Genomic DNA, 144,179 nt, shown 5'->3' with positions numbered 1-144,179 from the left:
GCACCGTGGATTCTAAGCCCGCCTCACCATGAAAATTTATTTCGTTTTATTTGTTTCGTCGCCTCCTCTCCGCTTCGCCGAGCAGTGTTTTCGCTTTACGTACACCTCTATCCTCCTTCTGGCTCCTTGCCCAGCACTCCTCGTTTTACTACGATTTACTCTCAGAAGACCTGGACCTTATTACGTGTGGCACAAGCGCCAATGAACGAAGCAGTCAGTTATTCAGGCATGTGTCTCACGGCAACGCACTCGTTTACCACGCGGCATCAGCATAACCCATTAGAACTAAACACATTCCCAGAAAACTATAACAAGGCAGCATTGTTACGTTTGGTGGAAGCGCCGAAGAAAAGAAGCGGTCGGATCTTCGGACACTTGTCTTACCAAAAACGCACGTGGTTACCACGTGGCACCGGCTAGACGCATTAGATCTGAGCGAGTTCCCGGAAGACTGCCACAAAGGCAGGAGCAGCACGGCTGTGCACACATAATATGCGCACAATATAGCAGCGGAGGTCGACAATGGGTGAGCAACGAGAGCCACAGAGGAATTGAGATGCGCGAAAGGTGGATCAGCAGCCGCAACTCGACAATGCTTTATGTCTACGCTGCATAGACGCGGTGACAAGTCTTAAGACTACCGACATCCTCATCCGCGTATGCGTTTCTACATAACGCGTAGTGGCAAGTTTCCTCTATCTTCGAATTGATTTTGAAGACTGAGAATCCCGTCGGCGCACCGCCGCGACAAAGACTGTCCAAACAGGCGGAGGCGGTTCGCACCGGTGGCAAGCGAGATTACACAAGATATTGTTTACAGCGAAGCCTGTGCCGTAGTAGCGGTAGTAGTAGTAGTCGGCGTCTGCATACAACTCATTGGCTGAGACGGGAAGTCATGTGGTCACGGTTTGACCATTCAGGTGAAAGCACGGGCATTTCAAATCTAACGGGGAATCCACATCACGAAGCGTTTGCTGAAACGCCATTGGTTGAGCCGGTAGGCCACTCATGGTCGCTCTATCCAAAAAAAGAAAAAAAAGAAAGCAAACCACAATAACATTTTTTTTCTCTCTATACAGACAAGAGAAAAGGTTGTTTACGCTTCTGTGCACTTTAAGAAGGAAAAAGATAAGCGCACCAACGCAAAGAATAAGTGGTGCACTTGTATATTTCAGACTACTTCACCTGTCGTTTTGCCTCACGATATTCTTCCGCGACGTACCTTTTTTCAAAGTTTGTCACGTGAAGTTGCGGTCTGACATAATACAGAGGTCCTGCGCGGCTGACGCGCTGTTTCGATATCGTCTCGATCGCGGCCTTTTAATTTCGATGATTAATATCTCAAATTACGTGTCTTTACGGGGGAGCCGTTAGGCTTTTCGTTTGTCCGCGTGTATCGTACAGAAAATTTGGGCGGATGTGCGCCAAGAAACCTTGGCAAGCACCACAACCAAATACAAACATTTATGGGAACCATATGAATGCGTTGCTGGTGGGAAAGGTAAGTGAGACAGACGAGGAGGGAAAGGGTGAGGGCTAGAGGTTGAAGCACATCATAGCCATCTATAGTTTATTATAGCAGGCGGTCGCTAGCGAAAGTGAGGGTGAGGGGAGTGGATAGGGTAAAGCGTAGCATATCCTTCTAAAGTATAGTACAGCAATGGAATGGGAAAGAAAAGTGATGGTGAGGAGGAGGAAAAGGACGAGGGAAACGCCACCGCGTCCGGTATTACCTCACTCTTCGCGTGCGTAAGTGCTCCAATCTTCCTTGGAATTTCAAGAAAATGCCTTAAATTGTGGCGTCGCGCAACTTTTCTATATAAACTTTCCTCCAGTTAATAATACGAAATTTAATTAAACGAGCCTTCATTATTTACTAATTTGAATACTACTTTAGGTGCGGCAATATGCTTCCGTCTCGGCGTAGAGTTCATGCGCGAAGACGACAGGCGCCTGACTGTCATAGCGTTTTAATTAAAGAAATGTGCACTTTGCAAAAAGAAAAACTAAAAACATGCAAAAGGGGAGAGCAAAAGATAAGTATTTTGCGTTTACCTACGACGCGCATCTCTTTGTTGTTGCTCCTGGGGAGCCTTATAGTTACCATCGCGGGCCCAATGGGCCCCATGACTCCAGTACCGGGTAATTTTGGCTTCTGACGTGTCTCCTGTATACACGCGTACGTAGATAGGACGACGGCGTTCAAAAGGATGTGGCATGGTTCCTGTCAGTCGTAATCAACAACCCATCCGATGGAGTCGCAGCATGTGAAACGCCAGTTGGTCGTAAAAACCACAGTGAGCGACAAGAAATACGCTGGAAAATTTTGTGGTGTGGTTATAGTACAAAGGCTGCGGAACGCTGCGGAGAGCAAAAATAATTTAAAAAAAGCAGGAAAATGGACAATTTGTCTCTTTCCATACTAAAAAGAGAATTGGAATGTTATAAGAAGTAAGGCAAGTGACTAACTCCTTTAGGATCCGATCTCACATAGCTGCACGAAACGCTGGCGTAAGAGAATACGGCCGCTCCTGGTAGCGAAGCGGTTTTCGTGCTGTAGGTCGTCTTATCGCGAAGTAAGCGGCGGGAGCACAGCACGTACAAGGGTATACGAGTCGTCTATTGATCTCTGTCAAGACGAATGCGCTCTTTCGATCAAATTTCGCTGCAGCAATTGACCGAGGGACGCACCGGCACCTGGTCATGCTCGTTCGCCCGACTACAGGCGCGCGCGGCGTTTCCTCGTTTGCTATGGCACCCATCAACGGCATGCCTTCCATGAAGGGCGACACTTAGGGCCGTGGTTAAACTACAGGCATCATTCTACAGCGAAAGCTGTTATGAGATCACAACAAGGGCCGTTTTTGGCGCAGTAGTTGTTCGCCGCCGCCGCCGCTGTCCGTAACCACTATCGCCCCGAAATAAGAAGAAAGACAAATAAGAAAAAATATCTGGGATGGAACGACGTTCGAACCTGGGCCGTCTGCGTGGGAGCCCAGTATTCTACCTCAGAGCCATGCCGGTGCATATGTAATGTAGCGTGGTAGAAGATTAAAATAAGAACCCAGGGGTCACACAACGCGAGTTCTGTGACCAGGCGTCACACAATGCGAATTGCGCAATGAGTGGGTTGTTGAATGCTTCCAACCCATCACAAAGGGCTCTGCCATAATTGTTCCTCGTCATCAGCCACAGCACCAACAAAGTGCACATAATGCCTCACAGGTGTTTAGCAGGTACCACAGTTCTCCGCAGAATGACGAACAATTGCATAGTGACTGCTTCCCTACTTCACAAAAATTATCATGATTTATACCGTAGTGGGTTCCTCGCAAGTGCACTTCTATTGGTTGCCAAGGAAGCCATTAACGCTCCCATGATCCATTTTCTCAGCGTCTCAATAAAGTTAATTCCCTCTCTCTATCTCTTTCTCACGTTAGCGTGTGTTATAAAGCGTGGTGGGAGAGTAAAATAACGACCGGGCGTCACACAATGCGAATTCCGTAACTAGTGGGTCTTTTAAAGCTTCCAACCCATTACAAAAGGGTCGGCCATATATCTTCATCGTCATCAGCCGTCGCATCAGGAAAGTGCACATAATGCCTTACAGATGGTACCTCCCTTCTCCGCAGAATGACGAGTAATGTCGCGGTGGGTGCTTCCGAATTTAACAAAAATTACGAATTGTGGCGTAGTGAGTACGTTGCTAGTGTACTTGTATTAGTATACACAAGAGAGTTTATAACGGGCTCTAGATATGTCGCTCTTCGAGCTTTCGCTGTGACTTTGCTGCGCTTTGCGCGCAGACCTGGCGTTTTTTTTTTTTTTTTTTTGAGGTCGTGAGCGAATACTGTGTAAAGGCGGCCAATTCCTGTTCTGGAGACGAGTCAATCGCAGAGAGGCAGATGTGTAGGCCCCGCCGGCCTAAAAACGATCCACCCGGCACAAGAATTTTAAGGATTGAGATTGTCGGGAATGAAAATTTGAAGAGCCGTTTCACTCTGTGAAGGTGCATGACCAACGAAGCTGTGAACGTGTCCATCAACATTCAAACTACTGTGCTGCATCTAGCGCGACACATCGACGACGTCACCGTCATAGATGTTGTGAATAGGCCTCACTGCAACACACAATGTGAGAAAACCAGCTTGCAAAGAACAAGTTTACACGCATTCCCTTAAAGTCGGTCTTACAACTAGATATAAATGCCTTGCTGGGAAGGCATTTTTTCAGGGGCAACATAAGCCGTCTTATATAAAAAAATGAATGCCCTTAGACCTTTATTATTTCATTGCCCCGGCGAGCCGGTGACACTTCCCTTGCTGTTACCTTCGTCTGTCCTCATAGGCACGTAACTCTTCGAAAATAGAAGGCACTTATATTTTTCAAACATATTCACATTTTGCAAGGTGTTGCGCAGCCTCGTGATAGACACTGGCATTCGGAGCCTGGGGGCACGGGTAAAGACCCCTGTACCGATAACGAAATTTTTTTCCACAGTAGTGTATTGGTTTCTTACGCCACTACAAGAATGTGGCAGAGGTTCCACTTTAATGCTTCTATGCGCATTAATTACTCCACTGCTCTCTAGAGCACGGCTCTGGAGGGCGCTAGGGACTTTTGCTCAAAACAAACGGATTGCAAGGTACCGGTTCACCGTAAGAGCAAAGTCAAGGGGCCTTGTCAACTGGGAGATGTGGCCGGGAGACAATGTGCGACGATGCTGGAAAAGAAGCCTTAAAATGTAAGCGGTATGACAGTACACGTTTCAGCAAATTTATCAGCATTAATTTCAAAGCTTAACCTAATTGTTTGAAGCAGGGCTGGGCGGTATCGCTATTATATCTTAAAGGTACTTTTGACTATCTCTTTCTGTATCGAGATACATTTGAAAAATGTATCTGTATCTCTGTAGTGAAATACATTTACGATACATCGACTATATTGCCATACAGTGCAGGACCCGGGTATCTCGTTACTTTTAGGGGCGAAGCTCCTTAAGGCGGCACCCGTTCGTCCCTCGTAGTCGTAGTCGTAGTAGTCGTAGTGCGTAACCAGTCTTACGCTTTGACCTCCAAGGTGGTGCCGGTGGGAGATTTTTCCTGTGCGTTGTTGAACAATAAAAAATTTGCAGCGTGCGCGTTAACTAAAAGCCGAATTCTTCTGTCTCTCATTCCCCATTAGCAGCCATTGGCATGTTCCAGTAGGAAACGTTAGTAGAAGTAGAAGTGTAAGTGTTAGCTAAAAGCCGACTTCTTCTGTCTCTCATTCCCATTAGCAGCCATTGTTTACCTCCAAGGTAGTGCCTGGTGAGATTTCTCCTGTGCGTGATTAAACAATAAAAATTTTGTTCAAAACGCCGTTGATTGATGAAATAAACCAACGAAAGACGCCAGATGTTTTGTAAAAGCAAAACGAAAGAACGCCAGATGTTTCTAAAGCAAAACGAAAAGACGCCAGCTGCTTAACGAAAGACGCCAGATGTTTTCTAAAACAATGGTTTTCTAAACAATGAAAATTCACAGCGTACATGTAAAATTAAAGTGAGCTGCAAGTCGTCATAACTCATCGAACCTTTAGTATAAACGCGCCCGATCTCACGTCGGTGATGATGTACTGGGCAGAATTCACGGAAGATTCACGGTTTCCGATGAACCTCCGCAGCTTCGCCCACTCAATCTCATTCACTCCGTGGATATGCTGTTATTTTTTAGGGGCGAAGCTCCTTAAGGCGGCACCCGTTCGTCCCTCGTAGTCGTAGTCGTAGTCGTAGTCGTAGTAGTCGTAGTGCGTAACCAGTCTTACGCTTTGACCTCCAAGGTGGTGCCGGTGGGAGATTTTTCCTGTGCGTTGTTCAACAATAAAAAATTCGCAGCGTTAGCTAAAAGCCGACTTCTTCTGTCTCTCATTCCCATTAGCAGCCATTCTTTACCTCCAAGGTAGTGCCTGGTGAGATTTCTCCTGTGCGTGATTAAACAATAAAAATTTTGTTCAAAACGCCGTTGATTGATGAAATAAACCAACGAAAGACGCCAGATGTTTTGTAAATGCAAAACGAAAGAACGCCAGATGTTTCTAAAGCAAAACGAAAAGACGCCAGCTGCTTAACGAAAGACGCCAGATGTTTTCTAAAGCAATGGTTTTCTAAACAATGAAAATTCACAGCGTACATGTAAAATTAAAGTGAGCTGCAAGTCGTCATAACTCATCGAACCTTTAGTATAAACGCGCCCGATCTCACGTCGGTGATGATGTACTGGGCAGAATTCACGGAAGATTCACGGTTTACCGATGAACCTCCGCAGCTTCGCCCACTCATCATCATTCACTCCGTGGATATGCTGTGATTTTTTGGTCGGAAATAAGCTGACGTATTTCCAAGGGGAAAGGGAGACATTTTTTTTTCTTCTCCAAGGAAAGGTGTGCTCCCAGTCGGCGACGCAGCGAGGGCGGCGAAGGGTTCCCCACACGCACAGAGTGGGCCGTATGGTAAAGTGCCCGACGTGGCTGATGGCAGAATACCGAAAGCAATATTGTCGGCCTCTGCCGACGAATGTCGCTGTCTCTCAAGGCAGGTGCCGCACCCAGAATTTCTTGGGGGGCGACAAACCATTTCGGGAGTTCGCGAATCTTGTGTTGAGGCCGAGCCGACGCTGTCTAAATGGCAGCCGATTTGAGAAGCTCCTATTACTTAACTGCAATTAACGCAGTAACATTCTCAGCAAAACAGAATAAATGTGTACAGTTTCTTAATTTACTGGCGTTCGCTAGTGATTTGAGCGATATGCTTGCCTCGGTAGTTTCGATGCACTGGAGCAGCAATCACAGTATTATCATCCACTTAATAAATGCCTTGACGCAGCATAAAAATGACTGAGGTAAAAAATATATTATATATTGGAGTAACTGTATTCTTGTATCTGAATTCTGAATTCCTGTAACTGTATTCCGGGATATTCTTTTCGTGTTTTTGAAAAAGTACCTCCGAAATATACTCGTTACGTCAAGAACAAATGTATCACAGTATCTGTATATTACGATTCTGGCACATATATTGCGATATCTCTATTTCGGAACACTTTACCATGTATTTCTGTAGAGCAATGCTTTGAAGTGGATGCGCTCTTTGGAACAAATAATTTCTATTTGGATATCTAATGTATGCTTGCGCGTAATTTGGAGAGATGACTACCTATTTTCGTTCTTTATTGAAATGTTCGTATTTATGTACAGTGTAACTAATGTCGCTTTATTGGGCAATTCAGCTCAATTAGCAAACTTGCGAAATGCGAAACAGGCAATTGTTAAAAAAATCGCCGTTTGGTCTCCGTTCCTTAGGGTTAAAATGATTAGACATCTAGAGTGGGAATGCGCGAAGAACCATAGCAAAATGGGAATAAAAAACCCGAAAAAGTTAAGAGTTATCTTAGGCTTAAATTCGCATAAAAATAACGTACAAAAGAAGTTATCAAGCCGATTACACTTAAATGATAAAGCACGGCAAGCTAACAAATACAACAATCGGAATCTGCATACACTCCATCGATATTATCGCGTATCGCCCGCATTTGTTTTGAACACGCTCGTTCTGTACAAAAACTCAAAGCCCTTCCAATACTGTGAATATGGAACCAAGCGGCTGCGGTTTCGGAATGCTTAGGAACGCAGGGGTGCTATCAGGCCGTCCCGAAGCGCTTGTTGTGGAAAGGAGCCGAAGTCACAGAAAGATGCTAAAGATGCCAATTTCGTCAGCTGTATCGCAAAAATGCTTTCTTAAGGGGCTTGCTCCCTTTGATTGAAATAGTATCTTTCATTGACCGCGTTATAGAAGAGTGCTTCTTCAGTGTCGACACGACGATATTGTTGGCGTCTTTGGTATGAGCAGGCTTCGGAGCGCCACATACGCTTCCTCTCCGATGGCGCTCACTTAGAGATGACGTTTATTGGCCTCTGCAACAGGGGCGTAGCCATGGGGGGGGGAGGGGGATTGTGGCGGTTCAACCCCTTTCCCCAAACATTTTTAATTTTGCGTGCGTATATATACTCGCACACATACAAACACAGGCACAAGCTTACATAAAGTATTGATGAACACCTCGCCCCCCCCCCCCCCCGAAAAAAATTTCTGGCTACGCCCCTGCTTGGCAACCTCATTTACTGTGGTGTAGAGGTCGAATATTTCTAGGAATGCGTCCACGCTACCGCCTAATTCTGGCAGCTTGCTGAAAGCCATTGCCATCTTCATTTGTTATCGGATCCCACCCTCGTCGCCATTATGTTGTACCCACAGAGAGGCAAATGCTTCAAGAAACAACTTTATTAAAGGTACTGCATGCTGGCAGCACAAGAGAGATTCCACGCGGTACAGAACACGAGTCAGAATATATACGCATACAGGACACTCGCGCACGCGCAATAACATGGTGACGTCACTATCACTTCACTCAACAGCGGTCTGTTCTACGCGCCGCATTCCACATACCAACACAATATGTGGCAGCGCTTTCACGTCGTTTTCGCGCCCGTTCCCACTTCTGTGCGCGTTGTCACTTATTCAATTCTCTCTCATCTCCCTCCGTGCGAATGACACGCGTCCGTCCCATACACTGAAAAAAATATATCGTGTTTCAACGTCGGAACAGACCGTAAGAAACACAGAGTATAATTTGTTTCCTGAAAAATGGCGGAAGTGGACGTTTAGAGCACGAACTGTGCTGCGTCTTTTACGAAACAGCGGGAGTGGACGTAAAGGAGTAGTCGACGTTTTCGTTCCGTCGGTCTTTCCGTAAAACATCAGAAAAACGTATGTCTTCTGTAATTCAAGAACACGCATTCCGTAATTTGTGTGCATGGCGGACACACTGTCTGAACTTGGACCATTGACTCCGTTCGACAATGATACATTGAACTAGAACAGTTAAGCAATAGCCGTGTGCAGCGCCTTGAGAGAGCTGTCGCGGCGGGTGGCAAACGTATAGTGGCAGCACTGTAGTCGCCGACTACGCTGAGGTGTCCCGCATAGGGTTAGGGTTCCGCCTTAGGAAACTCTAAGGCGGAAAAGTGGGGAAAAAGGACAATTAAATGGCATGAAAACCAAGGAGCTGCACCGTGAAACGCCTTTTTTTTTCCACAGAAAGAACATTTTTCCTTAGGTATACACAAATAATTAGACAGAATTTAAAAAAGAAGATTTATGGCTAACAGGTCAGCGTGTCTGTTACAAAGGGGACGCTTATAATATCCACCATACATGCATCCTGAATTCCATCCAACACCACGCACCCCTTGACAATTAAGCGCAAGAGATTTGGTGTGAGCAATATGTTTCAGTGATTAGGTATTTTGCATGGAAATGCAACTAGCATACTTACACGAGAGAATTATAGAAAGGAATAGTTCCAAACATGCCACTCGGTAAAGATGGTACACGTAATTTTAGCCTCTAAATAGCAGCGGATACGTCGTTCAGAAGAGGGAAACCCGCACTACATCTAGATCTATGGTCTTCGTCGAAGGGCTGCACTTCGCAGACACCTGCAAGATTGAAAACGAACAGGCACTTGTACTGCGTCTACGAGCCCTTATTGACAAAAAAAAAACATACCCGTCCGAGGATCCCCGCATATGGGAATCTCGATTGTGCGTATAATAGTTTACGTTTTAAGTGCGAATGCACTTTATAAGCGACCCTGAATCCGCCGTCCCATAGCAACGGCGCGAGGAAAGGAGAGGAGCGTCTGTAGCAACGGCGCAGCGACGTCACACCCCACGTGACTGCGCGCGCTCCGCCTCCTCACCGCGGTTTGCGCGGGCGCGCGCCGGCTCCGCACCGCTGGCATTGGGTGTAGTGCTTCGCCGCTCCTTCTCTCGCCGTTCGCTCTCTCTCCTCCCTGCGCCCCACTCTCCCGTCCGCTGGCTGGGCGCCTCTCGAAATGTGTGCTCGAGACGTCGCTGTGAAACGCCAACGGCGACCACAAGGCTGAGATTATGGCCGTCAGGTACAATGACAACAGAAACAGGTGCTGATGAATGTGTAAATAAATGGTTACGGTACAAATCCTCGTCTCGTCATTAATTTACGCCATTAAAATTACTGCGTCGTGTACTCTCGGCGCAAGAAATGCATTCGCATTTCCTCACGATTCCCTTCGGGGAGGTGGGGGCATTTTTTTTTCTTCATCACATCGTGAGAATGCACGACCCACAGGAGAACAGACAGTGTACGCGTTCTCCTGTTTTCATCCCTTTTATCCGTGCTTGCACGCCTTTACTTCTTTTGTGAGAAAGTTCTTAGTATCGCAGGTGCGTTGCGTATTTAGCACACTAATCAACACGCCATCAATGAAACACAGTAACGAAGTCACGCGCGATTAACTTACGTAAGTTAGTACAGTAATGAAATACTCTGAACTATAAGGCGAGAACAATATTCTTCTGAAGGCTCGTGCAAATGTTTGTTCTTTTATGTATTAATCAGTCTGCTCGGTGAACATCCACGAGGAATACACTTCTTCACCGAAGAATTCGTTTGTTGTTGAAATGTTCTCACTACCTGCGACAAGAACATCCATTCTTGAGAACTATTTACCATTCTACCGCTTCCCCTGAATAACCAATAAACTTTTTCCACCACCATAACTCTTCGCAACAGGCAAAAAGAAAAAAGTGCGCAGATGGCCACACATAATATGCTTGAAAAATTCATCATCGTACCCTAGAAATGCGTAATAAACGGTAAGATGTGTGTTTCTGTTATAATGGTTGTTTTATTCTTACCTGTCCATTGTGCAGATTTGTAACGACATATCAATTAATATACTGCTGTGGTGTGTACGGCCGTCACCGCCCCATAGAGTTGGTGCATCGCAGTATAAGCTAGAATACAGAAAGAGTGAAAGGCAGGCGCAAAAGAAGTTAGTTTGACTTACGTAGTGCGTCGCGAGTGCGATTAAAAGCCGCGCCGCCGGTGCCGCCTTCGCTGCGCGCTTCCCATCGCCGCCGATCACAGCGCCGCCGCTACTTTCGCCACCGCAATGGTAGTGATGGTAGCTCGGTTATGGCTCGAGCTCGGTCGCAACTTTCAAAATCGACATAGAAAACGTGTGCGTCTGAGCGGGCGCTGGTTACTTTGCTTACATGAACTTTTCGTCCATCCATCGGTTTAGTACGTGCATCCATGGAGGAAGGAAAACTCAGGAGAGGCCCTATCGTATCCCAATGCATTGCGAAAAGTGTGGCGGAAGTGACGTCAGATTTATGGGGCAAACAAACCGGTATGGGGCAAACAAAACAGCAGACGCCCCGCGGCGTCCTTTCCGCGGTGGTTCGCTTCTGCTCGGATTTGTAGTCCCGGCGTAAACTTAGCGCGTATTGTGCGGTTTGCACGTAGTAAAACGTTGCAAGCAGACGTTTACCAGACTGTTCGTGCGTGGCAGGCCCGAGCACTGCGTGCTGAGATTCTTCGTGGAGCGTTTTGTGCAACAGTACAGAAAGTACCGGCACGTGCCGTAATCAAAAACATTCAGCCCCTGCATCATCGTATTCGAACTTACCTAGCAGTGACTTACGCGTTCTACAGGGCGTTAGATCTCTCTTTTCCTTTCTCGTAGCCCGATTTCCCGATATATTACCCGATTAGCGGTTGCGGCGCAACTCCAACCTATAGTTGACGTAACTCCACGTCGAAAAGAGGACACCGCTGTATTGTATAGGCGATCGTGCACGTAAAGTTCGTAATTCCAGTGCGCACACAACACAAGCACGCAGCGATCGAGCGCACACCGAACAATACATACATCACGTAGTCCGATAATAACAACAAAAGTTTATTGTCCTTTCGTTGAACGACACAGCCTCTAAAACGTACGATGCCTTCAGCGCATGTTATGTACGGCGCGTCAGACCCCAAAAACAAAGGTTCACATGAGTTCTGAGTTGACAGAATGAGTAACAAGCAACAGAGCGCACATCCGAGAGCTTCGCACGCAAATACCATACCTTAGTGATCAGCAATGAAGCGAACGTATACGTACACATGAAAAGTGACACCCGGTACTGTCCGCAGTGCACGCGATTTGCACCGGGTATACGCAACAGCTGGGCATTGCGTAGCTTTCCTAAAGAACACACACCAAGAGCAGCATGCGTGAATCGACTGCACCGCTTGCACGGCGAAAAACAAAAAAACAAACAAAAAGGCTGCAAAGTTTCGCGATGCGCGCATGCGCTTGCAAACGTCGCGACGGAAGTCGCGAAATGTTTCGCTGCGCCTTCGCTAGGAGGCGATGCGGGTGTTTGCGATGTGGAGGCTTCACGAATGTGACGTCAGGGCCTCTCCTTAGTATTCCTTCCTCCATGCGTGCATCGCATACCACCACAGGGGCGCGCACTGCGCAAAGTTTGTTGGCGCGCTGTTCACCGTGTTCACATTGTTGTTCGTGTTCTCCGGCGCCGTACGTGGTTTTCGTCAGCGCTCTCGCAACTGCCTGCCAAGTCTGTCACCTCGCACACATCACAATCAGGTAAGCAATACTTCACTGTTTCGATCATTACCTATCTCACCAATAGTCTCATAAGCAGCTAGTTATAAGGCGCACTCGCATGCCGCTGGTCATAAAGATTAAACACGTGTTTGCCATGCTTGCATTAGGGATAAGATTAAACACGTGTTCGCCATGCATGTATTGCTCATACATATCTTCTTACTAATATCTTATTACTAAATTAGGTGCAGCAAACGGTAGAGGCAGTAGCTGTAATTTTACTGTGCGTAGGCATATTTCAATGCATTCTGTTGATTCGGAGTGACTGCCTTGAGGCACGACCATTGTGCTCGCACGCTGTGTTGCGTCTTCTTTATTGAGCTGCACATTCAGGAAGGAGTGTAGCGAGCAATTGATTTTTTCTGAATTCAATGACGCGTTGCTTGCGCTCAGCAATAACGTGATTTCACACGTCACGTAACCGTTTTACACAAACGTATTGCGGTGAAGCCTGATGCTGGGCTGCATCTCTGTAGTTTGAGGATGTCACAGCTCAGTTTTGGCACGCAGTCATTAGTAATTTCACCAATACCCAAACATATGGCTGTTATAAGGTGCACTCGCAAGCCTGAACCGCAAGTCACATGCACCAAGCGCGTACGTGTCTTTGTTGTCTTATCGAGGGCAGACAGTGCTTTCCATGCTTGCATAGCTTGCAAGTCGTACGTACTGTACTACAAAATAAGGTGAAGGAGACCGCAGGGGCAGCAACTGTCACGTGGCTTTGTTCATGCATGATCAGGACTATTAAGTATATTTCTGGTTGTTGTCAAAACATACTCCTATTATTTCACAAGAGTCGACACATGAAGGCGAAGTTTTTGTTCTACTCTCAATAGAGATACTGTGTATTGTGCGAAGGATATAGCATGAAGTGAAAAGAGAAAAATTGAAAGTTCGACCTTAATTTTCTCCTAGTAATCAATCTCACTGATGCTTATGTTACATGGGGTTGGGAAATTCATCCACCCAATCAGGGGCGTAGGCAGAAATTTTTAGGGGGGGGGGGGGGGCAGGCATATGGTCATTTGTGCTATGTATGCATGTCATGGAGAAAAAAAATTTCGACGGGCCCGGTGTGCCACCCCTTAGCTTCGCTACTGATCTAAACCACTAAGTGTAGTCTATATTCACATATGTTTCTTAGTTGAGGTCAAGCTTTTTCAGTTTTTAAAGGGTTCCTCAAACACCCCTCCGGCATAAAGAAAAACACATTCTATGATCAATGAACACTGCTAAGCAAAGCTCAGCCATATTTTGTAGCTGTGTGTGGCACATAGAGCTTAACAGCAGAACGTACAGTTGGAGATCAGCATATATAGTATTTCTGAAAATCTTGCTGCTCACTCTGAGCGTGATCAGAGCCAGTTGGGAAATGTCTTAAGTGCACTGCCCCTACTTTTTGGACATGCGCATCAAAGGCCATATACACGTGCAGAGAAGGCATTATAAAGAGTGTATGTTGTTGCTTCTCGGATGTGTTTCGATCACTTGTTTTTAACATTCCTTTCAGACATAAACAACGTGCTGAAGTGGCAGTCTGTGGAAATGTCACTAGCTGGTTTGTGACACTTGTAAATAAATTTTGTGTAAATAAATTCATCCATGTTTTGTTAAAGGTGCATTATTATTCATATGGCATGCTGCAGCAGAGGTGGTGCACGCATGCACAGTACATGAAGACAGCACTAGTGTAGGTTAAAGTAGTGCTGTCAAATGTACACGTATGTGGTGTAGAAATAGTGATGTGTAAATGAATATGATAAAACACCCTACTTTGAGAATTTAAGCAGCTCCATAAACATTCCTATGAAACGTCGGCTTTTCTACAGTGTACTGACGTTTCACACCTCTCCACAATTCAACAAAGCTTGTGTTAATTTTTCACAAACTAAGTTACTACCGAACCTAAGTTTACTTAATGCTCAGTGAAACAACTCTTTCCTTCAAGCTAAAAGCTTCAGGACACAATACCTTAATCAAGCACAGAAAAGCCATTAAACTGAACCAACCGTTTTACGAGAACTTCAGTTTTCGTTCACAATAACAGAATAATTCACTGGCAGACCGTTATACGGCAACCTTCGTTTTTCTCTTTTATGAATATCGCAAATGCTGTATTCCTAGTAACAAGGTCATGGTGTGTTTGAAGTAACAGATTTGATGTATTCCTAGTTACAGGGTCATGGTGTGTTTGGGATTACAGATTTGCCGTGTTTGGGATGACAGATCTGCAGTGTTTCGCATGACAGATCTGCAGTGTTTCGGGTGACAGAGATATGACGTGCACGTAATAACAGAAGGATGCTGTGAACGAGGATACAGAAAAATAAATAACGGAGTCTCTGTGATACGGAGCCTGCTGTTCCTTATTAACAGAATGCCTCTGGCACCGATTTACCAGCAGCTTCTGCCGTGAACTGAGACATTTTTTTTAGAGTGTAGCGAGTCCAAAGGGCAACAGCAGATAACAGCGCTAGCGCGACTTCTGAGTCACGAGACAAAGGGCACAGCGATTGCTGGGTGGTGCTGCCGCCGAGTATCGCCACACTTGGGACAGAGGTATCGGCGGTGGCGAGGGGAAGTGGGGCGACGAAAATTGTTCTTCTACGCGTCCTTAGTCCACGGACGCGATCCGCCAGAACCTAGACATACAGAGCTTCGCTGTAAAAAGCACTCCGCTTCATTGCTGAGCTATTGTTGCAGAAGCTTCTGCGGCAACCATCGAAGGGCGATGCCTGCGTAGCACGCGCGTCTTCCTTTTATTGCTTGTAAAGTGCGGAAGCGTCCTAGAATGATAGCAAAATAGGGAAACGTAGAAACAGCCTTTGAAAGCAGCAACGAGATAGGCCTATAAAATGTAAAACACCAGGAAAATACCGTGCGCTCATAGCAGTTTGTTCAGAACGTTTTCTTTGGCTTTCAGTCGAAGTTTATCTTCCGAACTCCACAACTTCCATTGCCTAGAGCAACGATTTATCTCGTAGTTCAAAGCTCAGCATCGTTCGAATGAAGCAAATACTAGAGACTTGACGGCACTTCATTCTAGATTCTTATCGAACGCCCCGGTTTGTAGGCTCGGATTGAAAAGTTGTCTCCTTGCATTTGTCGAAAAAATGGACTTTTCTCCTGTGAAGTTTCATTCCTTTCTCACGCAAGTAGTTCGCGCAAGGAGTGTTGCCTCTTTTTTAATCTTCGACATTCTCCTGCTGAAGTCGAATCTATGCTGTTATATATCGAGGCGAGACGTGAGTACGATAACGCCGACATCACCCTTCGGGTCATTGATTTTGTTGGACAAGAAACGCAGGGTATAATTCCAGTAGAACTTGCGCCTGCAGTACTTCAACCAAATCCTCGGCTATATATATATATATATATATATATATATATATATATATATATATATATATATATATATATATATATATATATATATATATATATATATATATATATATATATTTCTATACAGAGCGAAATCTGCAAATTGACGGTTTTTTGAAATAAGAAGTAAATCTCGTTTTCTTACCCTGACGCGCTCTTTATTGCAGAAAGAGAGCCCAGTAAACCAAGGGTGCATCTCTTTTTTTTTTTCTTTTTATCTATGTGGTTCAACGAAATTGCATGGGCGCCTTTATATTTCTATAACCTTTCCTTTATGCTAGACTTGCCTTTTAGGCAAAGAACGCGCCTTCAATTCAAAGCATCATACTAGCGCACGTACCTTTTTCGTGGACTGCAGTATTCCGTATATTTCAATTGAATGCACCACATTAGTGATGGCTGCATTGTTTCGCGGATGCCGATAACTTCGAAAAGACACTGCACTACTCTCGGAAGGGCACCATGCGCATACATGAATACCACCGCATGTTTTCGAAAACTATTACCTTCTTTTTCTACAGGTTCCCCGAAGTAGTTCGACGTGCCAGACGAGAAGTAGAGAGAGCGACAGGCTTCTCTAGAACACCTAAGAGGTGTGTTCCGCACTACGCTGGCGACGTCTACCATCTACGCCTGGTTTGACATAGCCCACATCTAATCATGCATCATGGTAGCAGCGCCTGCGTACATATGGACTGCCTCCAATCTCACGTGCTCAGTGAGCACTGTTTATGTAGTCCGGAATGCGCCGCTTGAGCGTTCTCAAGAAGTCTGTTGAGCTCTGCACAACACGCGTTAACTTAAGTGGTCATGAAATGACGATAGATAAAGAAAAAAAACATAAAGTACGGAAGAATCCGCCATTACTATCAGCGTGTGTTTAGAGTCTACGATAAAATTGTAAACCAGAAAATTTAAAGCAAACTTAGTGCAAGACATGGATGTCTTAGAGTGACACTCAAACTGTGTTGGTGAAGTTTTGTTTAACTGTGAGCCTTCGTCTTTTTAATGCGACGCATTTATTTGCCAACCAAAGGCACTTTGCCCTATCTATCTATCTATCTATCTATCTATCTATCTATCTATCTATCTATCTATCTATCTATCTATCTATCTATCTATCTATCTATCTATCTATCTATCTATCTATCTATCTATCTATCTATCTATCTATCTATCTATCTATCTATCTATCTATCTATCTATCTATCTATCTATCTATCTATCTATCTATCTATCTATCTATCTATCTATCTATCTATCTATCTATCTATCTATCTATCTATCTATCTATCTATCTATCTAGCCACCTACGTCTCGGCACTCTGGAGGTCGTATGCTGAACTTCGTATAAACCAAAATTAGCACAGTAGGGCATTAGTCTATGATTAACAGGATTAACAGTTCATGAAGTGAATATCGTGACGTGCTTGCCGCGTACGTCATGAAACCCTTTCCCTCAGTCGCTTCTGGCACATAGACGCGAACCACGGACCACGGAATCCGGGTATGCGCCACACATCATTTACGGTATATATCAACTCAGCAACACCGAGAATAGACTTTCGAAATATTCACACGATAGCGTTAACGAGCCCGTGTTGCAGAAAATCTCGAGAGGCCCAAAGTCACGGTTACAGCCGGAATAGAGCCCAAGCATTCTGTGAAGCAGTCCAGTATCCCACCACACAGCCACACCAGTATTTGAAACTGCTGAGGAAAAAAACCCTATACTGTAGTCACCTCAGACCACATCAATTGTGGCTGCACTGCTGGCTAACCGCTTTCATAACAATGTAACAAATATGAAATACCTACTATGACGCAGCAAATTCAAGCGTTGGTTGCTGCTGGAGAAATACGACGACGACCGCTACTCATGATATGCACTTCACCGCAATCTAGCGCGCACTTCGTTTCGATTAAACTTACGTACGTACGTACATGTATACGCATGAACGTGTGTAGCGATCTTACACGCATCGGATCATGAGCTACCTTTTAGGCGCCTGTGAGCACGACGGGCCTGGAATGCCCTCGATATGCCCATAGCTAGTCAATTTACAAATATGTCAGCGGCGGCCGAAATGGATAGTCCATTAGATGGAAACATCGTGGACAGCTCCACAGGGAAACCGTTACGACGCTCTTTGATGCGTCGGCAGATGCCGATGGTTAGGTACCGCCAGTTAGGTCGCGAGTGCTATCGAGCCATCTTACATAGCGAAGCGCTGTAGGATGCTCCGATAAAAAATTACTGCCGTGCACTCATCTAATTATAATAATTTTTGGGTTTTACGTCCAAAAACCACGAGAACATTATGAGGCATGCCGTAATACAGGGCTCCGGAAATTCGACGCCCAGAGGTTCTTGAACGAGCACTTAAATCTAACTAAAGGGACCTCTGTCCTTTCACCTCCTTCAAAATGGAGCCGCCGCGGCCGGGAATCGATTCCGCGACCTTCGGGTCAGCATGCATGTACCCATTCATGTTCACTTGGAAGCGCTTGAGTAGTGTCGCGCGAGCATGCGTCGTTCATATTTGCCATGTTTCGTGGGATTTCATTTCTTTTCGGAAAGAACAAGCAGGTCAAGTTCAGTATGAAATAAATGCTTCATTTTGAAGTTATCTGAGGCAGCCTACTGCATAATAATGGCATGTCAGCGATTAAACCAATAAATTGAAATATGAAAAATTATTAGTTAATTAATTATTAATATGACGAAAATAATACTGTTCGTAAGTATACGCGACTACCGCTAATATGCTGTTACGCTTTTTGCGAAGTTCTTGGTTATTTTATTAGGATAGCCTTTTGAAATGCGTATATTATTGGACAAAAGCAGACAAGGAAGCCTAATAGTTTTATTAAAAGCTCCATGATCGGGTGTTTTGGTTGAATTGGAAGCGATAAAGAGAACTGCGTAAGTGTGCCTGTAGTGTGTAGCGTGTAATGGAGATTAAAAGCGGTAAGGTCGAGATAAACCTCTATTACTCTTGCCTTTCGCGCTGCATGCCTCGATATTTTCGCAAACTGCGCCCCCAAGGGTAGATTTCGTATTGCAGTTAGAGAATTCTAAGCGAAGGAATATGTAAACAGTAATTTGGGAGCATTTGTTCGCAATGTATCAAAACAGATTTCTGTCAGTACACACACAAACTCTTAGGGTATGTATGTATGTATGTATGTATGTATGTATGTATGTATGTATGTATGTATGTATGTATGTATGTATGTATGTATGTATGTATGTATGTATGTATGTATGTATGTATGTATGTATGTATGTATGTATGTATGTATTGTGTGTGTGTGTGTGTGTGTGTGTGTGTGTGTGTGTGTGTGTGTGTGTGTGTATATGCATGCATGCATGCATGCATGCATACATGCATGTATGTATATAGCCTAAACACCGACGATTCATCTATATGCACTGCTCAAGGCCAATTTTCAAAAGCTCGAGAATAGGTCTCTAGTTGTCAGAGTTTTTTTTTAATTATCGACGTGACGTATTTTCTCTTGTAAGATCCACGTACGGACTTGCACATAGAGAGAACCAGTATGCAAACGAAGTCACAGCCTCCTGGCGAGTGCGCAGCCCAGATAATCTGTAATATATGCCTCCAGACGCTGGCAAGCGGACGCAGTGGCATCAAAGGATAAATGCGATACGTGTTTTCCACATTCGTAACGACATCCTAAGCGACTGCCACATACCCGTGCCCAATGCAAATGAAGTCCTCGATGCAGCCACTGCGCCTCTGTTAATGCCATCCAGGATTTCTTGTGCATTACTCGCGTATCTGGGACTAATCTCTGATGCATAAGCCTTCTGTTTTCGGCCCACCATTTCGAATTCTTTCGCTTCGCATGATAGAAACGAGCTGGTCTTGTCTCCCTAACGCTAATCCTCCCATTGAGGATGCGAAACTACTGGCATGTCGCGAACTATATTGGAAACTTGATCTCCTTGTGAAACACAGCCCGCTTTTAATTGGCTGCCGGTAATTAGGAGATTTGTGCGACCGGTGGTATATAATGTAAGTACAACGGCCAGTGGTTACAGTTTAGCAACATATATTTTGCATGGATTCGCCCCAAAGAGAAATGCGTATTAGAAATCTTGCAGGCAAAGAAAAATTTCTCGCGGAAAGGGATTGCAGGAATTACGGCCGAGTTCGCACACACACCAGAAAAGTCCGCCTTTCGTAGAGTTGGGTGCAGTTCGCTGGATAAACGTAAATCCGTCCCCTCTGTCGGACCGGGTGAGAAACGAATTCCATCGGTGCAGAGCCTTCGCGCGAACTCTATTGCTATTCTTGGATGGACAAATTTGTTACAATGTCTGGCAAATAAGGACGGCGTACTCATTCCTTTCGCGAAAAGGAATATAGCGTGGATGCATGTGACAAGCTTGTGCATTCTAGCAGATGAATTAAAGAAACAAACGCGACATTAGTAGACGGCACGGGTTCTATGAGGTGCTTCTTCTTCTTCCTGCACGCGCGTACTCGCGTATGCTTCCCGTTTTTCTGATTGTACACGAGCAAAACCAAACTCACAAAAGAACACCATCCGCAAGGGATCGATCAAGGCGCCTCAGTTTGCTTTTCGCGTCGTGTTTCATAACGAACGCGGCAATTTGCGCGGTGGGTTGATGGACTGCCTTGGTACATGGCGACGTCGCCGAGTCGGTGGAACGTTCCAGGCAGCGCGGCGAGACCTCATTACCGGCGACTTTCGACGCACAAATGAGGATCATTTATGGTGCCCGGAGCTGATTATGACGGCAACGCGTTACTCGTATTACGTTCCGGCGGTCCGCTGCTTCTGCACGTGAACAGCGAGCTTTATTTCGTCGCAGGATTTTCACCGCAGCATTATTTGGCTCCTCTTGACACTGCCGTAATTTATCCTGGCAGGCTAAAATATGAGTGCCGCCGAGCTTGCACCGGCAGCACTGCGCAATGTAGAGAGCGAGACACGCGTTTTCCCCCGTGTGGACAACTAAGCTCCGGTTATTAAGATAAAGCCGTATGAAGCTAAATAAAAGAAATACAAATCTACGGAAAGTTGGCCACAAATATACAGGGTGTTCAAAATTTAGCTTCATGGTTTTCTTAAAATTCAGCACTGGGAGGTACGTGAAAACCGCATTTGCAGGTAAGTAAAGCAATAATTATCACTGTCAGCCGCCCAGTTAACTAATATTGAATAATGAACTCTTTAGTGACTGCAGCAAGCGGGCATGTTTGTATTGGAAAGTCGGTGGCGGTCGCGTTTCTACACAGTTCCACTTGGGAGAATTCTTCTAGCATATCTGTACTTCGAGATATCCCGCTTCAATGTTTAATTACTGTTTGTATGATTACACATACAACACAGTGAGCACTGGCGCAAAGCTCCTCCCCGAAGTGCCGCGGCAGTTGCCTGCGGCGTTTAATCTGACAACGGGTCGAAGGCATAGGCAAAGATGGTAACGTTTACCCCTCAACTACCGGCTGGCGATAGCAAGCAATGACTGCTCGTCACATCAGGGAACAACATTGCGCCGTCACTGTCTGGCATCAGTGAAGTACTGCATCATGAGATTGGTGTTTCAGCCTCCGAGATTTGCTACCCTCGCCTCATTCGGCTCGTTTCGAAGAGAAATGTAATTTTGTCAACGCCTCAACACAATGCGACCTCGCGGCCTTAGCTCAAGCGTTGCTAATGGTATCCATCCATACTATAATAGCTAATGTCCATACTAAAACATAAGCCGTAATTAAACTTTGCAGCGGAATATCTCGGAGCACAGACATGCTAGAAGAATTCTTCCGAGTGAAACTGTAGAAACGTGACTGCCTCCAACTTTTCAATACAAACATGCCCGCTTTCTGCAGTCACTAAAAAGATCACTATTCAATCTCAGCTAATTAGGCAGCTGACAGCGATACTTAGTGTCTCACTTTGTGTGCCCCAGGATACACAACTTATCTGCAAATGTAGTTTTCACGTGCCTCCTAGTGCGGAATTTTAAGAAAGCCATACAGCTTAATTTGAACACCAGGTTTATTGTGGGTCCAGCAACAAGAGATTTTACGAATCATGAAGAACGTCAAAATGAAAACACGAATATGGCTACTCACGGATAGACGCCAGAGACACTTCGAACACTTTCTACCTTTTCCTTTCTATTATTCCCCCTCTCCCCCACCCCAAGAGTAGGGTAGCCAACCGAGCCAAAGCTTGGTTAACCTCCCTGCCTTTCCTCTTCGTATCTCTCTCTCTCTTACTGCGTTTGAAAGGTTCATTCAAAGGTTTTGTGTTAAGATGTACAGTAATCAATATCAAACTGTACATTCTTACCGTTCTACTTGGCCGTTTGTTTTCTTTAAACATCGAGGAGTTTTTCTCACGTGATACATAAATGTGCAGGCTGCTTCAAAAAATGGGCCCGAAAATCCTCAAAAATAAAGGCAATGGAATATTTCCTTGCTGCATTCATAACTGAAAAAATTACCTAGCGCAAGGAAGAAAACGCGGCACACAAGGAAGATGCACAAGGGACAAGCTACTTCCAACTGTTTATGGTAGACAGTTGCATGTAGCGCTTGACCCTTGCGTGTCTTCCTTGTGTGCCGCGTTTTCTCCTTGCGCTAAGTAATTTTTGTCAGTATGCACCAACTATGCCCTCAAAAACTCCTATTAAACCTTATAATTAGTTTTTGCGTAGCGGCAGACATCTTAGGACGGCTCGAGACATCGATTATGATTATTAGTTGAAGTTAAATTGATTAAATTTATAACTAGTGGAGACCAGTGTTGCGGAATAGCCGCCTCCATTTCATTCCAATTCCATTCCGAGGAATTAAAACTTATCGCAATTCCATTCCTTTCAATTCCTCGGATTGAAAGAACTTAGCTCATTCCCACTCCCGGAATGGCCAGGCAGTTCAATTCGATTCCTGTAATTCCTTAACGTAGGGTAGGCATCTTGATAGTTTTATCAGGTTAAGAATGAACGTCCCATAAAGCTTATGTCATCATATGCATTAAGAACTGCAAAAGTAGGCAAAACACGTTACCGAGGTCGAGGGATAGTAGCTTGGTGACATATCTCGTGCTGTACAACCACCCTACTAATTCCATTAGGGGCAGTTCTCCCGCTACCTATAGTATTTGCATGGTCAGCATGTTGTTAATCCTAAAATGACGACATAGCGTAGTTTTATGCTGACAAAGTAGTATTCAAGAAGACCAAGCGGTTTCGCCACGCGTCTGGAGCAGTCGGGAATATGGAGAAAACTAAGATTTGGTTACTGGGGAGCAAAACCCTCTATATGTGCTGGTATTAGTGGGAACAGTGCACCGCTCGGGCACCTTGTGCCTTTGCATTGAATACGGAACACTGGGCCGCACTGCTCGTCAGCACTGACGCTTGTCAAGCGTGCCTCGCAAGCATGTATGGGGTGAGGAGACCTTTCTGTGTTCGCCTGTACGCAGGTATGCAATGTCGTCTTTGTCGCAAAGGTTATTTACGTGTGTCAGGTACTTCACTGCTCGTGAGATAAAGATGAGGCTGTGCATAGAGTATTCGCCACTTTCGTGTGGGGGTATCAATGGGAACCAACGCGCAGGGATCATTTGTTTCTCCCTTCAGTATCTGCTGGGATAATGCATTTGTTTGTACACTAACTTATGCCTCGGTTTGTAGTAGGCGTTGCTTATAAATGTACGGTGCTTGTAATCAGCCAAAAATACTGCTTTATTGCTGCTTAAAATACTGCTTTAAAATACTACTTTCAAATTCTGCTTTATTGTTAAATTCGAAACTCTGACTTACTAATGTTCGAAGTTTAAAAAACAGCACGTAGGACGAAAACGTGCTCTATTTTCGGAAAAAGACGTAATTCTATTCTCATTCCATTCCGTGCAAAAGGCGCTTAATTCCATTCCCATTCCATTTCGGGGTCGCGAAAATGTGGAACGATCCCGGAGTCATTCCAATTCCGGAGTGGCAACTCCGCAACACTGGAGACAGGCGGTCGGCTCAGAAGGCAGAATTGAAGTCCTTCCTGCGAAGAACTCATCGCCGCTCTGAAATTTCGCGAAAGCGGCTTGTAGGAATTTTTGCGGAGTAATTATATTCTACCAAATTCACCTGCGAAACCGAAGTTGAAACAGCCAGCCGCATGCAACATGCAAAACACAATGAAATGGGCCAGCAGCTGCCCTTGTAAGATTGAGTATTGAGCTGTGGTTGAAATATAGTTGTACAGTTGCGAATTTATTGAATCAACCAATGTTCAGTGATCTGGCGAAAACTCGGGAGCTTGCTTAAAGGGACACTCTACAGTCCTACATCGCTTTTCTGATTTGTGCCGCAATAGAAAGCGTACCGTCTGATGTGTCCAACCTGGAAATTGACTAGAACTTTTTAAAACAGAATTTTTCGATCTGCGTTCGGTCTTCTTCCATTGGCGTGAAACATAACTACAACACTGGTTGGTGGACGCGATGACGATTGTAGTGCCGGTAAAGATTAAAACAGAAAGCGCATGGGATTTCTGTAGGACTACTTTATTTTCGCTGAACACGAATGTAATTAATGTAAGTCTTTTTCAACGCACTAGCGGTTGAATGAAGCATTATACGATTACAGAAGACATGTTTTGCTGTAATTGCATTCTATGCGTTTATTTTAGCACTGCTGCCGCAGCCCAAGCCAAGTTGAGTCATCAAAAAGATACGATAAATGCACGTGTACACAGCGCAGCACATGTGAGACATCCTAACAACAATACAGCGGCACAGTACGACCAGTGCGGAGGGTCGCATGGCATAGCGCATGAGTTGAAGCAGACAAAATCGAAGACGGCGCCGCAAGCAGCACCACCGGGCGTCTTTTTGGATGCATGAGAAAAAAAAAAGCAAAATTATAAGTTATGGATAAGTTATGTCTACGCTGCATATCGGAGATTTTAATTTTACATTTTGTATTATGCCGTTTCGCTTCGCCGAATAAAACTTTGCATTAATGTGCCGGCTTTTTCTGTGATTAAAACTGCCTCGTCTGTGTGTTCTAGAAATATCGATGTCGATATATTTGCATGTTAAGCTGTTTTGAGAGCAATTCACGCACAAGCCGTCTGAATGGGCCCATGTTTCAGTTGAGTTGTCAGGGCTGCAGTAAAAGAAGCGAATGTCACGTCTGGAACGATCTTCTAGTAACCAGCCACGGTGGTCTTGTGGTTATGGTGCTCGGCTGCTGACCCGAAGGTCGCGGGACCGAATCGCGGCCGCGGCGGCCGCATTTCCTATAAAGGCGACAATGCTTGCGGCCCGTGTACTTAGATTTAGGTGCACGTTAAAAACCCCAGGTGGTCGAAGTTTCCGGACCCTACCACTACGATGTCTTTCATAATCATAGCGCGCTTTTGGGACGTTAAACCCCAATGAATAATTATGAACGGTATTCTATAATAATAAATGTTGAGGTTTAACGTCCCAAAACTACCACATGATTATGAGGGACGCCGTAGTGAAGGTGTCCGGAAATTTCGAGCATCCGGGGTTCGTTAACGTGCACCTTCGCGCGGGGGCGCATTTCCCCAGAAGCTCTCCAGATCCTAAGGAAGGCAGGTCGACAGCAGTTCAATAGCACCGCTATTCTATGGTTCCCAGCACACGTCACCATCCCCATCGACGAGGGCCCCCCTAATTCGAACGAGGTGGCACACCGCTATGCGCGAGAAATGACCCGCCGCCGCAGAGTCGGATGCCTCCCCGTCGAGTTCGGACCTCCTGCTTCAAAACACGCGAGAACGCTTGGTCAGGTACAACGACATCACCAAGCGCTACCAGTTAGGCAGGCGGATATTGCCCCCACCTCACCCCAAGCTAAAACGACGCCAGGCAGTCGTCTGGCGACAGCTGCAGACACACACCTTCCCCAGTCCGGTGCGATTGCGGCGCATTTTCCCTGCCCAGTACCCGAATGGTACTTGCAAATTATGTCAGGCAACTAGAGCGACGCTCTCACACATGTTATGAGAGTGCCCTGTCAGAGCAGCTCATATGGCAGTAGCTTCGGATGCTCTCGCGTCGAAGTGGGGAGCCGCTCTGCGCAGCTCCAACTTCAAGACACAAGAATGGGCAGTCCAGCGAGCCCGCGAGGCGGCGTTGAGGCAAGGCCTTGAAGTCCCCTCATGGGAGACCTGAGCCCATGTTATTAAACAACGCCCGACTTTCCATAGAGTTGTTTCCATTCCAACGTGCACCTTAACCTTGGAATACCAGCCTGACGCATTTTATTCCCATCGAAAATGACGAACGGTCTTTTAAACCATTCAGAGGGGATTGTACCGATGCGTTCTGTTTTTGATCAGCTTGTGACACTTTGGTAGAGATTTCCTTCTCAGATCTGTTGCACTCAGTATTTTCAACGATTGCCTGAACAGGTATCAGGCGATTCGTCACGATGCTAACTTTTTGGTTACTTTCGCTTTTTGGTTACTTTTCGGTTGATGAAAAGCATCCATTCGTTCCCTGTGGCGTGTATGAAACTTTTTAGAGAGGGCTGCAATAGCAGCTAGCACTTGACTATCGCGAGGACCAGGATTCATTTCAATGTCATCGCAGACGAACAGTTGCGTTGCAGCAAGTACACAGTGTTATGAGCTGCACGCTTGGGTACGGGAGGAGCAGCAAGCAAGTATTACTCGTACTCTTGGAATAAAGCGTTAAGCTCGTGGTACTATAGTCGCAATCAAGACGCTGACGCAACCATAGGCGGCTGTCTTGCAAATGACGCTGCGCTCGTTTCGTGATGCTTTTCCCGTTATGCGCTCTCTCATTGCTGCTTCCCAACATTCCCGTTTGCAGCTTACTTTCCTAGATGGAATTTCTGCAGAATTCTTTCAAAATCTTCTAGGACAACTTCGTACCAAATTTTCTGTCTTTTCTCAAATGATTGTTTTTGCACTGTAGACCACTTAAAGCAACTATAATACCCTTCGGGCTTAGCAGAATGCAAAAATGGGGATGTAAGAATGTTTTGATTTCCCAAATAGCATTTTCATTTGCGTAATCATTAATGTCTTACCCATAACACACTTTAGAAGCTGAGGGTGTTATAGGCTATCCAAACACGCGTGGCTCATAATTGGATATTTTTAATTAAGAAATCATCACGCATTACGTAGATAGAGAACTGTCTGTTTTAGAGTTATCTACAAGCTTACCATCAATATGCGCATATTATGTGAATGTTATTGTTTAGTTGTGCAGAGTATAATTATTCCCACCGGCCGCTCAAGATACTATGGCTATGTATACCAGATGGTCGGTGTATGGTTGTGTAGCGCAAGCGCTCTGTCCACTTGGTGTCTTACTATGCTGTGTTTATGTGTATGCGCGGTATTCTGTCTTTAGACGCTGACGAAGTCAATTGGACTGTCCCGGTCTTATACGCTTTATTTTTCGTTTTGTCAGTAATAAGAGTGTTGGGCAACTTCCTATCGAAAAATCTTATATGACACGTATGACACATATCCAATAATCTCGTATCATCATACGAGAACACATATGTGTTCATACGAGATTATTGGATACGAGGCATATGTGTCATATGAGAATTTTCGATAGGACACCTGATTTTGACATGTTCGACGTGATCTTGACGAATTAAAATACCCATATCATTGGGGGTTTCCCATGACACAGGCACAATAAAACTTCCAATGGATGTAAAGTGACTGTGTAGTTCAGTGGTTTTTTAATTGCCACTAGTAATTGTTTCAACCTAAATACTAATATAAGAATTACGGATTCGAATGACAAATACAAATAACTTCGAGTAGTTCGTCTTGCTGTTGTATTTAATAATTTATAGCGATCTGCCTCTCGCAGGTCAACAATAAATTTCATATAAGCGGGACACATCGTAACAGGAGTGGAAGCAATAAATATTCTGAGCAGCCAAATCCTTCTGAAAAATATAGACTACCGTCAATATCGCTTCGAATGGAACTATAATCATATTGCATTTGTATGGATGCATGTGAAGGTGAATTTACGCGATCATATTCGCAGTCGTTATCGTGTCCGCAAATAATATTTGATTAATATATAGACATACTCCTTGATGTCTTGCGATTCGATCGGCCTTTTTGCTTTCACACTAGTGTGCCGTGCTTTGCATTGGCTTACACAGTTTTAGCAGTTTTTTCCGATAACAGTTATAATGTTAACGCGATTTATGAAAGCAAATATCCAGTCCACAAAAAACTAGCAACGTTGATTTCCTCCGCGCTAAGGTATATTTTGTGGTTGTGCCCAATTAGACGTAGAAGTAACTAATGGACAGGTCCTTCATTTAATATCCACATGTTTTGAAGTTCTATTGTATTGGAATATTGCATATGTCGAGAAAAAGTGTATTGAAGAATGAAGGTCTATTTTACCAAGTGAACGGTTCTTCATGACTAACTCCGGCCAATAGGGATGTGGCACACGCTATTAGAAAAAGATTATCAGCGAATAGAAGCGGGCTCTATTGAACACAAAGCTTCACGAATTTAAATCATAATAATTACGCTTTTGATGAGAATTCAGCTGCTAGTAAAATATTGTCAACGAGAGTAGAAAAGTGGGCCTGTTGGTAGATCATTGGAAGCAATTGGTTCCAGCCCGAACTCGACACAAGCACAACAGAAGGCACGAAGAAGACGCACACGCAGTGGTGCTAGCAATAACAATCTTTTGTTGCTGCTAAGGTTGTTGTTGTATAGTAGCGCTGCGTGTGCCTTCTTCGTGACTTGTCTTGTCCTTGTGTGTGTCTGGTTTTTACGTGTGTGTCAGGTAGCGCAGTTATCCCTTTAGTGTTAAGATGCACCAACTCGCAAGTTCTCCTGTAATATACTTCTAAGTATATTCCACTGATTATATTCGTGCCTGTACATGTTTGCAGCAAAAGGTGTAGCGCTCCTCCCACCGCGCAGGCGCGTTCACCTTTACAGACAATTTCACGTAAGACATGTCGGCGCCGCCGCCTCGGGCTGTTAAACGAATGTTTTCTTACTTTCTCTCTCGTGACGTCAACTTATAAGGACGGAAAACGCTTATTGCTCCAAATCCAACCGTTACCATGTGTATACGCCCGCCGTAGCGCTGTTGGTTTAGTTGTTCAAAATAAAAAAAACGACAAGATCAACAGCCCAATATGGCGGCACCGAAACACATCCGTAAAATAGTCTACACGAGAAAATGGTATACCGAGAGGCTCAACGTGCAACTTTGATCAAGTTGCTCTTTCGCTCGGTTGCGCAGACGACGATGTGGCTAGAAGCACGAAGCGGCGATCGAGAGCTGTGCTTCAAAAAGAAAGTGTAGTACATTCGTAAGAAAAGGCGAACTTTCAATTCTTGTCCTAACCTCGAACGAGAGATGAAAAGCACAAATAGTCGAGGCTGTAGCTGACCACCGGCGACGTCTCTGCGCTCACCCTAGTAAATGAGCAACGTGAGCCGCTGCCACCGAGTTCTTGGCAAGTCTGCGAACGTCCTCCGTCGCAGGACAGCCGCTGGCGCTGGCAGCGTGCCATCCATTGCGGCCTACCAGCTGATCGGAGTGCGACGAAGCCAGTCACGCACACACGCCGAGCGCTTCCCAATTACGTACTACGACGCCGTCACGTACGGGACAGACGCGTTGCGCCAACTCTCGCCCCAGTGGTCCTCGAGCAGCGGGGGTTTCGCAGCGGGTGACTCGCTCATCGTCTGCATTTATGCTATTGCCGGCAAAGCCGAAAGTGCGCTGGCTGCGGTGTTCGCCGTGTAACTTTTTCTCATCTCACTCCGTGCGCGAGCGTCGGATAAGTGACGTCTTCTACTCGAGGAATGTTTCGCTGCCTCACGTGTTGCGTAAGGTACTGTTGTTTACACCTTGTTCTGTGTTCATATTTCCATCGATGCATAGTAGCGCTTGCGCGGGACACGGAGCTGTGAGCGGTCTTTGAGATAAATCTTCTGGGATTGTTGAAATATTGTTTAGGTTGCACTGTAGAATTTAGAGCCATAAAACCATTAACTGTGGTATTGGCACCCAATCCTCTAGACTAAATTGAGCCGGATGGAGGCCTTTTGGCCACGCTAGAATATGGGGAACTTTTTAGGTACACTTGTTTATCATCTTTGAAGACGGCAGTTAAATATACAAGAATGATGGAAACCGCGTTATGCTGGCCAAATCGCATTTATTTCTACAAACCTAACGAGAAGTTGAAATTATGTAGTTAATACGCCAAAGAAAGAAAACAAATCACTAAGGCACTTTCGCGGCACACCAAGAGTATTTTGGTTATCGCTGTGTTCTTCATTTTTTATTATAATGTGACACGGCGGTTTCCCCCAATTCATTCTCGCGACAGAATGACAGCCCTTCCGGTATTAATGGCAAAAGTACTAATCGCCTTTCGTGTAAACGACGGGGAGTCAATATAATCTTAATGCGTCTGAAGATATGCGACAGCGACAGCCTAAACAAAGTATACGCACGTTAGAATTCCTGCAAGGGTCACCATCGCGGTACAGTGCTCAATGTAGAAATGTCAATGCTCAAACTATTCGTTATTTGTGAACATTGCGCGATTATTTCAAAGCGCAGTTGGCACATTTATTCATTTATAGGACACAACTCCCGACTAAGACAACCGGACTTCACTGGGCAAAATGTAGCCTGTCAACGAGATGTAATGCCATAGCCATTTGAGCAACAGCCGCAAGTAGCGGTAAAACGTGAATATGAAAAGGGGAAGAATGATTAGCAATGACGCTCGAGAATGTTTTGTATTCTTATCGCATTGACTCGAAAAAATTTCCTCTTCCTAAGTTACGAGGCCACGTAAAGCATTCGTTGGCATGAGCTTGCCGCGCGTTGTGCTGCATACATTGAGCTGGAACCATCCGTTATGGCTGCGTAGGCTGCTGAACAAACGAGTTTTCGTGAGGTACTGGAGCTCACAACGAAAGTTTTCTTATAAATGAGGTGACCATGGTACCTGCAAGGATATAATGTTGCGAATGGGGATACTTAAATTCGCGAATGCAAGTCGTTATTTCTGGGTCACCGTTTGAACGTACTCACCGTCCTTGCAAATCTCCGACGGAATCTTCATAAACGGTGCGCTCCTCGCACGACAGACAGCGATGCTTTCAGGCATAGTGCGCATGCAAAGCGTCTCCACATGTTAATGTGACACGTAAGCCGTTTCCCATTTGTATGCGCTGTGAGACGTGGGAACGCAGGACCAGTTATCCTACGTGGATCTCGGCACCCGCAGTCCTTTGACTAATCGATGCTGATTGCGCGAGCTCCGCGGTGTTGGGTGTGCTGTCTGTTTGCTTATGTTTATGCAAGAAAAATTCGGCAGATCCCACATACTGTGGGAATAAATGTAACGCGATGCATGCGGCGGGAAGGTGAATGCGGCGTAATTGTTTACATTGAGCGAGACGTTACGAAACGATGGTAAAGCTAGACGGAAATAGTATACGCACACACATACGTTGAAAAGTCGCACATGTGTTATACAACCAGCTGTTTACACTTTCGTAGCGATGCGAAGAGCAGTATAGGTATTAGCAGCACCAGGCGCGTAAGCCAATATGTAGTGTTCATACTTGTCCGTTACGATGGAGAACGCACGCACGTTTCCCGAACCCATGTGCATACGTGGAAGAGGTTCTTGACAGTTCTCACGTAGCTGGCGGCTAGCAGAATGTCTTCGTTATTGTGATTGATGTGTGCAATGCAGACCTCGCCAATTCCGCTGCTTGTCTGTGTGTGCTCGGTGTCTGGCGGCCAGCGAAGTGGGATGCGGCCTGCGTTGAAGTTGCGCATCGCCGTGTTTTTATATGTGCCCCCGGCGCCGCACTGTGGACAACACATTCGAATCCCGTGATTGCAGTGGGCTATCGCTCCAGGTTTCAGAAAGTACTAACATGCCAATTTGTGTGAGCAGAGCACCTTTTTCGAGGTCGTGCACGTGGGCGTGCACAGAATGTACATTGAGAGCGGCGAGCTTGAGGCGATTGTTGTGGTTGTGGCACCGAGTGAATGCAGTAGTCCGGTCCAAGTCATGTCTAAAGGCCTGTTTAATAGCCGGGTCGTGTCGTCGACAGACTATGTCGATAGAGCCGGCGACATGCCGGAACATGAAGTCACATTTTACGTTGGTGACGTATAGGTCGTCGATGATGGTAGCCCCGCAAAGTGCTACGTAGACTTACTTCAGTGGATGGCGCTTATCTTATCCGAAGGCTACCTGGGAGTACGTTGCGCTTTGTGACTTATATACAGTTATGGCGTTTTCTTGCGCAAGAAAAAATTGTGCCCTCGTACACGAGATCTTTTTCTGGCGTACACCGTGGTTGTGGTGGTTCGCAGTCCCACGGGCACTCATTTAAGTTCGGTTGAGGGTGGGTAGTAGTGATGCCCTTCGTCCTGGCTGGGACGACAGTGCCGACTCAGGACGTTGGAAATTCAAGCCACAGCCGCAAGAGGTTGCCGTGTTCGTCGCTAGATGTACCACAAGGTACCCATGTTTCCATTACCGAGGCCATCGCTTAAGTCGATGTTGGCCGTGATCATGTACGGCTTGTCGATGCTCAGGTAAATTGAGGCCAGCAAGCTACCCATGTCCTTGCGTTCATGTTGGGCACCTTCGTCAGGGCGGAGATGATACGGCCGGCGGTGGCATATACGGTTTTATCCACCTGCATATCGCGTACACGTCACAACGAGGCGCGCGCACACTGCCGGCTCTGGTGAATAAACACGCGCCGACACACAGCACACACAACGCACGATTCACACCGTGGAAGTCTAGTTGTCTTGCTGTCTTCACCTGGTCCTCTTTGCGCAGCGACGACACCACACCATGCTCGCGGTAGTCGTCGTCACCGGTAGTCGTTGTCAGTAAGTATTGTTGTCACGTCGCTTGTACATCTTAGTCTTGTGACGGTGAAAGTGACACTGGGAACGTGGTGGTTGAAGCGGCGGCTGAGGCGATGATGGCGACTGATCCATCTGCGCACTGAGGCTGTCCGTGCCATCGCTGCGGAGTGTAAGAAGACCCGGACGAGATTGATTGAGGCGGCCGGTATTGCGTTCCTCGAAGTAGTAGTGTTGCCTGGGTCGACGACGTTGTGGTACCCTGGGCGTCGTGTCCAGAGGCAACCATGTCTCATCTTGTGGGGTAGGTGTACTTCGATAACGTGTCGAATCCGGTCGCGAATTCGGCCACGGCGAGGTCGATAGCTGCGACGATCCAGATGGAGGTGCCGTTGCTTGCCATCTCTTCGCGCATGCCGTCTGGTTATCGCTGTTAGCTGTAGATAGACTGCTTTCACTGGGTTCGTGCCTAGGTGCACGTAGTCGGTTCGCGACGCGACTTACGGTGACCTGGTCTTGTCGCCTACTACGACGATTTGTATGGGTTTTAGGCGTATTTTCATCGATGTCTGCGCTGCTATTGAGATTGATGGTCCGGGTTTCCATCACTCTCGTGGTGTCCAATGGCACGGCTCCTGTGATGTTTCCAAGGACAACATCATAAAGTGAGTCTCGCAGGCAGTGAGCACGAACTTCTCCCTTAAATAGTGGCGTGTCCAGGAAGACCACAGCTTATGGTAGGTAGCGCACTGTGCGGTCAAGGAACAATACCGGCCGATACGTACCGGTCAATTTTTCCTTTGGCACTAATGCCTGTCGCACTATGACGGTATCGCAGCCAGTATCGCGCAGTACGGTAACTGGGCGTTTATCCATAAACCCTTCCACAGTGGGCACGTTCTCAATTTTCCTAGATAAAACATTGCGGCTGACTGCAGTGTTGACAACAGGGATCTTTTCTCCATCTTTCATAATGACGTATTCTGCATTCCCTGCTGCTTTTTCATGGTTTCTTTCACCTGTTATCACGCAATATGCTTCACATCTGTCTCCTCTAGCGGCGAAATACTTGTCACTATCGTGATGCACTGGCGAACATGCTTTCGTGCGCGACCAGCAATCAGCTGCGCGGTGTCCCGCCTTGTCACATAGGAAGCAGCGATTTACGGGTTTCCCCACTTTCCTCGTTGTATCCGACTTCCTCGCAATCTCCGACGGCCCTGCTTCCTTGTGAGCACGTTCTTTATTTAGGTTAGAGAGCGCCTGCGCTTCCATAAAGCTGTCAGCAGTCTCACACATTGCACTTAGTGACTGGCACTGTCTTTCCTTCAGAAAAATTCTGAGTGCTGGGGAACAGCCTTTCATGAACTGTTCACATATGATCAGTTCCCTTAAGCCAGAATAGCTTCTCTCTGTCTTGCTCATTTCCATCCAATGGTCAAAATAACCAGCGAGCCGGGCAGCATACTGCAGGCCGGACTCATTATCTTCGGGTTTCGCTTTGCGAAATTTCTCCCGATAGCCTTCTGCAGTGTACCGAAACCGCTGCAGTAGCGCCGCTCTTAACTGGTCATAATCTAACGCAGCTGTCGGATCCAACCGGCCTATCACACTCAGAGCCTCTCCAGTCATGCATAAGCTCAATGACAAAGCCCATTTCTCACGGGGCCACCCTTGGCACGTCGCGACCCGCTCGAACCGCTGTAGGTACGCGTCGAGATCGTCCCGCGTTTCGTCAAAGGGCGGTATCAGTTTATGAGGGCTATATACTTCCGGTGCACGTGTAGTGCTCGTGGTGACGCTCGAGGTAGCTCCCCCTGGTTCATTAGCCTCCGCTGACTGTCGTCCCGCGCTTTCCTGAAGTTTAAGCTTCAGCTCCAAAATCTTGAGCTCTTGTTCCTGCAGTAGGCGTTGCCGCTCAGCGCTTTCTTTAGCTTCCTCTCGTTCACGTGCGCGTTCATCGCGAACTAGTGCGCATTCTTTGTCCACCCAGTCTCTAAGCGCATCCTTCTCGAGCCCTAGTTCCCGGCCAAATGCGAAAAATCTTTTCCTGTCCATGGCTCAGCCCCGCATCTGAGTAATGGCTGTAATATTAATGTGCCATCCTGGCAGGCTCACCAAATGTGGTGTTTCTTGGGCCCTCAGATGCAGGAAAACCAAGGCACGAACAAGAAACACATTTATCGACTTGACACACACAATTACACACACACAATTACACACGCTTTGTCCCACTGAACAATACAGATATCCCTAAGTCCTAACTTTTAGAGTTCTAATCACACGCGAGAGAATCGGCGCGTCCTGCCATATAGGCCCGTCGAACGTCACTCACATACCGCAGTCAGGTAGCGATGATGCCAGCACAAAGCGGACAGGTGCGTGGTGCGGAGGTGTACGAACATACGACGACCTGCTCGTCGCGGAACGTACAGGCCCACGCTGACGACGGCCGACTCGGACGTGGCACCACGGCCACGATCTCGGCTCGGGAAAAGGTCAGTTTGGGCGTGGCACCGAGGCCACGATCTCGGCTCCAGAACGGGGTCAGCTCAGGTTGTGCCGGAACCGCCTGTACGTGGCACCGAGGCCACGATCTCGCCTCCGGAACGCACGCTTGCTCGTTCCCGGGACACACCAAGCTCGTCCCGGCTGGCCTGGTCGCACCAGCTCGGTCCCTTTTTCTCTCGGCCCAACGACCGGCCCTCTGGCTGCCTGGCCGCGTTCTTTCAGCCCGGCGACGTTCTGCCGCTCTCGAGCTTCGCGAGCGTCTCGCTCGCGCACACCTTCGTCTTCTTTAGTTCCGTTTTCTCCTTCGATTGTGGGTTACAGTCTCTTACTACCACAAATGGAGGAGAGCTTGAAAGGAACATATGGTGCGGAGTCCCTCGGATGACTCCAGCGACGAGTCGGGCCCGCGTTATCATGGCTTGGATGACCTCGGGAGGTCCGTCGCGGAGAGCAGTCCTACAGCTCCTCGTTACGTAAATGGTAAAGGAAAACTGGTAAGGGAGGGAAGATGTTTCCAGTGCATTCAATCGTGAGTTTTCCGGCGAGGATGGGCGATGACTCTGAGCGTCCCATTTATGGAGCAGAGTCACGTGGTAGTGCTCGCGTCGTCTCGACAGAGAGACGCACGATGTTATGCGCTCTGTCGACCTTTTTTTTTCTCGTTTTTTTTCTTTTGTCAAGACAGTGTTTTATGCCGGGGTCCATCAAGTACATCAGTTACGGATATGACGTTGATAAAATGGACGCCAACGGGTGAGAAAGAAAAAACTTAGAAAAAGAGCCGCCGCAGCAAATCGAACCAACGACGTTGCGGCCGCGTCGGTAAGCGCCCGATGCTCAACCAACTAAGCTACATTGGCAGATGCGGGACACTTCACGAACGCGCCTTCCACATGCACGAATGGGCTTTCTCCGAAGCTGACTACTTCCATTGCGAGAGCACCGACTAACAAAACTGCTGCAATATGCGTTGCAGAAAGGACACGATTCCGACGGGGGAATGTCGTGCCTTGGTGGAGCAAGACAGACGCCAGCGGGACGCACGCGTTTGCGGCTCAAGCTACGAACCTCTACGAACCAGGCGTCATCATGGGTGCATCCACGCCAAACGGTGCTATAGCTGCCAAACACGAATATACATTGAACAAACTCTCATATATCACTATACAATAAGCACCGCTTCTGCAAAGGCACGTCTCACTTTCGTGTTATACCGATTCCGATGACGGAGGGATAAGCCGTGGTTTTCAATTGTGTCAGTGCCATGACACTTGGCACTTAGCCACTGTCTTGCGCCGCGTACTCCAATGCGTGCTGCGTCTTTCGCACACATTCGGATGACGCTGTAATGTAAATATCGATTTTCTCTTCCTAACGAGGCCGACTCCCGCCACACTGCGAGGCCAAACGCCACGTGATCAGTTCTACGCCGATCCCAGACATAAAAGCCTCGACTAATAACAGCTTGGCTGTTAATAACCCGAGCAAGCATTACATAAGGTATACAAGCATAAGTAGTGACGCTTTTACACATTGCATTACTTCACACTTGAAATGGCCAAAAAGAAATAAAGAAACAAGTGTCTGTTTAGTGCGTTTTACATTTTAGTGCACTCCGTGGCATCAGAAAAGAAAAACAACAAGAACAACAAGAAAAGCAAGCAATGATAACCAACACATGTGGGCGACGTTCTTGTGATGCGTTGCTACAGCACTGGTGAATAAAGGCACTATCATATCGTCCTCTGAAAGCACCCCATTGATGACATCACTATCAGCGAGGCTGGAATTTTATCCCTGTTGCTTAAACTGGATGTCAAAAAATCATCCGCCATAGAGAGAATCGCGAACGCTTTTCTACACCGATACGCATTCATTATGTTACCCATCAAAAACCATAACACGCGACAAAAAATTCAATATTGAGATTCAAACATTGGCCGTTTTTAGACACAGCCCGTAAAATGTACTTGCAAAGTATTGTCATTTTGAGGAGTATCTACAAAGGGCTCTGCCATACATTCCGTGTGAGTGAATTCGTCCAACGCAGTTCTGTTTGCCCTCATCATGTTGTCAGAATGAAACAAAGACGACGAAAACGCTGTGCTCCACTGCAATTCAGTCTAGTTTTTTTTTCTTTTTGCCCGTTTTGACTTGATTGCGTTCACCGTGCTCCACTAAGCATTCCCCAAAGCCTGTTTGTATAGTTCGGAACCTCCAAATAATATCGACCCGCGTGGTGCAAAATGTCAATATACGCAATTTTGCACAATGTTGTTTTACGATAATCTATGGAATGTAAATCTGTTCTTAGCATTCGTTGGCTTTGAGAACCTGGTTATCATGTTCTAGGATCGGTCGATAAACCTGGTAATTATATAGAAGCGTTTGTTCTTTCACGAACCTGTGGCTCAATGGATTCATTTCAGAGAATATTAGCGTGTAGACTCTTACCAGACGCTAATTGGGTGGATGGATGAATAAAGTATATTTTGGTCCCTCGTAACGCGCCCTAGCACGTTTGCGGGCCGCTCCCGCTTCGGAACAGGAATACCAAGTATCTCGGCTAATTGAATGACTATAAAAGATTTGCACCGTATCTGACGAAATCTCACATTTTCAAGTGGCACTGACACGAAATTTCGAAGCTGAGATAGCCTGCGGGATAGATTTCTATACACACGCATATATCATGTAATAAACCTCTAATTTCTGTAAGCGCGAAAGACACGTAAGACCACGAAGAACACACGACAAGCGCTACTTTCAACTGAGATTTTAATGGGTGGTAACAACAAATATATAGGTTTAGCCACCAGAAAGGAAAGGGAGAAAAACTAGACGACAAAAAAAAAAGAAAAATCGAGAAGAGACATACCATCACAGTGCGGCGTCTACTCGTGCTAACATGTGTCAAGAGCGTATGCGCAAGTAAGGGTCTAAGTGATGAAAACCTTATTGCACATCACCCGGACAGCACCACCAAAAGAAGTGCCATGGCGTGCACTACGTGACTGCACAGAATAACAGAGAACTGAGCTAGTTGGTAAGTATTCATACTAAAAGGACAGGGCGTGCAAACACGGACACAAGAAAGAAGTCAGGACACCACAAACGCCGACTAACAACTGAAGAAACGCACAAAGGCTGAAAAGAAAGAAGGTACGAAAGCTTATCTGCGCATGCTCATGCAATGGCGAACCTATCAATTCGGCACGCGTGGGGACCTATGCGAATGATAACTGTTAAGGCATTTGATTTCATCTATATTCAAGTTAATCTACGGTTGGCTCACGCACGGGCTACCACTATTCTCGATATCCCATGCTTCAATCATCAGGCGCTTTTCTTCATTCCTATGTCGGTACAAAACTGCGCATTCATTGAATTTTGGCGTGAAGTTACACTCTCGACAATGTCACGATAGATTAGAAGGTGAGCCTCCGGTTAGTGGTCTTTTATGTTCTAATAATTTCTGGTTAATGCAGTGGCCCGTATGTCCTACGTAGAAGCGGCCGCAGCTTAAAGGGATCTTGTACACCACACCTGAACGGCAATCAGTGAATTTGTTTGTGTGTTTTACGAAACAAATATCTGTTCGCTTCTTGTCTCTTACTCGTTCATTCTTCCTCTACACAGCGGCACATATCTTACCTAGATTATTGGCAGCCGTGAAAGGAACAATAACGCCGTATCTACTTCCTACTGTCTTTAGCCTTTGAGATACGCAATGAATGTACAGAATACCTACGACACGTTTCTTCCTATCGCTTTCTGCACCCATGCTTGGACTTAACATAATGGACTTCTTTAAACGCTCAGCGACAGTGGCCACTACATCACGGGTATAACCTACATCTAAAAGACGCGTAAGCTGTGCTTTAAAGCTATCACTCTTTTTGTTCTCACACGACATTACAACTTTACGTGTCTTTTAGATGTAGGTTATCCCCGTGATGCAGTGGCCACTGTCGCTGAGCGATTAAAGAAGTCCATTATGTTAAGTCCGAGCATGGTTGCAGAAACCGATAGGAAGAAACGTGTCGTGGCTATACCGTACATTCATTGCGTATCTCACAGGCTAAACAAAGTAGGAAGTAGATACGGCGTTAATGTTCCTTTCACGGCTGCCGATAAGCTAGGTGAGATATGTGCCGCTGTGTAGAGGAAGAATGAACGAGTAAGAGACAAGAAGCGAACAGATATTTGTTTCGTAAAGCACACAAACAAATTCACTGATTGCCGTTCAAGTGTGGTGTATAAGGTTCCTTTCAGCTGCGGCCGCTTCTACGTAAGACAGACGGGCCGCTGCATTAACCATAGATTATTAGAACATAAAAGATCACTAACCGGAGGCTCACCATCTAATCTATCCTTATACTGTCGAGAGTGTAAATGCACGACAAAATTCAATGAATGTGCAGTTTTGTACCGGCATAGGAATGAAGAAACGCGTCTGATGGTTGAGGCATGACATATCTAGAATAGTGGTAGCGCATGCGTGAGCCAACCGTCGATTACAGGAGGATCGAAAGGTGGGCCAGTTGGTAATTCATTTTCTTCGTTCAGCGAACTGGGAGCGCGGAAAATACACAAAGGACGAAGCGAGGAACCACATAAGACGAGCGCTCACTAACAACTGATTTATTTTCCACATCGGAAGGACACATCGGGTTGTGTCCTTCCGATGTGCAAAATAAATCAGTTGTTAGTGAGCGCTCGTCTTATGTGGTTCCTCGCTTCGTCCTTTGTGTCTTTACCGCGCTCCCAGTTCGCTGAACGAAGAAAAACCGTCGATTAACTTGTATAAAGATGAGATCAAATGCCTTGACAATTATCTTTCGCGTAGGCCCCCACACGTGCCGGATTGATAGGTTCGCCTATGCTGGGCATGCGCTGATAATTTTTCGTGCCTTCTTTCTTTTCCACCGTTGTGCGTCTCTTCAGTTGTTAGTCGGCGTTTGTGGTGTCCTGACTTCTTTGTTGTGTCCGTGTTTGCACGCCCTGTCTTTTTAGAATGGACGTGACTGCACCATGCGCACATTTCAAAATTCCATTAAATTCGCATGTTGCAGTCACGTAGTGCGCGCCTTTGCACTTATTTTCCTATGCAAAGTGAAATGATTTGATTGCGCGTTATGCGCAAGTGCCAACCGACGCAGAACGGTTGCTATTGCATGCGAACCGCACCTATGAAACAGATCCAAGCGGACGCCTTTGTTTGTGAAGCCCACCTAGATACAGCAAAATCCGACATGGGCACCCGCATGTCGGATCAAGGGGGTGCCCCCCCCCCCTGGAAAAATTTCTGCCTACGCCACTGGCCCCCACTAAGATATTGCAGTAAAAAGCATCAGATGAATTTTTTAGTGTCAGCACCCCTTAATCTAGCTTTCGTATTTTCAAAGTGCTATAATTAAATTAGCGCGCTTATTGTCCGCGAAATATTGTGAATATGGTAAATATGGCAGCCGTAACCGCATCGAGAAAGCTTAAAACAAATTTCCGAGTAATTCTTCAGAACACGCAAAGAAAATGTAAACTTTAGAAAGCATTCGCCGCTTTAAAGTAGCCTGGTAGCGGTTACTCTATTCTGTTTACGACACCCGGACGTTGACGACCTTTCCCACGATATCCAAGTTTGGAATGGCGCTTCGCAGGTGTCTTGTCTGAACAGACGACAGCGCGGGGGCGACGTAGACCTCGAGTATACGATCGAAGGCAAGGGGTGTACTCGGCGTATGCGAGGTCATTGCGACTCGCTATCACGGGTGCATTTGCAGCCTACAGGACTTCGCGACAATTGGCACGCAAACGAAGGTCGTCGAACAATTCCCGGAAGAGATTACCGGACAGAAAACAGTCGTTTGCATGCCGTACGAACAAAGCCGGAACGGTTGTCCATACCTTTCTTCGGGAACTTGTTGTCGACTGCTGGAAATGGCACAACATTTATGGGTCGGTGCACATTGGGCGAAGCATCTTGATGGCGAGAGGTTTCGATCAAGCTGTTCAAGCGCGCGAACTTGAACTTGAACTTCGATCAAGCGCGCCAACTGGCCGACGTGGGCCAAGAAACCACTGCGAACTTATCGGTCTACCGCCGCAATGGAGCCGGCGCGTCGCGGCCGCAGCTGATTTCGTTCGCTCAAACCACGGCTGAAAGCAGCCTGTTCGCTGCGCGTGAATGCGCCAATCACGTGGTTCTTTTTTTATTTCGCGGGCTTTCTTTGCAGCTTGGAAAAAATGGTATTGGCGGCGAGGAGTTACGGAGTCGCCCTCTATCGGACGGGCATCGATTGCGTGCTAAACAGGATACCGCCTTCGCGCTCCCCATAGGTTTTGCTGTCGGCGCTCTAGAAAAACACCTCGCGGAAGCACTCCAGGGCAGTTCTGTAAGTACTTTCGAAAGCAACTGTGTTCTTTACTGCCAAAATAATCATTTTCGACGAACTGAAAGCACAAGATAGTCTACAGTCGCTGTTTATTTGCAGAAAACAAAGCACCCGCTTCACGCGGTCACCGCGTTGGAGACCCCTGAACCGGCTTCTTGCGTGAAAGGTAGTCACTCGCTGAGTGCAAACTATGTGAAATATATTGTTAGAGTAGACTGCCTATATAACCAAACGGAGCATAACAGAAAGAAGCCTCAAGCCAGCGATCGCGCGGGTTCGCGACGACTGACGGTGCCTCTGCATGTATGAGCGTCTGCATGTATGTTCGTGCTGATTGTTTCGCTTTTGCTACGAGCGCGATTTGGCACGCGCTGTGAACTTTAGGCCGCAAACAATGAGAATTTGTGAGTACGCAAACGACTACTGTTGCGCGGACGCTATCAGAGCAGTTGAAAAACAATTTCGTTATAACTGCGGCTTCGGTGCGCATGGCAACTTTGTGATGTGCCGTCCCGACGACTCCGTGTTTTTTTTTTTTCGGTCTAAATTCGTGTGCGTTTCAGTGTCATTTGACATGTTGTCTCGTACTGCGTATTGATCGGTCTTCTCAGCGGGCAAATTCCGCTGCTTCTGTTTCTTTATTCAGTTCATTCGTTTCGTTTCGTGCTCACACAAAACGTGATCAGATGCGGCTTCTTTTTTTAATGTTCCTAAATTATCGTTCCCTTTGCATTCCAGTGAACTTGCCGCTCTCTGTCATCAAAATATTCATAGACCAAAGCTTCACCACTTCGAGATTGCTGGTGGAAGGAGAAGCAGTCTACGAGACCGAGCATGTATAGTAGCATGCAACGCCAAAAAAAGAAAGAAAATACATACACGTTCGCGGGACTTGTTCTGCAAACGTCGGCTGTGAACTAGGACCCACATGATCTTGAAATAGCAGTGAATAAAATACAAGTTAGTGCAGCAACCAGCAGCCGCAAAACAGGATAGTAATTATTTGGCGAGTACACCTGCAATTTTGGCAGCAGTGTCGTGTCTAACGCCAACAGGTTGCCGTATCTTTCCCACGAAAATAAATGAGGCCCCAAGAAAATACATGAGGTTGGAGAGGCCCAACGTAGGTTTGAGAGTGGCACAAATAAATTTGGGCTTTTTAGCACATAGTGTTTGCGTCAAGGGAACGCAAGCTTGACTGAAAAAATGTTATCGCCAACATAAATACAGCACAGAGCCGCAGCATTTGACTCTTTAGTTATGAACGTCCACCAGCAAACGTCGCGTAGCTTATGAAGGCGAAAGCCTTAGATGCCGCTTCAAACGGGAAGATTGACCGTCGGCGGCGTCAAGACGAGTGACGCAAAAAATAATCGTCACGTGATGACGTCACCATATGACGTCACAGATCTAAATTTGTAACTTCATTATGACATCACCTTGACGTGACATAACGTGATGCCCCATGATGACGTATTCACACGACATGGTCCCTTTGCATTGGCTCCGTGATCGGCCCACCGATCACGGAGCCAATGCAAAACGTCGAGTAGCTTATGAAGGCGAGAGCCCTAGATGCCTCATCAAACGGGAAGATCGCCCGTCGGCGACCCGCGTCGGCGGCGTCAACACGAGTGATGCAAAAAATAATTGTCACGTGATGGCGTCACCATATGACGTCATAATGATGTCACAGGTCACCAAAACATGTCGCGTCATTATGACGTCACATGACGTTACGTCACATGATGACGTATTCACACGTCATGGTAGCTTTGCACTGCCTCCGTGATCGCTCACGGAGGCCGTGAAAAACCGCGTTAGGTGCAGAACGCTTTTGGATGGGGGCGCGGAAGAATCAATACATCGACTGACAAGAAAAAGTAGATGGCTTTCTCCTTCTAGTCATCTTTGGCGAATGCATAAGGGACCCTGTGAGTTTTTAATTCAACGTATCTAAAGAATGACTTGCGCACCTGCAGCCGATTTTGTGGACGCTGAGCACGGGGCTGACGATCAAGAGGTCGCACGGGAGGGTTCTGAGATGGTATCGCACATGGTAAAAGGTAGCGCCTTTTCCATCCTGTGGCAGATAAGCATCATTTGCCGGCGGGAAGCGCGCGTGAGCCATCGTCTCAGTGCGCGCTGTCTGCTACTCACCGAACATCGCAGGCCCGACGCAGTAACAGAAGTCTTCGTCGCGGAAGTGCTTGTTGCACACAAGACTCGCAGCCGATGGCTACTTGCCGGTTCTTAGCTTAACAACCGATGCTTCACGCTGTTTCTTGTCCCGCGGTTACCGGTGCAGGCTGACACTGGGCTCAGTCGCGTAAGCCCGGCACTGCGGCACCGAGCGGTAGAGCCCCATGTTCGTCGCCTTCGGAGGCAGCTACTCTATTACAATGGTTTCAATTGAGCAGAAAATGCGAGAAAACTTCCGTATTTCAAAAGACCGCAGCGCATGTGGTGCTTGAAACTCGTTTTCAAAGCATGCGGCAGCGCTCCACAAGCAGCCGACGCGGCTGCTGAGACCATGTGATCCTGCCAAGCACGTCACGCCGACGGTGGCGCCGGCGTTTCCAGTGGTGGGCCTCGAGGCCAATACGTGAGATTTTCTTCATCGCAAATAATGCAATGGGGGTTTCTGAAGGCGCTCTCTAACTTTACAAGTCACATTTCTTGCGTAAACTCAATATTTAGCAGTTTAGTTAAACAATCCCAATTTAAAAAATAATTATTTCCAAAACAAAAATTTTTGTAGTGCGCAAGGTGGCTGTCAGCAATTTGCAACTGATAAGCACCCGCCAGTGCAATTGCCGATTGATTCAAGAGAGCGCAGCTGTTCACGCCCTCGGCACCGGCGACCGGCGCCAAACGAACCGAAGAATCGTGCAGGAGGAGTTGCGCAGGGTGTTACCCTCACCACAGCCTCGAATGGACTCGATTGCGGAAATTGTACGGAAAGAAATGCAGCAGTCGTTTGGGGTTCCTGAGACAGCGCAGCATCAGCCTGAAGCCATGACCTGCACTGCTGCTGTCTGCTGTCGCTCCCCATCCCCGCGACATCGCCACGACGCCGTACCACAGCTGGTCTATCGCGAGCTCCCACCGCTGCCACAGACGCCATCTGCCGAAGATCCGCAACCGACGATGACAGCGAAGATTCGAGAATCATCAGATACCAGCTCGCCGCCTCCCAGACGGCGCCTTCACACGAGCACTTCTCCGTCGAAACAAGATTCGATGACCCGAAGTAGCACCATCGGAGCAAGGCGACGGAATCGTGATCCGACACCACGACCAAACCGTAAGGCAAGACGACGAACCACCAACGTCGACGTTGTTATCGATGTCACAATGTTACAACGCTGCAATGTCACCGCTTTGGTTGACACCGGAGCCGACTACTCCGTCGTTAGTGGCCCGTGCGCCGTCAAGCTGAAAAAACGTAGAGACCGCTTGGAAGGGACCAGAAATCCGGGCAGCTGGAGGCCACTTAATAACACCGACTGGAGTCTGCACGGCGAGAGTCACGATTAACGGCTGGACGTCTTCGGTGAGCTTTGTGATACTACAGCACTGCTCGAGGGCCGTCATCCTAGGCATGAATTTTCTAAATCAACGCGGCGCAGTCATTGACTTAAAGGGACCCTGAAACGGTTTTGAGGATTTTGTACGAACACATTGGGCCGGTAGAGCAAGTCCTAAGGCTTATTTAGAGACCGATTTAAGCTATGTGCGTAAATTGTGTAATTTATAAAAAGGCTTTAAAACTGCGAATCGCCACCGATCACAGCGGCTCAGCTGTGATATCCCGCCCACTTCCAGTGCGCGTCGTACCGGAAGCGCGACGTCACGCAGGCGGCTGATCTGATTGGATATGCCCAGTCCACGCCACTGAACCTCCTGTGGGCAACGAGGGTCGTCTGCCTGTGTTACAACGTGCTCCCTGTTGACGTGAGCTGAGCGACAGTGTTTATCTCGAGGTTTCTTGGACAAAATGAATTGCGCTAGCCATCTTGCGTACCACATATCTAGTAATTGGTGACTTGTAGCTGCGACATCGTGCAATGTTTGTGAGGCATCTTTCGAGCTGAATCCCTTCATATCATCGCTGCAGTGAGCGTCGGGCTCTCGTTATCCGTTCAACGCCACGATCCACGTGTCCGCGGCTTTAACTTCACCCTTGAAGAAACAACCTCATTGCCCGAGTTTACGCTTATCGGTGATCGTTGTCGAATTATTTTTGTTTGTCCGCATGCTTTTGCCGGCTGTCGCCGTACAGGAGGATAAAATAAGATCGGCTGGTAGTGTGGCGGCACCTGTCGGAGCAGATATCAACCACTCCGCGAGCTTCGTCTTTGTGGCCAGGCGGCGTGCTGCCGGGCACACTGGGCTTCCGAGATTGCGCGCAACCTGTCGGCGCGCAATATTGGAGGCCATGACTGCGCGAAGCTCAAAACTGTCGAGTGCGCTCATGAGAGCGCTGCGATCGCCGGCGATGCCAGCGTGTCTGTTAGTTGAGGGTGCAAGGCAGGATGAGGAGGAGGGTATAGATATAATTTTCCGTAGTGGCCTTGGTACACGGTGCAACGCTTAATTTCTGGTGCGAATGATTTAGGGATGCTCTTGCCTAAACGCTGACAAAACTTCAAAAAACCGTTTCAGCGTCCCTTTAACAGCCCAGTGAATAACGTTTTCTGCGGACGGTGCCACCCGCCGGATAGCAAGATTAGTCACCATGCATTAAATGTGATAGAAGAGCAGGTCGCCCTTCCGCCTTTCTCGGCGTCATAATTGCCTTAGAAACCGAAGAAACCACAGACTTAGAAGGCGTCATCGAGGGCGACCAGCACCTGCTTCTGAGTCGTCAGAAATGCGTCCCAAGAGGCATTGCCGAGCTGCGTGATGGCAAAGCGAAGGTAATGCTGACAAACTTCAGCCACGAACAGGGGAACTTCAACATTGGCACGACAGTTTATGGATGAATTTGGGGACGCCAGCTTCGCCCTCTTGGGTGCTACCGAACCTGCTTCGACGAATCGAAGTCCCCAACAAGATTTGGAAGTCAATCCGAGCCTTCCGAAGCACAAGCAAGACCAGCTCAAAGCACCGCTCCTGCAATTCAAGGATTGCTTCTCGTCGTCGTCGCGAATCCAACAAGCCCCAGTCATGAAAGATCGCATTATAACGCAAGACCAAATATCGCATCATTGGAACGACCAATCCGTCGGAGCCCGTATCAAGTTTCGATCAGAGAACACGAGGCCGTAAAGAAACAAGTCGACTAAATGTCGTGGGCGACACCCGTGGTGTTAGTGAGGAAGAAGGATGGAACCGTACGCTTCTACGTCGATTATCGTCTCCTTAACAAAATCACTAAGGACGTGTATCCTCTCCCACGGATAGAAGACGTCCTGGATCGCTTACACAACGCGAATCACTTTGCGTCGATGTACCTCAAGACCAGCTACTGGCAAATCGAAGTCCGCGAGTGAAACCAAGAAAAGACTGCCTTATTCACACCAGACGGCCCGTTCGAGCACAAGCTCGTGCCCCAACGGGTTATAGATACAGTATTGGCCGGCTTGAAGTGCCAGACTTGCCTCGTGTACTTGGACGCCTTCGTTGTGTTTCCCTCAATCTTCGACGAACACCTCCGGCGCCTCGAATCTGTTGTTGAAGCAGTCGAGAATTTCAGGCTCACCTTGATCGCAGAAAAGTGCCGCTTCGCATACGAGGAACTCTTGTTTTTTGGCCATGTCATCAGCAAGTCTGGACTCCGCCGTGACCCGCGGAAAACAGCTGCCATTCCTGCCATTGCTGCCTTCCTGCTGCCCACCGACATTAAGGTCGCACGCCGATTTATCGGCGTGGGCGCCTATTAAAGACGCTTCGTCAATTATTTTCACAAATCGCCGAGCCACTAACTCACCTCACGAAGATGGACGTGGAGTTAAAGTGGGAAACGGCGCAAATCGATTCATTTCAGGTGTAGCGAAGCCTTTATTGAGTAATGGGTTGCGCTCTCTATAGCCTTCTAGCGGGTCGTCGCCTTTGGCTCTTCGCGCGCGCGCTCTTGAGTCCGTGTTTGTGCCTTGACTGTCGCCATTGCATATCGTCGCCGACTACCGTCCAATAAACGCCTCAACAAATTGGTGGAGGTGCGTGGTCTCAGCTCCAGGGGCATCGAATAGGAGCACAAATACGAAGGCCCCTACCGGGTCGTCGAGCGCACATCCCCGGTCAACTACGTGATCGAACCCATGGAACCATCTTCGGACATGCGCCGTCGAGGGCGCGACATCGTCAACTTGGAGCGTCTCAAGGCCTACTATGACCCACTCATAGTGACGTGCTGTTAGGTCGCCGGACGGCTCCCTTTTCGTACCCGGGGAAATTGTAGCGAAGCCTTTATTGAGTAATGGGTTGCGCTCTCTATAGCCTTGTAGCGGGTCGTCGCCTTTGGCTCTTCGCGCTCGCGCTCTTGAGTCCGTGTTTGTGCCTTGACTGTCGCCATTGCATATCGTCGCCGACTACCGTCCAATAAACGCCTCAACACAGGAAATATCCCGTGTTGTTCAAAAGTGTCTTCTTTTTAGTGCTTCACCATCATGAATGAAGTGACGCCTGCAGTCACCTCAGGTAGATTCGCATATCGACGAATACGCTGATACGGAAATCCATACCGACGCAAGCAGCGTAGGACTCGGCGGCGTCCTTGTGCAGAAGACTGATGAACTGGAAAAGGTTATCAGATATGCCATCTGGTCGCTATCCAAGGCGGAAGCCAACTACTTCACAACAGAAAAGGAGTACATTGCCATCATCTGGGCTACATCGAAGTTTTGCCCCTCCCTCTACGGCAGGCCCTTGAAAGTTGTGAGCGACTACCACACCTTGTGTTGGCTAGCTAACTTTATCGACCATTCAAGTCGCCTCGTACGGTGGAGTCTGAGACATAAATAATTAAAGATTACCGTCGTTTACAAGTCCGGAATAAAGCGCTCTGACGGCGACTGTCTGTCTCCTGTCCCCGTCATCCCACCGCCGCGAGACGACCAGGACGACTGCTTCTTGGGAAGCGATAGTGCCGACGACTTCGCTGAACGCTAGCGAGCCGACCAGGAACTCAGGGGCCTTTTGGAATACCTCGAGGGCAAGACCACCGTTGTTCTGAAAGTATTCAAGCGAGGACTGGCGTCGTTTTTCTTCCGAAATGGCGTTCTCCTAAAGATGAATTCGAGTCAACCACCTTCTCGTGGTGCCTCAGCATTGCGACTAGAATTCCTCGAGGCCCTACATGACGACCCGACGGCTGAACACCTTGGTGTTTCCTGCACGCTCACAAGAATACAGGAAAAGTACTATTGGCTGGGCCTTGCCACCGACGTCGCTCGCTGCGTAACGACATGCCGAGGCGGTCAGCGACGCAAGACACCGCCAACCAGACCTGCAGGCTTTTTTCAGCCGACCGAGCCATCTCGCCGACCGTTCCAGCAAATCGGGATAGATCTACTGGGGCCGTTGTCAACCTCGACTTACGGAAATAAATAGATCGTCGTAGCTGCAGACTACCTCACTCGCTACGCCAAAACAAGAGCCCTGCCCAAAGGCAGGGTCATTGTTTGAAGTTCTTTGTTGACAACATCGTCCTTCGTCATGGCGCACCAGATGTTCTTATCACCGACAAGAGGTACAGCCTTTACTGCTGACCTAATTCAATCGATTTTGGGATACAGCCAGACAACCCACCACCACCGGGCCACCACCTACAGCCCAAATAGCAATGGCGTCACCGAACGTCTAAATAACGCCATCGCCGACATGCTGGTCACGTTAAAGAACCCCAGGGGGTCGAAATTTCCGGAGCCCTCAACTACGGCGTCCCTCATAATCATATTGTTGTTTTAGGACGTTAAACCACAGATATTATTATTATTACATGCCGGTCATGTATGTAGACGTCGAACACACGACGTGGGATGCCATTCTTCCGTACGGCTGTGCAAGACACGACGCCGATGACGCCATACAAGTTGGTCTACGGGCTAATCCGGCAACGACGCTCGACGTCATGCTACCCAACGTCAGCGACGAAGAAAACCTCGACGTCACTGTCCACCTTCAGCGCGCAGAAGAAGCCAGACAACTGACCCGTCTGCACATCAAGAGCCAGAAAAAGGCCGACAGCCGTCATTCGAAACTTGGACGACGCCAAGTAGAATATCAGCCCGGCGACCGTGCTTCGGTCTGGACGCCGATACGCCGACGGTGACTCAGTGGGAAACCTTTTCGGCGATACTTCGGGCCATACAAGGTGTTTTGACGTCTCGGCGCTCTATACTACGAGGTCATCCCCGACGCCATTATAAACTCTCAGCGGCGCGGCGCACGACCTGAAGTCGTCCATGTCGTGCGCCTTAAGTCTTTTTTTAGCGTTAGCGCACCTGTGGACTCTACTTTTGCTTTGCTATTGTAATTTATATGTGTATGCACATTTTCCCCCTTCCATGTTATATTACAAGCATCGGGAGGATGCTTCTTTAGAGGGGGGCAATGCCACGCGCCCTTTTTTTGCCATTTTTATGTAACTGATCCACTACACGTATAACCACTGCTTTGTGCAAACGGTGCCCAAATGTCTGGGAATCTTCCAGGTTATTTCATAATCTCCTGATAGACTTCAGCGCGCAAACGCAGTCAGTTGAGTTCACCCTGGAAATAACGCGGCCGCCGGTGATAAGGCTCGAATGCTCGACGCCGCATGTATAAATGCCGACGCGCCTTAGCGCAGATCACATTATCGACGGCCGGCGCTCTGATCGCCGCTATTAATGTAGTACAGCTCGTATTGCTTGTAGTTTGTCTTTTCGTTTCGCGCGCACAGGTTCGCCCAAATAAGGAGTTACGTCTTTCATAGACGGACTGCCGTCTTCTTCGCTGTCACGACCACGTGACAATATGCTCCGGACGATGTGCAATATACGATATGATATGCGAAAGATATGGCTGGAAGCTGCTATGAATCCGTCATCGCTGCTGACAAGAGCACCGCACCACCTGCCTATGCAAGCAATAAGAGTTGTTCCATAAATAAATTACCCTTCCAAAGTATACACACACCAAAGCACCGCTCTGTTGCGAGACGACAGTTGGCACAATAGAAAACGGACAAAAGCGAAATACAGCCAGCGACGCCGCCCTAAGGTTACCGCACCAACTTGTCCTGAAGCCACAGACATTCACAGCGGCTGCTAGAGCCTACACTGAGTTCCAGGAAGCCGCAGGCTTATCGATACAAGTACGAAGGTTTTCTTTCAGTGAATGCGGCGAGGAAATGAAAAACATAACGATTTCACCGCAAGGGCGAAGCAATGAATGCGATAGCAACAAGTTGTATTATTATACGAAGTAACGCTGGCAGGTAACTCTTTTGGATCCGATATCGCGTAACTTTATAAAACGCTGATGTAAGAGAATACGGCCGCTCCAGGGAGAGGTGTGTTTTTGCCGAGGTAGCACGCGCGCGACGGATAGCGACCGCACCCTCAGAATCAAAGTTCACAGCTGCTGCTCGAGCAAGCCCCCTCCCCCACCTCCTCACATCTTTTCCTGCTCGTTCAAGACGGGCGGGGCGTGTCATCTCTGCTTGAGCATCTGAGGGCAGGTCTAACACGCCGGGGTATGCTATCGCATGCGCCCCGCGAGCGACTTAGATGGGCCGGCTCGTTTCATCTCTGCTTTAGCCGTGTTCATTGCCCACGCTCGCGCGTGTTTACCCGCGGGTAGAACATGCGGTGCGGTGAGGGGTGTTATCAATTTGGACTTTATACAGAACAAGACGGCGACGCCCGCGGCAAAAACCCCTCGAGAGTGTCCATAGAATTACTATCGCAATAAAAAAATAATACTTTCAAATCCGTGGTCTCATACTTGTATAGAAATAGCGTAGTTTCGGCAAGAAATTACAAAATGAAAATGTTATCCTTATTTCCTCTTTTAGTCACCATTGTACTATCACGAAATGACGTCTTTGAAAGAAGCCTTTAACATGCTGCCATTCCGCAATGCGCAGGAAATTTTCTAGGTTATCTTTTTTACCCGCAATATGTTTCGCAGCAACACAATATTCGTCCTGTCGCATATTTTACCGCAATCCCATACATCCGCCATGGTGGCCTACTGATTAGGGTGCTCAAGTGCTGACCCGGAGGTCGCGGGATCAAATCCCGGCCGCGGCGGCCACATATCGATGGAGGTGCAATCCTACATGCTCGTGTACTTAGATTTGGGCGCAAGTTAAAGAACACCAGATGGTCAAAATTTCCTGAGCCCTCATTTCTGGCGTCCCTCATGATGATATTGCGGTTTTTGAAGGTAATCCGCAACGCTTACTATTACCGCAATCCCAAAGGCCAAGTCGCATCGATCATGCTTACAATGTAAACCTTGTCTTCGCCTGCACGGAAAGGTACAAGAATTCGCATTTTTCATTTTCGAAAAAAAAAGGAATTTCTTACCCTCCAGAATTGCCACAATAACAGAATGTTATTTAATCCAGCTTTACTAACATATCTGAAATCCTGTCATTCTTGGTAACAAACTTCACACATCGGGTATTTTGCTTTGTTAGTTTTAATATTTGCCTTCTTACTCTGTTTCACAAATGGCTGTAAAATAGCTCTGTATTAGCCACCCCTTCCCCTGTATAGACCCTCGTGGACCCTTAGCGTACTCGAATAAAAAAATAAAGAAACATTTGTAGGAAGCTTGATCTTTGCCTCAAGAAAAGAACGCGACAGCATAATTGCGCAGCGTTCGCATCGCGTTCTCAGTCGGTAGCCTCGCTTCTCTTCTCGGTGGAGACTTCAACCATGCCGCCAGGAAAGCAACGTCCGTGTAAGTAACATTAGCCGCTTAAAACTATCCTAGAATGCCTAGTGCAAATACAGTTACGAAGTGCCTACTACGCCATAACTCTTCCTTTTGGGAATCGCCGAAGTACCCACTACGCGTCCTTAAGACCACACGCGAACCTACATAGCTGCTCGAATTTGTTGATGCTTTGGCTGACGATAATTATTAGATATACCTGAACGCTTTGTAATGCGTGGGCCTTAAAACCCCCACTCGTTGTGCAATTCACCTGTCTTGACGGCTGGCGCGATTTTATGCTTATGTCACGCAAGATTATACGCGCTAAGGGACTCCTCGCATTGCATGACATTCGTATTGCTTTTTTTTTTCGCGAGCAGTTTCAAGCAAAAGCGTGGCTCTGTGGCAGAACACCTGCTTGCGACGCAGCAAGCTTGGGTTTGATTCCCACGCGAGCCGAAGTTCTTTATAATTTATTTGTATCTATCTCGAATTTTTCCTCACGGGCAACGCGGATTTTTCGCTCATAACCACCAACGCAGACGCCGACAACGACACTGGATTTTCTGCAAAACGAGCTCTTTGACGTTTTTGCGTTAAATTTAACGATTTATTTCTGACAAAATGATTTTTCAGTATAAACAGATTTACTGTTTGATATGAGTGTCCTCTTCAAACACTCAATAGCACTTTAAGGTATAGCCACCGAGCACAAAACAACAAAAAAAGGTTGGGAAAGGGGGGGAGGCAGAGGGCTGGCCTGGTCCTTCTCTCGCAGTTTTATTCTTTAAAGAACTGCTACTCTCCAAACAATTGTGTTGACTTATCATGCCGATGTCTCAATGTGCTATTGCTATAGGGAGATAATCTCTTTCACAGAGAACTACAGTCGTTTTCTGACTTTTTAAGCGTTCTCCTTTCAAAATAATCACAATGTTATTGAGTTTATAGAAAACGTAGTTTCAAATACATCGTGAATGATTAGTAAAGGGTATGCTTTCATGCAGAGCGGCAAAGATACACTGAAATTGTATCGAGATACGATACAATATTCTCGGGCAAGAAGTATTTGAGATACAGATAGAACATACTTCCGGAATTATTGTATCCGATGCGATACTTTCCCATTGTATCTTAAGATACTTCGATACATTTGCAAATTTGGTATTATAAAGATCTATATAATGAAGCAGGAAACGCCTATATACAAAAATGTCTGCTTGAAAATTTCTGAACTGCGACCAGCTTTGTTTAACTTTAAGGAAATATCTGTTTGTATCCCAAAAGTTCTCTCTTGCTCAAAGTATATTTGTTTCATTCCTAAGCAACATATTGTGGTCTTTGGGTTGCTTAACGTGACACCTCGTTATATGCTGCGCTATCATCAGTTTTTGCTTGACACTTTTGTAATAGATGGTTGTCATGCGCTTATAAAAACGTCGATAAGAGGCGATATTTTCTATGACGAATCGTGTATACATTGATGACATAAAACTGCACTTTCCATATTCCACTTATCTGCTGACGTTAGGCATTCCTTAGCAACATATTCACTAACTTGCAGTCATTTAACAATTTTTCTCCGACAAAACTTCCGCCGCTCAGAAACGCCTCAGACGTATTGTAGTGGCACAAGGCGTCGCAGGACAACGCGGCTCTTCACACTGTTGCCACTTACAGTTCTTATTGCCGGGTGGTCTGTAAAGTAAAAACAAACAAACTTTACGGTGATTTACAAAAAGAAAACGATTCTGTCACTCAAATAGCAAGGCGGTTCCGTATCGAACAAGCACAGTGGATAAGTATTCAGGGTGCTTCACGCAAGTATAACCAAACATTTTACAGCGAAAGCTGTTGTGAGATCACAACAACAGCCGATTTTGGCGCCGTAGGTCGTATCTCGCGCGATAGCGTTTGCGGTCACCGGCGGCTGCGGACGACTGCGGCACCAAAATCGGCTGTTGTTGTGAGATCATCACAGCTTTCGCTGTAAAAAAAAATAAAATTAGAAAAAATAGCCAGGAACGGATGGGATCTGAACCCTGGCCCTCTGCGTGACAGCCGAGGTTTCTAGCACAGAGCCACGCAGGTCCTTGAAACTCCTTCACCAAAAGACCTCTTTATTTTTTTAATACTGGTAGACCTGGCGATATTTAAAAAAAGTAGGTAACCGCGACTTAATGAAAGTAACGGCATAATGTTTACCATCACGTGGCGCTCGTTGGGGTAGGTTTTTATATTGCGCTGAATTGATTTAATTAACTGAGGTCAATTATTCAACATTTTTAATAATCTTCTTTAAGGCGAAATGTGTTTCTTCACGTCGTAAAGGGCATTCCAAAACGATTGATCCAATTTTTTGCAGCAACGTACGTGCTGCGTGGTGATTTTTTCTTTCGGCAGAAAGAAAGCCCGCGGAAGATGACCACCTGACGTTCCTCCTGAGCTACCGTACTACAGCGCTCTTTACACTCCATCTCTGCCGCCGTCCTTTGCAGTATTTCGTGTGATAACATGAGTTGCAATGAACCAACCAGCCCAGCATGCAACCATTCACAATGTCATCGTGTATAAGTCAAACTTACGTCCGTGAGATCCTCCCAATCGCTGATGTGTGAAACCGCGAGACGCAAATCAACCCCATTCTTACTTTCTTGAGACTTCGCAACGAAGCAAAACGCGGGGGAAACTTCGATAACGGCGCTATAGCGGCATACGAATCCTAGCGCAAGACGCCGCAAGCATTAGAGTGCGCAGCACAGCACAGACAGTGGCTACGAGCAAGTGTCATGGGACCGACACAGCCGAAAAGAAAGAAAATATTGAGAAAACAAAAGATGGGCTGCGCGTAGACGTTGCCGTGCTTGTTTTTGTCGAGATGTCGCGAACTCCACCACACAGATCTGCTCCACCAAAAGGGGCGTGCAGACCTCATCGCCTTGCGTCGCTGTAGGACTGTGACAGGAAGATAAAAGAATGCCACTGAAGTTATTTTTATTCGGGTGGTTTAGTGTCAGCAGTATCAGCTTGAGAAGCGGAGTTCAGCCAACGTTTGTTGTTTCGCACGGTGGCGTTTCAACAGCAGTATCTTGTACCTTAATATACACGATGCATTACTGAATGTATCGGAAATACGAAAACAGATACTCATCTCGCAAGATATATCGCGACACAGATACAAGATACCCTAAGGGTATATAAGATAGTATCTAAGATACACTCATCTTCGATACTGCCCATCACTGCTTTTACGGCAAGTTAATGGGGTTTTAAAAGCTGATAAGAAAGTAAGCGCTGGCAATATCACGTCGGGTGTTCGCAGTATGCTTAATGGCTTTTTAGTAATGATTGTTATGGTAGTGGTGGAGGCGTAGTTAGCCTGGCACCCTTAGCCACAAATTCTTCCATCGAGGTGTCTCAAATGTTGCCTGTAACAACGTGTTACCAGACGCTCATCAACATCGTATCTCGAGGAAGAAAAAACGCCAACAATTTCAGAACACCATTTCCAATTAGCGCGTGCTCTTCAGGGTTCGTTGCTGTTACCTGTGTGAACATATGCAGCCACCACAAAAGGAAGAAAAACATTAAGCTAGCAATTATTCGCCTGCAAGATTGACATCATGTTCACCCCGTTGAAGAAGGAGAAGAAGAAAAAAGTACACTGGGAAGGCTGGATTTCCAGGAATTGATCTTTAACTTGCAGACTGTGAAAGAAGATGTCTGCTGTACATTTACTATTTATGGCAGTGTTGCAGATATTTAGAGAAATAGTAAAGGCCTACTATGAACGATATGCGCTCTCTCGTAGCGTTTCAGGTGCTTGTGCTTGCTTCGTTAGCAATTTGGAAAACTAGGTGAAAGCCCACTGAAGAGTGCCTTGACCCGATCAGCATCTTCCAATTTGCCCCCGAGGGATTTCTCCTACGGATCATTGATATCTTCTCAATTAGTGCGGCGAACGCTCCGTTCTCAGAGCATAAGCAATCTCGCGCCGTTCATTCTCAAGCGCAAATCCGAATACAAAGAGAAGCGGCTTCGTTCCCGTCGCGAGCGATCGCACGCTTCGGCGCTCGCAGGGATTTCATTTTCCAAGCCAGGAATCCGGCACGCATCTCTTCGAACGTCCTTGAGTGAACACATAATTTTTTATCAATAGAACGTTAGCGACAACGAATTGAAAAGAATATCACATAACCAAGAAAAAAAGCAAATAACTTTTTACACAAGATGAGGATACGTGTGGCGAAGCGTTTGAAAAACACGTCCTTTGTCAGCGGAAAACGTGGCAGCGCATTTAAACGATCTCTTCGTTTCTGTTTACGGCGAAGAGCATGCATCCGCCTTTCTCAGCCTGCTTGCGCACCACGGGACCTTTCTTTCTTTTTTCTTTTTCTCTGGCTCGCTTTTCCTTGTTCCTTTTTGCCAAGCAGTCGCGATAAGCAGACACTCAGCTTCAACGACTGCTCTCTTGACTCGAAAGAGGATGTTCGTTTTTGTCTTAAATCGACTGAATAAGCACTTGGGAATTCGAAATGCCTCTTCGTTTCTATAATAAAAAAAAAAGAAGAACAGCGCACAGTGCAAACTGCCTCGTGACAACGAGCCTTCTTGTGCACTATGGCGATGCGCTCTGCTGTCGGCCCGCTCTTGTACAATTGCTCCTGTTAGTTATATTTTATGAGCGTATACTTGTCGTGTACGACGTTTTAGATTTATTTTTGATCGCGCGGAAACCTGCGGACTTAAGTGTGCACAAGAAACGAAATCAAAGAATGCCAAATGTACCCTGCTCAGTTTTCAGATTGATCATTCACCAGTACAGGTGGGAAGAACAGTTGCAGTTTTCTGTCCCACACTCTTGCTCTCTCGGTATATATATATATATATATATATATATATATATATATATATATATATATATATATATATATATATATATATATATGAAGGAAAGAAGTGTCAATTTCAAGGGCTCGTTTTCTTTGTTATACACAATATTAATGAGAACCAACAGACAATAATACCAAGGAAAGTATACGGAATGTTTTTTAGTAATAAATGTAAGGTAATTGTGAAGAAAGAAAAGTGGACGAAAAGGTAGCTTGCCGTTATATATATAAGCATACGCATCTAAAACATTGCTTATTTGTCGACGTTTCGATCGGAGACCGAGCTTCATCAAGACGAAATTTACCAGGCTTCGATGCGCCTTTATATCATCGTCCTCCGAGCCGAGAGAGAGGTCTCTCGGCTGGGAGGACGACGAATGTTTTGCAAACTGATCTACGACTTTCTTTACGAAATTTTCAGCCCAGCCTTGTTTCTTGCAAAGTTAGCTGAATAAAAATGCCTAATTAGGCAATAAAGCAGGGCACAAAAATAGGGTGACGTACTCCAGGCAATAGACAGCAAGTTGTGTGTGGTCGCGTCGTATAGAGTCCGTCGGCATATTTTGAAACTCTGGCTACAGATAGCTGGGGCACCCTTCATATATATGTGTTTGTTCTCCCCAGAAATATGGTTTTCGGATGGACATTTTGGGAGCAAGGGGGAGGAGGGGTGGGTTGCAAGTTTTGAAGCTTTCAAGCCTCCCGTTTTCGACACACGTCCACATTTCGTTTCTCGTCGCCATTTGCAGCATCTATGACGCACACAGAAAATGTGTTGTAGTTCTGGCACTGGAGCTGGCGATCTTGGTAACCACAAGGCCACTTGTTCAGACTACTCTTTACACAACCAGGTGGCGGAACGCGCGGCTCGCTGAAGTTGCGCGCCCACAGTTCCTTATTGGTTCGTGATGTGCGCAATTCAAACGGGTCATTCAGAGCGGTGGGTGGTCTATCGAAATCGGTGGCCGGCATGTCCACCGCCGCCCTCCGTGGGGAGAACCCCGATACACACACGCACACACACACACACACACGTGCACGCGCCCACATACACACGCAGACACACACATACACACACGTGCACACACACACACGCACACACACACACACACACACACACACACACACACACACACACACACACACACACACACACACACACACACACACACACACACACACTTCACGCACACACACTTCACGCACAAACACACGCGCGCACGCGCACGCAACTACATGGTCTGTCCCAAAAATTCCTGGAATTTCATTGTTATAAATAATTTATTGAGTATTAGATTGCAATCTGTTTAGAACATATTAAAATACTCTCTCCCTGCTTTGATGCACCGTCGCCAACGCTTCACCGAAATACTGAAGGCGCTCTGGAAGCCGTCAACGGGAACCTCCTGCAGTAAGGTCGCCGCAGATGCTTTTACCATCTCCATCGTCCCATGGAAACCTCCTTTAAATGTTCTTTTGATCATTGGGAACAAAAAGAAGTCCGGTGGGGCCACATCGAGCCTGTACGGCGGCTGCGGCAGCATTGCCACACCCAATTTGGCCAGCAACACGGAGACAATGAGCGCAGTCTGTTTCCGCCTTCATCTCACCCTTCAGGACCTTGGACACCATATACACGCAGACTTTCCTCATTTGAAGATCCTCAGTCAAAACACGATGAACGATTCTTTTGGGTATTCTACATTCCTGTGCGATCATGCGGACACTTACTCGCCGGTCTATGTCCAAACCTTGGCACACTTGTGGCACCGAGTCGTTCATTTGTGTTTGACGGGCGTCCCGAGCGGTCGTCATCGTTGACAAACTCCTGACCTTCCCGGAACCTCTTGTGCCACATTAAAGTTTGGCTTTGTTTCATTGCGTCGTCGCCGCAGGCTTTCTGAAGCATTTCGACCGCCTCCGCTCCGTTTTTACCTAGTTTCACACAAAACTTGACTGCATAAAGCTGCTGCAAAAACTGGTAAATTTTGTTTCTTGACCAGGGTGCAGTAGATACATCTACGCAAAGCATGACCTGCCGACAACAACAGCCCGCAGGCAACCGAAAGCGCTCTAGTTTTGAAGCTTGTATGATCCACAAACTTCTCCGCCGAAGTGCCGCCCCGCCAAGTGGCGTTGCCGGCTACCGAAAAAAAATTCCGGGAACCTTTGGGGCTGACCATGTGTGTGTGTGTATATATATATATATACACACACATATTTTTGTGCCCGATATATATATATATATATATATATATATATATATATATATATATATATATATATATATATATATATATATATATATATATATATATATATATATATATATATATATCGCAGTATGGTGTACGCGTATCGCGTATCATTTTCAGCACCAAGCAGGATGTCAACAAGTTTCCAGAATGGTTAGTGAAAGGAAACAATCTGCTAGCGTGGCACTAAGAAATCAGTGCCATGTTCAACATAAGGAAGGAAACTACTATGTGCCATGCGCTGTGCCTGTTGTCTATCAGGTGACTTGCGGGAGGTCTTATACCGGGGAAAGCGGGAGATGCATTAACATGAGATTAAGGGAAGGCGAGCGTTCACTATCCAAGAGCCCGGGTTTGCATTTGCCAGCGACTGCGGGGAGTGCTGTTGCGAGCCTGTTTTTCAAGATGCGAATGTCATATCTAGAGACAGCAGATACATAGGGCGAAGAATAATAGAGGCTTTCCATATTAGAAGAAAGGGAGAAGGGTGCGTCAGTGAACCCTCGATAAGTCTGTCGGATAAGGAGTATGCATATCTCAGTTCTACATGCTACTGTGGACTTACGTGGCCCGCTACTCACCACTGCAGGCCGGATTTTTAGACTCTCAGAAAGCGCGTTTTGGACGCCAGAAAAAGGGCATGCAAGACAACGTTTTAGGCGCCGCAAATAGGCAGGAAAAACACGTTTTAGGCCTCCAGCGCCGTAACTGTTGGCACAATAAATTTTTTACATAAATGCAAATAATTTGAAAACAAAGACGTACGCGATTTGTATCTACCACAGGAAAGCAAAAAAATGTTATTTTTTATGATGGCGCAAAGTCTCCAACTGGCCAACATAGCCGTGTAGCCTCCCATGTAGGTGAATACATTTAGAAGTAAATTACCAACAAAACAGAAGCCACGTGCACATCACATTTTCCTCTCTTGCTTTTTACTATCCTTTCCCCTGGCACCTCTCCGCGGTTTCGCATTCGCCAACTACTCGCGCCATGTCAGCGCGGCCGCGCGTGGTGGCGTTTTCCAATACGGTACGCAGGATACGGTCTCTCGTTTTATACTGTAGCAGCAGGGTTGCCGTTGGTCCGAGTTGAAAATGAGCCATAACTGAAGCTAAATGTAGCCAAAGTAGCTGTAGGACCGCCGTCAAAACCGGACGCACGGTTCTTGTTTTTGTTTACTTGGTGCGGCCAACTTGGGCGGTCACGCCGGTGGGGGTGCTTCGAAGTGCCTGTGCATCGCCCGAAAAGCACTTAGACTCAGTAGATGGGTGAGCCCATCGGGTCCCTTGTCGCGGCCGAGACAAAGGTGCCCGGCCCCGCTCGCGGGCGGCGGAAGGAAGGGTTGGAAACGTTGTCGTAATGACCTCCCTGTTTGCTCAGCGATGCCTTTCCGCGGCGTATGAATGGGCCGCCGCTGGGCCCGCCGTTTCCCGTTCGCGCGCTTCGCGGGCGCCACCCATGAAGGTAGCGGACCAAGCGGCCTGCTTTTTGGTGCATCGCGCGGTCGCCGGAGGCATTCGTCATGTGTGGCGTACTTCAGGTGTCTCTAACGGCGGACAGGCCCTTGACGCTCGAAGACGTGATCGACGAGGAGCGGGCCCACGTTGTGGGGCATCGAGCGCTCGGTCGGCACCTTTGACAATTGTTTGTGCGCTGGCCCCCTTCGGCGTGGCATCCATTTCCGCACTTTGCTTACAGTCTGGTTCGGCAGACTAGCTGGAGCGGGAGCTGAGGAAATGAGCTTATAAGTGGTGCCACGTGCGACGTTGTGCGCGAAGGGGGGGGGGGGAAGCTAAGTGGCCCGAGGGTGGTCGAAGTGTAGTGTCCCTTCGGCAAATGTATTTGACATACCACCAGGGTCGTTTTTCTCAGGCCCGTCTTTCTTTTCTTTGCTCGTCACCGCACGCGTACACTTAGCTCTAGACACGTGTAGCGTCAGCCGAGCCTGCCCTGGCCACAACAACTCTAGTTTACTTTGTTTTTATTTGCCTCTCGTTTGTGTGTTGCTTGGGGCGAGGAGCATGAGCCCGCATAGATGTAAAGAGGCGGTGACCTTGTCGCGAGTTTGTTGATTTGCTGCATGCACCGCCCAATTACAGGGCAAACAGGCGGCTATTCGCCGGCAGTAATGTAAAGGCGGAGCATCGGGTAATAAAAAGCGGCCCCGGTGTTCCGTCTGGCGTTCTGAACCGGGCTTAAGGTGTTCGGCACCGTCGGCTCTGCCGAATCTCGTAGGGTCGCCCTACAGACGGTTCAGTTCCAGTACTTGTTTTTCTTTATTTCTTTGTAACGTTTATGCTTGTAACTCTTCTGTAAGTCTGTAAATATAAGTTGTCTTGATTTTCCTGTAAACTTCTCCAGCGTATCTCATTCTTCAAGCGACCAGCGGATCCAACGTTAATTCCTCCCACTTCGTTTATACCACCTCGGGTGGTGCGTCTCGGGCGCCGAGTGCGGAGCGTTGTTTTCCTTATCTTCAAGTTTAATTTCACCTCCCACTTCGTTTATATCACCTCGGGTGGTGCGTCTCGGGCGCCGAGTGTGGAGTGTGGTTTCTCATCATCAAAAGAACCTGAACTTTACTGTAGCATTCCAATTATTTTGTCGCCAAATTTGTAGCCAAATGGAACAGAAGCTCTATTATCAGTAGCGATTTTTTTATTGATCAGTAATACCCATTGAATACAAGCAAGACCATAGAAAAAACAGCACAATTTTTTGCGTTTGTCTTCATGTCGCAGATAAGTTGCAAATAAATAAAGAAATCAATAAATAAGTAACTAAAATAAATAAATAAATTCAGTGCACGCACATATAGTTTATGTATAAGAGATAGAGTTTTTGCCAGATGCAGAGTAACTTCATTACATTCCAGCCTAAAGTCCCAAGAAATATTAAGCGCCGAAGGAGTTTTTCCTTGACGCCTCGGGCATAATTTTTTAGAAGAGTTTACATAATACCAGTGCAGCTTCAGACTGGGTGATGATGAAGAGCCCAGTCATTTTGTTGCGGACCTCTGTTTCGATCAAGTTCACATGTGAACACGCCCTGCGCATAAGAATTGGACACTTGCGCATAGCACCAGCGTAGGTGGCGGGCAGCGTGAGCAGCGTGCTAGCTACAGGTTTTCCATATCAATTTGTGATCACAGCGCAAGGCACACGAGACAAAAAGCAATGAAGACGAAGACTTTCTCGTGTCTTACCTTGCACTGTGATCACAACTTGAAATGAAATACCAACTAGCCCGTACCCAGACCTTGCTACAGGTTTTCCAGCGTGCACAACTTCGCCACTCCGTGTTGGGAGGCGCGCGGCGCGTTGAGTTGGGATGCCTCGATGTGCAACAAGCTCCTGGGGGGGGGGGGGGGGGGTAGGACACGCATTCATCGTCTGACACGATAGAAAAGCTTCGAAAGAGTATTTTATCTGCAAATAATAAGAAAAAACTGCACCACTAAAGGGAACCATGTGGGGATGCGAAGCAGCGCTGGGTGTTCACTTGTGTTTCCATTGTTGTTCCATTTGTATGTCCCCGTGTATGTTTCATTTTTGTGTGGAGTTGTGTATACGTTGTGTACCGCTTATGTTAACCCTCCCCCCCAGCTCGATGTTTCCGTTGCGCTTCGGCTTCGCGTTGCCTCGCAGCTTCGAGATTCGCTTGCCGGCGTTGCCGTTTACGTTCAGCTTCGAGAGCGTCCATAGCGCCGTTGCGAAGGAGAGTGCAACGGGAGCGACCGCGTGCCACATTTTATACGAGCGCACAGCTGTGGTGGAGAGAGAAACGGGAAAGGAGAAACAAAGTGGAGGCAGCGCTGACGCCACCTCCTCCACCCCACCTCCTCGCGCTCATGCGAGGAGTGGGGGGAGATTTTGGCGCATGCGCAGTGGGGAGCGGACGCGTAAGGGAAGGATGGACACAGCCCCGAGGAAAAGCTGCTTCGCATCTAAAATGGCTACCTAATGCGCCTTAAATGGATAACTAAAACAGAAGTTCAAAAGTAGCCAAAGAGTAGCCATGGAGCCAACGAGAAATCTTCCTCGCCAGATGGAGTGGTAAAGTAGCCAATTTGGCGCAATGTAGCCACCGACAGCAACTCAGTGTAGCATGGCCACTGTTGGGTCTCTTTCTTTTAGGAATGACTGAGAAGGGCAGCACAGTAGCAGATAGCTAGACCGCTAAAGAGCCAGACGGAAGGATGCTTCGTATTGGCCGGTTCTAATCACGTAGGGCCAATTTTTCCCATGTAGGAGAACATCTTTAGAAGTTAAAACAAACAAAACAAAAGCCGCTTGCGCATCACATTTCGCACTCTTTTGCTTTTCACTATTCTTTCCCCTGGCGGCTCTCTACGGTTTCGCATTCGCCAACCGCTCGCGCTATGTCAGCGCGGCCGCGTGGTGGCCAGCGCGTCCCATTTCGGTGCTGCTAGCGGCTGTTTTCCTGAAGTTGGTCGAACTAGAGGACTAGGGTTGTACCCCGGCGATAGAGTTCCGAGCAGCCAATGTTGCCCGGTAACATGAGTAATGGTCTCAAAATGCACTCGAAAACAAAATTTGAGGTATTTAGTGTTGAAATAGGCGCCTATTTTGAAAATAGGCATTTATAGGCACTACAAAACACTGTGAAATCTCTTCATAACCCCTAATTCATGCTCATGTGTCAAAGTGGGGCGACAGAAACGCAAGGAGCAAAATAGGCATTTGCCTAAAATTCGACCTTTATCATACCCCTCCCCCCCACCCCTGAAATTTGTGAATTTGGCATCTACACGCACATATACAAGCGGACGCAGGCACATACATAAGAGTGGTTCAAGCCCTCCTGAAAAAAGTTTCTCGCCCATTGTAAGGTTGACAAACAGGAGGTTTAGCGCATTCCCGCGCACGTGTGTTGCTGGCGTGTGTTCCGTAATCGAGCACCACGTCTCGCGCTCCGCACGCAATCTCATAAAAATAATCGAAAACATGGCAGAAGGTCCCGCCGCATCAAGACGTGGCCTACGGCGAGCGATAACAAGTGTAACAGTTCCTTCCAAAGGGTGAACCAAGCTGACAGAAGAAAGAAAAATAGGTACTCGACGCCAGGTCACGCTTACTTTCCTAATAATAATAATTCTTGTGGTTTAACTTCCCAAAACCACGATATGAATATGAGAGACGCTGTAGTGGAGGGCTCCGGAAGTTTCGACCACCTGGGCTTCTTTAACGGGCACCCAAATGTAATTGCACACGCCTCAAACATTTTCGCTTCCACCGAAATTACAGCCGCCGTGGCCGGGATTCGATCCCGCAACCTTCGGGTCAGCAGTCGAGCGCCATAACCACTAGACCATCGTGGCGGAACCACTTGCTTTCCTAATGTTCAAATACAAATGCCTAATCTGCGCCATTGACACTATTATGTCCAACCTCAACTGAATTTACTATCCTTCTTTGCAGCTCATGGAACCTGCAGTACAACCTAACTGAAGAAATCCCCTTCACCTCCTGAGGTAAGCTGCTCTACTGTAAAAGCCGAGCGATGTTACCCCACATTCCTTAGTTTATGGCACTGGCACCTAGCGGCATTACGTTCCTCATGAACCACACCGGGAGTAGGAGCCAACCAATGGGATGTGGTGCGTTGGCTTGTATGTTACGAAATGCCAGTAAAAAGAAGAAAAAAAAAATCACAGCATATCCACGGAGTGAATGATGATGGGTGGGCGAAGCTGCGGAGGTTCATCGGTAAACCGTGAATCTTCCGTGAATTTTGCCCAGTACATCAACACCGACGTGAGATCGGGCGCGTTTATACTAAAGGTTCGATGAGAGTTATGACGACTTGCAACTCACTTTAATTTTACATGTACGCTGTGAATTTTCATTGTTTAGAAAACCATTGCTTTAGAAAACATCTGGCGTCTTTCGTTAAGCAGCTGGCGTCTTTTCGTTTTGCTTTAGAAACATCTGGCGTTCTTTCGTTTTGCTTTTAGAAAACATCTGGCGTCTTTCGTTGGTTTGTTTCATCAATCAACGGCGTTTTGAACAAAATTTTTATTGTTTAATCACGCACAGGAGAAATCTCACCAGGCACTACCTTGGAGGTAAACAATGGCTGCTAATGGGAATGAGAGACAGAAGAAGTCGGCTTTTAGCTAACACTTACACTTCTACTTCTACTAACGTTTCCTACTGGAACATGCCAATGGCTGCAAATGGGGAATGAGAGACAGAAGAATTCGGCTTTTAGTGAACGCGCACGCTGCGAATTTTTTATTGTTCAACAACGCACATGAAAAATCTCCCACCGGCACCACCTTGGAGGTCAAGATCTGGTACTTGCGTTACGACTGGTTACGCACTACGACTACGAGGGACGAACGGGTGCCGCTTTAAGGAGCTTCGCCCCTAAAACATTGTTTATGTCTCCGTCATAGGGATCGGAATAACACGAAAGTAAAGCGTGCCCTTACAGAAGTAACTGAATGTTTGCCGTACGTTGATATCAGAGAGTTTGAGTGATATAAGAGTGTCTGGCAGCAATGGCACCGTTTAACGTTTATGCACCCTTTTTGATGATTGGTGGTACATCTCCATCGCGACGACTAACATCCATGTTAAATGATTAAACATACCCTTGTGGTAGCTGTAGTAGTTAACGGTTCAAACGTAATCAGAGAACGAGGTATGATAACCAGAAGAGCGTGGCATATTGGACGCAGAACATGGTCGCCATCCCTCGGCATGTTAAAACGTGATTGACCACGGCCGGATTAGAGGCAAACGCAACGCGCGTCATGCCGCCCCGTAGCCCGGCCGCGATGTTTATCGGGGCGAGAGCGTGAGCGGGGAACGCGGTGTTACAGCCAGGTGCGGCAGGCGCGCGTTGCAAAGCTATTTTTAGTTTGGATCAGTTTGGATGAGCGTGATGCTATGAGCGAGGCCGACGCTTTTACGACGCTTGTGCTAAGGTCGCCACCTCACGGTGTGTTAAGGCATTGACAAAATTGAACTTCTATTGAAAACACGCCGAATGGGACGGACGTGTAACGCGTTGCAGATGCTAATCGCGGAGGCCACAGAAATGACGAAGTACTTTACTTTGCCGTGCCCAGAGGGCAACAACACCCCGCCGACCGGGAGAGTGGTAGATATAAAAGGCGCATTTGTAAAGCGTCTGAAGTCTGTGACCGTGGCGCAGTGGATAGCGTGCCCGGCATCTGTTGTTGCGGATCGAGTGGTCGTGGGTTCGATGTCCGTTGACGGAACCTTCTTTCTTTGCCACCTGATCGTGTAAATTTTTTCGACGTCATTTCCGTGACGGAAATACGTCGCTGAAGTCTTGGTGGACCCCGGCATAAAACACTTTCGTGTTAAAAAACTGATAAAAAAGTAGTTATGATTGTAGGGGATGCATATTGACACGCGCTTGTAGCTTTTATTTTATTGCGATCGGGCTTCACGAGCAAAAACCTTTCACCACCACTCGGTGCAGGTCGCGGCGCAACGTTTGGAAACATCGTCATTATTTCAGAGTGTTCTGTGAGGACTGCGCACAGGACGTGCACTAGTAGGCGAGTTTATTGTGGAGCTAACGGCGGCACCAGCGATGAAGCTGGATGGTCCGATAAGGCATGTATAAAAGCCGACCAACTCCACAGGCAGGCTGAACCGTCGCGTAACACGTTCCAGCCTACTACGCGACGTCAAGGCGGCCGAGGGCTTGCTGACACAGATCCCTCGGTTGCCTTGACCTCCAAAGAACTGGCGTTTCTTTACTGCGCAAGCCACGGCACACAACCTTGACGTGCATTTGGTTGCTTTCCTTCTTGTGCATTTGTCTATCGCATCTATTGTTACGACCGATAAGGCTTGTATACTTATCGTTCTGACGCCTCTTACCCTCTTACGCGACGGTTAGTGGGTGCGCACGTCATGGGGTATCCTCTCTCTCACACACACACACACACACACTAGAGCACTGCACGGGCCCGGCCCGGCCCGCGGGCCGGGCCGGGCCGTCCGAAGCGTTTTTCGGCGGGCCCGGGCTGGGCTCGAGCGTGAAAGTACCGGGCCGGGGCCGGGGTCGGGCTGGGTTCGGTCATGTACGCTCGGGCCCGGGCCGGGCCCGCGCTTGGAACCACGGGTCCGGGCTGGGCTAAGGCGGGCCCGGGCCCGGGCCGTAAAATCCGGCCCGTGCAGTGCTCTAACACACACACACACACACACACACACACACACACACACACACACACACACACACACACACACACACACACACACACACACACACACACACACACACACACACACACACACACACACACACACACACACACACACGTTTTCAATGAATCCTCAGTTGGAAGACAGCGCTTGCCTTTGTTCCTGTCGTTGTCCGTTGTCCGCTCATGCACTGCTTCTTGAAAAGGGAATACCAACTAGCTCAATCTCAAAACTTGCTTGGACCGATGCGGCAGCCTTGGTATTTGATGGATCCAGGGGATGTCCTCCATCGGAAGGATTCACGTTGGTTAGCGAGCCGTTGTGCAAGCTGAAGTAACTGGTGTAGCAGCTTGACGAACCCCCTGATGGCAAACTCCGGAACCACGGGCTTTGGAAACACCACAAGCGAAACCGAACACGGATGTGCCATTTATTAGCGGCAGGATGAGCGAGTGCCGCTGTTGTTTCGCTTTTAAATACTTCCAGTCGAGCACTCACTTCCGGTGGACGGAATATTCATAATATGCATTTTAGAAAGTAAATAAGTACGAAATGGATGGTTCTGGATCAACATAAAAAGATATGTTGGATACATCTGATATCTGAGCGTGCGTTTACTTAAGTCAAGCATGCCACCCCATACACTCGGTGTGCGACGGGGGTGGTGTATGAAATACCACTAACTTGTGGGAAGTCCTATGTGGGACAAACGGGCAGATGTGTTAATGACCGCATGAGGGAACGCGCAAACAATCTAAAGAAGGATTTCACTGCGCACCTTTCGGCGCATTGTAAGACCTGCTATTTTGTGCCAAGATTTAATGATGTGAGGATTCTGGGCAGAAGCCATGGGAAAACGGCGCGTGAACTTCTCGAGGCTTTCTACATCAGAGAAGAATGATGATTGCGTCAGTCAGAGGTCAGTCTTCCTGTACAATGCGGAACACACTTTTTTTCAAATCTTTGGTATGACACGCCCCCTATGGTTTGTGACGTTGCGTTTGCGCATTGGGATGTGTATATATGTGCCACAATCTTGTAGTCTTCATTAAAGTTGTGAGTAGCACCTGTCCCGTCGGTTTGTGTTCCTTACTTTGTGGTATGTGTGTTTTTAGCGCTGCATTATGTCATTCAGCAAGCACCAACTCGCCCAACAACACGTTCTTCTGCACCATAAACTGCCATGTGGACAAATATCTCGGTGACTGAAGAGATAAATATTGAATGTTATTTTTTGTTGCAGGAAACATTAATAAATAAGAGCTTTCTTAATTTTTTAATATACGGCAAGCTACGTTTTGAATGCAGCGAAAATTGACGTGAACCAAGGCTGAATGTAGGGAAAACACATGCTTATGGAAATCTCTACACGTAATTTTTTCTGCTCCGTAAGCTGCCATGCGTAATTATGTTGCAGCTGGTTTATTAGAATCATTACATTTCATAACGGGCACTCCTTTTCGAGCTGTCTAAAATGAGCTATGCGCTAAGCGTGAGACAAGATTTCCCTATGCAAGATGTTAGTGTCCCCCGAAACGGTTGTCTAGTGGTTATGGCGCTCGAGTGCTGACCCGAAGGTCGTGGCATCGAATGCCGGCCGCGGCGGCTGCATTTTCGATGGAGGCGAAAATGTTTGAGGCCCTGTACTTAGATTTAGGTGCACGTACAGAACCCCTGGTGGTCGAAATTTCCGGAGCCATCCACTACGGCGTCTCTTATTACCATATCGTGGTTTTTGGACGTTAAACCCCAGATATTATTATTATTATTATTATTATTATTATTATTATTATTATTATTATAAGATGCGAGTGTCTGCGGGAGTGCGCGCCTTATCGTTTTCATGACTTTTTGCGCTAGACCGTTGTCAGCTCCGTTTGTGTTGTTTGCACGCTATAAAACTTTCAGGTATAAGAATACGAAGCATGTACAAGCAAAATCGCCTTACGCACTCCAGGTACAAAGTGAGACTTATTAGTTTCTCGTAGGTTCAGCTGCACTCTCCCGGCCTTTTGGGGTGTGGCGATGTGTTTACTGATGTTGATCGATGCACATGCCTCGCATTAGGCCTGCTTGTTTTTGTTGCATGCTTTCTTATGTTTTGTTCCATGTTTTTCTCAGATTTCGAAGCAACACCACCGTCTCAAAGATTACATTAGAGCTCCGATTTCAACAACATGGGTGCTATGCAGGATGGCCCGAGTTAGGCGAAACTCGGGATCCTTCCGAGCTCTGGCGACGCCCCTTTTTGAACGAGCAGGTGGAGAAGGTGGAATCCATCCCTCAGCGCGCGCTCCGTTCCATTGGTTACGACGTAACGCGGCGTCACGTCAAGGGCGATCGAGAAGGTTGGCTGGTGTCTTCAAGCTAGAGGCATCTTCTTTCATGTGTTTGTCGTTCCACTGAGTGCAGAAGTGCACCCATGCAAGAAAAGTGACAGAAAGTTCTACTAACTATATTGTTTATGTGCTTACGGGCAGTTTGAATCTATTTTCAAGCGTTTAATATCTGCACTAAGTATCCTTGAGAATAATCAGCACCGCGGCCTCCGAGATTAGTTCCGACCGAGCGCCTTACAACACCGCGGCAATAGCTAATCGCCGAGGCCACGTGTATAATCACCATGGTCGGCATCTACATTCTAGCGCGTTGCTCGGCCGGCGCGCGCCCTCTTCGTCCTCTTATTAATCGTCTGCTCGCTCCCCGAGTAAGTGCGGCCGGCTGATTAGCTAATTGGCTTGGCGGTGTACCTAGCTAAGTCAGGACATGCTATGGCGAAGCTGATTAAGCCAAATCATGCTAAGGCCGAGATAATTAAATCACGTCATACTAAGAACATGCTACTGCACCGTGAAAGCTAAGAACAAAATAATTAAGATCATGCTAATTAACACGACGATAATTAGGGACGTGTAATTAAGACCAAGACAATCAAGACCTTACTCACCGAGATCGTGTTAATTATTATAGTGCTAATTAGGATTATGCTAATTACATCTGTACTATTCAGGACCTTGCGAAATAAACCTGAGTTATTAATGTCATGGTAATTAAAACATTAACAATCAAGACAGGACTATTCAGTATCATGTTAGGTAAGACCGAACTAATTAAGATCATGCTAATTAACATGACGCTAATTAGGCGCACGCTAATTGAAGCCAAGTTAATTAGGAACTTACTCGCCAAGTACGCGGTAATTATGATCCCTCTAATTAGCATTATGTTAAGTACATTCGCGCTAATGAGGACCTTGATAACGAAATCTGATTAATTAAGGCCGTGGTAATCAAAACATTACGAATTAAGGCATAACTATTCAATGCCATATTAATTAAGGCCTAGCGAATCAAATGCACGAATATTGAGACCGAAATGACACGGACATTACTCTGAAGCAGGCCAAGCATACTGAGACGAGCCACGTAATAAGCTCTAAGAAGCTAGGTGACCACAAGCTCCTCCGATGGCCCCAGCCTTGCACAAGTAGTGCAAGCTGACCAAGATATTTTATATGTAAAGAAGCTGGTGAGTAGCGTCCACTGCATGAAACACTTGACAGGCACATCGGCACTATGACAGTCCCGAGTTGAACTGGGGCCTTTTCAGAACCAACGAGTTTGTGCCTGAGTTCGCACGTCAATTAATTTGATTGACAGACGCCCACGGCGAAGATCGGGTCCGCCCACCGCATTTGTTCTTGTGGTGGAGCAGTGCTCCCGGCGCAACGCCAGCGTGCTGCACGATTAATCTGTCAGCTTAATCGCACAGACTATGCACACAAGCACGAAGAACTAAAGGTTATATCATCACGAGGCTACGATGTCTCGCATTAAACTTCACCGCGCTTACGATGTACCACTCACAGCCACGAAACAAGCGCCCCTGGTGGGATGTGCGGCGAGAAATGTTATTATTTACTTGTTAGTGGAGACATTGTTTCTACCGATTCGTTACTACAGAAAAATATTCAGACGTGTAAACGTAAGTATAGCAGTAACCTGTCCATTTATTTATCTTGTATCAATCCCGTCCTGCACCATGGGCGGGCCCTGCACCAGCGAACCGATGGCGCACACCTGACAACCGCCCCATATGCTTCGCATGCGGTTACGCCGGCCACGTGGCGCGCTATTGCAATCGCGTGCAGCCGCCTAGAGTCGCGTCGCCTGCCACCAGCCAGTCGAACCGGCCGTATTACGACCCACCTACGCCTCCGTCGCCGCCCTCTCGCCTAGCTGCATCTACCCGCCGTTCACCGTCACCACGACGCCGCTCGCTGTCACCGATGCGGCCACGTTCGGTCCCACGCGACCAGGAAAACTAGTTGTCGCAGTCCACGAGGCAAGGGCTGCGACGCTATCGAACTGCGAAAGTCCTCAGCGAAGACCATCGAACGTGATAGACGTTTTTGTGGACGGTGTTCGCGCATCTGCCCTTATCGATACTGGAGCCGCCGTATCTGTTATGGATGCTAAACTAAGCCGCCTGCTACGAAAAGTGACGACGCCGCTTTCCGGGCTCTCCCTCCGTACAGCCAGCACCCAAAGTATTCACCCGACGGCGGTATGCACAGCCCGTGTCATCATTCAGGACGCTCTGTACGCCGTCGAATTCATCATAATTTCTTCATGCTCTCACGACGTCATCCTGGGATGGGATTTTCTCGCCCGCCACGACGCCGTCATTCATTGCGCACCAGCCGAATTAGAGCTCTCACCATTCTCACATTTGACGCTGGCAGACAGTTCATCGGCTGCGACCAAGGTATTCGTCAAAGACGACATCACAGTTCCTGCGAATTCGTCAACGGCTGTGTCAGTCTATTGCACCGGTCTCTGCGACGCCGTTGCACTGCTTTCTCCATGTGACCGCGTTTTCACCAGGAAATGCTTGCTGGTGCCATTTGCGACCGTGGAAATCACTCAGGGCGACACGGATATTTTCGTGACCAACCCATCCCCGTTCATGGTTACGTTGGTGCGAGGGGAATGTCTCGGCAGAGCGGAACCCCTCGAAGACGCACAACTTATGGACGCACCGGGTGACACGCACTGCGCCAGCTCCCGTACGCTCAGTGCTGTTTCCACATCTGATTCTTCATCCGCCGATGTATTTCGTTCCTCGATTGCTGACAACCTTACCTCGGTCGAGCGTTCCCAGCTCCTATGCCTGTTGGAAGAATTTCGTTCTTCGTTCGATGTCGCGCAAACTCCTCTCGGCCGCACGTCTGCTGTCACCCATTGCATCGACACTGGCGCTCAACCACCACTGCGGCAACGTCCATATCGCGTATCTCCAGCAGAGCGTCGTGTAATTAACGAGCAAGTCGACGACATGCTTCGCCGCGACGTTATTCGACCCTCAAACAGTCCGTGGGCGTCTGCTGTCGTTCTTGTTGCGAAGAAGGACGGCTCTGTGCGGTTCTGTGTGGACTACCGACGACTAAATAAGATCACCCGTAAGGACGTTTATCCCCTACCTCGAATAGACGACGCCATCGACAGCCTGCAAGGAGCAGAATTCTTTTCATCGCTTGATTTGCGCTCAGGGTACTGGCAAGTCCCCATGGCTGATGACGCTCGACCGAAGACAGCCTTTGTCACGCCGGATGGCTTGTACGAATTCAACGTCATGCCGTTTGGGCTGTGTAATGCGCCCGCGACCTTTGAGCGCATGATGGATACCGTTCTGCGCAACTTGAAATGGCACACGTGCCTGTGTTACCTCGACGACGTGGTAGTTTTCGCCCCGGACCTCTCCACGCATCTTCAACGCCTACGGGATGTGTTGACGCGTTTGAGCGACGCCGGGCTACAACTGAATCTAAAGAAGTGCCGATTTGCAGCACGGCAGCTGATAATACTGGGCTACGTCGTGTCCAAGGACGGAATTCTCCCCGATCCAGCCAAGCTTCGAGCCGTGTCAGAGTTCCCCAAACCTACGTCGGTCAAAGAACTGCGCAGTTTCGTAGGACTGTGTTCCTACTTTCGGCGCTTCATCCACAACTTCGCGACTATTATATCGCCGCTGACGAAGCTCCTTGGCAGCAACGGGCCCCTCAATTCGTGGTCGTCAGAGTGCGATGACGCTTTCGCAAAGCTCCGTAGTTTGTTGACGTCTCCTCCGATACTACGCCACTACGACCCTACGGCCCCTACAGAAGTACACACGGACGCCAGCGGTGTTGGCCTCGGCGCTGTCCTTGCGCAGCGCAAACCAGGGTTCCCGGAATACGTCGTGGCATATGCAAGTCGTACGCTTACTAAAGCTGAGACCAACTATACCGTTACGGAGAAAGAATGCCTGGCAATCATTTGGGCCCTTACGAAGCTCCGACCTTATTTGTATGGTCGCCCATTCGATGTCGTCACCGACCATCATGCACTATGCACTATGTCGTCCTTGAAGGATCCCTCAGGCCGTCTCGCCCGGTGGGCACTTCGCCTGCAAGACTACGACATCCGTGTGCTGTACCGCAACGGACGCCAGCATGCTGACGCCGACGCCCTGTCCCGCTCTCCCTTGCCTGACGACAATGCCCACAGCTCAGTGTCTCACATAGCTGTAGCTTCAATCGACGTTCACACCATCGCTACCGAACAGCGCAAGGATCAATGGATTGCCGCACTGATAGACTTGCTGACCGATCCATCGGCCACACCATCCTCTCGCGCATTGCGTCGTCAAGCCCACCATTTCGCCGTTCGCGACGACCTCCTCCACCGACGCAATTACGACGGCGACGGTCGCCAGTGGCTACTAGTAATACCCCGCAGTCTGCGTTCTCACATATGCGAGTCGTTCCACTCTGATCCGCAGTGTGCACACTCTGGGGTATCGAAAACGTACCACCGCATTCGCCAACGGTACTTTTGGCGAGGAATGTACCGCTACGTGCAGAAGTTTGTTCGCTCCTGCATCGATTGTCAGCGCCGCAAAACTTCAACGCACCTGTCGCCGGCAGGTCTGCAACCTCTACCTTGCCCTGACCGGCCGTTTGGGCGCGTTGGCATCGATTTGTACGGGCCACTTCCTCTGACCTCCGCTGGCAACCGCTGGGCCATCGTCGCTGTAGACTACCTCACGCGATACGCTGAAACTGCCGCCCTCCCTGCGGCTACAGCGCGCGATGTGGCCTCCTTCCTGCTCCACCGATTCATGCTGCGTCACGGTCCACCCCAAGAGCTGCTCAGTGATCGAGGCCGTGTCTTCTTGTCGGAAGTCGTCGAAGCCATTCTCAAAGAGTGCAACGTTGTTCACCGCAAAACTACTGCTTACCATCCGCAGACGAATGGCCTCACCGAACGCTTTAATCGCACGCTTGGCGACATGCTCTCGATGTACGTCGCCGCCGACCACACAAATTGGTATGCCATTTTGCCCTTCGTTACGTACGCCTACAATACCGCCCCTCAGAGAACTACTGGTTTCTCACCCTTTTTCTTATTGTATGGCAGGCACCCGTCGCACACAATCGACACAATCCTTCCCTACAAACCGGATCCATCTGATTGTGCGCCTATTTCTGACACAGCCAGGCTTGCTGAAGAGTGTCGCGAGCTTGCAAAGGCCTTTACAACGCACGAACAAGAGCGGCAGAAGAGCCTTCGCGGTGGCACCACCACTTCTGAGTCCACGTTCCTCCCCGGAGTTCTCGTATGGCTCTCGGTCCCTACCACTGCAACCGGCCTCTCTTCAAAACTACTGCCGAAATACGAAGGCCCCTACCGTATCGTCGAACGCACATCCCCGGTCAACTACCTGATCGAACCCATAGAACCATCTTCGGACATGCGCCGTCGAGGGCGCGACATTGTCAACGTGGAGCGCCTGAAGCCCTACCACGACCCCCTCATAGTGACAAGTTGCTAGGTCGCCAGGCGGCTCCCTCTTCGTACCCGGGGTAATTGTAGCGAAACGATCGAACTTAGTAATGGGTCGTCCTCTCGAACACCTCCTAGTGGGTCACCCTCTTCGGCTCTTTTCGAAGAGAACGTAACTCGCGCTGAGAGTCGGCCCCGCCTTGACTGTCGCTGTTGAGTATCGTCGCCGCTAATAAACCTCTTTATAATTTGTAATATTCCAGAGACGCGAAACGAGCTGCACCAGAGTGCTGCGTGTGCGCCCTTGTTGCCTTCGAGAGTAGAAATTTCCATGCTGCAGGTGGGACGAACGTCTGCGTCTGCGCGTCGTCCCGTGTCCATTGTTTTCCTTTTGTGTACCGTTGTATCGCGCGCCTCTGCTTATCATTATCATGTACCTTACTGAACGAACGAATTCCCGGAAAGAGGACAAACGCCCGCCAACACGCCCATGGGAGGTGCGATGATCGGGTCCGCCAAAAAAAAGTTGTCAAAAAGATAGCGCGACAATCACACTAACGTCGCTACACCGTCAAAATGTTGACTGAGTGGCGGCGCTGACGCGTTCGTACGTGGCGTTCCTTTGAAAACCGCCGCAAATGCTGCACATGCGATTATGACGCCATGCTCGTTCTTGTAGCCGTTTTTCTCAACGCTGCTATCGCGTGCTCCGCACTGTCTTCCGGTCATGACCGCCGTAATGCGAGCTCGCAGCAAACTCGTGTGCCCGAGAAGCTCGGGCCATCCTGCGTAGCACCCCATGTGACGTGCTAGAGAAATGTCATCGAGTTATGGCAAGCTACACATTCAGAACATTGAAACTAATTTCAAACAGCGTGTAAAGCAAAATTGTAATCTCAAGGCCAAGTCAAAGAAACACGGAACTGTGTTTGTTTGCAGATAACGTAGAGCTCGTATTCTACATGTCAGCGTTGTTGGCTATGAGGCAGAATTGTGGCTGCACTTAGAAATGTTAGATGCATGCAATACAGGGATAATAACTGCTGTTACAGTTCATGTTTGTCATCCTCCTGTGTGTGCGTGTGTGTGTTTGTGCGTGTGTGTGTGCGTGTGTGTGTGTGTGCTTAGCTCAGTGTCGCGCAGTAGAACTGTTTTGGCGGTGTGTCGTTACCAGCTTTTCATCTCGACAGGAATTCGACTAAGAAAGTTTGGCGGCTCTTTCCAGGACCGTAGCCAGAATGTTTTTTCACGGGGGGGTGGGGGGGGGGGTGGGGAGTGGCACTGACTGAAGGCCTTCACTATTGGAGAAAAATACTTATTTTCGTGGTTGATGTTCGGTAAAGCATCCGCCTCCATCAAAATTTCGAGGGTGTGGGGGCCGGGCCCCAAGGGCGTCAACCCCCTCCCGTGCCTACGGGCCTCGCTCTGTCATGTCAGCACATCAAATCTATCCGCCGTAATTAATTCTCGGTGTGCAACGACAGCAGTAATGCTGGGTGACGCCTGAGGAGCAATGTATGGGAAAATCCTTCATTTTGCGGCCGTTTTAATAAAAAGGCACTGTGCTGGTCGGTGTGGCTTAACGGCGTGAGTTATGGCCTGTAGCCGACTTTCTCGCTACACTTGACGTGAAATATTGGACGAATTGCTTAAGAAGCTGCTCCACGAAGACATCAGGAAACGCAGATGAAATCGATATAACACTGCACAAATAAACATGGTCACACAAAGCCGAGGGTCTCTGGCTGCAATATAAAGCTTTAAACGTAGATTTAAAATTTTAAATGCGAAGCATTTCTTAGCGAGCCTCAGACACTTTGGTCGTTTCTATCTGCGTATCTATCTATCTCTTTATCTAGCTATCTATCTAGCCGCCTACGTCTGAGCGCTCTCCTGGTCTTCTCCATAACTTGTAATATGCCAAAGTTGGCATAGCAGGGGATCAGTGTATGAAGTACACGATTCACGGATCATGGCATGAATAACGCAAAATACCTGTCGCTTACGTCATGAAACCCCATCTCTCAATCACGTGTGGCACATACCCGCATATCTGAGTTCATGTTATGCGGGTATGTGCCACAGTTGATAAACAGTCTCAACCAGCACAGTAACGGCGAACGCACGCATTGACACGCTAGGAAAGTGATAATAATAATAAGCGTTGGGGTTTTATGTCCCAAAACCACGATATGATTATGAGAGACGCCATAGCGAAGGGCTCGGGAAATTTTGACCATCTGGTATTCTTTAACCTGCACTAAGAACGCACAGTGCACGGGCATCTAGCATTTTGCCTCCATCGAAATGCGACTGCCGTTGCTGGGATCGAACCCGCGACCTTTGGGTCAGCAGCCGAGCACCGTAACCGTTACGCCACCGTGGCCCACGCAAGGAAAGTGAGAGAACTGAAGAGAGAACACCCCTGGAAGACGCTCAACTACCATCCACTTGTCCACGTGGTCCGCAACGTGGAGTATGTGGATTACAAAAAAACCGAGGTGAGTGCTTCCCTGCAATAAATCTGCCGAGAGAACCAGGCCTCTCATCATTACCGGTGACTTCAACGATGACTTATCAAGACCCAACAATGCCTGGTTCCTATACTGTGTGAAAGACGGCTTGGATGTGGACAGGACATCAAACGACCTCGCTGCGACGTCCAGGACACGAGGCATCATGATCATTTCATGGTAAGAGGCATCCAGGATTTCCACCAGCTGCACTATACCTCGCACTTCACTGCACTTAGACCCCTCGTAGCCGCGATCACGAACGGATCCGATAACAAGTCCGGTCCAGCTGCTGGTGCTCACTGATAACGGTGATGATGACCTTGTTCAAGAACTGTCAAGAATCCCTCCTACACACGCACACACAGGATCGTGAAACGTGTGTGCGTTCTCCGTCATAACGGACACGTATAAGCATAAAAAACTATAACGCAACTGCAACTGTGACTGTAAGGTACGTGCAGTGCGCCGGAGCGCGCCACTCGGCTGTGTACGATACATGTAGGGAAACTTTCCTAAATAAAGCTTAGTTGCAAGTAACGCCTGTCCTGTGCATCTTTGTTCCTTCTACGCGTACGTCCTGTTCGGATTCGCGCTTTCCAGTATTGAAGAATATAAGCACTATATATCAGCTTACCGCGTCTGGTGTTGGTAACACCTGTGTTGCTGTTGGCATCGTTACACAACTGTAAACAACTGGTTATATAATACATATGCGACTCTTCAACATATGAGTGTGCGTATACCACTTCCAAGTTCCTCTAGCGTCATTCCGTAACGTTTCGCTGAATGTGAAAAATTACGCTACAGTCACTATCCCGCGCATGCTTCGCATAACATCGATTCCCACGGTACGTGGGATCTGCCGAATTTTATTCAGGTTAGTAGACATCAAAATTCCAGCCGTTGGTATAAGAAATTTCAGAAAACGCGGCGTAAGATTTCCTCACTACGAAGATCGCAGCAGCAGAAAGAATATCGCGAAAAACGATCACAGATATGAAATCTTTCCGCTTGAACAAGCGGATACCCTCATTCGTACCGCCTACAAGGCTGCCCTGGGTCTACCAAACGGAACATCCACAGATCGGCTTCTTGCCTTGAGGATCTACAATACCTTCGAGGAGCTTAGGGCCGCAGTCCTCATTTCGCAGCGAGAAAGACTTAGCCTCACGCCCTCGGGTAGGGAAATCTTACGTGGCTTAGGATATCCTGTACGGCCGCAATACAGTGACGAGAATCTGGTGCCCCTTTCCGCTTGTATCCGTGCGCAACTCTATATTGCTCCTATACCGAAAAACATGAATCCCTTGTACCACCGAGCGCGTCGCAACGCCAGAGCCAGGCAACTCAGCAAACAATTCGGAACGGACCCAGACACGATTTACACAGACGCAGCCCGCTGCGGCACGCATGGCTTTTCGCTGGCCGCTGTTGGCTCGGTACGAAGCCCGGGTTTATTCACCTGCGCTTCAGCCAAGACGAGCTCAGCGAACACGGCGGAAGCCCTGGCGGTAGCTCTCGCTATCAAAACCAAAGACGTTATGGGGCAGCGATCTTACATCCTCACGGACTCGCAAATAGCGTGTCGTTATTTCACTAACGGCCGTGTACCTGCGTGCGTCGCCCGCCTCTTAGGTGCAACACTAGGCCAGGAACATTGCATCATATGGTGCCCCGGACATATAGCAGAAACGGGTAACGATAGAGCGGACGGTGCAGCTCGAGCTATTACTCACCGAGCGACTGTCCCTCGTCCCGATACCCGTCTGCTTCTCCAGGCTCCCCACACTCCTCGGGATATCCTAGAACACCAGCGTCGACAACGACGGTGATACTCCCCGCCCCACTCTCGGCTAGGTGTTAAAGAAGCGCATGAGTGGCGCCGCCTGCAGACAAATACATACCCGCATCTGCGTTTAAAACATGCCATTCACCCAACCGCATACGCGGGTGCTTGCCCGTGGTGTGGAGGACAGCCAACTCTTTCTCACATTACGTGGGAATGTGAATTAAGGCCCCCCAAAATTAACTCGCCTCAGATTCCGGCGCAAAAATTCAGGACGGAGCAGTGGGAGACCCTGCTCGCCAGCGAGGAAAAGGAGGCCCAAGTGGCTCTCCTGGACCAGGCGCGGCGGGCTGCTGAGGCCAGTGGAGCCCTGGACTAGGGGTCCCACCCACCTGCTTCTCAAACCCCTCTTCTTTTTTAATAAACGTTTTCCAATTCAAATTCCGCTTGTTCATTTTTCGAAGTGTCGTCATCGTCGTCTGCGCTGCCGTTACTGTCGTCTGCTTGCTACGCGAAATTGGCAAAGTATCTCAAAAATGGTCCGCTGTAAGTGCCTTTTTCGCGGCAGCAATAATACAAATGATAGGGATGTAATGAAAAGCCGTTGGTACTACGGCATTCATTTGGCACGTTGTGCCTTTGACGGCGAATGCACGGCTCGCGAGTTGCACTCTAAAGCGAAATCCTCAGATGCAGAGTGCGTCTGCCTGGGAAGTGACCAAATGGACGCAACGCAGGCGTTACGCGAAGCCAGAAGCGGTTATTGTCGGGAAAACAACCTGCGCAGCCCATCAGACAGCATGGCTCGGCCCTACATGAAGCGAGTGGGTGAATGAAGGCACACAAGACAAAGGAGACAACTTCATGCACCGTGCAAGAGCGTCCGTACGTGTGCGATCTTCTTGTAGAAGACGACGAAAGACTGAGCGATGGTGGCTTTGTGCCTTCTTCTGTTGACATCAGCGTTGTTCGCACGCACACTATAAGAGTACTATTGTTTAAGGGTCACTAAATAGCATCAATGAATCGCTTTAAATCAATTAACTGTGCTCTGAGAACTCTAATATCGTTAATTTCGTCATCGTAGGTTTCTTAATAGAGGAGAAAATCAAGTTCAATGTTTCATTTTTAAATTTCGCGCCGATATCTCCCCGCGTGAGGTCACGGATTTCAAACTGTATTTACCGTATTTTGGCACCATTGGCTCAATCAGATAACCCCAAACTTGGTATTATGTTAAGTCTATGGCCCCCTCAGAGGACAATGTACTTCATTTTTACCGACTGGGAACTACATGGTCCCGAGTTGGCCCGTTAAAAGAAGTGACGTCACGGCGAATGGTGCGGAAACATCGAGGTGGCTTCGCCACCCACATGTTGTTTTTGCGCGTTTTCTCGCTTACTAAGCGTCTTCTCGCAGCAAGTGTGGTGTTTTTGGTATCGTGAAAGAGTACTTCACTAATATGAGAAAAATTGTTCTGCTCTTTAGTGTCCCTCTAAGGTTGAGATCATTCATTCATGCTCTCACCTGAGGATCACACGTCAAACTTACGGTATCTATGACTTTGTAAACATTCTTAACGGCGAGTGCTTCTCGTTTTTCTCGTCGCTTGTACCATTGAGGGTTGGCGCCTGAAGCGCCACTCGCTGCTCCCATTGCGTGTGTGCTTGGAGACCCATGGTGATTGTCTGGGCCCCCGTACACTTCATGGCCAGCTTATTTTTCTGTCCATACAGGAATTATGCTCCTTGTAGCAATATTTTGTGACGCTAGCACCTAATCACGTTAAAATCCTTGCGGTGCACTGCATTTTCAACACTGAGCTAGGTTCCCATAAATTTTAAAAGACCCCCAAAACAAATAAATTAATATAAAAGAAGACGTGTTAAAGGTTATACGTGATTGATGAGATAAAGGAGCAGAAAGAAACCAATTACCCGCCCGTTTAATCAATTAAAATCAATTGACGGTGATAAGTGTGCATTGAAACTACAATAACGAACTTATATAGCGCCCTAAGCTAACAAAGGAATCTCGCGTTCTGTGGGTATGCAGTATCCATGCGTAGCGCTACGTAACACACGTCGAATGGTTGATTAACTATAATTAGGCTGTAACGAAGGCAGTGAACACGGGGATCCAGCAAGAAGAGGAAGACGACGTACTGTGATCGCTGGCCTGTTTCGTGTTAGCCCTTGTGCTAAAATAAGCCACTGATCTGTCGGGTCAACTCCTGCCTGTAAAACACTCCCATTTAAACTGGTGGAGTTGCTGGGTATCGATCCCAGTACTTCTTGCAACAAGCCCCGCTAGGACAGCGTCCATACCGTGCGTCGACTGCTGAACGCCGTGTCATCGACGAACAAGTGGACGACATGATGAAACGTGGCATCATCGAGCCCTCCAACAGTCCCTGGGCTTCACCGGTAGTCCTCGTCAAGAAGAAAGACGGGTCCATATCAGGTTCTGCGTCAACTACCGCCGACACAACAATATAACGCCCAAAGACGTATACTCTCTCCCTCGTATCGATGATGTCTTGGACTGCTTACAGCGAGCACAGTTCTTTTGTTCGCTAGAATTACGCTCCGGCTACTGGCAGGTACCCATGGCAGAGGACGACCGCCCGAAGACAGCCTTTGAAACAGCTGATAGACTATATGAATTCACATTCTGCCTTTCGGCCTCTGCAACGCGCCTACCACTTTCGAAAGAATGATAGGCACTATTCTGCGGGGTCTGAAATGGAACACGTGCCTCTGCTATTTGCATGATATTGTGGTATTTGCAAGCGACTTCTCGTCCCACCTCAGCCGCCTCGAGCAAGTCCTTACGTGCCTTTCCACGACTGGACACTGCAAACGGGTTTGAGCCTTTTAGGGAGTTTCGGGCTCGACGCATAACGTGCATCTAAAAGGTACTACGCAAAACCCCCTTCAACAGGAGGTTCAAAAGGAGGTTTTATTTACATCCTTTAAGGGAGTGATTAGACGGAACTAATGAGGTAAATTTGTGTTTTTATTGAACTCATTTTGAGGGCTTGAACGGAACGAATTGGAAGTTTTTCTGGTTCTTTTGAGAGCTTTTAAAGCCTCCTTTTGGAGGTAAAGTTGGTGTTTTTATGTAAGCCATTTTGGGGGCTTGAACAGAGCGCATTGAGAGTTTTTCTGCTTCTTTTGAGAGCTGTTAAAGCCTCCTTTTATACGAGGCCCTAGAGCGGTCGCGAAATGAAAAAAAAAAAGTATATTTTAGGCAGTATATTACGTTTACCGGCCAATTTCCGCTACTATTCATCACTAGGACATAATAGAAAATGGACATAAAAGTATTTATGCACAATCATGACATTTGCATACAAGTACGCACGACACAGGAATCGAACTCGCGACCACACGCTCTCAGAGCAAGCACTATAACCATTACACCACAGCGTCACCACTTGCAAGCTTGCTTTTTTCGTGGGGTTATATATGTACCAATGTATGTACAAAGCGGCTGGTAACCCGTCGGCACAACTTCGAACTTCTGTTCTTGTACCATCGGCGTGTGTTTGCTCTTGCGGAAGGTCAATACATAATTTGTGGGGCGTCATGCAGGCCGAGCCGATCGACGTAAACACACTCGGCTCCGAATTCTCCGGTTCACCGTGTCGTGCCGCTAGAAAAATTATAAACGTGTGCCCTCTTCGCTCGCGCTAAATTCGTGAATACCAGCGTGACAAAGGTATCTTCAGATGAGCGAACGTATGTGCATTCCATGAGCGTATGCTGTGGAGCAATTTTCGTTATTTCTGCAGCCGCGAACTGCGCGCGTCCAGATGCGGCAGCGTGTTATGAGCGGTTCGAAGACCGCCTGCGCTCTCATATGAAAGTTACACACGCAGAGGCCCGACTTAGAAGAACATTGTAACGCGCCTACATTAAGTGCATTTAATGCGCGCGTACTGCGGCGAGCTGCACGCAGGGGCAGCAGCGCGCTCTGAGCAGCTGAACAAAAATCTGTTTCCGCAATTGGCGCTTATTCGCAATGCACCCTTTAGCGCGGACCGCCTGCGTTCGCATATGAAAATTACACACGCAGAAAATTCCAGAGTTACAAGGACATTGTAACGCGCCTACATAAAGTGCGTTGAATGCGCACGTACAACCGCGAGCGCCTTCTGAGCAGCTGAACGCTTATCTATTTCCGCAATTAGCGCTTATTCGCAATGCACGCTTTAGCACGGCATTCAGTGATTCTCTATAACACATATTCAGTATTTGTTTGCTTTCATACTCGGATACTACCTACATTTCTTAATAATTAGCTTTTATTGGTAACCATCACGCCACCGCGTTAAAGCGAATGCCTAACGCGTGCCCCAAGGTCAAGGTCAACCTCCCCAGTTTACCAGTGACAGGTCTCCCACAAAACAAAAAAGTTAATGTACTTGCACTTCTCTCTTGTGAACGTCCATGTGTACTTGGCCCTCCCCTCAGACAGATGATGCAGTACCCATTAAAAAAAAAGCATTACCCTCTTCCTCAATGGAACAGCTGTTCTTGAGAAAATATGGTTCTGTTGAATGACTTCACCACAGCAGCAGAGAGGTTGGCTTGTTTGCAATTCAGAATTTCACAATCGTAACACAGAAACACGAGGACTGTAGCAAATATGCAGAAAACTGGAAAAACTATCATATGTGCACTCCCTCGTCCACCTGCACACTACGTTAAACTTTTTATACAACAGCAACCTTCAATTATGCTACTATTGATTAAAGATCACCCAATCTACGTTAGAACACAGTGATGACTTTCTGTCTTTCTGTTGCATATCTTCTACAACGTGTCATAATCTGTGAATCATCTGTTCAATGTGTTTGGTAATAAAACACAAGCAGTTACATTGAGCAGGCAATGTTTCAGCAATTTGTTTTGCAAGCACAAATTCATTTCTTCAATTTGCATGCACGACAAGTAGTCATACTTCAATTGATACAAGAACCAGTGGTTGCAACATTTTATTGGAATCAAAACAGCAGCAGTTCTCGTGTCAATGTAAGGATATAGGTATATATTTCCATCGTCGTGCACAGAACCTACTCCCAAAACTGAACACGTGGAACAACATATACAGTACAGCCTAAGCACTATACACAATTCACAACAGTAAAGCAATACGAAAGTAGGGTGTAAAATCTCATCATGATGCGCACTAACGTGTGCACTTCACCGTGCCAGTATGTAAGTATAATCAAAAAAAAAAAGCTACCCAAGGAACTTGGTGTCAGCCTACACACGAAGGCAACTAATTAGTACAATAAGGCTAGCATCACTTTTGGGAAATATGAAACCGTGTAGACAGGCAGTTGTACTGTTTTTTATTGCATTAGTTTGCCCTATGGTATCAAAACATGTCGCACATGATTTTGGAGTTGAGTTTCCTACAAAAAAGCCCGAAATAGACCTGTGGTGTTGACTGTAGGTCCACTTACTAAGGTGCATAAAAGCATTCAGCAATGCCCACAAAATTACAACGTTGCCTTCATATGTTGCTGTACATATTTACTCACAGATACCTGGAAGCCATCGTAAATTTCTGGAAGTGTGCTTGGGAACTTGTCGGCATAATCACATGACTGCAATGTACCAATACTTCTAATATGCATAACAAGTACAGCCATGCTTCTATGTTTTTATGCCAGCTAGTGCCATCTGTAACTCAAAAGTTCATCCTTAGTTCCTCACTTGATGGCTTACGCATAATTACCACATTGAAAATAATCCAAGCACCATGGCTGCAATGTCAACTTGCAATTAGGCAATCACAGGCACTAAATACAAAAATTCCTGTAAATAGTGACTGGTCGCTTTGCACACTGGATCCTAGGACTTGATATGCCATGAGGATGAATAAAAATTGACCACACATATATAGAGACTGTGAAACAGTCAGGAGTTCAGTTCATAGGTAAGGAAAACATGAAAACGAAATCAGAACACATAGCAACAAAGGGGACGGAACGACACACTACTAACAACTGAAGTTGAACATGTGCTTGGCTTTTTTAGTCATGCGTGTTTATATCTTTCTGTGGTTTTGATTACACTTCAGTTACTAGTAGCGTACTGTCCTCTCTGCCCCCTTCATTCCTGTATGGATGTGTGATTGTTTAGTTTTGTAATTTTTTCGTACTGTGTGTTAACATCTTTCTGTGGTTTCGATTAAACTTCAGTTGCTAGTAGCGCGTCATCCTGTCCCCTTCATTTCTCTGTGCTGTGATTTTTCTTGCACCCCCCTCTTTAACTATGAATATACACCAACTCGTCCAACTGCCCCTGTTAAGACTTATGTTTGCTGAATAACACTGGGTCCACTCAGTGTATTTTTAAACAATGCGAAATTTTCAAATGCACACGATATCAGAAAGGTTGCACGCAGTATTTCGCATAACACTCTGCATCAATAACAGTGTTGGCCTAAATGTGGTAAGATGTACGAGCTGTTCGACATAGTGTAAAGTGAGGCACATCAGGGTGTTCCCACAATCATGGGTGTCGGCAGGGGTTTGCACAAAGGGCACCTGCCGCCATCAAGACGCACCAGCACTTGACCCCACCCAAGCTACACCAATGCTCTCCTGCTCACCAGGCCAACACGTTACGCCGCCTTGCACCCCAAGACAAAATCCTGCCGACACTCATGGCCACAATACACCTGACTTGAACACAGACTGGTGGGCAAGCAACACTTGCTGCTTTGCCAGAAGTGTATTCCTGAAAATTACACAAAAAAGAAGTCCACTAAGATTTCTGTATACATAAAAATGAATGTCTTACCGAAGATTCGCACTTGACTATCCTTATTGCAGACATTTTGTCAAAACACGAAATAAATACAAAATTGAGATGCTGCTAAGTACTTCCTTGTGAGCGTTTCACTTCGTGTGCACAGGGCGAAAAACAAACGGATGTAAAAAAAAAGCGAAACACCACCAGAAGTGTACTCTTGTCATGTTTACCATTATGTGGGTAGTTTTTGATGTCAGTAAAGTTATCACTATAAGTACACTTTAAAAGGGTTGTGAATGTTAGCAAAGTCTTGATTAACCGCACCTACTCTGTTTAGGAGTGAAGATTGGGTAACTTGGCACTGAACCATGGCAAAAATAAACAGCGCACTTCTAGTGAGGATAAACTAAGGCCTGGGCACAATAACAGCGCTTTCACCTTGTCAAATTGTGTCAACACTCATGATACTATGTATTGACCTTGAAAACTATGGCAACATAATGCAAAACAGCAAATTAACGAGAGGGAATAAACAAGATGATTCAACAATCTGGTTCGACAGACTCAACAGCTGACTTATATCAATGCGATTAAATTAGCCTTGCACATCTCATAATGGCTAAGAATATGCACATGTAACCTTGGCAAATTCCAGTGTTGATACGTGACCAATGAAGTTGCATTCCTTCCATGCCGTTGAATGGCCGTTCCTTCTTTTCTGTATTCACTGTTTTCTGATTTTGATTGTTTTCACTAGCATAAATGTTCACCCTTTTTGATTTTGTCACTTTGCAGATGGCGTAGGTGTTTTGCCTTTGAATGTGCACGTTTCTTCTGCTTTGCCTTTCCTGTTTCTTTTTGTATGCGTATATGTTTTGCCTTTGAACGTGCACACGTTTCTGCTGCTCTGTCTCTCTTTTTGCTCTACTGGGCCTTGTGCACTTCTCAAGCTACCATTGTCACTTTTCACTTGAGGCCCATTTCCTGTATTTTGCTGGAATAAACATTTATCCATTCATTCAATACCATAAAACGCATGTGCTTCACAATACCCACTGCACTTAGCAGATGTCTGTCACATGATATGGCCGTCATTGTATAGCTTTGACATGATTTATTCGTTCTAGCTAAATGAATCCAAGCTAATGATGTTAATGTACCTTGATATGCTATTTCACTGTTCCTTGATGCATATGTATGAAGGTACAGTGCTTATGTACCTTAATATGCTATTTCAGGAGACGGGCAGAGTGCGCAATGCAAAATTGTTGCCGAAAAGTCTTTTCACTTCCTGACAATCTGTGCTTCGGTGGGTTCTCACAGTTGCATGGCGGGAGAAAGATGTCCAGGGTAGTTGACTGCATCCAAGGTAGATGCTGCAAAATGAGAGTGCACGGTCTTGTCACATGTCAATGTGCGCAAATTGACACGATGATGAAGGATTAAAACAAACAAATGAAGTTGGAGAAAAGAATAAATCGAAAACAAAGTTGTCCTTTATGCACATACCATCATGTGACAATGTGATAACCGTGCCTTTTGCTCTAATGTATATTCCCTGAAAGCATCATGCCTCATTCATGCTTTATCGCAGGCAAGAAAATTATATCGTGCAAACAACTTTATCAGGGCGCACTCCTGGGTCGATTGACTGGTCATATGAAGCATGAGTGATATTCACAGAAGTTCCAAAACATGCATCACACATCATTGCTATCTGAGCTTAACGACTTAAATGCGAAGCATTTGTTAAACACTTCTACGACTTTGAACGGGTCTATCTACCTATCTATCTAGCCGCCTACGACTCATAGCTCGTGTGGGTGTTTCATTAATGGGATGTATGCCAAAATTCGTGTGGCATGACACGACTGCATGAAGAACATGAATGATGGGTCTTAACTTGAAAATCATGATATGCATTTCATTAACGACATGATTTACACGTCACTCTCTTGGTTCTCTTGCGACTGTTTCGTTAACTTGATATTTACCAAAATAGGTATGGCGTCACAAGAGTGTATGACGCACATAAACGACAGTTTCTAACTTGCAAATCATGACACGCTTGTCACGTATGGCGTTATTTTGACAACATGGTCTCGGGGGCGCTAGTGGCCGTTTCGCCTGCTCCATATACACCAAAATTGGTATTGTGCAGTGTGACTGCACGTCCAACATAAATGACAGCTGGCAACATGAAAATAATGACATGCATGTCATGTACACACGCCACGCTCATGGTGCGCTCGCGGCCGGTTCGCTAGCTTGACATACACCTAAATTGATATAGCGTGACGTGATTGTGCGACGAACATAAATGACATATAGTAACATGAAAATAACGACATGTATGTCATTTACGGCATGGAGCCTGGTGCACTCGCGTCCGGTTCTCTAACTTGATATCATACCAAGATTGGGATAGCGTGACGTGACTGTATGACGTACATAAATGACAGCTGGTAACATGGAAACTATGAATGACATGCGTGTAATGTACGGCATGGGTTACATGCCACGCTCATGGTGCGGGCATTTCGCAAGCTTGACATGCCGATTTTCTTTCTTTTTTTTTTTTGCTTTTCATTGCACTTTTCAAGCGACGCAATGTGCAGAAGGTCATCTACAGGTGCATAAGCGACGATAAGGGCTCGCAAAGAGAGAGAACATCAGTATTACTTACCATTTTTGTTCCTGAATGTGCCGAGCACGCAGGGTGCCAATCATCTGCTTGGTAATGCACAGCGGCACGCTCGCTTGAGTCGACAGGCCGTCGCGATTATCGCACTCGCAGCACAGCATGTCGCACTGTCGTCAAACCACGCATATCACATCCAGCGGCGAGAACACAGTGAGGCTGCAGGCACAAAACGCGCACACACGACCGACACAGCTGATCACTTGAGAAGTGGTGTTGACAAGGCCTAGCCGGCCTTGCCTAGCTACAACGATCGCGCCGCCGCGGGAACGACTCCCTCCTCACGTTTCTTTCTTTTTTTCTGTTTTTTTTTTCTTCGCGCGCGCATGCGGCGCGAAGCTTTGTCCCATTTCACTTCGGTAGCGCCTCGTCTGGCTTGCTTTTGACCTGGCGGGGGCGGGCCGCAGTAGGCTGGTGCCGCCAAGGCCAAAGGGCTTCTCGCTTCCTCTCCAGCCGTTCGGATGGTCTCGTATATCTCTTTCTCTGGGCTATCTGTGCAAGGGATTTTTAGTGCGCTGAAGCATGCCGCCTCTTTCTTTTACTTCTTTCCCCCGCACAGCTGCATGCATGCCCGCCAGCACTGAAGGCATTATGGAAAGTTTCGGAAAAAAAAGAGAAAACATGCCAGAGGAAATGAGATGGGAGTTTTTTGTTCCTCTAACTCCATTCGACGAATGGCGTCGGATAGTGAACTTACCTCCTTTCTTCCACATATTTTCTTAACGAAGTAAAATTGAGGACGCAGAACTTTATTGCACCCACCTCATTACACCCTAAGGTAGTACTGTCCAGATGGAGGTAGTATTAAGGGGGATTGTAGCCCTTAAAACGCCCAATTCGGCTAGTTTGCGTTTGCAGTGGACTTTAACTTAACTTGAAAAAATGCCACTTCAGCGCTCGCAAGCTTATCATTCTAGGTCACGTAGTTTCTAAGGGCGGTATCCTTCCTCACCCTATGAAACTTAGTGCCGTCGCTGCGTTCTCGAAACCAACCACAATCAAAGAGCTGCGAAGCCTCATAGGCTTATACTCCTATTTCCGACGCTACGTCCGCAATTTTGCCTCCATTATCGCCTCCTTGACCAACCTTCTTGCCGACAGTTCTGATTTATGAGCCTGGTCGAGGGCGTGCGACGATGTATTTCAGGAACTCCGACGCCTACTCACTACGCCTCTCATATTGCGACATTTCGATTCGTATGCTCCAACAGAGATTCATGCGGACGCTAGTGCCGTCGGCCTAGGTGTTCTACTTGCCCAACGAAAGCATGGCTTTGACGAGTACGTCGTGGCCTATGCCAGCCGCACCCTCACGAAAGCCGAGAAGAGCTACTATGTTACTGAAAAAGAGTGCCTCGCCATCATTTGGGCCATTGGAATGTTTCCCCCGTATTTATATGGACGTCGGTTTGACATTGTGACTGACTATCATGCGCTATGATTGTTGTCTTCGCTGAAAGATCCGAATGCTCGGCTCACTCGTTGGGCATTGCGCTTACAGGAGTTCGAAATCCGCGTTGTTCACCGTTCTGGCCGGAAGCATTCCGGCACCGATGCCCTATCCCGTCGCCGTTGGCTTCTGAGCCTGTCTACTGATCTATCTACGTGAGCGGTGTCATGGCCATCAATATTTCTGACATGCCTTCCGAGCAACGCAAAGACCCTTGGATCTCTTCGCTTTTGGACTTTCTCTCAAACCGGACGGCCGCTTTCATTTCCCGGACGCTTCGCCGCCAAGCACACTTCGCTATTCGGGATAACCTGCTTTACCTATTGAGGCCTACGAAGGGCAGCCTTCCCCAGGAGTTAACGCTTGGCTATAAAGTCCTAAGCGGTAAGCCCCTCCCAGAGGTGTTCAATCAACACTTATCTTTTGGATCATTTGACTGGAAAGGTAACAGTAACTATGAAAAGTACATAAATACAAGTTTGCAGAATACCATGTACCTGCGTCCAGTTACCCCCTCAGAAATTGTGCGCATTGTTAGTAATTTAAAAAAGAGCTCCGCCTGTGGTTATGACGGTATTAAAGTGGCACCAATTAAAGCAATTGCAGACTTATTGTGCGATGTTATTTGTGACATAATAAACCTTGTGTTTTCGACAGGCACATTTCCAGATAACATGAAAATAGCTAGGGTCGTCGTCCTTCATAAAGGTGGTGCCACTGATTGCATTGACAATTACAGGCCAATATCGATACCACCGCTATTCTCAAAAATTATTGAAAAGGCCTTAAGTTCTAGATTATCTGGGCATCTACAGAAGCATTATCTCATATCAACACATCAGTATGGTTTTCAGAGTGGTAAATCCACTGAATCCGCCTTACTTCAAATACGTGATAAAATTATTGCCAATATAGAAAATCAACAATGTACGATAGGCATCTTTGTAGACTTTAATAAAGCATTTGATTCAATTAAGCACGACATACTTTTCTCTAAGTTACCTTCTTATGGAATCAGAGGTATGGTAGTGGAATTACTGCGCTACTACTTATCACACCGTACCCAGTTTGTGGAAATGAACGATGTTAAATCAGACGTTGCAGATATTAGGTATGGCGTCCCACAAGGTTCCATTTTAGGCCCCACCCTTTTTCTTCTTGATATTAATGATATCATAGCAGTACCAGAAACACCAGATATTGTATTATATGCTGACGACACAAACGTTTTCTTCTCCTCTGATAACATCTCTACTCTTATTCCTTTAATTAATAATTGGCTAGAATCTTTCTCCATATGGCTCTCGGCTAATCAACTCAGCCTAAATGTTAAGAAAACGAAGTATATTGTTTTCACTCCAATCAACAAACCAGCTCATCTGGGATCTCATTTATTATTTCACTCGCAACCACTTGAAAGAGTTTCCGAGTACAAGTTCTTGGGGGTACTTTTTCACGAGAAATTGCGATGGACGCATCGTGTTAACTACATTAAACGGAATATAGCACAATGTTGAGTAAATATCGCACATTATTACCTTCAAACCTTAAGCGTCAATTGTACTTTTCTACCGTTCACTCCACACTCCACTACTGCCTGCTTGTCTGGGGTGTGACTTCTAATACCACTATGGAGACCCTATTAAGAATGCAGAAAAAGTGTATTCGTGTTATCCATAATCTCTCGATCAGTGAACACACTTCTGAGCACTTTCAGCAGGATCGTGTTTTGCATATCGGGAATATGTATAAACAAAAACTATCTGAAAAAGCATTTTTAGAATTTAAAAGTAACCGCGAGAACTGCTTTTCGACGTACACCAATGCCACAACCAATTATACTTTAAGATCTAGGAACCTTGTTCTTTAGCTCGCAGTTCGCGACCGACGTTTTTATCCCTTCAACGAATCGTTTGCACCTTGTCTATGGAGCCAAAATTAGTGTTACTTCATTATCGAACATCTTAGCGGCGCAGTCTTCCTGCCCGGTTCCACATGTAGTAGACGAATGTCAACACTGATGATTCCATACGCTGCGTTTACCTCCTTCAATATCGGGTGACGACTATACACACACGGTACATACAGTCACATACGCGAAACCCGGACTAGCAAGCCAGGTGACAAACTAGCTAACCTCTCCGGGATTTTCATTAAATATCATTATCTATCTATCTCTCTCTTCAATATCGTAGCGTGTGTTTTTTGCCACACTCTACTTCTGTACGAATGTGAGCGCTTAGCAAACACCTAGTAGTTCTGCAGAGTCCTTGAGTGAAGGACTGCGCGAGGCATCTCCTGTATACTGTACCGAAAACACCGCTATGCCGCTCAGACGTGTCCACTTGTCCGGTCTCCGAATGCGCACGCACGCTCGATACAGGACGGGCGCTAATGGCCGACTTGCTCAAAGAAGACCCTGGTGCGTAGTTTTGCGCCCGCAGCCACTCTTCGCTCGTCGCATTCTTCCTCACGTATGCCACTAACTCACACACCGTAGCTCGAACGATGTTGTTCTCACCCTCGCGCTATACGCACTTACCGCTCGGACAAGATCGAATACCGAGCTCTCCTTACGCTGCCATTGTCCGGCGGAGAAGCATTGGCGAGGGCTCGGATAGCGCGGATGCTAGTGAAATCGGAGAGGAACGCCTCCGTGCACAGCAACGCGTGGCTGCGGAAGTCTTTGGAGCGTCCGATTACACTCCTCGTATTGTGTGCAGAACGGTAACAGAAGAAAGCTTGCACGGCATGCCGGAACACACCCGGCCGCACTGTGCTTCCCTTATGTCACGGGCTACTATACGTCTGAGTGCGTTAGAGCAGATGCATGAGGATGAGAATAATGGCACTGTATTCACGAACCACGCCTTGCCTTTGACGTTCTACTAAACAACGCTTATTGGAAAGAATATTCGCTCCTCGTCACAGGCGCAAATGAGAATGAGGCATGATAAGTGGTGAATCATCACACGATCTGAGGTTACTTCCATACCAAACTTCAACATTTATGTGCTACGTTCTGGAATAAAACGCGGAAATTAAAACAACGTTTTTTTTTCTTACCACACATACAACTCTTGTGATGTTCAGTTGCATTCAAATGGGACTATCTTTGCATCGAGGTGCTCCGCATGTTGAACTATACATGATTCACGAATGACATTTTTATTAGTTCTATGTGTCTTATGTAGTCGCCTCTAATTACTAACAGCGCCAGTATACGCTGAAAAGTAAAGCACGCCATCTATATCGCTCTTCTGCTTTCGCTCCTATAAGGTGTTCGCGTCCCTAATGAACGTGGTCAATGCTATATCGTCGACTAGCGCTTTTGTGTTATTAAGCTGTTACTCCTGAATGCAATGCTTCATAATATGTCGAGAGCTACAAAAAACGCCAGAACATGAGAACTTATTGCTGTGTGACGAAGATTTAGCAAAACAAACTCAAACTACCCTTACAAAAATGGCTAGTAACATTGAGTAGACCACCTAGTAACCATCTATTGACATTGGTGACCGTCTGGTAACATTAGCGATCTAGTAACATTTGTCAATAGACCGTCTAAAGACCTCCTTCTTACATTTTGTAAAGACTATTCTATGTAGACCGTCTAAAGAGCTCCTCCTTACTTTTGTATAAAGATTATTTTATGTAGATTGTCTAAAGACATCCTTCTTATTTTTGTATAAAGACTATTTTATGTAGACCGTCTAAAGACCTCCTTCTTACTTTTGTATAAATACTATCTTATGTAGACCGTCTAAAGACCTCCTTCTTACTTCTGTATAAAAAATATTTTATGTAGACCGTCTGAAGGCCTCCTTCTGACTGTTCTCTAAAGACTGTTATGTAGACCATCTAAAGCCCTCCTTCTTGCTGACGTATAAAGACTATTCTAAATACGACCCCTCAAGGCCTCATTTGTAAGTACTACTTTAAATGTACCTTGAAAAGATCATTTAGCTATAGCTAGGGGTGCGAAATCATGGAACATTAATCCTTTCCGCACTTTCCCAGCCCCAAAACACGTATGTCTTGACATATAATTGTGCACGTGCCGATCGAGGACCTACACAGATGTAATAATATGGCATCCATGCAGGCCCTCGTTGCATGTACGCATGCAGCGGCTTTTATATAAGAAAGGCTCCCGCACCGAAGTCCCTTCATGAATTGGTGTGCTAACACAAATAAGTGGGCACGCACTGTATAGTGCTAGTGCCGTACATACGACTGGATATGGATGTAAATATTTTCAAACCACTTGTGTAACCTACTCCAAATAGAGTTTTTTAATGCAACCTTCCGTCGATTTTTTCTCGCTCAGGCATCTTCTACACTCTTAAAAAAATGGGTGTCTGTACTGACTACCTTTGGGTGGTAATCGCCTCGCTACACATATGATGACCTTTTGGGGTGTCAAACGACTCCCTTCGTTCTTCAGACCAACGACTCCCTTCTTCACAATTTGGGGTGTCAAACGACTCCCTTCGTTCTTCAGACCAACGACTCCCTTCTTCACAAGCAGAGAGTCTACGTTACTCCCAACGCAGGAGTCTACGTGACTACCTTTTATTTCCCGCTAGTACCTCTAGGTAGTCAGGGTGACCCCTTTGCCATGGTAACGCTGACCCCCACTGGAGCGTTCCTTTGACTCCGTTGTCCTTAAGGACAGTGGTGTACATGACTCCCCTGGCAAGAGTCAGTGTGACCACTTCGTGGTACTCAATGAGACACTCTGCAACAAATAATGCGTTTATTTTTCTTCTTGGTCGATATTGATGAAACTTGCTGAGTTTAGGTTTACTTATGTGGCGATTTCAAATATGCAATTATCTGGAAGAAAACGCAGTTTTTACACATAAAAATTTCATGTGTCTTGATGAGCAAGCCTTTCCAAACTTGGAGTTACAAAGTAAATCGACATATCGCTATAGTTAGGGGATAAAAACTGTATGCAATAGTTTTAAAGGAGTTTACTGCGCTGTTCTGGCGTAATGTTCATGAACCCACTAGCCCACATACGAACTCGCGTTTTAAACCCATTTGAGTTAAAAGTTACGTAATATTGAACTCTCGTGAGCAAATCACCAGCTAGACATACACTTACTGGTCAATGTTCAGCATACTATGACTATTGTTAAGTGGGTTTAGGACATGCATTCTGGTTATGTTGCATACAGTTCCCATTTCATATTATTGTGATATGCTTACATTGTAACTCGTGCAGGCCTAACATGGCACATGAAATGTTTGATATACTTAACACGACATATAATAGTAGAAAAATATTTGCATTTTCAAAATCAGCGTACAAATACACATAAACTAAACAAGTTTTATAGAGATTGATCAAGAATTTCAAAAGAACTTCAAGTCAGAGCGAACACCATTAGGGTTTTTATCTGACAATCGACGAAAGTTGGTGCCGCTACCTCTTGTTACTCAACAAGGCACTTCCACCGGGTTTACTCAAACAGGAACACTGTGGTGGATGCATAACAGCCGCAACAAGTTTTTGTAGCCAACTTTACAGTGCTGCACTCGATTCCTCTGGGGGAAATAAAATACTACTCAAAGTTTATATAGATGAGTCTCAGAACAATTTCCGCTCGCGTAAAAACAAAAAAATGTTGATTCTAGAAGAAAGTAAGCCATGCAACACGGAAACAGAAGAGATGCGGACAGCTCAAACGCTAGCGTTTGGTTTGTCTGTGTCTTCTCTTTCACGTCTGCATGCCTTGCCTTCATCCTATAAACAAACTGAAATTTCTGCGATTCGTAAAATTATTCTTTGAATCGGTTTTAAACACTTCATGCCATTTCATACATGTTCACATTGTAATGACAACCTACTGTTTTATCAGTAAGCACCTAAACTATAGGCACAACATCCTGCGAATAATGCGTAGTCCTTAGCCACGTCACCACAATTGTTAAGCATTTTATATATATATATATATATATATATATATATATATATATATATATATATGTGTGTGTGTGTGTGTGTGTGTTTGACATTTTTGAGCGCGCAAAAGAACAGGGACGAAAAACGACGCGGACACAGCGCTGACTTCCAACATATGCTTTATTTTCTACAGTGGTACATATATATATATAGACAACAAAAAGCAACGCACGCAGGTGCATTGTACAGGAAGGCTTCATGTAAAACCACAAATAAGTATGCATGATAAGCAATCAAACAACCTGATACCGGATTTTTTTCTTCTTTAAGAGATCAAGCGGTCATTCCTGACTACCACTATCGTCTAGTCACCCTGTGGGCCTTGCTTAGAAAGTCTAGTTCTTTTTGGATAGGTCAATTGAAGGTGCACTAATGCACATGTCTCCCAAACTTGCAATCTTCGCCGCTTCAATTATCTCGCGTGTTGTTTGTGCCTGGCTCCTTCCTGTCGCAGTGCACTGCGAATACATGTGATCGCACCCACACTTCCTGCAGTGGAAAGCCACATGTCCCACACCTCCAGTTCGCACGTTATTTGCGTGCTCACGCAGCCTGTCATTGGCACACCGTCCCGTCTGCCCTATGTATTTCTTGCACATGACAGCAGTAACTCATACACGATGTTGTTCTCACATTTAACAAAGCTTTCTTTGCGCTTTTTTTGGCACCTGGGTTTTTCAGAACCACTGTAGGAGGCCTTGCACAGATTATAAAGCTTGTTTGGTGCTGAAAGGACGACTCTTACGTTGGCGTTGTTTCCTATCTTTTTCAGCCTATGTGAGACATCGTGAAGGTACTATGACGGCGCATTTCTGCTTGACAGGCTCCGTTTCTGGTGAAGCCTGCTCCTCACCCTCGCGAGCATGTTTGACAGTCTTGAGAAGACCCTCCGCCACAGATGTGACGACATACTGAGGAAACCCCGCCTTTTTCAGGCAGTCAGCTTGCGCCTGGAAACTACACGAACACTTGTGAGGACATGAGCGGCGAAGCGCATTCATTAGAGTTAATTTTGCAATACCCCTTTTAACTAGCTTGGAGTGGCCCGAAGAAAACGGCAGAAGCGGCTTATTGGCCCTAGGCTCGTACGACCAGCAGACCTGGTCTCGCTCGAAGAACATTCGTAAGTCAAGAAAACGCAAGACGTTGTTTTGCGGCATTTCATGCGTGACTGCGAGCGGTTGCAGGAAACGCGTGAACAGATCAAGTACGTTTGAAGAATCATTGCCAAATTCGCCTGGACTTGATTCTAGAAAGACAACGTAGTCGTCTACATATCTAAACACCTTCTTTACATTTGTGCCTGTTACAACGTACTTGATCTGTTCACGCGTTTCCTATATATATATATATATATATATATATATATATATATATATATATATATATATATATATATATGTGTGTGTGTGTGTGTGTGTGTGTGTGTGTGTGTGTGTGTGTGTGTGTGTGTGTGTGTGTGTGTGTGTGTGTGTGCGTGCGTGCGTGCGCGTGCGTGTGTGTGTGTGTGTGTATGTGTGTGTGTGTGTGTGTGTGTGTGTGTGTCATTCCATGCCAAGTGTCCCAGACGTGGCGCTCGCACATCACAGATTTTGCTGATAAAATTTGTGCCTTTTTCCTGTGCCACATGGAGTATTGTGGCAAAACACTTTTGGTCGAAAAAAATTTTGACAATCATGGCACCCCCTCGAAATTCGCTTCTATTTATTAAACTGTACCTAATAGAAAAATGTGTATAAAATCTATTTTTGTGTGTTGAGCTACGAAACCGTGCTTGCGCTATCACAGAGGTTCTGTTTAGGTGTCCCGTTCATTATTTCCGATTTTTTTTGTGTTTCACTACCAGCTACGTAGCTTCAAAAACTACAAAAATCTTCAATGTTCGTGAATTTTTCTTGAGCTATTTGCAACTCACCCTAACCAATATTAATCATAGCCTGATTTCCAGGAAAGTGTATTTTAGTACAGAAATGTTTAGGGGTAAAATAGACTTCAAATCTATCCGAAAAAATTGTGATATTTGAGAAAATGTACGATTTGTCACATGTTTGACCGTATTTTTCATACTGATGCGGTCAAAGTAAAAATCCTCGTCATGTGGCGTTTGATAGAAGACTTCATCGTTAAGTAACGAAGAAAGTCTAATCAAATCATTTTTTTTGTTTTAAGGAAGAAAATAATTTTTGAATTTGGCCCTCCGATCGCGCAGTGCATTTCATTTTGCTGCCACTTCGCCGCAAAGCACGTGGTCGCCCTTACAGCTGACACTCGTCACAGGCAGCGGCCAGATGCGAGATGTATGTCAGCGGCTCGTGAGTGGTCGAAAGTCTTGTCGCGCTGTCAGGGCGACGAGTAATGAATTTGCGTTACAATGAGCATTTGCTAGGCGGGCCCAATGGGAAATATGGACGCCCGAGAGCAGCATGTGGAGTCGTTGGCACAATGTCCTAGAGGGACGTCTGCACAACTAGCATACACATACTGAAAGAAATAATGCACACTGTACACACTTCTTTCTCAGGGTATACATGTTGTACAGACGGCCTCTAGCACAATGTGCCAACGACGCCATAGGCTGCTCTCGGGCGTCCATACTTCCCATTGGGCCCGCCAAGCAAGCTCACATTGTAACGCGAATTCATTACTCGTCGCCCTGACATCAACGTGACAAGACTTTCGACCACTCACGAGCCACTGACATACATCTCGCATCTGGCCGTTGCCTGTGACGAGTGTCAGCTGCAAGGGCTACCACGTGCTTTGCGGCGAAGTGGCAACAAAATGAAATGCACTGCGCGTTCGGAGGGCCAAATTCAAAAATTATTTTCTTCCTTAAAAGAAAAAAATGATTTGATAAGACTTTTTTCATTACTTAACGATGAAGTCTTTTATCAAACGCCGCATGACGAGGATTTTTACTTTGACCGCATCAGTATGAAAAATATGGTCAAACATGCAACAAATCGTACATTTTCTCTAATTTCACAATTTTTTTTCGGAAAGATCTGAAGTCTATTTTACCCCTAAACATTTCTGTACTAAAATACACTTTCCTGGAAATCAGGCTATTATTAATATTGGTTAGGGTGAGTTCCAGATAGCTCAAGAAAAATTCACGAACTTTGAAGATTTTTGTAGTTTTTGAAGCTACGTAGCTGGTAGTGAAACACAAAAATTCGGAAATAATGAATGGGACTACTAAACAGAACCTCTGCGATAGCGCAAGCGCAGTTTAGAAGCTCAACACACAAAAGTAGATTTTATACACATTTTTCTATTAGGTACAGTTTAGTAAATAGAAGCGAAATTCGAGGGGGTACCAGGACCGTCAAAAATTTTTTCGAGCAAGAATGTTTTGCCACAATACTCCATGTGGCACAGGAAAAAGGCACAAATTTTATCAGCAAAAGCTGCGATGTGCGAGCACCACGTCTGGGACACTTGGCATGGAATGACCCTTAAATATAAGAGCTACAGAAAGATCACGAAGGTCCTGATACTGTAGGAAGGCATTTGACACACGACGTACGTTTTAGCACTATGCTAATGCTAAAACGTACGTCGTGTGTCAAGTACCTTATATATATAAGGTATGATATATATAAATATATATATTTAGCGGTGGTATGGAGAGTTCTGTACAGAACTGAAATACAGAAACACCGTCCAGAAATACAGCGAGACACATTACTGTCAGAATGAGTGAGATATGAAAAGCAATAGTTTCGCTAACATCGTTCATTACTGTCAAATGCGGCAATATACTAGACCTGGCATAAACATTAGCATAGCCAGCAGTCAGTTTTTATGAATAGGAATCAATGGCCAGCCATCAAGCACTTCTTTGCGACATCCATTACATATTTTATGTGGCATACAGCGCAAAACATGCAACATGTGTAGTTCTCATGTAGTACAGGATTCTCATGTAGTCATCTGAGATACAGGACCCCAATAGGTGACACAGCTTGCGTGCATGAGCTTGGCAGTGTCGTGTTCCCAGACCATGTCAGGGTCAGGTGGCATTCTGGCGAAAAGGACAGCAGGTTGCACTGATTCGAGACCACTCACGGCCAGACCTTAAGCGTGGCTATTCCGAATTCTTGGACACGTCTTGACTACCTCGAGACACGAAGTTTCCAAGGAGGCTTCCTGGTCAAATGCAGCTGTAGAGCTTCAATGTGCAGTCTTGAAGCAACCTGAAATAGTCAAGTGCACAAAAATAAACACATGATGACAGACAGATCGATCACCTTTTAATCTGACAAGGGCAGCGCTCACACACCAGATTCCATAAAGTGTCATGGCAATGAACAAAACCGGGGATACTCATTAACTTTGCTGTACTTTGAGGGTCTGTTACTCCCTTAGCCAGCTGCAACTGTTTCCGCTGCATGACCTCCGTACAATTAGAAGGATGTTTTTTTAGAGAACGCATATTTCTTATCAAAATTGTATAATAGTCACGCTCAAGATGTTTTCGCGCACACACTCTACGTCAAGAAGGAAATAGTTTGCTGCAACTAAAATGGCAATGAGGAGATTAATTAACAAAAACTCATTAATTAACTTTTAATTTCTGACCTGGAGGTAGTTGTTTATATTAGAAAGTTGTATCGCGTGCCAATTTATGGCATACACATTTTTTTTAATCGCGAAAGTTACACGTAATTTGTGATATTCATCCTTGAATTTCAAGGACGAAATCGAAACTGATAGCGCCTGACGTGCAGGAAACGTCGCTTCTCTGTTACGTAAGCTCGGAGCTACACGTGAAAAGAAGGTGATGATAGTTTAATGAAGGTGGGCCGAAGCAGAATGTGATCAGGAAAATCTGCAAGCATTCGGAAATACACAAGTAAACAGCTTATTATTTGGGTGCGATGTGTGGTACTTATCTGTAAACATCGAAAGAAAAGGTTGATATTACTGCCGTTTCGGATGCGCGCATCTCGAAAGAAACAAATGAGCACCAAACGCCACATGCAAAGGTAAGGCGATCCGCTGACGCAAGTTAGATGACGTGCCAGTTTTCACGAAAAGGTACGACCACGACGCGCCTTCATTCAAATTTCGTCGCTCCCTTGTCGCGGGCAACTCCGGTCTGGCGTAACAGAAAAACCGCGTTTTCTGTGTGCCGGACACGATCAGTTTTGATTTAGCGCTTAAAATTTCACAATAAATATCTCGAGTTACGTAAAACTTTCATGATTTCTGAAAAATGGGTATACCATAAAGCGGCACGCACTACAAATTTCTAATATAAACAACTGCCCTCAAGTCAATAAATAAAAATTAGTTAACGGGTTTTTGTTAATTAGTCCCGTCAACGCATTTTTTGTTGCGGCAGAATATTTCCGCCTCGAACTAGAGTACTACTGGAGCTTGACTGTCATAGAGTTTTTTTATAAAAGATATGTACTGTCTGAAAAAAAATCACCCTGTATAGCATGGCAGCAGTATTTTAATAATAATAATAATTGTTGGGGTTTGACGTCCCAAAACCACGATAAGATTATGAGAGACGCCGTAGTGGAGGGCTTCGGAAGTTTCGACCACCTGGAGTTCTTTAACGTGCACCTAAATCTAAGCACACGGGTCTAAACCATTTTCGCCTCCATCGAAAATGCGGCCGCGGCGGCCAGGATTCGATCCCGCAACCTGCGGGTCAGCAGTAGAGCACCATAACCACTAGACTAGCAGTATTTTAACGAATACCTGTAGGTCGCGGGATCGAGTCCCGGCCTCGGTGGCTGCATTTTCGTTGGAGGCGAAAATGTTTCAGGCCCGTGTACTTAGATTTAGCTGCACGTTAAAGAACCCCAGGTAGTCGAAATTTCCAGAGCCCTCTACTACGGCGTCTCTCAATCATATCGTGGTTTTGGGATGTTAAACGCCAAATGTTATTATTAGTTTAACGAAGAAAACGGCAAAATGTGTATACAGCTACACGAAATATGGCGAATGTACGACAAGACTAGGCTTGCCTTCACTGCCTTCTTTCTGTCGCATCATTGTGAGCGTGCCCTTCTAGTGCCTGGCTTCAGAACAGCTGCACGAAGGTGCAGCTATTCTAAAGGCCTAATGTGCCATTTTTTCTTCAGATCTATATCAACAGGCAAAGGTCTCGTTTTTCCGTTTGTCTGGAAGGACAACCCACCAGCCAGCGTTGACCAGTATAGAGGGTTGGGAGCAAACTCGGGCAAACTGTGCAGCACAAACATCACCTCAAACCTCAAACAATCGAGGTGATGAGAAGCGGTCAAACAAAAAGGAACAGTGCTGAAGTGACTTATATACATATTAAAAACAACAGCTGATTATGGCACGAAATTGGGACAATTAAGGTGCATTGTAAAAGAATGTCAAATGAGGTACCCTGCTGTAAAAAGTACTAAATATTCATTGCAGACTATGGCGAATAGAATTCAAATAGGATACAGCGAGTGTTTCGAGGTATAATGACGAAGCAATAATTGCTAGAGATTTATGAGCGAAAAGCACAATGCGATTAAGCGATGCTACATAGTGGGAGATCACGGATTAATTTCAACCACCTGGAGTTCTTCAACGTGCACAAATCAGAGGGCATGGGAGTTTCTGTATCTCGCCCCCTTCTAAATGCAGCTGCCGGGGTCAGGAATAGAACCCGAGTCCTTGGGCTTCGCAGCGTAACGCTTCCAAGTCCATTTTAAGGGATTTTTGTCCACTGCCCACAACATCACTGTAGACTGTATCTTTGTGTTGAAAATAATAACGAACTGAACCACGGCTGGTATAACAAAGGCATCCAATATCCACGAAACACAGCGTTTGAGCAGTATGTTTACTGCCCGTATTACTAGCCGGTGTTGTGTTTACTATTAGGTACTAGCACCACACCACATTAGACAAAGCAAGTATCACAGGAGGATGAGGTTATTCTCGTATGCAGTTTGTGGACAAAAAACAAAAAAAACTACAACTTTGAAGTGAACTCACATTTACCTTTGTTGCATGATAATTTTTAGCATCATAAGATCAAGTCACCACTGTTTCAATTAAATGAAACCGTGCTACAAAAGCTATTGCATCAAAGATTTATAGCAGTTACGCACGCACGCACGCACGGACGCGCGCGCGCACACACACACACACACACCCACACAAACAAACAAACAAACAAGCAAACACGGCGAGAAGTTCGAATATGCAGCGAATAAATACGTATTAAACGTGTTTCAACGTCTGGGTAGCAAAGGAAAGAAACACTAAATTCTAGAGTTTCACGAGCCAAAATCATGATCTGGATATCAGGCATGTTCGGGCCGGGTGCATTAGATTGATTTTGATCAGCTGATCTTACTTACCCTTCAAATATATATCGGTGCAACGTTGCTCTACGTGTCACCACACTCGACTTGCAACCGAGATTTCAACTCGCAATTTCATGTTTTTCTGGCATGTATGGAATAAGGAAACACGATATTGGCGCGCACACTCCGTTTTACCCGCTACTGGATAGTCAAGCGCGGTTTTCGTCGTTGCCAAGCCATTGAAACACGATAGCAAAATCCGTGCAACTGGAACATCAGAAAGACAAGTGGCAAAGCTACGTGTGAAGCGAATAAAAGAGTTGTATGCAGAAGCCGGCAGAACTCACCTGAAATCTATAAGGACCGTAGGAGCGTCGTCCACAGGCTTCGTCTGTCGGTGCCACTGGGATCCGTCATGCGCTGCCATCTTACTCAGGCAAGTTCACGACGAAACGAAGCTTACTGCAGGGACTTCTCCGTCCGGAGGCTGCTTTTCCCAAACACTGAGTGACACTGCTTCAGCCAGTCACGGCAAGCGTGAGCCGACGACACGATACTACGCCACGAATGCATAGCACGGAAGGAAAGTCACGCAAAACGATCAGCCAGACACGGCAAGAGCGAGCCGACGATACGATACTACGCCACGAATGCATAGCACGAAGAAAGTCACGCAAAACAATCACTTGCAATCACGCCTGACGACACAGATTATTCTGGCGGACTAAAGAACGACCACAACGAGACGGATCACGAACAATGCCGCCTAACGACGCCAGGCCAAAATGGCTGTCTCGTATTGATGGCTTGGGCTTTGGATTAAAGTCGCCTCCACGAACGCCTAAATGGTTTCGGTTTTGTTTTGGTGCTATAGAACACACATCCATGCATAGTTAAAGCTCTATTGAATAATATCAGGGTGGAGGAGGCGACGCGTGCCCTGTGTGTGTCTGTAAGGGCTGTACGGTGGGAGGGGGCGCAGGTGAACGTGCATCCCCTGCTCTAGGGGCTAGGGAGAGTGCGGTGAGGCCGTGTGTGCGTGCCTAGCTGTGCTCAACGTTTGCTGAGCGATTTGGTGGCCCGCGCGGATTATCGTGAAGATATAGTTTAGCTGTGGCGGGCAGAAATGATGACCACGCGAGCTATAATTCTGGTAGTATTGTCGCTCTTTAGGAGACGCGGTAAAGCGTCGCCTTGATAACCGGTCTGCGCGGTTATCATGCCAGCTTTGCGGCACATGTTTTTACGGCCGTCGAGTTAGATGTGTTCCCGATCGCCAGTGCGTTCAACACCATGCACGTCCATTTCACTAATAAATGTATGTTTTCTGCCATACATGCTGTCGTAGGAATCTACAAACCTCGCTTGCAAACGTGCGAAGATTCGCAAATTTGTCAGCGCTGCCATTGTTAAAGGGGTGGTGCCATCAAATTGCGAGGCTATAACAAGCCTGTTGTGGGTTTACTTTGTATGCAAGGACATTCCACACGAAGGGTCGGACACAGCAAACGTTTAGAGTATGTTTTAATTCACTTCCAAAGTGTACCTAAATGCTCATTCTCCCGATCGAAACCCATCGCTAGCGCGCCAACACTGACGTAGATCTGTAGGATGGGCAACGAAAGTTGTAGTGACGTCACACCAAAGCTGCTGTAGTAACGTGAGTGACCTCCGGACCTCCGCCACTTCCGCAACGTACGTACCGGCTGTAGTGAACTAGAATATATTCTAGTTCACTATAGTACCGGCAAAGCATCGGTTGCTACATCACTCGCCGAGTTTCGATCGCTTCCTGGCCATGTGCGTCACAGCCTTGTGTGGTCACGTGACCACGCCTCCTACACTTCTACGTCACTCCCAACCTCGGCGCCCAGAAACCGAAACCGAAAGTTGTCCAAATAAAAAGGCGATATTAAATTATTTAGCGAAAATACATGAATCTTGGTGCGTGCATCATGCTTCCTGGAGCTATAGGAAACGCTTACAGCAAAGAACGCGCAAGCCACAAATTTGGTGGCACCACCCCTTTAAACGTTGTCATAACTCTGAATGTTTCGCTTGGGGGCAAGATTTTTTAAGAACCCTGTTTACTTGTAGACGTTTTCGAAGCGCCGTTTCAGCAATATCGTAACTGAAGCCATAACACAATACGTGCGTAATTCCACATTTTACGAATCCATGTTATATATTCTCAACCAAAATTTTTCGGTATACCACAAGCCAAAGCAGCGAACTGTATCTTGGTCGCAGCCAGTGAAGCTTTCTTTTTAAAAAAAACCCACCCTGTATATGCAGAACCATCACTGACTCCCTTGGAGCAAGGGAGTCATCTATTTCATTCAGGAGCGTCGACCAGAGCATTGTGACTCCCCTTAGAAAAAAAGGTGGTCATCGGCTGCCACAAAGAGAGTCAAGCAGACGTGACTCCCTTTTGACTCTCTTTTTTTTAAGAGTGTACATTGCGTTGCCTTCTAGAAGCAACACGTTCACACATACCGCATACGCATGTTGCCGAAAGGCATGGGTTTGTAGGCAGTGTTCGTAACCGCCGCGGTGACTTAGTCAAGGTACTCGACTGCTGATCCGAAAGACGGGTGTTCGATGTTGGCCGTGGCGGTCGCATTTCGGCGGAGAAGAAATACTAGAGGTGCTGGTACTGCGCGTAGTCAATGGACGTTAAGGAACCTGAAGCGGTCGAAGTTATCAAGGGCCATCTACACGGCGTCCTGACTCGCTGTGGAACGTTAAAGCCCGTGGACCAACAAACCAAAAAAAAAATGGAAGCATTGGAAGCGGACGCTCAACCATGTAGCCACCGCTGCGGTGGCTACATGGTTGAAAAAAAAAGGGTGACCTTATTTTCAGGTCTGACGGTCCCATGCCGCCAATTTCCCACAGGGTGGGTGCCCTCCCAAGCGACTATGAACTTCGTTCTGCCGAGCACCAGGCCGGAAGCGCGCTTGTCTCTATTTTACCGGTAGGTACCCGGCGGCAGCAATTCTCTGCCTCCGACAGCAGCCGCGGATGCTCAACTATTTCACCAAGGCTGTGGTGGATTAAGGTGCACCCAGGGGCCTTTACAGAACCTTATGGGGCCACCTTTCGAGATGAGTACCCATTAACAACCAAGCGCACTGGGTCGGCGCTCCAACCATGAAGCCACCGCAGCGGTGGCTTCATGGTTGAGCGTCCGCTTCCAATGCGGGAGGTACCGGGTTCGATCCCCAGTGCCGACCGGGAACCCACCGGTTTTTCCAAAGGGGTAGAGGAGTACACCTACCTGGCGCTCGGTTGTACTCATCTCGAAAGGTGGCCCCATAAGGTTCTGCAAAGACCCCTGGGCGCACCTTAACCCACCACAGCCTTGGTGAAATAGTTGAGCATCCGCCTCTGCTGTGGGAGGCAGAGAATTGCTGCCGCTGGGTACCTACCGGTAAAATAGGGACAAGCGCACTTCCGGCCTGGTGCTCGGCAGAACGAAGTTCATAGTCGCTTGGGATGGCACCCGCTCTGTGGGAAATTGGCGGCATGGGACCGTCAGACCTGAAAATAAGGTCACCCTCATTTTTTTTTACAGAGCGTTAACAGAGCGTGTATAAGCATGCTTCAATAAAATTATTGTAACCGACTGCTAGCAGAGTGTATTAAGACACAGGTTACTAGATGGTTAACAGACTGCTCATGGACAGTATTTCTATTGAGAGTATGTTACTAGGGTGTCTACAGATCATTGTTGATAGTTCGTTACTACGAGGTCACCAGACAGCCTATGAACATGAGTCTGTTCAAAGTTGGTGGCCAATTGCAGCCAGAGCGTTGATAGATCGTTGGTACAGACGTATAAAGACAGTTTGCAGACACTCTTTTGATCGTTGGAAGGTTCTAGTAACAATTGTCTTTAGATCGTGAACTTAATGTTACCGGATATTTTTGTAAGGGTAAATAGCGGAATAGAGAAGTTATTAATAAATTTCCTGAAGATCATTTGCAGGTAGGAATGATGATAACTGCGAATGGTAAGACAACACTTCCGCCTAGCATTTAAAGTCAGGCTCTGGGCATAAATGTACAAGGTTGTGTCATTAATGAAAATCACCAGATAATGAAGCCAAGGAAGGCGTAGGGAACGTTAATTGTTCTGCTTTAAGTGTGTCGTAGTGATTGCGATACAGATGTGAGGAAAGTAAAGTGGGCGAAAAGACAGCTTGCCGCCGGCAGGGACCTAGCCTGCAACCTTCGGATAGCGTATGCTGGATACTAACCTGAGTTATCATGCCATTTTCATTTTTATGCGACTTCATGTGTTGTGTCTCCAGGCTATACGATCCGAGGTGTTCGCTGGATGAATCTGCAGACTTCGTCTTTCAGAAGAGGAAAGTTAACCGTTATTGCGGCAGTATCTGAAAAACGGGCCTCAGGAAAAATATTCGGCAAAAAGCCTAACGTGCGATACAGTTTCCAATGCAACTTTCTCTAGTAATAAATGTAAGGGACCTATCCCTATTACAACATTTTTACACAGTACGCAATCAAATAAGCGTCACCAGTGTCTAACTGCCAGAGACTCCTACGTTCAAAACAGTTCAGTCATTAGAATATCTTACAATTCCTCTATTGCACTTAGTCGGCATTGCTTTATCCGCTCTAAGTTCTACCATTGGGCAGTTGTGCGTGTAGGTAACCTTGTTATTTGTGCTACACGGAACAACTTGTGTGAACAAAATACGTAAGGAAAGCTGGGTGAGCACGATGAAAGAATTGCACGATAAAGCTCGGAGCTTCGAACGCTTCATCGATCGCGCCAACAAAAGATGACGGGATGAGGACTATAACGCAAATAGCCTTCCTTTCTAGCGCTATATATCATGCCACAAGAGCAGCGGCATAGCAGCGGGGCGATAAGAGTTACGCCGATCTCCGGACCTTGGGAGCCAACAGGACTCGCGGTGATGAAAAGTGCGTCAAGCTAATGCCCGCACGAGTTATCCTGAAGTATAGCCAGGCGAACTCTCCCGGCTGCGCCTGCTTACGCGATAACAGAAAAGAATGTGCGCCTCGCCTTTCAAAAGCGAGAATGAGGTGCCCGCGTGCGTAAATATGATGCAATCATCTCTCATCTAACGTCTCTTCATAACAACCTTGCCATGTATGTGCAATACCTCTGAAAAGTAAGACGAAAACGGAAAGTGGGACATCCACGCCTTGTATCCTTTTGTCGCAAGGCCACCTTACAAACAGAAAGTGTGAGAAATGTGATCACTAGGACAAAGGTGGCAACACGAAAGGATCGTGTTTCGTTCATCCTTCGTTTTGTCATTTGTGCACCACACCAGCAGCTGTGCCCATATACACAAAACAATCTTACGCTAAAAGTATTCGTAAGAGACGGAAGGGCGGAAACAGAAAGACAGAATTGAAGAAAAACAGCGCAATGAAAAACGTGGACAAAAAGTTCTGTCTTGCCCATAGGTCGGCAAACTCACTCATGAGTCGACTCACTCAGGCTCACTCAGACTCAGATACAGCCGTGAGTCGGAGTCTGAGTGAATCCGAGTGAGTAATAATTTGGTGAGTTTGAGTCCCAGTGAGTCTGGCTGAGAAAAACTTGAGTGAGTCTGAGTCCGAGTGAGTCCGACTGAGGAAAAGTTTTGTGAGTCTGAGTCCGAGTGAGCGCTAAGGGCAAAATATATTTCATGAGTGAATCTGAGTGAGCTCCACATTTTTTGCCGACCTATGGTCTTGCCTCTCTTTTTTTGTCTACGTGTTCTTGTGCGCTGTGTTTCTTAAAAAAATTGGCGAAGCTTGCACTAAGCCGCGCAAGGCTCGAAGCAGCGAAACTGGACGATTTTCAAGACTAATCTGGTTGCTTCTAAGTTGTTTCTAGGCTTCACCTAGGTGATGCAGGTTGTTTATAGGTTGCTTCTATGTCGTTCCTAGGCTTTGGCTAGGTGGTGCTAGGTTGTTTCTGCGTTGATTCTCAGCTCAGAGAGGTTGGAGTGAAGCCACAGACAGTCAAAAGACTCTACACGGATGTCCAAACTCTAGACAGTGAAACTCGCGCTAGAACCAAGCGTTCCCGCCTCACAATTATCTACGAGCAGTCGTTGGCGTACGCGTTTCATCGCTTCGGGGTCTTCTCGCAGCCGCCGTTACCTTTCCGGTCACCTAGTATTCTCTCGTTGTACGTACTCAGGGTCTTCGGCTCGCCACCGTCGCTTCGCAGCCATTTTTGTTGGGCTAACTGTTGCCTCCTTCATTTTTAGTGGGCCAGTGGTGAGTAGTGAGATTTACCCAAATTATGTGGCACGTACCCGTTTATGATGGTGATAGCATTTTTCGTTCGGCGGACAAGGGACGATTTCCTAAACGGCTTCGCTGTTAAACAAGCGCCAATTAGCCCACTAGAAATGCGTCTATATTGGCTAACCTATGCGGGAAGAACGGGATTAAAGAGAAGGAAGAGTCGCATGGTCCCTTATGAACTTACTTAAGACGACTCGCAGGCGAAAGCCATTTTTTGCTTTTCTCCTCAGTCGATTGTATTGATCTTCCCCGTCTGCAGCTTTATGAACCTCGCGTGGTGTGGGTACTGCATCCAAAATCGGCCCACCAAGTGAGGAGGTCATGCGATGATGTCGGCGTGTGACGCTATGTTGTGTAACGTCATAGCGACGTGATGATGACGATTTTGACGATATGTGACGTCATTATGACGTATTGATGGCGCCATACGTGACATCTTCACGGCGTCGTCTGTGATAGCGTGACGTTTTTGTACATCCATGTAGATGCCGCGAGCGTAACTTTCCGCGTCTGATGAGGCATCTGAGGGCTGCGCCTTAATAGATGTATGAGCAGTGGCTTCAACGAGTGGTGTGGTATTGAACAATGTCAAAGGTATCCGCAGATGTGCATGGTTTCCAAAGAGAATATTTCTGCTAAAGCTGATGCTGTACTTATTATTATGGAAGCCAGCACGTCAATCACATGGCTATATGAACCTCGGGCTTGCTAAATTTGAGCCTTTAACTACACGTTCACGCATGCCTGTTCGTTCATATGCATTTCCTAGGAACAGAAGAAGATGAAGAAGCTTGTGCGCCATGATGTTTACGAACGGCAGAGGTAGCACCATTTTCCATTATAGCGAAACAGCCACTTGGGCTACTTGGTAACGATTCATCTTAAGAGCAAAAAATGTGGCGCAATACAAAACAGGGACATTTAGAGGAGACAGATCGACGACACAGGTGCACATTTCATTACTCGGTCAATATTAGCGTGACGGCCCGGCCTTAGAATCTGCATTATAGACCGAATTTAACGACTTCGTGTAAAAAACGACTCATGAATGGTGGATAATGCGACAAGACTTCAATAAGAGTGGCCGTTTTTATTGGTGCAATTTTGGCCGTGTATGCATCATGCTAGTGAGCTCGTTGAGAAAGAAGAATACGTGCGAACAACCATTGTATGGAGGCATTACTGAACCCAGATACCAGAAATATTCCTTACTTCAAGATTCCATAAAACCTAAATTACCATTTCAAGAATATGGTCATCTTTCTTTTGCATGGGATAAGAAATGGTGTCCTACGCATAAATTGGAAGTATCTTTTACAAAATTTCGCTGCCGTATACCTCCTCTTAATTTTTATTTATACAGGTCTGGTCTGCTGCCATCTCCTCTACGCTTTTACTCTCAAGAACCTGAAAACACGATCACTTCTTACTTACTTGCCGTCGTTTTACTAGCCTCAGGAAAAAAACATTTCGAAATCTTATTCGGAAAATTAATTACTGTTAACTCTGAAAACATTCTTTCCCTTGGGGCATCTTCTCTAGGCCACAGTAACAGCAACGTTTGCTTAGCCGTATGCGAATTTTTTAGGGACACAAGAAGAAATTTTTGTTAATTATTCTTAATCAAAATTTGGCACATCCGACTTCCTCGCGCTAATTCATTGTATTCCATATGATTGGCACAATCCTCTTTTTATTAGTCCATAAACTAATAATTCTTCAAATTTTCTAGAACCCTACACGGCCGATTAGTTCCTTTTTCTTCGTGTACATTCTAAGCTTCTCCACTTATATTAACCGCCTGTATCATGGCCAATCCACCGTAGTGGGTAAGAGCCAAAAAAGAAGGGTCAAGCAAGCATGTGTCTGGCGTATGCAGGAAAGCAGTCTACAGGCACAACAGGCATGAACAGCGATATTACCATATATAGGGGGCCACTCAAAATCGCACAGTTTGCACAGACTCTAACCTTTCATAAAGTTAGCGCTACTACTACTATTGCCCTCCCATAATACTCACGGCGAATAAGGTTTCGTGCAGTTCACCTGGAATGGCCACATGTAATTCCACAGCACAGCTCTCATCCGCTGTTGCACGTGCCCAATGTGTCCATTGCACGCAAAATATAATTGGAAGTGATGAGTTAGCAAAATGTTTGGAATGAACATTTGCAATTGACATTCATATCACTCTGCGGATTGGTACTTTTGTATTTCATTCACGGATTACCGGTTCATGGGCATAAATAATAACTTACTAGAATTTATAGTTCCGTGATATCGCGTGCTACCATACGACGCTGCTATTAAAAATTTCAACCTGACTTTAACGTTAACGCATGACTAAGACATTTGAACGGTAAAAAGTGCAAAGTGATCTGAATCTCCCGAAAATCGCCTACTTGTATGCCTCCTTTTGTAACATCGGTGGCTCCCTGCAAGACGAATTACCCTCGTATAAGCAGCCAGCTATTCACATAACCACCATTTTTTGGCAACTACGCGAACTACGTCGTCAATAATGCTAATCGCACGTTAAGTTATTCACGCCACATCTTGCCAAGGGCATCATAATGGCTTAAATTAACAATACATAATGTACCTGTAAGGCCTAAGCTTGAGTATGCGTGTGCTTTCTAGGTTCTAAGTAAAGTATTTTATATTAACCAAATTGGACTCAGCAGAAAGCCTTAGTGCGCTTTTCAAGTGAATAATCGATGAAACACTCATAGCAAGTTCCATACCTCGTTTTTCGCCTGCCATTCAATCAACTGTCGACGATGACTATTGAATGTGCAAGGCGCTAATAATCGTACCTTCCGTCTTCACTAACCGCTCCGTTCTTTAAAGCGTCAGGACATCAATGGAATTGAGAAAGATAAATAGAAGCAATACATACTAAGGAATTCACTAACGCTCCCCTTAGCGATACCGGTTACACGTTTGTAGCGTACGCGACTAGCTTTTAGTTACCGATAGTTGGCAACAACGAGAAACCTATCTTTATTAATTTTTTTCGAGTGTGGAGCAGTGGTCTGCTGATGTTGGTACAATATAAAATGGATACTAATTTGCGCTGAACACGAAGGACCACGTGGAGAAGACGACTGCATGAGACGAGAAATACACAAATTCCGAGTCGCACGATTTGCTGCACTTGGCTTTCCATTGCATTTGAAGCGAAGCTTTCTCTGTGACCGTCCTGCTGCTGGAGGTTTGACCCCTCCTTAAGGAATCGAACACTTCTACTTCGGCTGTAGCCGTACAAGGCAAGGAGCAGCCTGCCTGCCAAGGCGCAGGCGGGACTATGGCCGCTATTGAAGAGGACGAATGGCCGCCAAGAAGGAGAGCCGTGTTTAGTCAGGAATAATGGCAGAGGAGGCGTCGGGTTTGCATTGAACGTGCGTTCTGATACTTGCCTGTGCGCGGGAAGACCGTAGGGCGCTTCATCTCTGCCTCCGAAAGGAGGCCGGCTGCATGAAAGAAATGGTGGAGAAAGCCAGCCCACCTATTTCCTACAAAGATGCATCCTATTTGCACCCCACAAAAAAAAAAAAATAAAAAAATCGGCGGATAAACCCACAAAACCTCGTCATCGCGGTATTCTGTTATCGCGAAATATAAGTACAAATATGAAAGCAGTCAGCATAACCGTAATTCAATGCCGAAAATTCAGTTTTGCATGCTCTGTCGACCTTTGCCATTCAGTAAAAGCATAGAAGGTCCTGTGTAGCGCAGCGCGTTGCCCATTGCAACATCGTCGTCATGCGTTAACGTCCGAATCGTGTAGAAAGCGTGCGGCATATCTTGTGGGTTGGTCGTCTTCACCCCGTGGCTTGTGCGCTGTCCCTCGATGTCGTCCGTTCGCGCACGCTGCTTACGATGCCCTCGTCAGTGAATTCTTCGTGAACGACCGAATCTTCATCATCACTAATGATATCGTCGACACCGGCGCTATCGGGAACCTCGCACTTGAGGAAACAAACCCCTGCATCGCGCAGTCATTCGGGCTCTACGCACACCACAGTGGCACCTGCGTATTCGCGCAGATGGTACAGTCAAACAGGCACGGAAAACCGCACGCTACAAACAGTTTTCGATCACGGCCGGGCGTAATGGCAGCCCGCGTTGCGCATGGCACACCACCCGATGCTATTAGGGACGCGCAGAAGCAGCATCTCAGCAACTGCTCTCGACGCACAAAGAGTAGTCGCTTAGTCATATGTAGCGCCGACCACGCTTGCGGTAAGCCTGCCACAACTACTGCAACGGCGCAGGTACGTCTGGTGCCGCAGAACTTCGGCTGCGCGTGAGGTGTCCTAAGTGCACGGCGAAGTTAGCTAGCCTGCCAGTCACGTGACATGGCTAGATTTGGCAAAATTGGGTGAGCGTACGCAGAAAAAAATCACATCATATCCACGGAGTGAATGATGATGAGTGGGCGAAGCTGCGGAGGTTCATCGGTAAACCGTGAATCTTCCGTGAATTCTGCCCAGTACATCATCACCGACGTGAGATCGGGCGCGTTTATACTAAAGGTTCGATGAGTTACGACGACTTGCAGCTCACTTTAATTTTACATGTACGCTGTGAATTTTCATTGTTTAGAAAACCATTGCTTTAGAAAACATCTGGCGTCTTTCGTTTTGCTTTTAGAAAACATCTGGCGCCTTTCGTTGGTTTATTTCATCAATCAACGGCGTTTTGAACAAAATTTTTATTGTTTAATCACGCATAGGAGAAATCTCACCAGGCACTACCTTGGAGATAAACAATGGCTGCTAATGGGAATGAGAGACAGAAAAAGTCGGCTTTTAGCTAACACTTACACTTCTACTTCTACTAACGTTTCCTACTGGAACATGCCAATGGCTGCTAATGGGGAATGAGAGACAGAAGAATTCGGCTTTTAGTTAACGCGCACGCTGCGAATTTTTTATTGTTCAACAACGCACAGGAAAAATCTCCCACCGGCACCACCTTGTAGGTCAAGATCTGGTACTAGCGTTACGACTGGTTACGCACTACGACTACGACAACTACGAGGGACGAACGGGTGCCGGTTTAAGGAGCTTCGCCCCTAAAAACCACGCAGCGAACGCAGAACAGTGGACAAAACTGAACGAATGCGCAGACGACGTGGTGTGCCGATGTAGCCATGGCGAAAGCACTCCTCCGTCGGGGAGTGGCCACGTCGCTCAAATGGGTCCCGGACCTATTCTAGGGTGAACTGTACTATCGATGTCAAATTAAGGTGTGAGGCCGAGTGTCGGAATTTTTTTAAAAAAGCGATATTCACTCGATAATATAGTCTAGATTATAAAACACACCTTTCTAGAAGCATGTGAGCAATCTGAAGCAATTCCTATTTTTTGTAAATTTTTCATATTTAAAATTTCTTTAAAATGTGCCTTGCGCGAACAGTCCTAACTCAGGCCACAGCAGCAGCATAGGTTTTGCGGCGAAAAGATTGCTGCTAGGTGATCATATCTTCGAGATTATATATATATATATATATATATATATATATATATATATATATATATATATATATATATATATATATATATATATATATATATATATATATAGTAGTGGGAAAAGAATCACGCGGACCCCGATAGAATAAGGAATGAAGAAAGAAACTACCACTTTCGTTGATTCGGCACTGTATATTTTCACTAACGTTCCGTCTGGTGGACTTTGACAAAGTCTGGTATATATATATATATATATATATATATATATATATATATATATATATATATATATATATATATATATATATATATATATATATATATATATATATATATATATATATATATTGCCGCTTTATAAGGACCTCCCTCCAATGAACCGAGACTTTAAGCCCGGGTTGTAACACGTTCGGCTTATTGCTATTTGCCGTCCTTTCCACTGTTTTCTTCAGCGATTTGTACAGAGTACAGAGCGCACTAACCTCCGCTTACACTGGCGTCATTTCAAACCGAACCTAGTTTCAGGTCGATCTTTTGTGTGCAGAGCGTGGTGGAAGAGATAGTATTTTTTTTTTTTTTGGGGGGGGGGGGGTGTTTTAGCCGTAGATAGACTACATATTCTTAAGACGACGGCACCGTATCACACTTTGTCGAAGCAAAAAATATCTACGTCTACAACTTATGAAAGTTTCAGATAAAATTCACAGAGCAAAAATACATCAAAGTGTTCACTGATCGCTACGTGGCTAGCAGAACTTACACACCTTCAACTTCTGAACAAACTATATCAGTGAGTTGTTTGCTATAGCACTGCACGGAAGAATGGCAACGATGCGAAGGAGAGGTCGTGCCACGAATGGCACAAATTTCACCGTTATTATTTCTCCCTCAAGTCGTTTCGCACAATCAGGGCAATAGAAGGTGACGGGAAATGTTCAAGCCTTAAGCGTTTTTCTCGCTGGAAGTGCAGCCTTTATGAAAGCACTGAGGGGGCACCAACGTACTATTTAATGTACCAATCCCAAGGGCCTCAGCGAAAGCTGACACGCAGAAATGCATTCCGGCGCAAACGGTAACATGATGACAAACGGCACGCTCTCTCTGATTGAAAATTCAGCTCACTGTGTACTTTTGCCGACTGCTCGGGAAGGACTTTACAAGATTTTCTTTTTTAAATAGAAAGGCAAGAAAAAAAGAAGTCGGAGGAGACCACGCAATCTTCGGCTTCACGTTTTGTCTTTGAGTTCTCGTTGTCTCCATTTTGTGGAAGTACGGGACTAACGAGATTAAAGTTTTCTTGGCTTTTTCTGAAATGCGGGAGCCTCACGTTGCAAGGGCACCATACATCGCGAGTGGTTTGGACTCAGAGCGTGTGTTCGGTGTTTCTTTGTGTCGTCATTTCATTTAACCTTCTGTTTCGGTGTACACTTCAACACTCTATCATTATTTTATTGAAAAGCTTATCACTACTTTCTTTGTTCTTCGCAGTAGACATTCAGCCTGCGCTAGGTGCGTTGTCTGAAGCCGCGTTGGGATTGGTCACTTGTTTTCGCATAGTTTGTTTGCAACAGAGAAAGAAGTGAGGAAATGAATATATGTATGTTCCGGTCATCGAAGTGGCGTAAAAATAAATTACGAGCATGGATTTGAAGAACCGAATCGGTGATGTAAGCAAGGTGCATAAAACGTTAGGGCAGCTATGGAAAGCGTCGTTTATTGTGCAAGTTTATCATGTGACAGAAGTTATTTTGGTAAAACGTCGATATGCCTTAACTATGACAAAAAAGAACATCCAAATAACGGCAGCAATCTGCTAACGACCGATCTGGTAACGGACAGCGTGATAATTTAACTTTGGACTACATATGCATGTGATCAGGGATGAATTACTTCACAGGCTTCCGAGCCTATCATTTGAAGGGCACGCGAAAGGATGGGGGCAGTACGCGCCAGAACAGTTAATTGGCCAAGTTGGTGTGCGTCCATCTTGACCGAATAAACAGTACAAAAAAGGAACGAGAACGAGCGAATTTCAGCGTATGTTCTCCGTCGTTTCTTTTGCCCGTCCTCGTTTTTTCGCGCTGTTTATCCGTTGAAGGCATTACGCGGACGTCGCGGGCCTGTCGCCAAATGTCAGAGCAGCTCTAAAGCAAGCGCAAAAGTGGAGTCCAACTTCTGCTAACGGATCGCCAGCAGCGACGCGCCACCGGAGGAATGTTAGAGGATATGCAAAAGGAGGAACTCAGCGTGACGACATCAGACAGGGTGTACAGAGCGACCCGCAAAAACTGGTGCCTGGCTCTCGACGCGTCCCCGTCGTGACACGTTTCAGTTCTGCTAATACTGTAATCAATCAGGTGATAGAGAAATGCGCGGAATACAACCAACCCCTATACATAGCCTTCATAGATTACGAGAAGGCATTTGATTTGGTGGAGACATCAGCAGTCATGCAGGCACTGCGGAATCAAGGCATCGACGATGCCTATATAAACATAATGGAAGAAATCTACAGCGGATTTACAGCCACTATAGTCCTCCATAAAGAAAGCGACAGAATCCCAATAAACAAGGGCGTACGGCAGGGAGACACGAGCTCTCTAATGTTATTCACCGCGTGTTTACAGGAGGTTTTCAGGGCCCTAGATTGGGAAGAGTTAGGGATAAGAGTTAATGGAGAGTATCTCAGTAACCTACGATTCGCTGATGACATTGCATTGATGAGTAACGCGAGAGACGCATTACAGCTCATGATTACTGAACTGGATACGGAAAGTAGAAGAGTGGGTCTGAAAATTAATATGCATAAAACTAAAGTAATGTGGAACAATCTTGGCAGAGAACAACGCTTTGCGATAGGTGGCGAGACACTGGAAGTTGTAATGGAGTATGCCTACTTAGGACAGGTAGTAATCGCGGAGCCGAACCATGAGAGTGGAATAACTAGAAGAATAAGGATGGGTTGGGGCTCATTCGGCAAGCATTATCAAATCTTGAATGGCAATCTACCACTATCCCTCAAGAGGAAGGTATATAACAGCTGCATGTTACCGGTACTTACCTACGCAGCAGAAACCTGGAGACTTACAAAGAGGGTTCAACTTAAATTGAGGACGACTCAGCGAGCGATGGAAAGGAAAATGATAGGTGTAAACTTAAGAGACAGGAAGAGAGCAGAGTGGGTGAGGGAACAAACGGGGGTTAAGGACATCATAGTTGAAATCAAGAAGAAGAAATGAATATGGGCCGGGCACGTAGCACGTCGGCAGGATAACCGGTGTTCATTAAGGGTAACTGACTGGATTCCAAGAGATGGCAAACGCGTGAGGGGGAGACAGAAAATTAGGTGTGTAGATGAAATTAAGAAGTTTGTAGGTATAACGTGGCAGCAGAAAGCACAGGACCGGGTTGATTCGCGGAACATGGGAGAGGCCTTTGCCCTGCAGTGGGCGTAGACAGGCTGATGATGATGATGATTAATACCGTAAATGGGCACGCTGCTACAATAACAACAGTAATGCCGTTGGCTGCCATCGTGAGGTGTGTTCTGAAAATTTTGCTATGCGACACATTATGACCTCCCCGAATCAAACTATTTCTCTGAATCGCCAATAGCATTGGAAGCACCCGCACTTTCTTCGGAATCGCTACAGGTGCCTTCCCTCGTTCACATTGCGTTTATCCCCCTTCGTTGTATTACTTATTGCAAACGCCTCGCTACATTGAAAGTTTTGTCTTCATACCTGCAGGTCGAGTTCAACGAATGCTGTACGATAAGGATGCCAGCGGTGGAGCGGTGAACTCGGCTGCGACACAACCGACGCACATTACCTGCGTCAAAAGTGCAACAATGCAAGAAAGCATCGCATCAATCTTCTTTCGACGTGCTGGTCTGCCTATGTAGCACTGAAGCTTGTTGACAGGGTGGCGCCACCTGTAGGAAAATTTCGGCAGGCTCTTTGGTTGCACCCTCGAGCTGAATTTTTTCCCTTCTTGTTCTCTTTCTTGTCATTTGACCTTTTAGCTTAAATGCTGCCAGAAAAGTTCGCGTGCTAAGCTTGCACAACCTTAACATCCTGATGCACTAAGCGGCAAGAGCAAAGAGGATTTCACTCAAATGGGATAACCCTAGAGGGCGAGACGGACTTCGAAAGTCTTTGCGATTGAATTATAGACTTTCACAGGAGAAGGCCAACCGCCGCACCAAGCGAACGTAAATTTGTGAACTTACGAAAAAAAGCTTTCGTACGTAGTGAAGTCCTTTACAGCTGCCACATCGAGTCCTACTAGTGCTCTTTTATTTAAAGAAACACACAGAAAAAGCATAATTTCGACCCCAATAACAGCACTGAAGATTTATTCGTTGGTTGGCCTGTCTACAAAAAGTGCTGTCGTCGTCGATATAAAGGAGAAGACAAGGTCCGCTTGCGAGGGCGCTGCATTTGAGCTCCTCTTTCCAGCTGGTCGTTTGCGCAGAGTAGGACGGGTTCTTTCGAACGCAGCTGTCTGCGAGTACGTCACTATGCTGAAAGCGCGTACGATCCGACATTCAAGCAGTAAAGTAATGCGGAAAGGAGACAAATAAGAGCGATCCCCAGTATTTAACGTGTTCTGAGTGTCTCTGAAGTGTCTTGTGGCCCATACTGTGTTTATTGGCTTCTTCGTGCGGATGTTGCGCTGTCGTTCCTGGATGAAGTGAAGCAAAGGGCAATGACTAGTTGCAAGCGCTGAATTTAGCGTAGCTCCTTTCTTGACACGTGAATGCACCTGCACGAAGAGGAAGCCTTCACTGCGCTTTCGAAGAGTCGCCGAACATCTACTCTTCAGTGAACTCCGGGAAGTGACATTCAGTGTTACATTTTGCGGTGGTGTGTTTGCTTTCGTCGCGCTTGCTGGTTAAGACTGGCTGCCCTATTGCTTCGTCAACTAAGCGGACCAAACGCGTTTCCAAAGAGGTGAATGCGTCGTCACGGCTACGGTGTGAACCACAGGCGAGTGCGCCAGCCCGGTGAGCCATCACCGCTGAGACCGTGATGGAGGCATGGCGGTTCGCATAGGCGCCCCGTGTTGGCCATGCGAGCCGCTCGCAACAGGACTATCAATGAGATTGGTGGTGGGCTCGAGACAACCGGGAGTTCCTCCATCACCACCACCCCCATGATGACCAGCACCATGTGGCCGTCGACTACGATGCCCACTCCTCCGTTACTGGGACACGCCCTGCGACCACCGAGGCCCACCGGTAAGTGTACATTTAAGATTATATTTGAGATTATACAGGGTTCAATGCAGCATAAGCTAGAGGCCCGAGTACTCTGCAGTTTCAGTGCACGTTAAAGAAAACCAGGTGTTCAAATTAATCCGCAGCGCTACACTACGGTGTCTCTCGCAGCCTAAATGAGTTGCTCTGGAATGTTAAACCCCATGAACCAAGCAGGCAGAATAAACGGCGAAGCTCCGGCTTGTAATTACGCTCAATGAGAAGCTGAAATAAAGATTTTTTTTTTGGAAATCCAATAATAGAAGCACAGTACGGTTCTTTTCTTTCAAGCTGGCGAGTGCCAGTGCATGATGACGATGAAAATCCTTATCGACATTTCCTTTGGAACACGGTGACAACGAGTAACGTACTAGCTTCTCTGTTATCATGTAGTGTTACTTCATAACTTGCAGCCTAGCATCCTGGCTATCCAATTCTCATTTTAACACGAAAGTGTCTTGGTCCACCAAGACTTCAGTGACGTATTTCCGTCACGCAAATGACGTCGTAAATATGCACATGATTAGATGGCAGAGAAAAGTTCCATCAACGGGAGTCGAACCCACGACCTCGCGGTCCGCGACTGCAGATGTCGGACACGCTATCCACTGAACCACCATCACACGCTCTGGAGAATTTACAAACGCGACTTTTGTATCTCCCACTGCCCTCTCACAGTGCTTGGTCGGCGGGGTGGTGTCGCGGTCTGGGAGCGGTAAAGTGAAGTAATGCGTGATGGCCGCGGCTTCCGCGATTAGCTCCTGCAATGCGGACTTGCTACGCGTCTGTCCCATTCGGCGCGTTTGCAAAAGAAGTGCCTCAAAGCCTTAACAGACCGCGACGTGGCGACCTGAGACCAAGACTCAGCCTCCGTAACAGCATCCATCCATATTAAAAATAGTCTTGCGACGCGCGCCTGCCTCGTCTGGCTGTAACACCGCGTTCCCCACTTACGCTCGCCCCGAGAAAAAAACGCTGCTGGGCTAGAGGGTGGACGCGACAAGCGTTGCATTTTCCACCAGCCCCGCCGTCGCGTTCAATAACTCTTTAAGATGGCGACCTTAGCTTAAGTTCTGCGTCTAATGAGCGACGCTGTTCTGGTTGTCACGCCGCGCTCTCCCCTACCGAAAATGTTCCGTAAGTCAGTACCATAATTCCGTATGTTTCCGTATGATTCTTGCGGAAATGTACGGAAAATATATGGAAAATATACGGAAAACATGTGGATTCCGTAAGAAACATATGGAATTATGGTACTGGCATACGGAACGCTTTCGGAAGGCTCTGATTACGCTCTCACCGTCAACTGTTAGAGCTACCAAAAAGGTTTGTTTATTCATTGATCATGGACGCTAGTCGTCGGGATGGAGATGTGCCACCAAGAAAAAACGTGGGTGCATCCACGGTAAACGGTGCTATGGGTGCCAAACACCAATATTATTTGTGCAACCTCTATTATATCAATGTACAGCAAACATTCAACTACTTCGGTAAAGACACGTTTTTCATTCGTGTTATACCGATTCCCGTGACGGAGGTATCAACCATGTTTTTTTTTCCTTTCTTTCTTCATACAAGCATTTGTTTCTATCATCTACTGTTGATATACTGTTGCCTACGCCTGTAATACGTCCGGTTCTAAACACCCTAAACACATGTTCCTTACCTCAACCGCAGGCTCGCATTCGCTGTACAACCTGAATGCTCTGATTGATAGATGGATTTTGCGGTTGTCTCAAAACTGACCGCATAAAAAAGCCATGCGAAAGTGTTGTTGAAATATACCTACCATGTGTGGAGTCATTTTTGCAAGCTACATGTTGGCGCATTGAAACACACTCAATTTTTTGTTGAAAGATACCTCAAGGAAAAAGTGACTGACGTACATAGACTCAGAGTTATCGTGGACAGTTTGTATATCATTCGTAGGATTTGTTGAAAATTGGTCTTCTAAGATTGCAGAAACATGGCGTACGTGGAAGAGCCTATGAGCTCATTTATTCATACCTTACATACAGCATACAATTTGTAGATGTCGGCACTGCAAAATTAACCAGGCGGCCTGTTAAAAGAGCCCACCAGGGATGTGCACCAGGGCCATTATTTTTTTTATAGAGGTTAACGACATCGTACACATTGCCGGTAATGCATAGTTCGTCGCAAACGCGGACGATACCACATTATTTATTTCAGGACCAGTTGAAAGAGGGTTAGAACAAACAGCCAATAATGTTTCCAAATGCGCAAAGAGTTGCGCAGACATGAATTACCGAAATCAGACAAATAAAACGCAATTTCATATCAACCCAAAGGGAAAGAAATTCACAGCCATTGTTTGTTCCCTTATATAATGATGTGCAAGAATTTGTAACAAATATACAGACTCTTAGCGTTACCTGGTACTCTTGGTAAAAAAACCATTGGTGTTATACTCTAGGTAAGGGTTTTATAACGTACGCGACGGGCATATCCTGTTATTTTTGTCACGACCTCTTTGTCAGATTCATGATACACCCATACCTTCCTATGCGAATTGGTATATAACAAAGACTAATACATTGTTAGACGAATTGATATTCTATTATCAGGGAAACTGCTTTAAAAAAAGAACGTGGACAAAGGAAGAACAGAGCAACACAAGAGCATGCGCTTGTGCTGCCCTGATAATGCTGTATGCCAAGTTAAGGAGGCGATCACATTTACATCCAAATGTAGGCGGCTAGATAGATAGATAGAAAGGAACCTCATAGAAGCAGTGACACTTTTGTTGGTGGTTAAGAAATACAATATGCACTGTCTGTGTACTAGGCCCATAGCCAGGGATTGTTTTCGTAGGGGGGGGGGGAACTGCTGAAGGCCTTGACTATTTTAGCAAAACACCTATTTTCATTATTCATTTTCAGTAAAACGCCCCTCTCCATCAGAATTTCGGAGGGGGGGGGGTGGCCCAGGCCCCTAGGGCACCACCCCTGGCTACGGTCCTGGTGTGTACTATAAGGCAGACAAGTATTTTGTCAATCATAGTGCCATATCTCCGCCATGCCGTTGACTGACGTTGTCGGCGCTTCCTGTGGTTGAAGTAATTTGTGACCGATGGACTTCCCGGACGGCAAATTGTGCAATCACAGGCGTTTTTGCCAATGCTGCCAGCCTCACAGAAGACACAGTCTGTCAATCTTTATGCATACTCGTGTTCGTCAGGTGCGTACAGTGCTAAGAGGTCTAGTGGCTTCGCTCGGCGTCTTGTTGGCGAGCACCTTAGCCGAAGGTACGAGCATTTTTGGTCCGACTCGGAAGTGTCTCTGGCAGCCCGGTGACTTGTCATGCACTCAACAACATGAACGCATGGGGCGGAGTTGGCAGCGTGCACAAGGTGCTCGTAAATGGTTTGTCCTTCCCTCAAGCACGTCCCGCAGCCATGCCTCGTTTGTCGGCGGGCGCCGGTTCGTTGTTCTTGGACCCGGGCGAATTCCAGACACGGGCCTACTCTTTGCTGTCCGTGACTTGCTCGTACCACGTCCACCCCGCCGTCCGCACGTGTTAGGCCTTGCCGACTCCTATCTACCGCCAGCGTGAGGCGCGACCCAGCAACCCATCGACCAGTCATCAGGCATCGACCGCCACACGGTTAACCATTACAAACATTATTAAGCCCAGTGCGTCACTACTTAATGTGGTTCAAATTCAGTGATTCAAGAACGTGTGTCGTGTTTGTAGTGATCGCGTGTTTTCGCTTTGTACATTTAACGAGATAATTTCATCATCATTGTTTGTTGCATAAAAGTACTGTCACTCCAGCTGCAAATGGCCTCGTTTCTCCCGACAACGAATATTTAAGTTGCCGTGATTACTCAATCCTTCCCTCACAGACAAAATCACTTCCTTTCTTTCTGATATAAGTTATTTATCTAAGTTTCATAAGTTATCTGGCCACCGAGTTTGCACTCTTGCCCAAAATTAAAGTATTAGTAACACTGCCTCACTGACACAAGTGCATAGGTAAATGTATGACGCATTTTTCAAAACAGAGCGCCCGTGTTCCCGTGCTCGGTCACTGACGCATCGACCAGTTTTTGTCCGATATATACCTTTCCACAAGTGAGCGGCATCTCGTACTCAACGCCTACAACGCATGCGACGTAAGGCCTGACATGCTTCTTTATGTATACCGGTTTTCAATAGTGCGTCATTTCATTTACCTATGCACTGTTCGTCCTGTGCCTGTGACAAAGAAAGCAAGAAACATGACAGAAAGAAGAAGAACATGAAGAATGAACTGAATATGCTTTTGCCAGGAGGTGGCGGTTGCTTGCCATCTCTGCTGCTTCCACACATTTAACAGGCGTCGAACTGGCTCTAATTTTATTTTCGGTATCTGTTCCCGCATATCACAAAGCCATAGTAGATTAGTTATTGACTATAGCCATGTTGATTAAGCACAAGGCTGCGGATTTCAGTATTGACAGTAGGGGCCGCATGGTTATGAGGAAATATGCGGGATTCTCGTTCGATCAAGCTCCTTCGCCCGCTAAAGCTGCTAATACTAAAATGAATGTGATTTACATCACTATGGCCTGGCTCGCAATCATTTTTTGTATTTTTCACGTAACACACCAGAAGATAATTTTCCATGGTAAAACAAGTGATAGATCGCCCGTTTCTAACGTCTCAGCTAAACGCTTATGTACGTAACTGCAGTGACTTGCTTGATAATATTACTCGGTATCATCAGCATCAGGCGTAACGATGTTGTACTGAGTAGTTGTGCATAGGCGCAAACGTTATGTTGTTCCCATTTCAAGCTGTTGTAATATTTCGAAGATAATGCGTGCTTTCTCAGTTAGCTTTGTTCCTAGAGTTGCAGATGAACATACTGTTCAGCTTCTTGGTCATACACAACGAAGCGAGGAACGATTCAAAATAAAACTAGCTGAGTGAAAATGGCGCTGTAGAAACGTCGTGCGTGGATTTCCAATTAAAGAAAAGCAAAGCTGGAGCGGTTGTATAGAAACAAAAAGAAACTGACAATGAGTGCAGATAACAACGAAACAGTCGGCAGTGACCGCAGACACTTCTTCTTCTGAGCCCCAGGAACTTCCTTTTAACCCGACCCTATTGTCTGTCGCTTCCTTTAGGTTTACTAGTTCGGAGCAATACTGACTTAACCATGGCCATACTGTTTCACGCTTATCAGTTAATTTCCAGGGCAGCAAAAGTGATGAACTTGATCGCACGGGGAATATCACGTTGCCATCAAAATTTTGTGAGCTTGACGATTGCAATGTACAATGTCTTCATGAACTAGCCATAACTGCAGGACAGTGCGCCGTTGTCCTTTTCAGAGCAAGTATCCCAGTGCATCGAAACTGTCCGCGGGCTGCCGCTGCGAGCAGCCACAATGAAAGCAAGCCACTAATTGCAAGCTGGCGTAGAAGCACTTTTCCTAATTAGCACCGTCGCCTTGTAGTGCCTGCCGCGGATAGTCCACGCAGCACCGAGCGCCAGCCAATACGGCCAGAAACGAACATCTTTTTCTTTTGCTCAGACTCCAACATAGTCTCCAAGAGAGAATACCGATTAATCAGCCTCCAGCTTTGATGTATCCTGTCTCATGTGGAAGAGGAACACCGGGATAAGTGTCCGACACTCAGCGACGCGAGCAAAAGCTTCCGTCACCAATTGAGTCTGCGGTTTGCCCGCGAGGCCCTTTTTTCGGAATCCTTTGGGAACAATTTGCTAGTTTCAAGGTACCCTTGTGACGTTATTCCTACGCAATATATCTCAGCACGTTTCTGTGGCATCTCGGTGATCTTTAAAAGCGTAGGAACTTGAGCGTGTTAGTACGCGATCACATTAGAAAACAGCGCAATACAACGGAGACAAGAAAGACCAAACAGGATCTTCCCATCAATCACACTAACAGAAAAACAGATTATCTACGCAGTTGAGCGCTTCACGTTCTTTGAGAATCAGGACATCTGCGCATCTTACCCCATCTTCTTCGTCTTTACATGGATAATTAACGCTGGATAATTGCTGTAAACGGATAATTAAAGCAATGTTCACAATTACATTTCCTGTGGAACTTTCAAGTTTCCTGATAGTGTTTGCGAAGAAGGTGATGTTGGCGCACAAGCAGGCGAGGTCTCCTTGCAGGCTACTCAAAGAGAGGACAGCTTGAGCCTCCCAGACTGTAGCACTCTCGTCACCTGAAAAGCCGTCAGTCCCGACCTTGCTGTCTGAAACGCAGTAGTTGTAATACTCAACAGGTTCTAGCCTTGTTCGCCAACATGTGACGATGGGCTCTGGCGGAATGGGTATGTACGGGAACTTCTTGAACTAGCGCACGCGAGAAGGTGCTTTCAGGAACACGGCCTTGGGTTTTGTTTTCCCGAAGTTGGTTGAACAAGAACTTTAGGTTGAACACCATACAGTTCCGAACAGTCAATGTTTCTGGGCAACATAAATAACGGCCTGAAACCAGTGCTACCAACCATGGGGTAATTACCTTATTTATAGGGTATATTTGGAATTTTTCGGGCATTGTGGTGTAGTTGGGAGGTAGTACGATTTCCTTATCAGACGTAGGGTGATTTCCACTTTTCACTCGTCATCGATCAGCGAGAACTGCAGAGGATCGACGCGAAATCTCGGGGGGTCACATTCTCTCATAGATCCCAATACTAAATCTGCCTGAATGAAATTAGAACTGTTTCAATTCACATGCCACCAGCACAGGGTAGAGACAGAAGATAATACGTCACACATCCTGTGCTAGCATTGGTGTTTTTCCCATGGATCTTTTTTTTCCCTCTCCATCGTCTACCATTGCTTCATTGCATGGAGGGGCTTTTTGCCCCCGCCGTCGGTTCCAGTTGCTAAGGCGAAAGTCTTAGATGCGTCATCCAACACGAAAACTGGCCTTCGGCGTCAGCGCGAGTGATGCAAAAGATCATCATATAATTCACCACTTAATGACGTCACAGATTGCAAGAATTTGTGACGTCACCATGAAGTCATAGTGACGTCACTGTAACATGACATAATGTGACGTCAAATGATGACGTAATCACATGAAGTCGTCAGTTGCTCATAGGTGTGCCGATCCCGTAGGCAGTGCAGAACCACGCACGGGGCAGAACTCTTTCGAGGGCTGGGGAGTAAATGAAATTGACTGAGAAGGAAAAGTTACCTTAAGCGAATGAATAAGAACCGTGCGAGTTTTTTCGATGACAGTGGATGAACGGATGCTAAGAGCGCCCCGGGCGGTGACCTGAGCTCCACCAAGCTCAGGATTTTATTATTATCATTATTATTATTATTATTATTATTATTATTATTATTATTATTATTATTATTATTATTATTATTATTATTATTATTATTATTATTATTATTACTACTACTACTACTACTACTACTACTACTACTACTGCATTTCGGTGTTGTATGCGTTACCGAAAAAAGAAGTTACGTACGTTACTTCTGTTGTTACTCCATGATCAGAAATTTTATTCACTGCATCTTCGCAGCAGGAACCCGCAATAAGAATTTTATAAAGCTCATATTTATATAACACATGAAAGTTCTAGCCCAGACAACAATCTAACTTGACATACTCATTGAGCGTGAAAAATTTACACAAACATGCCGTGCCTATGCAATAGTGTAGTGACTTAAAATTGCCTGTACAGTTGTATGTGATGGCTTGTCTCTTTGTGCAACATGGAGAAGTCATTTTTCTCAAAATAAAATCAAACAAAAAATGATTGATTTCATCATCAACGCTCTCCTAAAAGAAATCCTCTCTCAACTCTCGCAAATTTGCAGTAATTATGACGGGGGCTTTGTACTAAGAAAATAAATGCGCAAATTTTGTAGCACTAAATTAAATGACATATTCCGGGAAAAAGTATTTGCGCACATAAACAATTTTATTTCACTTTAACCTGCATAATTGCCGTAACAAATTGCGAGTATGTACGGTAATTAAGGTGTTCAAGTTCAGCCCCGGTCGCTCAGGAATTATTAACCAGAAACGTAGTCGCAGTTGTAGATAGGACGAAGCAAAACTAATTTTGAAAACGAAGTTTACAAACAGTGCTAGAGTACTGCATGTACAACTTCCTAATGTAGCTACAACTTTCTGGACGTGAGCAACATCTGCATTTCAAAGCTGTCATCGGACAGCTTGCCTGGCATCTTAGTGAATAAGGGCCAAACAACGAAACGTTCCTTTCCGTCGACCGCGTCCTCACCTTACGTGAGGCCTCCTTACAGCCAAGTACCGACGGAGGAAGCAAGCGTACTCTGAAAGCTCCCTTCACCCGTCCCCGCGGGAGGAATGGTTGCCGCGCTCCTGCGTTCGAGATTATCGAATATAAGCTTTGCTCACAAGCGTTTTTTCTGTAAAAAAAAGTTGGGTCACCACATCACTTCCAAACTGAAGTGTTAATACAGTGAAACCTCGGTGATACGAATCTCACGGGACTACCAAAAATATTCGTATAATCTAAAATTCGTATCACCAGAAAGCATGGAAAATTAGCGTGCGACAAAATAAAGCTCGCGTACATTTTCATTTATTGTTTGTCGGGGCTGCGGCAACGTCAGGAAGAATCCTGAATTATTGTCAGTTAAGTTTTTAGTTGTCGGCAATCATACTAGCACTCGTAAATATACGGCCCGCGCACATTTAATTAATGAACCAGGTAAGATGTGACCCGCGACACTCGGAGGCTGTGACACGTCTCTGAAGGTTTAATCTGACCGTAAGAAAAATGTTTTCCTTACACCGCGATTCTGACGATTTGGCAGTGCGGCGCGCATGAGCACGCTTGCGTTCCCGCGCTCGCACGTGCTTGGCGCGTCTTCCGCGACAGCGCGGACAGCACATCTTCGTACCTTGGTGATAGCGATTGTTCGTATCAAACATCGCTGGGTGAAAATCGGTTCGCAACAACCGTACTCCATTACATTACAGGTCAATAGGCCTTGGCCAGGACCAACGAAAAATTCGTATCACCCCGAAATTCGTATGAGCTGTGATCGTATCACCGAGGTTTCACTGTATAGAGACGCGTGTACGCTTTCTTCCAACTGCGATCACTAAATGTGAAAAGCCACCGTATTCGAGCGCAAAACGTGGTGCGTTCTAGCAACACTGAAACGCCCGCCTCTTTAAACGCTGTCAGTCTAACCCCCGTATTCACAAACGCTCCTCGACTCGACCCTTCACTCGAAACGCTCCTTGAGGGCCGTTTTCCGATTCACAAATCGCCCTTCACTCGAAACGCACCTCGACTTGAGGAAATCTCGAGTGTTTCACTTGAGATTGTCAAGGTAGCGCGGGAGCTACCTTGAATCGTTCCTTGAGCGAAGTTTCGGCGTCAGCGCGTGGCCTCCGAGATAGCGGGCCGCGCGTTCGCCATTTCGGAGGCCACGGTCAGCGTGGCATCCATGCGGTGCGTCGCTCACTTGTTCTGCATTTCCCGATGGATCAAGCTGCCGCCCTGCCGCTGCCTTTTTGCTTTCGACAGTGAAGGTGCGCATTTACTATGGCGCTGTCTTCGAGTGGTTCGGCAACGGCTCAGGTATACTGTGGCTGCTGTGGCTCCGAGAGAGGCGGGCATGTTGTCAAGAGGACCGCGCTCTTGTGCTGTGATGTGTTGCATTCCGTGCATGAGCCAATGGATTTCCTGCTTTCGGATAGTCATCGTGCGAGTGTTCCAAGTCTTACTATGGTCGCCAGTGCTTTCATGTGTATTTCGTTAAAGACCTTGCGCCGCATCAGTTCAAGCCCGGTGCGAAAGACTGCGCGATAGCGAAAGGAAAGTGAAAGAGCGAACTTTTCTCCAATTATTGGGTGAATTATTCATGCTAGCTTGATGGGTGCGTACCTGACTATTCAAGCGCCGGCATTCACCGCACACCTGAGCGGCTTTCGCTCATCACTACCCTAACCGAAATACGAAGAAGCATACCTCTACAAGGAGATCTTCTGTATCAACGTGAAGGTGCGTCCTTCTATTTTGTTTTTCACATTTTCCCTGTGTTTGATCACATCCATATTTGGTATGGTTTATGGAAAACAAAAGACAATGTAATGGGGTACAACGAGTGTGCAGTTGGTAGTATTGAAAGTTATAACTACGGAATTCGTAGCTTCGTTATACAGCATTTATGTAGCCCACAATATCTATGGACGTCCAAGCCTAGCTATATGAAATTAACCAGGTGGTGGTGCAGTATGAAACCCGCATGTATGCAAAAATGCGTGAAACGTATCAAAACACAAAAGATACAGCAGAGAAATGAATGAATGTTTTATTTTCAAGCTTAATAACACTGCTTCTAATAAAGCAATGACGGCAAATTTTAAGAAAACAATAGCACACGCAGTGCAATTGTAGACGTTTGAGCCATTATATAATGAAGCTAATGGGCGTTGGATAGCCATACGTCTGTTCAGATGCACAAGTGCCTGGCCCAAACATGTATCAAAATAGTGAAAGCTCATTAAGTCAACAAAAGACATGCCTGTTCTTCAAGGCGAGAAGTACTGAAGAATGTGTGTAGAACTAAAAGTAAAGAACAACGCAGCTTTGATGTACCACTGTGTTCATTATTTATAACCCCTTTCTTTTATGCAGGAACCTGGCTGCTGAGACTAGAAGATACACCAACACTCTTTACAAATGTGCAGTATTTGCAGCGTTTGCATGACTGTATACAAAGGAAGAAAAGCTGCAGTTAATAGCTGCACTGCATGGATTAGTCACACTACTGTGGCTACCACCTGTATCTTCTTTACGATGTCCTACAAGCTCGAATTTCATGACAGTATGTAGGCTGCATATGCTTTATTGACGGACACCTTGCAGCTTTACACACTTGTATTTTGTCACCTACGTTATTCTTCATCAAGCACATATAATGAAGATTCATTTACCCTTTGCAATTGATTTAGAGTTATCTCTGTGCTTTCGTGTTCGGTCAGGATCGCAAAAACCTCATCTGCTCTGATTATATAGAAAAAGCAGTTCTACAACAATCAAACACGTTCTATAGAATGCAGCACTGTTCCTCTTCCATGGAAGGGAGGTGGCGCGGTTCCAACAGGTAGGCAAGCTGATTTTGCTTGATAGCGTGTATTTACAAATATTTACAGGATTCTTGTGACCAGAACTAGATGCGATGACTGCAAGGCCCTTGAGAATTTTTCACCATTTCGGTGCTGTCGTCTTCGTTGAATCAGCAGAGCAAACTACTCTGCTTCTATTCAACACATCCGCCCAGGTTGAGTGCGTCCACACGGTCGTCGTTAAGGCAGAACAGCAGTAAAAGGCAGAAAGGGCTTCAGTCTCGTGATGTGCAGAATAACAAAGATGCCCTGGAATGCCAAAGCGTCCCTATACAGCACAGACGCCGACGCCCTCCTCAGCAGGTATTCCCAGGGTTCACAAACTGCAAATGAATGCCAAAATATCAGGACACAGGGCAGTCGTGCACTAATTACAGGCTGCCTGCGCTTCCAAAATAAAAAGACGGGACAAACATTTTAAAATATGGTCGTTGCGTCCATTAGAATTAGTCACGTTAGGTACATCGACAAATGCACGGCGAATAGAAAAACGTTTATGGAAGTAATGAACTGCTAACTTATGCATCATCCGAATATGAAAACTTTGCATAAAGTATACCTGATGTCAAGAAACGCTGTTAAGAAGAAACCAAACACACATCAGTCCAAGTTAACCGACAACATACGCTGCCAATTAAAAAAAAACGACTTTAAAGCACTGCTTCCGTCGATAGTGGAGAAAACACAAGCGAATGCTTTCCTCAACCTGCGTTACAGTCTAATTTGAACGCTCTACCACATGCATAGCATACGCACTCCTTAACGCGACACTGGGATAACTATGAGTAGCAGCTGCGAGCAGTCTCTACCGCATTTGTAAAATAAACGAAGCGGAACGACTACCAGTGTCGCGTTAAATGTCTCAGGAAATGAAATGAGAAAATAACAATTGTACAGGCTCCTGTAATTATGAACTATGCTAGCACTCCGCATCGAGAGCAAATTTACCTACGATAAGTAATTCGTGCACACAGTGCGGTGGCGAATTCACCAAGCACATCAGTATAATGTGATCGTATGTAAAAATGACTCACCCGCATTATCCGTTCTGCAGCTGCATCAATGAACAGAAGGCTCTCAGCTGCAGGAAGCTAAACAAAACGACAAATCGTCCGTGCGATGGGTCCTGCTTTCTGCTATCACTCAAGTAGTTCGTCAGTCACCGTGGCGAAAGGTGGGTCACGAACAATGCACAAGTAGACACTGCCGTAATCATATACAGCGATTAACAGACGCATGCGGCATAAAAGAAGTTAAGCGCGTGGAAACGATCAGCAGCAGACACATCCATGGAGGAAGGAATACTAAGGAGAGGCCCTGACGTCACATTCGTGAAGCCTCCACATCGCAAACACCCGCATCGCCTCCTAGCGAAGGAGCAGCGAAACATTTCACGACTTCCGTTGCGTCGTTTGCAAGCGCATGCGCGCATCGAGCGATTCGTGAAACTGTTGCAGCGGCTTTTTTTTTTTTTTTCGCCGCGCAAGCGCGCAGTCCATTCACGCATGCTGCTCCTTCTGTGTGTTCTTTAGGAAAGGTACGCAATGCCCAGCTGTTGCGTATACCCTGTGCAAATCGCGTGCACTGCGAACAGTACCGAGTGTCACTTTTCATGTTCGCTTCATTACTGATCACTAAGGCATGGTATTTGCATGCGGAGCTCTCGGATGTGCGCTCAGTTGCTTCTTACTCGTTGTGTCAACTCGGAACACACGCGAAATTTTGTTTTTGGCGTCTGACGTGCCGTACATACCATGCGCTGAAGGCATCGTACGTTTTAGAGGCTGTGTCGTTCAAACGAAAGGGCAATAAACTTTTGTTGTTGTTATCGGACTGCGTGATGTATGTATTGTGCGGTGTGAGCTCGCTGCGTGCTTGTGTTGTGTGCGCACTGGAATTACAAACTTTACGTGCACGATCGCGTATACAATACAGCGGTTTCTTTTCGACGTGAAGTTACGTCAACTATAGGTTGGCGTTGCGCCGAGTAGCTACTGCGCTCACTCCATATACACGAGCAAAGAGCCACTAATCGGGCAGTAGATCTGGAAATCGGGCTACAAGAAAGGAAAAGAAAGGCCTAACGCCCGGCAGAACGCCTAAGTCACTGCTAGGTGAGTTCGAATACGATGAGGCAGGGGCTGAATGTTTTTGATTACGGCACGTACCGGTACTTTCTGCACTGTTGCACGAAAACGCTTCACGAAGAACTTCAGCACGCAGCGCTCGGGCCTGCCACGCACGAACAGCCTGGTAAACGTCTGCGTGCAACATTTTACTGCGTGCGAACCGCACAATACGCGCTAAGTTTACGCCGGGACTACAAATCTAAGCAGAAGCGAACCACCGCGGAGAGCACGCCGCGGGGCGTCTGCTGTTTTGTTTGCCCCATATCGGTTTGTTTGCCCCATAAATCTGACGTCACTTCCGCCACACTTTTCGCAATGCATTGGGATACGATAGGGCCTCTCCTTAGTTTTCCTTCCTCCATGGACACATCGGACGGGATGCGACTGTTGCCAGATTTCAAGCGGGGGTTTCGCTTACTCTATCAGCTCAAGGCTTACAGAAGCTACACTACAGATTTAAAGGCGTGTATTTTGCCGTAACGTCGACTGATAAGGAAGATTAACTAAGAAAAGCACATAAATATTGAGCAGAAACAGCTATTTCCTAACCACATTAGGAATATTCTCGTTATCAGACGCCACTCGAGTCAAGGGAGCGTTGGCAAAGTGTCCCTTGGCGAAGGAAAGGCCGAGGAGCGTTCTTGAAACCCAGCGGCTCCTTGAGTGGAGGAGGGCGCTTCGCCTTGACTTCGTCAAGTCGAGGCGAAGCCTCGAGTGAAGGTGCGTTTAAGAATACGGGGGACAGTGAGGAAGCTTTCAGAGTGGCATAAGGCGGCCTCATCAAAATGAAGGCTTCCTTACTGAGGAAAGAAACGTTTCGTTGTTTGGCCCTAAGTCCGCACCCACGCTAAATAGGCGCTTGAAGGATGCGCTAGATGATATTCTACGCGCGGAAAGTTTTACATGGGTCCACACAGCACGATGTCATGCGACACCAAATGTACCGAGACAGTCGCTCATCTTCAGTTGGCGATGATGTCGAGAAGGCACTTCCGAAGAAGTCATTCTTCGGTGGGCTGGAACTCAAGCGGGTATCTATACCACGAGTCATGATCTCCGCAAGTCGAGGAAATAACGGCAGTTTGGTTTTCACTGTTTGGAGAACCGCACTTTGCTTCGCTCTATCGACATTCCACGACAACTTCAACCTCGATAGATAGCAAGGTACGAAACCACTAGATGTATTTTAAGAAATTTTGGTAATTCGCTCGCCATCGCAATTGGCCCCGCTCAACGAAGGACCCCGCGCGAGATCGCTTTGTGAACACCTGGCGGGCCGACAGCATGCAGTCCGCCTCTGCGACAAAATAACGTCGGGGCGTGTTCTGGGAAAATGGTTCCCACGAGACGGAGGAAGTTTGCGTAAAACTCCCAGGATAAATGGAGCAAAAAATAGCGAGTAACGTGACATCTCACGTTACGGGAAAATGTTAACGCACGTACGTTACCCGTCAGTGTTCCCAAATTGTAACGAGTGCGTTACTAAGTTACCGAAAAAAGTAAGGCGTTACCGGTAACGCTGTTACTTGTAACGTGTTACCGCCAACACTGCTGCATTTCGGCCTAATCTTGTGTAGCTGAATTAGGTTCTCTGCCAATCAAAAACCTTATGAAAAGATAAGGCAGCTTTCCACTAGCGGCGCCAAACCTGAAGGAAACGCGGAGCTGGGCAGCCTTCTTTGTTTCTCTTCGGTTTTCTATTTCTTTCTTCCTCTCTTTCTTTTCATTTCTTTCTGTTTTTTTTTGTCTTTTATTCTCTTTATTTCTATTTATTTCTTCCTCTATCCTCATCGATTTCTTTCTCTTTCTCTTACTCTTTCTTTTTTTCGTCCTATTTTTTCCCGTTCTTCCTCTCTCTTTTCATTGCGCACTTGCTTCCTCTTTTTTTTCGATGTTTATACGTGGTTTTGCCTGCGTTACGCCAAGCGACGACAGCATACCACAGTATACGACAGCCCGGGCCCCTAAAGTGCTCCGCACTTATCATTATCAAGGCGCGAAGAACAAGAGGAACACGACTGCTCCTTGGCGCGATTGCGTGCTCAATATGCTACAGACGTGATATTCGTGGTTTCGCCAGTGTTACGCCAAGCCACGACAGCATACGGCCGGCCGGGTTCCTAGAGTGCTGCGCACTTGAAATTCACAACGCAACTTTGTGCGCCTTACCGAAGATTAACCATGTTTTTGTGCTATTTTTTTTCCTTTCCGGTGACTTTTCTGCTACCAACCTTCAGTCGTCTCTTGCATATGTCTGTCCGGAGGGAAATGAGAGGGCGGACGCCGCGGCTCGCGCTCTAACCATCCGAGCAGCGATTCTGGCCACCTCAGCAGACTTCCAAATCCCAAAGCCTCACGAAAATTACAACCCTACTATCGCAAAAGACCTGCTTGCCCATCAGCGTAGTATAAGCGACAAGTATAAGCCCCTCCCCACAAACACCTAAGAGTATATGAGGCCATCGATTGGAGAAAAATTCAAATTGGGGTTATCGCCACTTATAAAGATTACATGCTGCGTTCCCGACGTGATATCGAGGTTCCTGCGCCTGATGCGGAGTGAGTGCTACACTACATCATTTTACCTGGGACTGCTTAAAGCAACCCCCACACCTGAGCCACACAGAAATGCCACCAAACGGAGCAGTGGAAGGCTCTGACCTGGCGGCTAAGGCCAAAGGGGCCCTCGACTAGGGCTCCTCGATCACTGCAAGTTTGCGCCCGTCCGTGTCTGGTTCGTCCGTCGTCTTAGAAAAAATTTTGCGCAAGAAGTAGTGATCATGGAGTACCAACTAGCTCGAACCCACACCTTGTTAGGGCTCCTCCTTTTCAAATAATTTATGGTATATTAAAAGTTTTTCTGTTCTCTTTTGTCACCGACCTGTTTACCTTCCTAATGTCCCTAAAACCCAAGGTTTCATGTAGGCTAGTGCCCAAACACACACCCGCATGGATATCTTCTCGTTCAATTAAAACATGCTTCGTCGTTTCCTTAGCTTCCTACACAGTGTACGTTTTTCTTGTTTACTGAATCTCGCTGTGTAACTATGCGTTCTAAGGCAACACGACCTCACTTCAAACAGCAATATGCTTCTCCTTGGATTATCATAAAACACCTGCCTCATTATTTCGTTTTTCCTTTTCTGTAGTTATACAGAGACGTTTTTTTTTCATCGCTGCTATCCAATAAATCCTCTCTACCTCTAACTTAACGCTTTTTCTTACCATATCGCCTGCACTGCCAGCTTTATACTTGCCGATGAGCCTCCTAGTTCTTTTCCCCAAACGTGAGTAAACGCTCTTTCCATACAAGTACCGGAACACTTTCTCTTCATAAATGCTGTTTTTCTTGTTCCTTATTCTATCTTCGAAGCTAATTTTCAAACCGATGAAATCGTTATTAACTTCAGCGCAGGCCCGTAGCTAGAGCCCCCCCCCCCCCCGAAATGTTAGTGAAGTATGTGTTTTACCCAAAATAAATAAAGAAACTAGGTTTTTTCTGAAATAGCCAAGATTTACAGCAAGTGCCCCCCCCCCCCCCCAAAAAAAAAAAATTGTCCTGGCTACGGGCCTGCTTCAGCGCCACCACATGTCTATATGTTGTACAGCGAATCTGTACCTGATTATTATTATACTGCGCTATTTGAGGCGGGTAATAAAATAATTCTGTAGGATAAAGTAAGCTAATTTGACCGTGGCGTAGGGTATTTTCCAAGAATTTGTTGGCAACACTTTCTGAAACTGTGCTCGAAACGATACTTGAGGCTGAATAGCGTTTGCTGAAAATAAAGGAGTGGCACACAGGTTTGGGGGGATGCGCGAGAGACGAAAAGGAAGTGACGGGGATTCGGAGCTAGCATTTGTCAAATATAGAGACAATCATCGGGGGGGGGGGGGGTGATAGCGACTGATGCTTCAGTTCGTGAAGAAAAGCCAGGGTGTGAATGGCATCTTTGTCTCTGGATTGGTCTTTTTCATATCGTTCACCGTACTTTACGCCTATTTATCACGAGGAATTAGTTGCAATCATTTTAGCTTTACGCAAATTACCCTTATCAATATAGGAAGCCGTCATCCAGACTCACTGTCTGTCCGTTCTTCATTAACTGCATCAAAGTTTTCAATTACTTTAGAAGTATTCTATTCTCCTATTCCAAGACATTTACGCCTTATTCGCTTGGTTTGCGTACCAGGTAGTGAGTACTAGTGACGCAGAACTATCGGTGAATTGACTATCGATAGCATCGATAGCTTTTTTTGATACTATCGACAGTGTAAATAAACTGTTGATTGTACTACTATTGACAAACTGTCGATAGCGCAATCGGTGGTATCATCGTTATATTATAGCGACATTACTGCCGCGCGTGTTTATTGCTTTGTTTTGGAGTATTCGGGTTTCACTCACAAAGACTGTTAGGAACGTTTGACGCAGACCGCGCCGTAGTGTTTGAGAAGCTCCACGATTGTTTGAGATCATTCTGTTCAGATTATGCGCCGGACGCGAATAGTCAAGTTTATTCGATCGAGAGCTTACACGAGCATTAGCGATAACGCTGGAAGGTTCGATGACTGACAAAAGACGAAGCGTTCCACCAATGATCAGATTACTCGATGGGCGACGATTGTTTTTGTCGCTATCGGTGCGCAGCGTGTATCTTCATTGTAAAACAGCGCAAAAACACTAAGACAAGAGATGGGGGACCACACAGGACACGCGCTGTCTTCTGTGGTCCTCCATCTCGTGTGTTCGTCTTTTTGCGCTGTTTTACAATGAAGTTAAACCAACTAGCCCAATTGTGCACGCTGCTGCAGTGTGTATCGCTTGTGTTTCGTCTTTTGATTTTCTGGGCTCAAATTAGCACATATCAAGAGCTCCGAAGTTCCCAGTCTTGCTGCAGCGTTCTTCACCGTCACAACCACGTCACAAACACACAAAAAGACACACACAGAGCGCTCCGTGTGTATCTTTTTGTGTTCCCTGTCTACGTCTTTCACGAGCAACAGTTTCGATGATGACAGACCAACAAGCCCAAGTCGACACCCTTCTTCAGAATACGATGCCGAATCCCCACCTGCTCCCACCCACTGAACTTTTATCTGCACAGGTCTGGTCTTGTACAGTCACCTTTATGCCTCCATTGCAATCATAGTGAATCTCTGCATTATTTCTTCTTAACATGCAGATGGTTTACCAATCAAAGGAAAAGACTTCTAGATGAACCCCTCCGAAGTATGGGCCTAAATTTATCACTTCCGGTGGTTATTTTCTTCGGCACTACTGTACTGGGTTTTAGCTACCGGAACGTTTGCAATGCCGTATGTGATTTCCTACGTGATACAAAGCGTATTGAATGTTTATGTTCTCTAAATTCAGTTTTTCCCCTAAATTGTTCTTCTTTTTTATTCATTTCTTTTCCTTAATGAAGCTAATAGGTTATATCATATGTTCTGTATTTCTGAACAATTTTAGAATAGAAAGAATTTTATTTATATAACAAGGCACCGCCCATTTCATGGTCGATCCCCCGCTATGGGTTGCGCAAGTTTACAAGGATGAACCAACCAACCAGCCCTTGGCCAATACCCCAGCGTGGGTGTGTGCCACAGTTTAAAGGATCTACTCTAAACTATTTGAGCAGAAAATACGTCTATGACCATGGGTCCTGGTTTATTACATTGTTTAGTGCCGTGAAACCCGGGAGTCGTCATTCGTGGACGACGATGACTTCGGCCAAGCGTCTTGGAAGGTGCGTAGGACTGTCAGGACCAGCGTCTCTCGAAGTATTACGCTCCTGGCACGAATACTGCAGAACCCCGACACTGAGGTGCGCGAGGTCAGCAGGCAAGTCGCCGTTTTGAAGGCAAAGGAAGCTGTGCTCCGCCAGCTAGGCAAGGATATTCTCAGTCTCACTGAAGATTAAGCTATTGACGGTGAAATCGAGCGTGCAACCGACTACCATAAGAAGATTGTGTACGCGATCGCTGACGCGCAGTTCTTGCTGTCTCAGCGCCAAAAGTCGACGTATCGTAGTGACCTGTCTGTGAGCGGACATTGTAACGACCGTGTAGCAGCTGCCCAGATCAACATGGGATCTTCTAGTGGTCTCCAAGGACCCATCAGTGCGCTGTGTTACCGGTCTGTCGCACTTCCGATACTTCAGGTCCCGACGTGTGCCGGCAATTTGTGTCAGTGGCAAACATTGTGGATAGAGTCACTGGAAAAATTTCAGAGTATCGCATCTGTTTTCCGCGCGCCGCCGCCGACGCGATTGGCTTACTCGCATCACGTGACCTCTCACCGCCATATCCCTTCCAAGCGCTTTGGGTGCAGGCGCGTTCAATGCAGAGCGTGGCCGGACATTTAGCAGTACCACGGTCCCCAGAAGTACTTCGTCGCTTTTTTAAACGCGTCATGCAGACAGGGGCGTAAGCAGACATTATTTTCGGGGGGGGGGGGGCACGGGCTCGGTGTGCCACCCCCTGGCTACGCCACTGCATGCAGATGCCAGAAGAGAGTAGCTCACCATCAATCGAACGTTACTGGTGAGCTACTCTTGGAATCTCGTTTGACGTGTGGGAAAAATTAATGTCAAAGAGCGCCGTGTGGCTGCATAGTTGGCCTGAACGATTTCGCCCCCCTCGAATAGCACTCCTTCCTGCAGTGAACTACACTAACTTTGCTGGAAAAGATCTTATGCGACAGGATACTTCACCTTTTCGATTCACTATGGTCAGCGATATTGAAAACTACATACCTTTCTATTTGCTCGGCTGTTTATATCTCGATCTGTTGAACAGATTACGCATGCTATCCGAGTTATAAACGTGTCACGCACGAGAGCGAAATCGAAGATTTATTAAAATAATAACTGTTTATTGATATACCTTGAAGGCAATTGTGGCATGAGCATTTGCCATTGCACAAAACAGAAGGGCGGAACTCTGTTGATAAACTTGGTATAAGGCAATGTTATCAAGCGTATTTTTACATTTGTTGCAAAAAAATGCTGCTAATGCTGCATTGCACCGAGCGTACCCTTAAAATACTGTATAGTTGGTGAGAAATGGTCACAGCAAAAAAAAAGCAGATCCCACGCATTGAGGGAGTCGATTTTATGCGAGCCCCAGGTCTATATACATACTGTGTTCCAGTAGCATGCGCTTTAAAAATTCCGGGATGTGCTATTTCTGATTAAAAGAAGATAAAGCACCGTGCAGAGGAAGCTTTATTAAGAGTGCATTTTGAAAAAAAAAATGCAGCAGTGCAGAAACCGAACCCCAGCTGTTTACGCGTTGGCAACGCCAGAAAAAGAGCTGTTTGTCGGAACACAGCAAAATATTTGCAAGCTCATTGTAACGTTGGGGATATTAAGGAGACAAGAAATAGGAAATGAAACAATTAAGCAGTGATGTCAATAATTTTTGATGGCCTATTTTCTACGTATCGTTAGATAAGATGCACCTTACCTACCGCACGCCGATTCGCCCGTGCGTTCGGCTGCTGGCGTTCCGAATCAAGACGTCGTGCACAACTTCCAATTACCGTACACACACAACTTCTATTACACATGTCAACCAGTTGAGCAGCAAGCACGGTGCGCAAGGAAGCTATGCATCAGCAATCAGTCGAAGGACGCAATGTTGAATGTTCTCGATGTTCGATAACGTTCTCGAGTGCAGTGAACCTGAACACCGACTGCAAAGCTAGCGCAAACAGTCAAGATTCACCAAATGTCGAAGTAAATGGCATCTCGCACGATGTCACTGCGCTAATGCAACTATGTTTACAGATCCGGACCTAGCGAACACGCCCGAGCGTGACACGAAAAGAGACCGGTGAAGCCATGAAGAGAGTTCGCGAGCACATGGCAACATTCGCCGTACGTTTCATTAGTTACAGCGCTAACCGCGCAGTCGATCCATACCCTGTCGATGACTCCAAATCACTTCTAATATCCTCTTGAAGAAACACACACACATAATGCCGTTCTGCCGAGCGCCGCACGGCACTGAGGCTAAAAGATCGGTCACTTCTCAACACACGCTAGCAACGCGCCGGACGGTTTGGAAGGGACATGGCCGCCGCCACCCAATGTTGCCCGCGTGCAGCCTACCTTTGCGGTACTCTGATTTTCCAGTGACTCTAATTGTGGGACCACTACAGCGCCACCGTCCACCAGAACAATGAGTTGCCGCCCATCGAGAAATTCAAGTATTTATTGACGTACCTGACGGAAGCGGCCAAGCGAGCTATCGAAAGCATCATGCTGTCTGACAACAACTACGAAATTGCCGTCAAAACATTAAAAGAGCGCTTCGGTCGGCAAGAACTACTCGTGAACGAGCACATCGACGAGCTTCTTGCACTGTCACCGGTAAGGAGGTCAAAGGAAGTGGAGAAGCTTCGGAGTTTGCACGACACCGTGCGTTTCCGCGTAATTGCGGTAGAAGGCCTGGGTGTACCACCTGATCAGTACACTGTGGTGCTTAATCGCGTCCTGATGAGGTGCTCGCCAGAAGACTTCGCTATATTGTACAGACAGAAGAAAAAAGAGGAGAACACATAGGAGGCCGACGCCTCAGCTGAGCACACAACACCTGAAGCAAGAACACAAAAGGCAACCGACATTTTGTCGTTTCTAAAGATCCAAGTTGAAGTGCTCGAGGAAGGAATGCAAGAAGCGCCGTCGTCGCACACCCGCCACTGGACCATGGTGCCTAATGACAGGGGCTCACCCACAAGATCAGTACAGGGCATTCCATCTGCATCTGCGCTAGCGGTGACGGAATTCCTCTACAGCAGCGCACTCCTTCTTGGGTACTGTGCAACAGCAGAGCTCAGCCTCGCAGAATGCACGGCCGACATTTACGCCGAGCAGAAAAGAGCCAGGTTGCGCAATTCTCGATGCTGCTATAGGTACGGAACGCGCAATCATATCGGGCAGTTTTGCAGAGTTCCCGAAGCCTCACGTGCAACAAGTGCCAACGCCGACACCTAACGTTCCTTTGCGGCGTCGCAACGACCGCTTCTCCCAGAGTGACCGGACAGCCTGGTACGCCTGGCCCTACGTCACCGACGGTAACTACGGTTTGAACCGGTGACACAGGAGCCAAGGCTAAGCTGCTTCAGACTGATGGTGCCTGGGCAGAATGCGGACCACGATGACTCCTGGTGCGTGTGGTGCTAGACAGCGGCAGCAAGCGCTCCTTTAACCGAACCAACGTTGCGAAGATATTGCAGTGTAGAGCCTTCAGCATGGCAGATCTATCATTGGTGACGCTCGGAAGTATAAAGCCGCGGTATCACTTGCGTTGTCAACGCGTTTCCGTCAAGCTTCGTGGACGACTAAGCGACAGTACAGTTATACCGGATGCATTAGAAGTACCCGAGGTATGCACCGTCACCAGTCCACAGCTGAACAGTGAAGTGCTCGAGCTGTTGTGCGCCAGGTGATATGATGCTGCGGATATGTTCGATACCGAAACTCGTCCCCCTAAGGACATCAGCATTTTGATCGGCAAAGAA

General features: G+C 46.6%; 1 long non-coding RNA gene across 1 annotated transcript; it reads left to right on the top strand.

The window, feature by feature from the left end:
- The first annotated feature begins 29,634 nt into the window (after positions 1–29,634).
- On the top strand, positions 29,635–121,354 carry LOC119386518 (uncharacterized). The gene is made up of 3 exons (XR_005182310.1): positions 29,635–29,844; positions 65,246–65,298; positions 119,868–121,354. It is a non-coding gene; the product is annotated as an uncharacterized LOC119386518 (long non-coding RNA).
- The last annotated feature ends 22,825 nt before the right edge of the window (positions 121,355–144,179 follow it).

This window comes from Rhipicephalus sanguineus, chromosome 3 (genome assembly GCF_013339695.2).
Source record: "Rhipicephalus sanguineus isolate Rsan-2018 chromosome 3, BIME_Rsan_1.4, whole genome shotgun sequence".
NCBI classification, from domain to species: Eukaryota; Metazoa; Arthropoda; class Arachnida; order Ixodida; family Ixodidae; genus Rhipicephalus; species Rhipicephalus sanguineus.
This window is presented reverse-complemented; position numbering and strand designations above follow the sequence as displayed.